The sequence below is a fragment of the Pseudorca crassidens genome, chromosome 5 (assembly GCF_039906515.1).
Source record: "Pseudorca crassidens isolate mPseCra1 chromosome 5, mPseCra1.hap1, whole genome shotgun sequence".
Taxonomy (NCBI): domain Eukaryota; kingdom Metazoa; phylum Chordata; class Mammalia; order Artiodactyla; family Delphinidae; genus Pseudorca; species Pseudorca crassidens.
The window spans coordinates 21789113-21902264 of record NC_090300.1 but is presented as its reverse complement, the minus strand read 5'-3'; the positions used below and the strand labels follow the sequence as shown (position 1 = coordinate 21902264).

General features: G+C 40.0%; 2 protein-coding genes across 3 annotated transcripts; one reads left to right on the top strand and one right to left on the bottom strand.

Annotated features, from left to right (window-relative positions):
- The first annotated feature begins 13059 nt into the window (after positions 1–13059).
- On the top strand, positions 13060–60794 carry SELENOT (selenoprotein T). Of its 2 annotated transcripts, none has more exons than XM_067737506.1 (6): positions 13060–13309; positions 32659–32769; positions 33571–33697; positions 35490–35577; positions 37644–37797; positions 43393–60794. In XM_067737506.1, the coding sequence occupies exons 1-5, from the start codon at positions 13173–13175 to the stop codon at positions 37766–37768; spliced, it is 588 nt and encodes a 195-aa protein (XP_067593607.1). In that variant the 5' UTR covers positions 13060–13172; the 3' UTR covers positions 37769–37797; positions 43393–60794. The 2 variants fall into 2 exon arrangements, with proteins under 2 accessions (XP_067593607.1, XP_067593606.1); XM_067737505.1 differs by lacking the exon at positions 43393–60794 and adding an exon at positions 38351–40940 and having other exon boundaries at positions 13061–13309.
- A 4403-nt stretch (positions 60795–65197) lies between these two features.
- ERICH6 (glutamate rich 6) lies at positions 65198–98398 on the bottom strand. The gene is made up of 14 exons (XM_067739788.1): positions 98104–98398; positions 97253–97310; positions 92725–92816; positions 89337–89399; positions 88976–89031; positions 88759–88875; positions 85685–85798; positions 84355–84512; positions 83849–83919; positions 82846–82991; positions 75613–75698; positions 73470–73625; positions 70803–71031; positions 65198–65547 (listed from the first exon to the last, which is right to left on the bottom strand). Exons 1-14 carry the CDS (start codon positions 98396–98398, stop codon positions 65284–65286), a joined length of 1905 nt encoding a protein of 634 aa, XP_067595889.1. The 3' UTR covers positions 65198–65283.
- Positions 98399–113152: the final 14754 nt, after the last annotated feature.

Genomic DNA, 113152 nt, shown 5'->3' with positions numbered 1-113152 from the left:
TGATCCCTGGTCCAGAAGATACCACATGCTGTGGAGCAACTAAGCCCGTGTACCACAACTACTGAGCCTGCACTCTAGAGCCCGAGCGCCACAACTCCAGAAGCCCACGCGCCTGGAGCCCGTGTTGCTCATCAAGAGAAGCACACCGCAACAAAGAGTAGCCCCTGTTCGCTGCAACTAGAGAAAGCCCACGCATAGCAATGAAGGCCCAATGCAGCCAAAAATAAATAAATAAATAAATTTTTAAAAAATAATAAGATAAATATATTAAATTGTTTATATTATTTGTAGTATTTGAAGTAAAGTTTTTCTGACTAGTTCTAAAAAGTAAGTATAGAATAAAAATAGAAAATAGCAAAACATTTTATTTTGATATTTCAAATAATAAATCTGATCATTTAATGATGAGGTAAATATTTTCTAAACATGAACTGTGATCATTTTGCTATAGTCATCTTGATTGTTTTGATTGTTCACTCATATGAAGAATAAAAGATGTACTGATAATCCAAGATAGCTATCAAAACTAATTTCTATTTGGTTTTAGAATCTATTACTGTTAATTTTTTTCATCTGATTTACATTTGAAGTTATTTTTATTTCATTTGCATTGATACAGGTTTTCATTATCTAGAGCCAGTATTTAAGTAAAAGAAAAGAATCTAGGAATACTTTGAGAGATATACACAAACAGATAACTGAGTTCTCTGATGCCCCAAAGCTGCAAATAAGATTTGGTAAAGACCTAATGCATTAAAATTTGAGTGCTATTTTAAATGTTTTGTGTGTGAAGTGAGTGTGAACATACACACACTCATGTACATATAATTACTTTCAACATTAATTTATTTCTGTTAATAGAAACTTAAGCTTTTTTAAAGTAATATATTGCTTTTATAATATATTTAAAAATTGTTTTTCTAATAAAATGTTAAATAATTCATCCTGAGACAGTATAATGTTTTTTGGCCTGGCAGCCTAATAATTTTTTTTAATTTTAAATTTTTAAAATGAATTACCAGTTTACACAGTTTACAGCAAATATATTCATCATTTTTAAAATGTTAAGCGAATTCCCTGGCGGCCTAGTGGTTAGGACTCCACACTTCCACTGCAGGGGCATGGATTGGATCCCTGGTCTGGGAACTAAGATCCCATATGCCACGTGGCCAAAAAAAATTAAGAAAAATAAAATAAAATGTTTATTTTAGAGGTAGTATCATTGAACGTTTTGTTTTAGTCAGATGCTTTTTAATTGCTCCAAGGTGACTGTTCTGACCAAAATTAGATTGCTTGGACTCATTCTTTAGAATTGTCTTTATTTGTGTAATTTAATCCATTTAATTTTTTCCAAAGAAATGTTTTATTTCTGAGCACATATCAATATAAAAATCACTGACGTGTTCTTTGACTACATATTTTGTTTGATTTTTATTTTAAATACATTGTCCTCAGGGAGTAAGAGTAAGGTGATAGAAGAGTGTAAGGTGATAAACGTGTGCTTGAAAATGAAATTTTAAATACACTGCTGTGTATTCATTATAAAGGAAAATCTATAAATCCTGTATTCTCATAAAAATCTCCTTTCCTTAATCATCTCTGAAATGTATTTGGCATTTACCATAAGCATCTGTGAATACCATTGTAAGCTTGAGGGGAGATAACTGCAGTAGACACAAAGGCTCGTGCATGCGTTACACAAGCTTCCCAGTGAGAGAAGAGAAAAAGGGGCAAAACCCAACTTTTGTAGCTGGAAAAAAGGAATTCTCTTAGAAAAGGAATAGAGATACAATTTACGTCAAAACATATATGTTGCCAAATAATACAGAATATTTTTGAAACAATACTATGTTTTTTATGGCTACATTTAAGTATGTAAACTTACAGACAAAACTTTGGACAGGGTATACACTGGACTGATAACATTGACTACTAGGATGGGCGGTAGTCAAAAGGAACTTTAACCTTATTTGTAATGTTTAACTTTTTTCTATCTATTTATTTATTTTGGCTGCGTTGGGTCTTCATCGCTGCGCATGGGCTGTCTGTAGTTGTGGCGAGCAGGAGCTACTCTTCATTGCCGCGCGCAGGCTTCCTCTAGTTGGGGTGCTCGGGCTCCAGCACGTGGGCTCTGTAGTTGCAGCATGCGGGCTCTCTAGTTGTGGCATGCGGGTTTAATTGCCTCACAGCGTGTGGGATCTTAGTTCCCTGACCAGGGATCGAACCCGAGTCCCCTGCGTTGGAAGGCGGATTCTTAACCACTGGACCACCAGGGAAGTCCTTCCTTCTTTAAGGATTTATACTTCTACCAGTGAAATTTTCCCATATTCTTTTCAAATCTATAAGGCTTTTGAATTTTTACCAAATCGAGGGAAGGGAAATAATACTTTTTGGTTTTGTTATTTCTTTTTATTAGTAATGGGTTATGTACTTTTCCACATTTGATGGTTGTTTATATTTTTTTAGTGAATTGTTTTTTTCTTTTCCTTGGCCCATTTCTCTGTTTGGCTTTCATCTTACTGATCTGTAAGAATATTGTATATAGTAACACATAAAATCCTCTTTTTTTAAATTTTAAATAGGAAATATGTGAACAGGATTTTTTTTTTTAATTCAAGCAGTACAAAAGGCACACAGTGAAAAGTACCTCTGTTCTAGATAAAGCAATTTCCACTTCCTTATGTATCTTTCTAAAGATACATTGCATATTTATATTCAAGTATACATACACTTCCGTTAAAAAAAAAAGCATATACACTGTTCTTTATTCCTTTTTTCCCTTAACATATTTTGGAAATCATTCCATATCAGTACATAGCTCTTTTAAAATTTATACATGTATCTTTATAATGACCACATTGTGTGGAGGTAAGATAATTTAACCAGCTCATACTGATGTACATTTAGGTTATAAAATGTCAGTTAAACACACATATACACATGCTTTAAAATAACAAGTATCGATGTTTATCTGTATTCTGGGATTAAGCTGGATGTTTTGAGAAATTAAATTTGTTCTGTGGATGCTCAGTTTAACTGGTGGTCATTTTTGCAGTATATTTCTTTGAGTTAGTGAGATATTAGAACGGACAGCTAGGACTATTAAAAATCTTTATTCAAGTGAGGTTTCAAAGCAGTTCTTGGATTCATCCACCTATGTAAATATATTAATGTCCAGAGCAAGGCAAAGTGATATGAATTTATAAGTAGTAAAATGACAGAAATTACAGTGACAGCGTTGCTGTTCCAATCTTGCCAAAGTTAAGTGTTTTCTTTATTCCTGGAAGGAAGGAGGAATAGTGGAATAAGCCACACCAGGTGCCTACTTCTCTGGGTCATCTTTGCCCCCAAGACCATAAAATCAAACCAGATTGAGGAGGAATAAACTTCGTGCTTTTTAGAGAGGTGCATAGGTCAATTCATCAAGTGTTTACTGTGTAAAGTGCAGGTTACAAAGGAAATACAATGTATTTAGAAATGTTAAGATTGACATTGAAATGAAGTGAAAGACACTTGAAGATTCAAGACCTGGTACCAAAAGATGTAGCCAGGTGTCTTAATCCGTCAGGACTGCTGTAACAAAATACCATAGACTGGGTTGCTTATAAATAAGAGACATTTATTTCTGACAAATCTGCTTCCCGGTTCTGTCTTCTTACCATCTCCTCACGTGGTGGCAGGTGTGAGGGAGCTCTTGGGGCCACTTTTATAAAGGCACTAGTCCCATTTATGAGGGCCCTGCCCTCATGACCTAACCACTTCCCAGAGGCCTCACCTCCAAACACCATCATGCTGGGGACTAGGTTCAACGTAGGAATTTTGAAGGGATACACGCATTCAGTCTATATAGCACCTAGGCAAAAAATACATAAAACAAGCATACATTGTATATCGATATAAAGAGATGGGAGATACTACTGTGGTTTACCGGTATTTCTTGTTCTCATCTTCTGGTCGTGTGGGAGAATTACACTTCCCTGTCTAGAGTTTTTACAGTTTCTAGACCACTGCCTTCTTTCCAGCGTTGCCATGGATTTATTGCTGTACCTCTTTACTGTCATTTCTCTAAGATCCTGAGAAAGGAGAGAGGCAAATGCATGTGCTTATTTCGCTATCTTAAAGCGGAAGTCAGAAAAGCATACTTCTAAAGGTTTTTTAAAAAATATTTTATAATAACTTTATATTTTAAGTGAATTTGAAAATCAAAAGCATTTTTTTCATTTCACCCAAAACACAATTCCTGTTATGTTCACTAGAGGGTTTCAAAGATCAGAGAATTGGGGAATTAAGGAATTAGAATTTATGGAAATATGTTCCGTACTAGAAATATGCAAATGAAAACGTAATAGCATGGGGTGCTGCTCCTTTTTTTTTTTTTTGGCTGCGCAGCATGTGGTATCTTAGTTCCCCGACCACCAGGGATTGAATCCATGCCTCCTGCATTAGAGGCATGGAGTCTTAACCACTGGGCCACCAGGGAAGTCCCTGCTCTTTTTATATTAACAAACTCCTTGAATTAACCCTCTTTAGCCCCTTGCCGTCAGACTTAACTCCTACCTTCCCCTGAGTTCTGTCAGTAATCTCCTATTGGCTGCAAATGAATCGTGTCTCAAGAGTTTGTTTGTAGGTCAAATGTTTGCAAATGGAATTTGCATATGTTTTCCCATAGAGGATAATAATATAAGTGGTTATTGGTGCTGAGGTGAGTTCATGAAAACTTTACATGGAAGAACTGAGTATAGATTCATTAAAACAAAAAAGCTGTTTACAAATTAATTTTTAAAATGTAAGGCCAATAATAGAAAATAGAATGAGAATTCTTTTTTTTTTTTTAAGAAGATGTTGGGGGTAGGAGTTTATTAATTAATTTATTTTTGCTGCGTTGGGTCTTAGTTTCTGTGCGAGGGCTTCCTCCAGTTGCGGCAAGCGGGGACCACCCTTCATCGTGGTGCGCGGGCCTCTCACTGTTGTGGCCTCTCTCGTTGCGGAGCACAGGCTCCAGACGCGCAGGCTCAGTAGTTGTGGCTCACGGGCCCAGTTGCTCCGCGGCATGTGGGATCCTCCCAGACCAGGGCTCGAATCCGTGTCCCCTGCACTAGCAGGCAGACTCTCAACCACCGCGCCACCAGGGAAGCCCACTGAGAATTCTTTTTGAAAGTTTGAATGCTAACTTTATTTTTAAGCAGATTTAACTGGAAAAAGTAGAAGAAAATAATTTTTAGGAGATTCCTATAGATGCTTTTGGTCATTTTTGTGTGCTTTAGATACTGGTTCTTTGCTACATACATATAAATTTATGTTCTCTTTTCCTTCATTTAAATTTTCACTATTTCCAAATTCAACCACAATTGAGATTTTTCCTAAGATCACTAAGCAAAAAATGGAAGCAGGAGGGAAAGTGAAAAAGACATTACAGAGAAAAAGATATACATGAGATGGACAGAGAAAGACAGAAAGCAAGGGAGAAGTGAAGCGAAGAGACCCTGGAATTGGGTCAGAGCCATCACACCCAGGACACCATCTCTGGTTCTTTTCTGAGCTGGGAGTGATGGTGAGCACCCTTGGAAGAGGAAATAGGTGCTGTGTAACCCAGGTATAGCTGCGAATCAGGAACTGTGTGACTTGGGAATACCTCCACAAATCTCTTAGGAATTAAGCTCCTTTCAAAAGAAAAGTCAAAAAACAAACAAAAGTCAGCTGTGTTTTTTTGTTGTTGTTGTTTTTGTTTTTGTTTTCCGGTGGCGGGCCTCTCTGTTGTGGCCTCTCCCGTTGCAGAGCACAGGGTCCAGACGCGCAGGTTCCGGACGCGCAGGCTCAACGGCCATGGCTCACGGGCCCAGCCGCTCCGCGGCATGTGGGATCCTCCCAGACCAGGGCTCGAACCCGTGTCCCCTGCACTAGCAGGCAGACTCTCAACCACTGTGCCACCAGGGAAGCCCCCAGCTGTGTTTTTAAAGTCTTAAAAGACATGGCAAAGCAGAGCTGCTTGCATTCACATCCTTGGGCAAAATTACTTCTGCGCACAGTTTTGTTTATTTGTCTATGTTCAGTTGAAGCTAAACAGAGAGAACCTTTTATTGCGCCCAGCCTGCTTTGCTTTTGTGTTCTCTCCCCCTCTTCTTCCCAGCAAGTGCCCATGGTACCCTCTTGAGGAGTCTAAAGTCCTTGGCTTGTGCTTCCTCTCCCAGGCCCCCAGTCATATAATGGAGACAATTCATGCATACTTACTGATTGAAATAATACATCTGGACCACAAAACTCAAGCAGGCATTTGCATTTAAACACTGGCAATGAAAGACTTGGGAATTTAGTTAGAGAGTTTGGTAATATTGACCGGAACAGAGAAGTGATCAGCCTTGGGCACAGAAGTAGCAGGGGCCCAGTGCAAAATGAAAATGTGGAGTTCCTGTTCAAAAACTAAGAATTTCATGGCAGTGACAGCAAAGCATTAAACCAAGTGCAGGGCGTTTTTAAGTCCTGGGCCCTGTGTAACCACACAGGTCACACAGCCATGAAGCCAACCCCGCACAGAAGCTGTGAGAATCTGAACTCCCTCCAATCTAAATGAAGAGACTTGACTGTTTCTGAACATCCCCCTGTTCCCTGGAGGAGAAAGAGGTAGTGGCTGACCCTAGCAAGACTGCTGCAGAGGAAGGGAAGGTGGTGGGGTTTTTTTTCAGATTTTTTTTTTTTAGATGAGTTTTTAGGTTCTCAGCAAAATTGAGGTGAAGGTACAGAGATTACCTGTATACCCCCTTCTTCCACTTATGCACAGCCTCCCGCATTGGTTACAACTGGTGAGCCTATCTTGATGCATCATAATCATCCAAAGTCCATAGTTTACATTAAGTTTCACTCTTGGTGTTGCACATTCTATGGGTTTGGTCTCAGGTGCAATGACGTGTATCCACCATTATAGTAGCGTCCAGAGTCATTTCACTGATGGGAAAATCCTCTGTTCTCCACCTATTCATCTCCCTACTCTCTCCCTGGCAACCACTCATCTTACTGTCTCTGTAGTTTTGCCTTTTCCAGAATGTCACGTAGTTGGAATCATACAATATGCAGCCTTTTCAGATTGGCTTCTTACACTTAATAATAATGCATTTAATGTTTCGCCATGTATTTTCGTGACTTGATAGCTCATTTCTTTTTAGCGCTGAATAGTGTTCCATTGTCTGGATGGACCATAGTTTATTTAACCATTCAACCATTCACCTACTGAAGGACATCTTTGTTGCTTCCAGGTTTTGACAATGTGAATACAACTGCTATAAACATCCACGTGCAGGTTTTTGTGTGAACATGGTTTTTATTGTACGCCTTTAATCTTAGGCCTCTTGCTCCAGCCCCTTCCGGGTACTGAGGTCTGGCCTTGATTCTGAGCTTGCTGGCCTGAACAGCTTGCTGGGCCCAGGTTATCCCATCTGTGTAATGGCCTCCTAGACACTGATAGTCTACTGTCTGAACTTCTAAGTATTGTCTGCCAACAATTCTATGTTTAAGAGTTGGAGATGGGAGTGGCAAGAGTTTAAAACCCGAAACCAGGCTTAAGGAAAGAAAGAGCTTAACATGGCTCTAGGCTAGGGTTCTTAGTTTGCAAGCAACAGAAATGGTCTCTCTCTAACTTAAGAGGAAAAGAGTAGTAACAGAATATGTTACAGCTCACAGATTCAAGTGAAAAGAAAAACAATGAGGCCCAGGAGATGACAGGAACCAGAGTAGTTTGGGGTCTAGAATGCTCCTCAGGGTTCTCCTACCAGAATTAACTGGCTTCAATAGTTTTTGGCTTGGGACATGGTCACAGCTCTGGCTGGGAAAGCTGCGAATCTTTTTTTTTTTTTTTTTTTTTTGGCGGTACGCGGGCCTCTCACTGTTGCGGTCTCTCCCGTTGCGGAGCACAGGCTCCGGACGCGCAGGCTCAGCGGCCATGGCTCACGGGCCCAGCTGCTCCGCGGCATGTGGGATCTTCCCGGACCGGGGCACGAACCCGTGTCCCCTGCATCGGCAGGCGGACTCTCAACCACTGCGCCACCAGGGAAGCCCTGGGCATCTTAATTGACAGTCCCAACAAGATTGTGTGCAATGGGTTCCGGCCAGTCCTCTAAAGAGAAACTGAAGTGCCATTACCAGAAGAGGGGGAGTCAATGCTGGGGAGCCTTCCTACAATATGCACCTTATTAATATTATGAAGAATCCCCCACAAGGTAACTTGCTGCTCAAATTTTGTACAGCGTTCTTTATTTCTTTCTTACTTTCGATCTTGAAATGGATACATTCGGTTCAAATAATATTTTCCCATACAGCCTGTGTTCTCTAGATACTGTTTTTAAGTTCAATTCTAGATGATTATATTAATTTACTTTGTATCAAATGCTTTTAATTGAGGCCTCAAAACTAATATGTGTTTACTACATATGGATGTTCTTTCATAATTTTAGCTACCACGTGCACTTAAATTATCCCCAAATACATATGTGTACATTCTGTCTCTTTCTAGTACCATATTACTAGTTATCTCCATCATAAGTTTACTTGACTATCTAGTCAAAAGTTGAAATTTAACACGTTGACAAATTATCTTCTTTTACCACTTGCCAAATTTTCCATTACCATTCACTGCAATCAAAGTTCAAGTAACTTCCACGTTCATAGTAATTTGCTGGGTTCTCTGGAGATTTGAAGACAAATAAGACCTGAGTCTATACCCTAAGAGACCTCGAGTCTAGTACACTAAACTTGGCTTCATAGTCCGGGGAAACTTAAATACATCGGTGCCCAGGCCTCATCCTAGACCAATTAAATCAGAAGAACACCTGAGCTAGAGACATGATTATTGCTTCTTCACTGTCTTAACTCAGGCTGTTATAATAAAATACCATAGACTGTGTGGCTTGAACAAGAGACATTTATTTTGCACAGGTCTGGGGGCTGGGCAGTGCAATATCAAGGTGCTGGCCAGCTTGGTTCTTGGTGAGGGCCCTCTTCCTGGCTGGAAGACGACTGCCAGTGCAGGGGACACAGGTTTGAGCCCTGGTCAGGGAAGATCCCACATGTTGCGGAGCAACTAAGCCCGTGAGCCACAACTACTGAGCCTGCGCTCTAGAGTCTGTGAGCCACAACTACTGAGCCCGCGTGCTACAACTACTGAAGCCCACGCACCTAGAGCCCGTGCTCTGCAACAAGAGAAGCCACTGCAGTGAGAAGCCTGCGCACTGCAACGAAGAGCAGCCTCCGCTGGCCCCAAGTAGAGAAAGCCTGCACGCAGCAACGAAGACCCAACACAGTCAAAAATAAATTAAATAAATTTATTTTAAAAAATAATAATAATACCAGCTCACATGTCACAGACTCATTGGTCCTACATGCAAATCCATTTAATGCCTGTCACCCCTGCCCCACTTCCAAGTATGTCTGGGAGGCTCCAGGGGATGTCTGATTTATAGTCAGTAAATGAATTCACTCTTATCAGGTGTTGCCACTGCCCCTAATTGCACCATACTTCTTTCTGATAACTGCTACATCTGCACTGCTGCATACCCCACCCTCTGCTGGCACCTGAGGTTGCTCCACTGGGCCCTGGGGTCTCTTTCAACATCTGGGCATATTTAGCATATCATAAGCCTGATATGCTAGAGCTTCATCATGCCATAGCTTGTGTCCCTAGATAAGATGGAGAATGTCTCTCTTCCCTTTACATTATATTCTTTTGGGGGAGAGTTGTTAAAAGTTGTGCTTCTGGGGTTCCAATGTTGTGCTGCATTTTTAGGCTTTTAGACTTGTCACTTTTTTTTGAATTGAGTTGGGCTGGGATGGGGATACAATCTGAGCAACAGTCCTTATGCTGGATTTGGAATCATCTTTCCCCCAAAGACCTGTGCTCTGTCGCTGCCTGGGCTCTTGTTGTTTGGTTCCTTCTCATAAAATGCATTGTTTCCCAGAAGGATTCATTCCATGTCCCCCCACCCTAACCCACATACACATGTGTCTACCTGCCAGCCACACCACACATGTCTGGGCCCCAGCAGTGGAAACCTTATAGGCTTAATGAGATTTTTCCACTTGTCTACTTTTGCACATCTTATTGTTCCCAGTTGAAATATTTTCTTACCCTATAGTGATCTTCTTTAAGAAGTCGTTCCTCAAGAACCCAGCAAGTCTAGTTATTCCTTGTGCCCTGGTTTTGTGCTATGTCAAAGTGGTTTATAATGATTGTTCTGCATTAACTACTCCCTGTTGTATCTGAGTTCCTACCTTGAGACACTTCTTACTTCAATCACTATGCACACAGTTACTACATCAGTCTTCCTAAGACAGTGCTTTGATAATGCTGCCAATCTTCAATAGCTCCCATTTTCTATAGGAAAAAAATTTAAACTGCTTACCCTGGCATTCAAGGACTTCCACAATCTGCCCCACCTACATTCCCCATCTGGTTTCCCATTCATCCCCTAGTGGAACCCCCCTCTAGCACAGCAGTCCTGCAACGACCCCTCTCCTGGCTTTTGCTTACGTTCTCTTTTCTTCTTCACTGTTTAAAATCTTAACCATCCATGACATGCACACATTCAAACATTATTTGCTCTGTGTCAGTAATTAATAAATAAAAATAATATAGGTAAAGCCCTTAATAGCACCTTGTATATAGTAGGCACTCGATAGATAGTAGCTGATAATTATTTGTTCTCATTCTCATTGTTATTTCAAGAAGTCCATGGTCACCTGGACTACAAGGAAGAATGACAGTCCTTAACCTTGCCAGTCTCAGCTAAAAGCAGAAGAGTCTGACATAGTAATAACCGATTACAGTGTTATATAATGACTAGGTAGGAGGTCAGTGCTGAGTGCCTCAGGGGCATAGTGCACGAAGGGCTGAAGATAGACTTCACTGAACAAACAGTGAATTGGCCTTGAAGAGTAAGTAGAAAGGTTTATATTTTTCTTTATAAAAGTTTTGCACATTTCATTTTAGATTTATTCTAGGAAGTATTGGTAAAGGATACATTTTTTTTTAAAATACATTTTTAAATTGTTGGTGAAAGATAATTATTGATTTTTGTAAAATGAGCTTATATCCAGCAACCTTGCTGTACTCAGAGTTTGTCAGTAGATGGGCATATACTGAGGCTCAAGGTCTAGTGGAAGTCTACTCGTCCACGATCTTGGACCTAGTTGGTTCTAACCAGTTTATGTCATGTCCTCAACAGCTATGTCATTCTTTTAAAGGTTGTGCCCTGCCCCCTTCCTATCTCACTAAGATATATAAGACTTGTTTTAGTCACTTTGAGTTGAAATCAAATATTGTGAAATGTTTTCAGACTTTCACTGCATCCTTAAATTAGGAAACAATTTTTGATCATGTGCTTCATTCAAACTATTGGATATGAGAAACTATGGGCAGACACATTTATTGAGAACTTCCTATTCAACTATTTCTTGAATTCATACCTGATGTATTTCATAACTGCAATACCGGGGCTAAATAATCCAAAATGATTGATGTTTATTCATTCTGAGGCTTTATTTAAAAAATATGACCAAATTTTCCATTGGCACTCCCAATACTCTTCCCAAATCATCCAAAGCCCAGATGCTATAATAATCTTCCTAACACCCTCTTACTGAGACTCCCCTTGATTCCCTGTGGTGTGTGTTCCCTTTGCTGTAATGAATAATACATGAAACTTTTTCAATTCCTGGTGTAATCTTGACCTTAAAGGCTTTGTTTGGTGGGATCTAAAAGACGTATCAACCAATGGCAAAGGATTACTTTTTATTTTGGTCCTGATTTTGAAATGGAACTGTGGGGCCCCTGTGGGGCTCTCCTGGGTACAAATCCTTTCTGTGTCTCTGGTTTCTTGTTTGTAGCAAATAGGCTTCATTCAGACTCCTTGACCTTCCCTGAATTCCAAAGGGCAGATTCAAACAGTTGCTAATCAGGGAAGGGACAGAAACAAGGGAGGAGCAGTCAGGAAACAATAGTGCAGCCCTGGGAATATACATAACAATATCTTTGAGTTCTTCTGCAGGAACTAAGGCCCCTACCCTGGTGGAGGATGGTAACTTCAAGCTGAGCACCTCACCACCAACCAACCAGAAGAAAGCTGCACACCCTGCATCCCTCACGCCAAATTTTGCCTATAAAGACTTTTATAGGCAAAACCACCAGGGGTTTCAGGGTTTTAGAGCACAAGCCACCCATCCTCCTTGTATTGGCGCCTTTACAGTAAATGCTGCATTTTCCTTCACTACAGTCCAGTGTCAGTAAATTGGTTTACTGCCCACAGGTGAGCAGACCCGAGTTTGGTTCCGTAACAATTTGAACAAATTAACAATAAAAATAAATAAATATTCTTTAAGATAGGAGAAATTTGAACACTGGATATTTTGGTATTAAGCAATAATTTATTTTTCAAGGTGGGATAATGGTATTGTGGTCAGTTTTCTTCTCCCCAAAGAAAAGTTATGTTTTAGAGATACATGCTTAAAAATCCATAGATGAAGTGATATGTCTGGTATTTGCTTCCTTGGGGGAGAAGTGGTTAGAGCTGTACTATAGACAATTAAGATTGCCAAAATACCAGTAATTGTTAAAGGTCGTTAATGAGTTAGGTAATTATTCTGTTCTTGTATATGTCGAAGTTTTCCAAAGGTCTTTTTAAAAAAGACTCCTTTAGGAGAGCGCAATATTCCAAGTTCAAAGAAAGGCCATAGCATGCACCCAGAAAGAGTGAAGCATTCCGGTTTGGAAGGCGGGGGCTTTCTCTTTTATCTCCCACACCTGCATCAAGGCTGTTAAACAGGTGTTCCTAAGTGTCTCGGGGAGATAAAAGTCCGAACTACATGAAATTGTATGTAGAACCCAGGTGTGCCAGAAGCTTTAATTAGCAGGCTCCTCTACTATCCCATCAGCTGCTGTTTGTTCTCTACCTATCTCATTCCATCCCAAGAGTCTCCGCGCACATCCAAGATGGTGGGTCAGGACCGTGAAACAGGTCAGCTCTCCCTCCCAGAGCGCGCGCAGGGACCGGGATACGCAGGCGCATTCCAGCTTCCCTCACGACCTTGGCGGATCGCGCCTGCGCGGTGGGGAGCAGCTCGCGGCTCCGGCTCTACCTTGGGCCGGCTGCAGTCTGAGTCTGAGGGCGGCCGAAGTGGTTTGCTCGTTTAAGATGAGGCTTCTGCTACTTCTCCTGGTGGCGGCGTCAGCGGTGGTCCGGAGCGATGCCTCGGCCAACCTGGGTGGCGTGCCTGGCAAGAGGTTAAAGATGCAGTACGCCACGGGGCCGCTGCTCAAGTTCCAGATTTGGTGAGTATGTGCGCCGGCGCCCCGCCGCCCCGCCGCGCCTTCGCTCGGCGCCTCTCACTACGCGAGGCCGCGGCTTCGCGGCCTAGAGAGCTGAACCTTCCCTGTCCCGGAAGAACGGTGCCAGCAGCCTTCCGCTGCCTACCTTCTCCGGGGCTCTTCCCTGGGATGGCCAGGCCGCCTTCTTTGCCTCCAAACACAACCGCTCACTTCTTTTTTGGTTCCTATAATGTAGGGAATGGGGAAGGAGGGCACGAGAAGGTTAAATACTGAAAGGCGAAGACGCGGGGACACTTGTCAGTACGGAGGACGGGTCGGCGGCGTCACGCCATGGCCACCCGGCTGCCTGCGGAGGTGGGCATGAGTCGGCGCAGGGTCGGCGGAGGAGCTCCAGCGTTTGTTTTCCGGTTAACTTCCTCTCGGCTTTCGCGGGGTACGCCAGGCGGCCTCGCTGCCCCGCTAGGCGAAGGTCACCTCGGGTCGTTGAAGGAGACCCGCGAGGGACAGACGCCTTTTTCTCCAGGATCCGCCGGGCTGACTGTTGGGTGAGAGCGTAGGGATTCTGACAGCTGATAAGCTTGGACGGGGAGGCTGATTCTCCGTTTGCAATTTCTTAAGTGTTTTTGTAAAGGAGCACGTTGCTCTTCTGACAACCTTTCGCTCCCAGACAACTGCATCTTCTCCCCCACTCCCCTTACTCCCGTGAGTTCTGCCTTTTAAATCTCTTGGGCATTCAGAGAAATAGAAAAAAACAACCCTTTTCCCCCCACACCCGGCATTTTTCGACAATGTTCTGTAAGTGATTTTGTTGTTACCTAGTTAAGTATTAGAAGCAGAGCAGTAATGCATGTGATAAGGTAAGTGGTGTCGGGGAAGGTTTGAAAGGCTCAGATTAAAAACAAACAAAATTGTAAAGTTGTGGAAATTAGAATCCCATATCTCAAAAGGTGACGTTTTTTCAGAATAGGATGGTTGGATTAGTAAGTCTTCAGAGTCCTGATACTTTGGAACATTGGTGTTGCCCATAATGCATTTAAAATCAGCTTTTTCAAACTTCATGTATTAATATAAGTGTACTAAAGTTTAGATTTTCTACTTATCCAACTAGTTTTTTTGCTTTATCTTTAAAGACTAAGCAAATCTTTAATATTAAATCAATTTAAGTGCTGTTTAAAGAGAGTCAGAAAATAAGATGGTAAGTCTTTATTTTTGGAGTGAAAACTAAAAACCTTGCAACTTCCTTCTGATTAAAAAAAGCTCTCTGTAGTGTTTACTGTGTGCTTGGCATATATCATCATATCATCTTTCACATAATGATACTGTAAGAGGGAGTTATGGCTTGATTATTCTGACTTTTTTCTCCATATTTATTTTTTTCCATTAGAAAGTGGCAGTCGTACTAACTTATAAATATTGTTAAGGATTAAGTGTGATACTTTGGATTTAAGTAGCTAAAAAAAAGACTGCACTTTCCAAGTTATGTAATTTTTCTATTTTGTATGTCTTGGTTTCACTTGGGCTTTTCCAAAATACTCTTCTTTTACAGTTGCTTGTATTGGAATACTTGTCACAATAATTTAACAAATGTACCTTATAAAGTTTTGAAAATGTGTAAACAAATGTAGGGGGAAGGGCATTTAGTCCTTCAAATTAAACTTTTAAAAAAGTCTAAGTACTTCAGTTAAACTTTTGATACTTAATTTTTGTTTCCTTTCCTTTTTTTTCTTTAAGTAGAGAATTACAAAAGTCTGTTAAGTATTTTCTTTTGCAGTCATCCTGAGCATGTTACATACAAAAATCCTTCCCTTTTGTTTTTTAATCTGTATATGGGAAATAACTATTAATATGCCCTATGCCATACCCATTACAGGTAAATTTAGCTTGTTTGTTACTTTTTCCCCCAGAGATTAATGTGTATATAGGAAAGTGAATATTTGGTTTCTGATTTTGGTAGAGTTTCTTGGGCATTTATTTGCAAGTTTGTTTGGGAAAGGAGAGGAAGCGAAGACAATTGAGGGTAAATATGTGAAAATTCTTTTAATTCCATTTGAAATCGGAGTGCTATAAAATGCAACTTTTCATTAATTACCAGTGTTAACAAAGGAGAAAACAGTTTTTACCTTCCTTTCCATTGCTTTTGTCCCTTATTATTTTATATTTATTATGAGTACTCTTTCTTTAACTTTAGCTCAATATATCATCTGTTAATTGTGGCACTTTTGTAATTGCTAATAGAAAAAAATAACCCAACACATAAATGGAGTTGAAGGGAGAGAGATCAAGCATGCAAAATAGCTTAAAACAAACTTTCCTATTTTGTGTTGATGTATTTTCTCAGTAAATCCTCATTCAGTACCTGCTTGTGCCAAGGGCTAAAGATACCTTGGTGAACAAGACAAATGTGGCTCCTCTGGAAGCCTACAGAGAAGCACAGACTTACTTTATGTACCTGAGTGTTTGATTTATTACATCCGTTGATTGAGCAATTGAATTAGATAAGTTTGATGACATTCATTGCATATTTGGGGAAAAAATTTGTACTGCTTATTTGGACGTTTAAGTATTAAACATAAAAAAGGAAGTTCTCTAATCCGAGCTTAAAATAAAGTTCCCTCGTCACATTTTCCTTTCTTGTGATTTTTTTTTTTGTGTAAATGTATTCTGACAGGTACTGTTTGGCATGTTTGTATGCATGCTTTTTTCCTCCCATACATGTGAATTAACATGTCATCAGATTTACAGCATTTTATCAGTTGTTGGAGTTTAAAGAGATTACTGTCTACAGCTCTTTATGGTTAACGCTTATTTGAACATTTGACAGTTGATTTACTAAGAATAGTGGGTTAAAGTTAATATATCAAAACATAAGCAGAATACAGCAGAATTTTCCAGTTCTTGTTAATTTAAGAATCCACTGCTATAATTTTAGGACAACCAACTTCTAAATGGAGTTTTAAGAGGTAAATGAAGCAACTACTAGAAGAACAGATTTTAATTGAAATTTATACCAACTTAGCCTTTGCTTTCATGGTATGGAGGCAAGAAAATAAAGACCTAAGTCTGATTTGGGTGTTGATACTGATCAAGATTAGTAAAATGCTGAATTGAAGCAATCTGAGAAATTGGGAGTTATAGAGATCATGTTAGTTACTTAGACAACATTTGTATATTTAACAAATATTTGTGCACCGACTCTGTGAAGGTGCTTTGCTTGGTGCTGGGAATTCCGTTCAGTGCTCTCATAGATGTTAAAGGCAAGAGTAGAAGGCAGTCGTTAATCCATGGACAACACATAAAATTACAGTTGTGTTAATTGCTGTAGGAAAGTAATGATATGAAAGAGACCTAGTCACAGGGTCAGGGAAGGTTTCCATGAGAAAATGAACTTTGAACTGAGGCTTGAAGGATAAAATGTATTTAGAGAGCACTGTTGGGCAATGGAAATAGCACGTTCAGTGACCTTACAGTAGGAGGGAACATAATTTTTTTTTTGCTATTATATCAATTGTACTTTTTTTTCTGAATTTTATTTTTTTATACAGCAGGTTCTTATTAGTTATCCATTTTATACATATTAGTGTATACATGTCAATCCCAATCTCCCAATTCATCACACCACCACCCCCAGCCCCCGGCCACTTTCCCTCGTTGGTGTTCATACGTTTGTTCTCTACATCTGTGTTTCTATTTCTGCCCTGCACACTGGTTCATCTGTACTATTTTTCTGGGTTCCACATATATGCATTAATATACGATATTTGTTTTTCTCTTTCTGACTGAGTTCACTCTGTATGACAGTCTCTAGATCCATCCATGTCTCTACAAGTGACCCAATTTTGTTCCCTTTTATGGCTGAGTAATATTCCATTGTATATATGTACCACATCTTCTTTATTCATTCATCTGTCAATGGGCATTTAGGTTGCTTCCATGACCTGGCTATTGTAAATAGTGCTGCAGTGAACATTGGGGTGCATGTGTCTTTTTGAATTATGGTTTTCTCTGGGTATATGCCCAGCACTGGGATTGCTGGGTCATATGGTAATTCTATTTTTAGTTTTTAAGGAACCTCCATACTGTTCTCCATAGTGGCTGTATCAATTTACATTCCCACCAACAGTGCAAGAGGGTTCCCTTTTCTCCACACCCTCTCCAGCATTTGTTGTTTGTAAATTTTCTGATGATGCCCATTCTAACTGGTGTGAGGTGATACCTCACTGTAGTTTTGATTTTCATTTCTTTAATAATTAGTGATGTTGAGCAGCTTTTCATGTGCTTCTTGGCCATCTGTATGTCTTCTTTGGAGACATGTCTATTTAGGTCTTCTGCCCATTTTTGGATTGGGTTGTTTGTTTTTTTAATATTGAACTGCATCAGCTGTTCATGTATTTTGGAGATTAATTCTTTGTCCGTTGCTTTGTTTGCAAATATTTTCTCCCATTCTGAGGGTTGTCTTTTCGTCTTGTTTGTAGTTTCTTTTGCTTGGCAAAAGCTTTTGTTTCATTAGGTCCCATTTGTTTATTTTTGTTTTTATTTCCATTACTCTAGGAGGTGGATCAAAAAAGATCTTGCTGTGATTTATGTTGAAGGGTGTTCTTCCTATGTTTTCCTCTAAGAGGTTTATAGTGTCCAGTCTTACATTTAGGTCTCTAATCCATTTTGAGTTTATTTTTGTGTGTGGTGTTAGGGAGTGTTCTAACTTTATTCTTTCACATGTAGCTGTCCAGTTTTCCCAGCACCAAGAGACTGTCTTTTCTCCACTGTATATCCTTGCCTCCTTTGTCATAGATTAGTTGACCATGTGGGTTTATCTCTGGGCTTTCTATCCTGTTCCATTGATCTATATTTCTGTTTTTGTGCCAGTACCATATTGTCTTGATTACTGTACCTTTGTAGTATACTCTGAAGTCAGGGAGCCCGATTCCTACAGCTCCGTATTTTTCCCTCATGACTGCTTTGGCTATTTGGGGTCTTTTGTGTCTCCGTACAAATTTTAAGACTTTTTGTTCTAGTTCTGTAAAAAATTCCGTTGGTAATTTGATAAGGGATTGCATTGAATCTGTAGGTTGCTTTGGGTAGTATAGTCATTTTCACAATATTGATTCTTCCAATCCAAGGAGGGAACATAATTTCTTGAGGCCAAGGCTGCTGACCTTAAAGACCAAAGAGAAGGTAGCACAGACCCTGGAAGGTCTGGATGGCTATGTTAAGGAAAAACCAGTAAGTATTGTGGAAAAGACATTGCAAGGAACACAAAAATAGATGTGGGGAGACCATTTTAGGGGACTCTTGGAGTTGCCCAGGCAAGAGACAATGGAGCTTGAAATAGAAGGGTGGTGGTAGGAGTAAAGGGACAGGTTTAAGAGATTTTTTTGCAGATAAATTTAGCAGTTCTTGGTGATTACATTATTTGAGGGGCCGGAGAGGTGGCATGCATTGAGAGGTGTCACAGGTGACTCCTGAGTTCTGGAGCGATGCTGTGCCATTCACTGTAGTGATAAACAAAGAAGACAATTTTTATGGGTTTTTTTGCAGGGCAGAGGGTGGGGGGGACTGAAGGGGATGGATCCTGAATTTAAAAAAAATTTGCATAGGTTACAATGTTGTGTTAATTTCAAGTGTACAGCAAAGCGATTGTTATAGATATACTATATATATAGTATATATTTTTACTTATAGATATATGTAAGTATATATAGTATATATATATTTTTTCAGATTCGTTTCCATTATAGGTTATTACAAGATGTTAAGTGTAGTTTCCTGTGCTATATAGTAGGTCCCTGTTGTTTACCTGTTTTATGTATAGTAGTGTGTATATGTTAATCCTAAACTCTTAATTTATTCCCCCCACCCCTATCCTGTTTGGTAACCATAAGTTTGTTTTGCTTTGTTGCTGAGTTTTTAAAACTAAAAACACAGTAGCCAGGGGAAAATCCTACAAAGAAATTTTCATCTCCCCAAAATAGTCACAGTAACTGAAACTAAAAATTTAAATAACAGTTATTATATATCTCCAAACCTACAATATGATAGGTTGTAAGATACACCATTATTCTGTATACCACTCAGAAGGAAAAAACTGTGGCCATCTAAACTGTGACACACTAATGGTTATAAGATAAATCTTGGTTTTTAAAAAGATGCTAAATAGGAAGAATGTACTACTTGGAAACAGTGAAGTAAAGGAGTAGTAAGATAAGAAGTTGATTCAGATTGTAGAGTAGTACAGAGTGCTCTAGAGAACAAATAAAATGGTAGCCGCTGCACCTGCCACTATGTTAGATTTTTAAAGTTACATAGAATTTAGTCACCAATTTTGTTTTGTTTGTTTTTTGCGGTACGCGGCCTCTCACTGTTGTGGCCTCTCCCGCTGCGGAGCACAGGCTCCGGACGCGCAGGCTCAGCGGCCATGGCTCACGGGCCCAGCCGCTCCATGGCATGGCATGTGGGATCTTCCCGGACCGGGACATGAACCCGTGTCCCCTGCATCGGCAGGCAGACTCTCAACCACTGCGCCACCAGGGAAGCCCTGTTTTGTTTTGTTTTGTTTTGTTTTTTACCATTTTAAGCAATAAATAGCTCAGGAGTTAACTGAATACCGTGCACAAAATAGTTGTTTCTTCTTAATAATGAATGAAGTACCTTAGTTCAAAGCTTTTAGATGTAAGTAAAATATGAATGGTTTAAGGTTTTATCTTCTCTTACAGAAAATGGGAACATTGTTTCCTTACAGTTTGCCATTAACGTAAGTGGTAGAGATCAAATTTAATATATTATTTGGAAATCTCATAAATAACCTCGTAGATTTTGAATGGTATAGGTACTGGGAAGGTGAGCATTTACTGGACTAGCAGTTTGGAGGCCTAGTTCTTAACTCCATCTGCCTTTTATCTTCTGAATGACTTTGGGGAAATATTTAATCTCTAGCTCTCAACTTGTTCATCTGTAAAATAAGGGTGTTGGTTGCATTCCAGTTACCTCTAATATTCTATTATTAGGTACTGTAAAGAAGCTTGAAGGGAAAAAGTAAAAGCATGCATGTATATTTCATTTCCATCTTTGTCACTTAAGAGTGTAGTTGGAGTCCTCTGGTTCATTTGATTTTTGTCACCGTCCCTGCTTTTCAAAAAGGAAAATCATGTTTTCACATACTTTATCTTGATTGGGGTGTAGCTTGGGAGTGATAAGGAAGAAATCTTGGTCACAGATTTTAGCACGAAGTGCTCATAATCAAGCCCTTGTTTTGTTTTGTTTGTTTTAATTTTTATTGGAATATAGTTGATTTACAGTGTTGTGTTATCAGGCCCTTGTTTTTTTGTTTTATTTTTGTGGTACGCGGGCCTCTCCTGTTGCGGCTGCGGACGCGCAGGCTCAGCGGCCATGGGTCCCCAGCCGCTCCGCGGCATGTGGGATCTTCCCGGACCGGGCACGGACGCAGGCGGAGTCTCAACTACTGCACCACCAGGGAAGCCGAGGCCCTTGTTTTTAATGTCCCCTTTTTCATGCCACTTGTTTTCCTGTTTTGTCCAATTTTTAGGAAGATACGAATTTGTTTTTCACAGTAACATTTGAAGACCAGTTGTCTGGTGGGAGAGACAGACATGTAAACAATATAACAGTAAACCACTCTGTTCTGAGTGTTCTAAAGAAGTCTTAAAAACCCAGAGAGAAGAAGTATTACTTATTCAGGGAGAGTTGGAAGGCTTTGCAGAGGAGGAAATGAAATTTTGCAAGGGTATGGGGAACTCCACCAGGAGATACAGAGAATGAGCTTTACTAGCTAAAAGAAGAACACATGCAAATGAAGCCTGATTCAGCATAGAGGGGGAGGAGGAGACAGGAAATGAGGAGAGCTGGAGTAAGCTAATCAGTTAAAAACACCTAGCACAGTGTACCTGCTACTACCATTTATCAAGTGCTCATTATCGTAACTTATTATTTGTATTGTCTTTAATGTTGTAATAAGACCTGCAGTAAATAAACCTTTGAAAGCTTTACTTATTGACTTTCAGCTTAAAAAAGTGAAAATAAGCTCTCTGGCTGTTGATGCCGAAAGCTCAGCTTCTGTGTACACTGGTGCGGAATTGAATCTCAGAGACAAAGTTTTGGGTGAAGTAGAAAAGGATAGCTTTATTGCTTTGCCAGGCAAAGGGGAACACAGCCGGCTCCTGCCTTGAAAAGCTATGTGTCCCAACCCAGGAGGATTTGAGGAGGAGTCTTACAGCAATAATTCAGGGGTGGGGTCCGGACAAGGTTGGGTGTGTGCAGGGTCTCTTAATCTTGATGAGCTTCTCTGGTCCCTTTAATCTTCCCTCAGGTGGTTTCTTGGCTGCTCCTCCCTTGATTAGCAACTGTTCATGGAGGCTGGAGTCTTGCCTATAAGAAATGGGGGACAAAAAGTCTTCCATGGCCTGGAGCCCCACAGGATCCTTCTCGGTTTCACTGTGAAAATAACATGTTAACTGTAAAAATAATTTTTAAAAAAGTATATGGAAGAAAGTGAAATATCCTTGTAACTCTTTAATAACATTTTGAAGAACCTCCTTCAAGCCGACTCTTCGCGCAGAAACATAATGCTATATAATTTTATATTAGTGAGTTTATAGTTGTATGCTTTTTTTGAAATTTGCCTTCCCCTCATCACTTATCTTTTCATATCGGCAGCTACTGTTCTGTATCAACAGGCACAGTACTCCATAAGATGGGTATTCTTTAATTTATTTAAGCCACTGAATCTGTTTGTTTAATATTTATGTTTATAAGGCCAACTGGCCCGAGGCAGGGGAACACAATCAGTTTCACAGGTTGCATCAGACTGAAATTCTCCGGACCACCCAGTTCCAGAAACTGCCCTGGAGACATTCCGGACCACCCAGTTCCAGGAACTGACCTGGGGACTTTGCATCCGGCCCAGCCTTCCCGCCTTTCGAGGGGCGGGACTAACGGCCCCCCAGGATACCCGAAAAGACCACCAAATAAGGAATACCCTGCGCCCTCCCAGATTCACCACACCCCTTTCCCTTCTTCCCCTATAAAATCTTGCCCAACCCTCGCCCGGGCGCGACTTCTCTGGCCCCTTTCTCTCGGACCAGTGAACCTCGCCCGGGAGCGCTCCCTAATAAGGCTCACTTGAAGCTTTCCTCTGTTTCGCGGTGCCGTTTGTTAAGATCCGACCTTACAATGTTGGTCCTAATTTTTCATAAAATTACTTTGTTAAGATGACTGTCCTCAGACATCATGTGTGCTTGTCCAATTATTTCCATAAACTAAATCCATAGAAGTAAAATATTATGATTACGTTAATGGGTATCACATTTAAAATTTTGACATAATTAAACTAGTTAATATTCCTACCAGAAGATCTTAAAGTGGGTTGGGTTTTTAAAGTTCTCTAGTTTATTGCACTGTAATTAGAGAATGTGACATTTGCTGTTATGTTTTATTCTGCGGACATACTGAGGCCTTAGGCCCAGGAGACAGCCTCTCAACTCTGAGGAACTATTCTGAAGAAGGGAGGAGCCAGAATGTATAGAAGTTTAAAAAAAAAAAACCTCCAGGTTATCGGAACATCAAAAGATTACTGTTCATTAAAGAAAACCAGACATCTCAAGTTAATGAATTTAGTGCTTTTCTGTGTATGGGAAGATGCAAGAGTCTTTTTCCATCCTGAATCTCTCAGGGTGCACAGCTGGGGGTGTCTGCAGTGGCTTGATGGTTGCAGCATCCTTTGTTTGCTGATAGTTGGTGACATTCTTCATCCACCTACTTATTAGGCTTTCTTTGTGACCTAACATAGATGGTCAATTGTTGTAAATATTCTGTGGTCTCTCAGGGTGTTTTCCATAGGAAAAAACTGATGTATCTGGATTCCATTTATTGATGATACTATTCAGATCTTCTGTACTTTTTATTATTCATCTTCTAACACTGATTCAGTTTTCCACCGATCAATTTTCTTCTTCAGGGCCTTAAAATATTTTTTTAAATTCTGCTTTTGATTTTGAGGTTTCTTACAGTCCTTCCTTACCTCTTTTATCATCCTTTTCTTCCGCTTCTTGCAGAATATTTTTGGGTGTCGGTTCTTGTTTTGAATCTTTTGTTTGATGTTTTTGCTCTTTCAATTTGTGACACTTTTTCCATAGTCCCTCAGGTGTTTTGTTTTGTTTTGTTTTTTCGTTCCTGTTTCTCAAGCAAGACAAGGGAAACAACTTCGGATATTATCAATTGGTGAACTGTATCTTCTCCATTAGACTGTTACAGCTTACTCTCTCTTCATTAGAATGTTGCCAGCATCAGAAAGGCATAGATTTTTGTCTGTTTTGCTTGCTGCCATATACCTTTAGAGCCTAAAACAGTACCTGTCATCAGGCAATATTTATTGAAAAAGTGAGTACAGTCTCGTGGTAGTCCACTGTGTTTGGTTCTGACATAACCTATCTTCTTCCTCCTCACTTCCCTTTAAAAATTCTTAACTGGAGTATAGATCAATGTTTTCTGATACTGTTCCTTTCAGGTGGATTTCTACTTGGTTGACCTCTGCTTCAGTTTGATAGCTTTTAGGCGTAGAATGTGATACATGTAAAACTTCAGTTTTGAACATACTCTTCACTCAGTAACCTTCTCGACCTGGCCTCCATCTCTGCTGATGCGGCTAAACTTCCAGAATTCATTGTGTTATTGTCAGTCATCTTCCTGCTGCTCTTATTGGCCAACACACCCTTACTGCTTATCCTGTTGGTGGTTTTCTTTCTTAGATCCCTGGGTTTTTTAATCGAGTTTATTCTAATGTCTGAAGTCAGTATACAACCAACAGGTAAAAGTATAAGACAAACAGGAAAGCAGTAAAGCAGACAAGAGACATATCCAGTTTTGCCATTGAATTAGCATAGAACACAATATATTTTTTTTATCAGTCTCTCTAACAAATGATAAAAATGCACCGAGCATGAATTTTATGGTGTGTGAATTATATCTCAATTTTTAAAAATGTATTGTAAAGAATAAAAGTGTTGTAGGAAGGGGGACCCCTTCCTGAGAGTGGGCTCTTGTCTAACACTTGGAAATGAATTGTCTGAGGAGACACACATGCTGACAAAGCAAGAGACTTTATTTGGAAGGGGCGCCTGGGCGTAGAGCAGGAGGGTAAGGGAATCCAGGAGGACTGCTCTGCCACGTGACTCGCAGTCTCGGGTTTTATGGTGATGGGTTAGTTTCTGGGTTGTCTCTCGCCAGTCATTTTGACTCAGGGTCCTTCCTGGTGGCGCGTGCAACTGCTCAGCCAAGATGGATTCCAGTGAGGAGGATTCTGGGAGGTGGACATGTGGCATCTGCTCTCTCTTTTTTTTTTTTTTTTGCGGTACGTGGGCCTCTCACTGTTGTGGCCTCTCCCGTTGCGGAGCACAGGCTCCGGACGCGCAGGCCCAGCGGTGTCCCCTGCATCGGCAGGCGGACTCTCCACCACTGAGCCACCAAGGAAGCCCCTCCTCTCTCTTTTTGACCTTTCTCGAATTCTTCCCTTTGGTGGTGGCTTGTTAGTTCGTGTTCCTTACCAGGATCTCCTGTCATAAAATAACTCACGCACATTGTTACTGTCTTTGCCTGGCCAGGGCGGGCGGTTTCAGTCAGTGTTTCCTCTAACAGAAGCATCAAGTTATGTATGAAATAATTTAAGATGAGACAAAAATTCCTGCAAAATGCGGGTAAGTCACCATTTATTGAATGCTTTTATCAAGTCACTTTTACTAAGTGGCTGCCATACCTTATAAATCTGTTGATGAGAAATGCTTTCCAGAGTAAAGAGATAAAATTCCTTCCCCACAAAGAGTTGAAGAACTTACACAATTTATAAATGCTTTTTTTTTTTTTTTTTTGCGGTACGTGGCCCTCTCACCGTTGTGGCCTCTCCCGTTGCGGAGCGCAGGCTCAGCGGCCATGGCTCACGGGCGCAGCCGCTCCGCGGCATGTGGGATCTTCCCGGACCGGGGCACGAACCCGTGTCCCCTGCATCGGCAGGCGGACTCTCAACCACTGCGCCACCAGGGAAGCCCAAAATTTAAAAATTCTTTGTGGAATAGTCTGCAGCAAAATATTTCCTGAAATGTTAAGCCAAAGGTATAGGACAACTAGAAACTAGTGATCTCAAGAATAAGACACAAAGAAGGAAGAGAATAAAAACAGATCATTAATTGAATTTTAGGTTTATCAAATCTTTGGGAAAAACTCTAAGGAAGCCTGAAATTTTTTTTTTTTTTTTAAATTTTGGCTGTACCACATAGTATGTGGAATCTTAGTTCCCTGACCAGGGATCGAACCTGCAGTGGTAATGCAGAGTCTTAACCACTGAAGCAGCAGGGAAGTCCCAGGAAGCCTGGAATCTTAGAAGCCATGTTAGGCATATTTTGTATTCGTATGCGTTTTTACTGTGGTGGCCACTGCGGTGCTCCTAGAGTGAGGCAGCTGGAAGGGAAATCACTTGATTTCATATAATACAGTTCTTAAACCTGATAAGCTCCATACCTGTTTAGTGCTGTTTTTCAACTTTTAAAAACGCTAGGGTCTGTGATACAGAGTGAAGTAAGTTAGAAAGAGAAAAACAAATATCGTATGCTAATGCATTTATATGAAACTTTAAAAAGCAGTACAGATGAACCTATTTGCAGGGCAGGAATAGAGACAGATGTAGAGAACAAACGTGTGGACAAGGGGGAGGGGGAGAATGAAGTGGGAGATTGGGATTGACATATATACACTACCATGTGTAAAACATAGCTAGTGCCAACCTGCTGTATAAGCGCAGGGAGCTCAGCTTGGTGCTCTGTGATGACCTAGAGGGGTAGAGTGGCAGGTCGGGTGGGGCGGGAGGGAGGTCCAAGAGGGAGGGGACATATGTATACATATAGGTGATTCACTTCCTTGTACAGCAGAAACTAATACAACATTGTAAAACAACTACACTGCAATTAAAACAAAACAAAAGGCTGAGCAAGTTCTGATGTACATTTTGATCTTCATTCAAAGGACTTCATTCAAAGTCCTTTTTTTTTTAATTGAAGTGTAGTATAGTTGATTTAGTATTTCAGGTGTACAGCAAGGTGATTCAGTTAGTTTTTCAGATTCTTTTCCATTATAGGTTATTACAAGATATTGAATATAGTTCCCTGTGCTATACAGTAGATCCTTGTCTTTTATCTGTTTTATATATAGTAGTGGGTATTTGTGAATCCCAAGTTCCTAATTTATCCCTCCCCCCACCCCTGCGGTAACCATAAGTTTGTTTTCTATGTCTGTGGGTCTATTTCTGTTTTGTACATAAGTTCATTTGTATCTTTTTTAGATTCCACATATAAGTGATATATGCTATTTGTCTTTGTCTGGCTTATTCACTTAGTATGATAATCTCTAGGTCCATCCATGTTGCTGCAAATGGAATTATTTCATTCCTTTTTATGGCTGAGTAATATTCCACCGTATATATGTACCACATCTTCTTTATCCATTCATCTGTTGATGAACGTTTACGTTGCTTCCATGCCTTGGCTGTTGTGAATAGTGCTGCTGTGAACATTGTGTGAGCACTCTTGTTTATAATTTTTAAAAAAAGCATTTATAAGGTTAGTTTGTTCACTCCTGAATATCTTGTTTCTTGTATGGTTTATAGAGCCCCTTGTTCAGATTTCATTGCTTAAAACACTTAGAGCAGGTAACGTACCAGACAAATGTCTATTAGTGCTTCTACTAAACAGAGCAAAGAGAAGTAAAGATTACCTCTAAAAACCCAGTGTTCATTGCATTGGTCAATGCTGTTGACAATTAGAAAGCATGGTAAAAATACCTTCCTGATTTTCTGCATACACCATGGGAGAAATATTAGTTGACATTCTTAGAATGCAAGTAGAGAAACCAGTTTTGAACTGCTTTAAACAACACATTTGGAAATCTGTTTAAAACTACTAAAAGAATAGTATAGAATCCAAAGGCAGGAATGCATCAGTGCCTGAAGATGGCCTGAAATAGAAAACTGAAAGGTCTGAGAGGACTTCATACACTCTTGCTCTGGCTCACATCTGTATTCTTCTCAGTAAAATATATTTCGTTTTTCTTTTTCTCTTTGAAGATTGATTTATCTCCTCAGTCTTTTTTTTTTTTTTTTTTACTATTTAAAATATTTATTTATGTATTTATTTATGACTGTGCTGGGTCTTCATTGCGGCACATGGGCTCTCTCTAGTTGCGGCACGTGGAGGGCTATTCTTCATTGAGGTTTGTGGGCTTCTCATTGCAGTGGCTTCTCTTGTGGCACACAGGCTGTAGAGCACGTGGGCTCAGTAGTTGTACATGAGCTTAGTTGCTCTGCGGTATGTAGGATCTTCCCGGGCCAGGGATAGAACCTGTGTCCCCTGCATTGGCAGGCGGGTTCTCCACCACTGTGCCACCAGGGAAGTCCTCCTCAGTAGTTTTGAAAGATTACCACTCTCCTCTACCTACAACAGCTCTGATTAAATGTTTACCTGTCTGGAGATAGTTACTTTTTAAAATTCCAGTTCTTCATTTTTAGGGAGGAAACTCAAGCCTTCATGACAGGTTTGCATTTCTGGAACATTAGATATTGGCAAGGGGTTGGGTGTTATTGTATAAACAGGGTCCAATCCTGTGTGTGGGTGGGAGGATAATTGGAGGGGAGGTTATCGTAAATAAAAGGGGAAGGTGAGTTCAAGAGATGCGAAAAATAGAAATCACAAGTATTTACTTCATAACAGTAAATATCTGAGATTTTGCCCCCATTTTCCTTTAATAAGGAGATAGGAGAGGTTGGGGTTTGTGACAGACTCAAGTTGATATAAGTAGGCATTTGACTACAATTAGGGGCAGATGTTAGTATAGAAAAGGAAAAGTGGGATGGTTGGCACCATGGATTAGGAGACTGAAACTTGATGGACTTAAAAAAGCACAGAATCTATTTGAAACAGCATGGACAAATTGCCTAAATTTCCTTTCTGTTCATTACAGAAAGACAATCTAATTTGTATGCAAGTTCTTTCTTTTAGAAAATTAATCTTAGCAAAGTATTGTGTAGAATACTTTAAATTAAACAACTGCAGAAGTTGACTCCATATAGTAAGATATTTTTGTATTGCAAGAAGGAGATTTGCAAGGTGATTAGGACTTAAATTAAGATTTCTTTTCACAGTTTAATTTACTTAAGGGCCTTTGGTCCAGGGGCAGAAGAAATAGGCAGCAGCTACAACATATTTTTAGCGTGTTTACATATTTATTCGTTGAAGGTATACTATGAGTTATATAGTTTCACTCACTGCCCCAGAAAGAGTGAAAAGTTGAAAGAACTGGGTGTGGTGGTAGAGGTGGAATGATTACTGGCTCCTTACCATGTGTGCCTTTAACTTAACATTTTGCCCACCTTGATAAACAGTAGGTATGTTTTATTTTGGAAAACATCTGTCAGCAGTAGAGATGGCTATTTCAAAACAATTTGAACATTTGGGGAAAATTATTACATAGGGAAAAAGTTACTTGTTTTTTCTTCACAAGTCTCAAAGCAAATATAGGGAGGAAAGTTTACTAATGCATAAGTAAACTTGCCTAAAAATAGGTTGTGTCAGTCTTGTAAACTACTTCATTTTTCAGAAATAAGAAATGTACAGTTTGTTTTGAGGTATAACACATTAGTTTCAGGTGTACAATGTAGTGACTTGATATTTGTATATATTGCAAAACGATCACCACGATAAGTCCAGTTAATGTCCATCACCATACAGTTACATTAATTTTTTTCTTGTGATGAGAACTTTCAAGATCTGCTCTCCTAGCTACTTTCAAGTGTGAAATACAGTATTATTAATTACAGTCACCATGCTGTACATTATATATCCCCACGACTTTATCATTTTATAACTGGAAATTTGAAGAAACTTACAAGGTTTAAAGTCCTTTTTATATTTCAAGATTATGGATTGATTCTGTTTGAAATTTGATAAAAAGATTTGTGACTTAACTGAGGAGTTGAGACCTGAAGAACCAAGGATAGAGTTAGGCTTCTGAGCATAATAGCCAGAAAACTAGGAGGACTCTGACCTAAAGTGTGGCCTGTATATAGACATACTTTCCTTTACGAAGGGTTGGAAGTCCCAGAGCAAATATGACGACTGTTGGGGTCCACAGGCTTAGTTCACCCAGAGGGAGAATCTATATCTTCATCATGGAAGAACCTCAAGAGATATCTGCTATTTTATGGGTACTTGATTGTGGCTTTGGGGACACAGGGAAGGTTAGCTCTTACATCATCTAACTTTTATTGAGGTTTAATGGAAAGGGCCTAGGATCTCAAATCACAAAGTCTGTGTTCTGGTCTCAGCCCTGACTAAGGGCAGGGACCATATCTGAAGTCACTTGATCTCTCTGGGTTTCAATTTTTTCCCCTTCATCTATAAAAAAGGAAATTTCAACTCAAGGAAATTTCAACTCAAGTAAGTCTCCAGCTCTCAATTAATGCATTAAAAGTTATCTACTATCATTTTAGATCATCAACTCCATTGTAAACACCGATGCAAACTTAGGCATTGAAATCAGGTGGCATTTCTTGGTTTCAAGGTAGTTAGGCATATAAGTGCTTTACATTTTTTTTGGTAGTATCTTCAAAACAAAAGCAACATTAAAATTTTTTTATATAGAAAGCAGTTGTGAATCTGACAACAGTAATAATAAAATATTGGATAAGGTGAATGTTTAGGAAAGATAAGGTGTCTGGAGATTAAGTTCTTTTAAGTATTTAGGTAATAGAGACTTGTCTCCCTTTGCAAAAATTTCATACTTTTTAGGGACTTAATTTTGTGTGAAATTTTCATTCTAAATGTAAAAGAAGTATTACTTGCAAAGAAAGAGTGGTGAATTTCTCTTTTTTTTTTTTTTTGAAAAGTGAGTTTTCTTACATTGAGATCTACTAATATTTGGACTGGTTCTCCCTATCAGATATAAACTTGTTGCTGATCCCTTGAGTTGGTCCTGGTGGTGGTCGATATTTTTTTCCTTGATGATTGTGGTATTTTTTTCCTTGATGATTGTGGTATTTTTTTCTTTGATGATTGTATGATTGACAAAGTTGGCATCTCGGGTTTCACCCTACTATCTCTTACTGATTCTGCTCCCTCCTACCAAGTGGTACCTTCATTGCTTTATATTGTGTTTTTAACGATAGACGTCGTAACAGGTATGAGATGATAATTCATTGTGGTTTTGATTCGCATTTCACTGTTGATTAGGGATGTTGAGCACCTTTTCATCTACCTGTTGGCCATTTGTATGTCATCTTTGTGAAAATGTCTATATTCAGCTTTCCTTGCCTTTTTTTTTTTTTTGGATGCACCCAGCTTGCAGGACCTTAGTTCCCCAACCGGGGATTAAACCCAGGCCCCTGCAGTTGAAAGCACTGAGTCCTAACCATTGCACTGCCAGGGAATTCCCCCCTTTTCCCTTTTTTTTTTTTTTTTTTTTTTTTTGCGGTACGCGGGCCTCTCACTGTTGTGGCCTCTCCCGTTGCAGAGCACAGGCTCTGGATGCGCAGGCTCAACAGCCATGGCTCACGGGCCCAGCCGCTCCGCGGCATGTGGGATCTTCCTGGACCGGGGCACAAACCCGTGTCCCCTGCATCGGCAGGCGGACTCTCAACCACTGCGCCACCAGGGAAGCCCCGCTTTTCCCCATCTTTTAATTAGGTTATTAATTTTTTGGCTATTGAGTTGTATGAGTTTCTTATATGTTTTAGATAGTAACCCCTTATCAGAGGTTATATTTGCAAGTATTTTCTCCCATTGTGTAGGTTGCCCTTCATTTCATTTTGTTGATGGTTTCCTTTGATGTGCAGAAGCTTTTTAGTTTGTCACAGTCCCACTTGTTTATTTTTTGCTTTTGATGCCTTTGCTTTTGGTGTCAAGGCCAAAAAAAAATCATTGTCAGGACCAGTGTCAAGGAGCTTACTCCCTATGTTTTCTTCTAGGAGTTTTATGGTTTCAGGTCTTCTGTTCAACTGTTTAAACTGTTTTGGGTTGATTTTTGTGTGTGGTGTAAGATAGTGGTCCAGTTTCATTCTTTGCATGTCCACTTTTCCCAACACCATTTATTAAAGAGACTATCCTTTTCCCATTGTATATTCTTGGCTTCTTTGTTAAAAATTAATTGACCATGTATGTGTGGGTTTATTTCTGGTTTCTGTCTAATTGATCTGTGTTTCTGTCTTTATGCAACTACCATACATACTGTTTTGATTACTGTAACTTTGTAATATAGTTTGAAATAAGGAAGCATGGTGCCTCCAGCTTTGTTCTTCTTTCTCAAGATTGCTTTGGCTGTTTGGGGTCTTTTCTGGTTTTATACACATTTTAGGTTGTTTGTTCTATTTCTGTGAATAATGTCATTGCAATTTTGATATGGATTGCATTGAATCTGTAAATTGCTTTGGGTAGTATAGACATTTTAAAAATATAAATTCTTCTGATTCACGAACATGAGATATGTTTTCATTTATTTGTGTCTTCAGTTTCTTTCATCAATGTCTTACTAAAGTTTTCAGTGTACTTTTTTCCCCCTGTATATTCATTCTGGTGGCATATCTCCCTTTTCTTGCTGGGGCAACAAATATCATATATCCATAGCCTAGTTTTTCAGAGAGTTTAATGAAGGTGATGGGATGCTGTTGACTTAATTTCTGGAGTAATGACATACATTACTGTCATATTGCTGAAAAGTATCTTCCCAATCTTTGCAAAATAGAATCAAATCTTAGAGTCAGAAAGGATCTAAGAATTTTTTTTTTCTAAGAATTTTTCAAGTTTCTTTTATTGTGATTGAGCAGGCATGTTTGCCTAGTTAAGGGTAGAGTGGGAATAAGAAACAGGGTGTCATGTCTCGTGCCTTGGTATTTTTTTAAGCTTCCTGTGCCCAAATGTTGAAAGTCCCTATTTCAGATAAATAAGAGTTGTTTTCATTTCAGTGTTTATACAGTTGTTGATACCAACAACAACAACAGAAAAAAAGGCAAAATGATTTGAGAGCTCAGAATATGGCGGATTCTCTGAATGGGTATTTGTTCCTCTCCAACAGTAACCCAGATCTATAAAGTTTAATGTTCTAATAGAAGGATTTACTTGAAGGGAAGATAACTTAAATATGTGAAATCTATGAAAAAAGTTCATGTATCCAGCATCAATCATTATTAGTTTGTGACTGTTCTTGAGAAACATTTTTAATCTTGGTAATAATTTTTAGGCTTTGTATAACTACAAAATAAATCTAGTCATATTCTAAACGACTTAATTGGAAGCACTTTCATTTTTCTGCAGTGTTTCCTGAGGTTATAGGCGGGTGTTTGAGGAGTACATGCGGGTTATTAGCCAGCGGTACCCGGACATCCGCATTGAAGGAGAGAATTACCTCCCTCAACCAATATATAGGTAAGTAAATTTCTGTAGTTTATAAACGAGTTTTTTAAGTGAATTCTTTCACATTTGTAAATAAACTTTTGTGAATTGGTTCAATTAACTTTCCTTGGTTATTATAATTTCTTAGTTGGTTATAATTTACAGAGAACAGTTTTATAAATGGCAAGTTTATTTGATCCAAATATGGAAGAATTTTTCTGTAACAAGGAATTGAGGAAGATCATTTCAGAGATGGCAACCCTTCTAAAGATGTGTTTTCTTATGTAATTTTTATTGTGGGCGTAGATCAAGAACTCCTACAATTTTTTTTTTTTTTTTTGCGGTACGTGGCCCTCTCACCGTTGTGGCCTCTCCCGTTGCGGAGCACAGGCTCCGGACGCGCAGGCTCAGCGGCCATGGCTCACGGGCGCAGCCGCTCCGCGGCATGTGGGATCTTCCCGGACCGGGGTACGAACCCGTGTCCCCTGCATCGGCAGGCAGACTCTCAACCACTGCGCCACCAGGGAAGCCCAAGAACTCCTACATTTTTATAGAAAGCCAGTGGTACAAAATTCTGTACTGTTAAAATAGTATTTTTAAAGACCAGTGCTCTATAGTTTTATAAATTAATTTTTGATTGATTCAAAAGATGTTAAACATTTTTGTTTTAAAACTGCACAATAAAATTTAGTTACTAGTTTTTTCCTAGTATAATTGGCAATTTTTAGATTTGGTGTTTAGAAAATGTGTATACACATAGACTTGAGTTAAAGAAATTTTGAAGTAGATGAGAAATTGCAGCTTCTGATGAATTTCCTTCTTTTCTTTTAATAGACACATAGCATCTTTCCTGTCAGTCTTCAAACTAGTGTTAATAGGCTTAATAATTGTTGGCAAGGATCCTTTTGCTTTCTTTGGCATGCAAGCGCCTAGCATCTGGCAGTGGGGCCAAGAAAACAAGGTATGTAATGTAATAGCTTTGGTAGCTGTAGGTTCTTAGTTGTCAGTGAGATATTTTAATGGATTCTTCTTTTTCTTTCTTTCTTTTTTTTTTTTTAAGTACTTTTTGCTATTTCAACTTAAACCACTTTTTATTTCTGGGCAAAGCACTTAACCTCCTTTAGCCTTAGTCTCCATATTTATACATTAAGAATGATTAGGTCTTACCTTTTTATTATTTGAAGGACAGAGAGGTGTTACTTTAGTAGAACCTGGGCACAAAATAATTTAATACCTGATTTTGATTTTGATTATACAAGTTGGGCCAAATCATACAGCAAAACATAATATATACAAAATGTAGGCCTTTTATACCAACTAATATGGGTATTAATAGGTTTATTCATGTTAAAAATGGGATTTCCACCAATTTATTCTTATCAAAATTCTCTGTTTTTATTATTTGTTCTTTGACTTTTCTGTTCATGGGTAACCTAAAGCAGATTACCTGAAACAATCAATATAAATATACATAAGAATCTTGTGCTGTTTATTTTGTTCTTTGGTAGGGTCTTGCTGCATCATATACTCTTTCCAGATCTCTCATCTGTTTTACTTAAAACCATCTTTTCTGGAGGGTGTACCTTTCTGCTGTGAGAAATGGGAATAATTTCTCCCTTGAATGAGATTACTTAGGTTTCCTTCTAATAAGTATTCTCTTTTGGAGTCCTCTGGTCTTATCCTTTAGTTCTAGGCTGAGACTACCTTTAGCCAACTCCTAACATAGCTGTACTTCTTAGGGAATCACTTATTTCTAGTCACAGGCAAGGCTTCTTAACATAAACATCCTCAGGTGCTACCTCTAATTCAGATGTGTCTCTACTCTGTTATTAACAAAATATTGATTTACATAGGATTAAGAATTAGAAATTAAGTACTTACTGATAATGTTTTGTGCTATATTTGTTCATTCTGTTGGTTCTAAATTGATTTAGTGCATTTTACTTCTTTAGGCTTATAACATTGTCAGTCTACTGTGGAAGAGGATACTTGAAGGCTGTAGCTTTCGTGACACTTAACTTGTGTATTGTTCTCATGAAAGTAGACTTTGTGCCCAAATGCTAGGATAACTTCTGTGAAATCAAAGCCCACCTAGCTCAAGTGGGGTTAGGGGAAATCTCCTTCTCATCTGCTATAGGCATTTTGATTTATTTTTCTGAAACAGCTGGCTGTGAATTGACATCCTCACTACATCCTGCTTTTAGGTGATTTTGTTAAATTGAAACTTCTGTTCAACAGGAGCCTCTGATCTTTTGGGACAGTATAGATTTGCCTTCAAGAGGTGAATGAATGTAACTTAATATGCTAGTGCTTTCTAACCAACTTTTTTTTAGTTTGACTTAAAATGATTTGTTTGGAACACGGAATACAGGGAGTTGCTGACTAGTTGCATCACTAGTCTCTTGTGAGTTCATACATTATATTATAAAAATTCTAAAATGAACCCTTCTTATGCTGGTATTCTTTTGTTTAACTTATTAAGACTATTATGAGATTTCTAGAAATTTTATCTTTACATTAGGAATACTGTAATTTCTTCAGAATGTATAGAGCTGTGAATTAATGTTGCAATTTTCTGTGTACACTATCTGAATATATGGAGTAGCAGTAATAATTTGTATAGAAACTTAAAGTAGATTTAAAAAGAGCAATTTCCAAATAAAAATGAGACTATTTAAAGCTTACTTAATTTGTGATGTTGTTTTGATTTGAAAATAAGTTTACCTATTTTACTTAATTGTATTTTCTTTTAGGTCTATGCATGTATGATGGTCTTTTTCTTGAGCAACATGATTGAGAACCAGTGTATGTCAACAGGTGCATTTGAGATAACTTTGAATGGTAGGTTCTGAATAGTTTGCATTCTGTGATAAATGATTTATAATAAGCATCAGGCTTTTCCATTTTTCATAATATGCTAAATTATCTCTTTACATGGTCCTCACCTACTCCCATGGCTTTAGAATAACATCTATATGATGACCCTTAAATGTATAGCTCTGGAGAGCTCTAGACCTCTCTTCTAGGTGTTATAGCCAGGAATCCTGAACATTACCTACTCCCAAACTGTTGATTACCTCAGCTTCCTGCAATTGTTTTATACTCCAGTTTGCTCCTTCCCTGACATTTCTCGCTTATTTAAGGGAACCATTATCATTCTCCCCAGTTGCCCATGTCAGAAACCTAGGATAACATCCTAGATTTCTCCCTTACTCTCCATATCTAATGGATTACCAATTTTTCTCAATTCTACTTTTTACAGTTTTCAAAAATCTTCTATTTATCTTCATTGCTAACCACCCTAATCCAAGCCACAATTATCTTGCTATCCTCTAACATATTCTCTAAACCAGAGGTTGGCAAATATGGCCTATGAGCTAACAGTGGCTTTACAATTTTAAAATTTCTTTATATTAAAATTTTTTTTATTCAGGTATAGTTTATTTATAATGTCATGTAGGTTTCAGGTATACAGCACAGTGATTCAGATTCTTTTCAGGTTCTTTTCCCTTATAGGTTATTACATAATATTGAGTATAGTTCCCTGTGCTGTATATAGTAGGTCCTTGTTGATTATTTATTTTATAGAAAGCAGTATGTATATGTTAATCCCAGCCTCCTAATTTATTCTTCTTCCCACCCCCCTTTCCCCTTTGGTAACCATAAGTTTGTTTTCGGTGTCTGTGAGTCTCTTTCTGTTTTGGAAATAAGTTCATTTGTGTCTTTATTTTTTAAGATTCCACATATAAGCGATATCATATGATATTTGTCTTTCTCTGTCTGGCTTACTTCACTTAGTACGATAATCTCTAGGTACATCCATCTTGCTTGGTGGCTCTTACTTTTTTTTTTGGCCAAGCCACGCAGCTTTCTTGATTTTAGTTCCCCGACCAGGGATTGAACCTGGGCTCCAGCAGTGAAAGCACCAAGTCCTAACCACTGGACTGCCAGGGAATTCCCTCTTATATTTTTTAATGGCTAAAAAAATTAAAAATACTTTGTGATGTGGAAATTATATGACATTCAGACTTCAGTATTCATACCTAGAGTTTTGAGTTTCATCATTGAAAAATTTGTGGAAATATGTCTCCCTGGTTTTATAAGTACCTATATGATATCCTTGATTTTGCCTCGTGGTATGTAAAGTCTGAAATATATACTATCTGGCTTCTTACAGAAAAATTTGCTGACATCTGCTCCAGCACTTGAGTCATTTAAAAGAAAATTTTTTTAATGCACATTTCATCTTGTTGCTTCACTCCCTCAAGTTTATTAAATGGCTTTATTTTGTTCTCAAGATAAAGACCAGAACATTTAACATGGACAAAAGGCCCTGAATGATGTAGCCTGGGCATGGACAAACCATAGCCCTGTGGACCATGTCCTCTGCTACCTGCTTGGTAAATAAAGTTTTATTGGAACACAGCCATGCCCATTCATTTATCTGCTTTCAGGCTACAATGAATGTTAAGTAGCTGGGACAGACTATACATCTTCTTGAGCTGAAAATGCTTACTTTATAGTTTCTTGATCCCTGATCTAATCCCTGCCAACCTTTCCAGCTTCCCTTGTACCACTCTTCTATATTTCAGCTTTCACGTTTAACAATATCTCCCAATTTTAATAATCTCTCTCTTTTAATGATAGTAAGTACAAAGGCTCCTTCCCAGCCTCTCATATGTCCCTCTCATAGCATCTTCTAGTTTTGATTTTTAGTATACAAATGTGATTTTGTAGCTATTTATATAGTTCTTTTTATATTTCCTCTACTAGAATGTAAACTCCATGAAAGCAAGAAGCTGAATTCTATCTCCAGCTGTGTGCATAGACAATACATGTTTATAGAATGAATGTCTATTATAGAATCATCTTTAATGTGGAAGGGGTGGTACCATTTATTTTTATAGATGTACCTGTGTGGTCTAAGCTGGAATCTGGTCACCTTCCATCCATGCAACAGCTTGTTCAAATTCTTGACAATGAAATGAAGCTCAATGTGCATATGGATTCAATCCCACACCATCGATCATAGCCCCACCTATCAGCACTGAAAACTCTTCTGTAAGTAGTTTAAAAATACAGTAACTGTGTATAGGTATCAGTTAATTGTAATGAATCAGCAAGATATTTCATATATTAGCATAATAGATATAGATATATATAATAATAGATATTGCATATATTGTCAATTGAGTTTCCAACTTAAGGTTTAACAGATGGTTGTTTTCTTCATTAAAATTTATAAATGACCAAGAGAGTTTGGATCTGCTAAAATAAAGTAAGGTTGTACTATTAATTTTATGTTTAAGGCTTAATAATTGGGCCTGTAACATCATTTTTTTGACTTGTGAACTTCTAATGGCCAGAATTCATATACTGTACATATATTGTACATATATACCCTCCCCTTACCTTCAAATAACTAGTTCCTAAAACTATGCAAATTCTTTTCACATGCTCAAGATAGAAAATTTATAAGCAAATGTGGGTGAACATAGAGGTGAAAGTTAGTTAATTTTGTTTAACAGAGATGTTATCAGTTCTTTTCTGATCAATGAGTGGATTTTACAAGAGTGAATTTTGAAACAAAATATTTTTTCTGTGTGTCTTTCAGACATTAAGGGATTTTTGCAAGAGCAGCGTGACTGACATTATGAAGGCCTGTACTGAAGACAGCAAGCTGTTAGTACAGACCAGATGCTTTCTTGGCAGGCTCGTTGTACCTCTTGGAAAACCTCAATGCAAGGCAGTTTTTCAGTGCTGGCACATTTTGGAATTCTGCACATTCGTGGAGTGCAATAATACTGTATAGTTTTTTTTTTCTTCCCCAAGTCCACTCGGTTAATAGTTTTTTAAAAAAATGCAGACATTACTACTTGCACTTCTTTTTTCTCGGTCATATTTGAAAAAGTAGAAAATTGAGTTGCAATTTGATTTTTTTTTCAAAGATGTCTGTTAAGTCTGTTGTGATTTTATATGAATTTTCCTTTTTTATAGTTTAAAATTGATCCTTTTGGGACTAGAGCTGTAGTTCCCAAATACTTTATAAGAGTTTATCAGACATCTGTAATTTGGTCATGTCCAATTTATATAGTTTTCAAAATACTGCGGATTGTGAACAGCACATTATATAAGATTAAGGGGGGAAATCCTATATCCAGAGTACTCTACCAATTTGTGTATGTGTGTGTGTGCGTGTGTGATTACCAGAGAACTACTAAAAGACCAACCACTTTTTAAATCCTGTTAATGTAGTTCAAGTGTCCTGCCTTGACCAATTTAATGAGTTGATTAACTGGGCCTTTATACTTAACTCAATAAAAAACTAAGCAGATGTAAGTTAAATAAAAAGCTTGAGTTTATTGCCCAGCGTACCTATTAACATTATATTTAACAGTTGTCTGCAAAGTTTTGTTTTTGACTCACTGAGAATTTCCTATGGGACACACTTTAGATTCACACACAAATAATAGGTCATTTACCATTTTTAGGATAGTTGAAACTTGCCTCACTAAAGAAAGGTTAGTTGAACCTCTTTACAACATTAATATTAGGTAAATGGAGATCACTTGTCTAATAATTTAACTTGTCTAACATCATATCAGAATTTTATTATATTTGAGGGACAAAATTGAAAGATTTTTTATTCAGTGAATTTAATATCTTTCCAGAGTTCTAAAAGGTAGTTTTTTTTTTAAAGCTTAAATTGATAAAGACTATAAGAGTAATTTAGCAGAAATAGGACCATAATGTAGAAAAATAGTCATATAGCAACAGTCGTAACATACTTCATCTTCCCTGTAGGAATAAAAGTGGTAGGTCTAGATTTGTTAGTGGAAGTAAAGGGATTTATGGAAAAATAATGAGATAATTCAATATTGAGTCCACCAAACACTTAGCACAATCTTATACTTCATTTGTCAGTGAATATTTGTTGAAATGCATGTCTGGTAATTATCATGATTGTGACAGCCTCAAGGTGGAACATACTGTAGTCTCTAGCTGAAAAGAAGTTAGCCTAATAATTCACTGCAGAAAATTGATTAAATGCCTTATCCTTTTAATTAAGGCTGCAGAACTGTTCACCTAAGATCATACAGTAGCAAGAGTCTATACAATTTAAGCTAGAGGTTACTTAGAGATTGTTATTCAGGTGTAATAACATTTTGTTATCTTTGATTAGGGCTTAAAACTTTGTTAACTTGATTTGTACCAGCCCAAACTTCCTTCTGCAAGTTGAACACACTGCTGAGTGTGTGTAGGGTCTTTCTTCAGTGACAGACATTCCACCAGTGACAGTTAACCTTTTGACATTTAGACCTTCCAGACTTGTCTTGGATATTCCCATGTATTTGACAGGCCAACCATGAAGAATTGAAGATTTAATTCTAATTTTTTCCATGTTTGCCTTGGGTGAATAACTTATCCTTTGGAGAATAGCTTTAAGTGGCTAGGTCATTGATAAAACTCAACTACTTTGTTCACACCCATTTCAATATTATTTTATGTTTGGCCATATTTAAATCTAAGATTTAATGTAGTCTAGTGAAAAAATTAGTGGGAAGTGTGAATGTAAAAAAAAACATGAAAAAAAGGAAAGTTAGAAAGCTATTTAGAATGTGGCTTTATTATATTCCTAACATTTCAAAATTTATTACATAGTTGCTTACAAATTGGTGTGGTTGTGTAGTTTATAAATGTTTATGTACTCTGTTAATTGCAAGACTGTAGAACATGACAGCAGGTTGGCTACTGTTATTGGGGTTTTTACCATAGTTGCTATTGTGGAAGAGATTACATGTTAGATTAATTTAAAAATGTTGGCAAAACATGGCTTTATACCTCAGCATCAAAATGTGCAAGACACATATGCTTTCAGAATATAAATGCGTTATTAACTTAACGGCACTAAGCTCAATGGCAGCAGTTGATCACCCTTTACCACTATCAAAACATAACAGGATCCTAATGATGATTCTTATTTTGAATGTTATTAGCTGGGGACCTTGATTGGTTGGCATTTTATTGTCATGATTTTAACTAATTTAGATGAAAAAGAAATAGCCTACAGAATTTTAAAGCATGATTTAATATTTCATACTAAGACTTTAAAAAATCTTTTTTGAGAGAAACAGGAATTGTAGAGTCTGGGGGGCTTTAAAGCATTGTGAAAATAAACTTTTATTAAGCTGATATGAAAGGAACCCCTCCTTTCTGGAACTGAATCTGTGCTAGAGCACTTTATATGATAACTGTATTTAGGAAATTTTATGTTGTAAAAATTGTTGTCATCAAGTAATGTTTTCTGATGGTTTCTTAACCCAACCAGTGCTACACCCCCCCTCTGCCCCTCCCAGTCTGGCACTCCCAGTATTACCACTCTGGGACCTTAAACTACTTCTTGAGCCTTATGGTCCAGTTTCGTGTGCTTCATTGTTACCTGAAATTTCAACAGTTCTGTGGTGTGTTCTGTGCTGGGGTGGAGCAAAGACGAGCAGTTTACATTATTGATCTTCTTTACCACCAACCTCCAGAATCCCTGAGAAAAGTCATACTAGCATCCCAAAATCTGGATAGAAATAAGATGAGGACTTCTCTTGACTGATATAGACAGTTTAACAATCTCAGAAGAGAAGGCAAAAGTTCAGATACTTTTCTTAAATCCAGCTGAGCCTTTTCCCTCACAGTCCCAGGCTCCTTTTCCCTAGGCTTAAAAAAGCAAATAGAAGCAGACCCAGATCTGAACTGTATCTTGAAGAAAAATTAAAATTGGTCTCATGTACAGTGGGAAGAGTGTTAAGTCACCCATTCTTTGTCAAGGCTTGTAGAATGTCTTCTGTTGCCTTTGTTAAGCATGAGCAAAATAAAAAGAAACAACATGATATCTAGGCAAACGTGTAACAGTAGTGGTTTTAAAAGTTTAGTGTGCCTAAGAATCATTAGGATAAATTACTGGATCCCATCCCTAGAGATTCTGATTCATTTGGTCTGAGAGGGGTCCATATAATTTGCACTTTAGCCCAGCTTCCAGATAATGCTGGTGCTGTCAGTTTGAGGTCCACACTGAGGAGCACTGCACCATCACAGGTCAGAGTGCAAAAGACCCAGGACACTCTGGAAGGAAATACAGGTCGTGGAACAGAAGAAAATTTTGCATATTTGCTTCACATTTATGGAATGACTTAACAACAAGAAATTCAGTAAAATGAGAACCCAAAAGAAGAAACAGAATGAGATGAGAGGGAGATTGTTTCCAGGAAAACAAATTGAGGACTTAATTGTCCCAATTAATCTGTTGTATCAGTGCAACATATTTGTTATCCTTTGTTGGGTTAGTATGTTAAAACTTTTGGAGTGGGTATTTTAAAAGGAAATGTTAAATCTTTGAGTATAAAATAACTGATTTGAATTGCCAGGTTTTCTCAAAGTGGGCAACATGCCTGCATTAATCTTTATAATGACAACTGATCTTGATTTTCACGTCAAACAAATTATTTAAATTTTTACTGTTCTCAGTAGGGAAAATGCATACTTTTAGTTTTATTTTAGCAACCATAATAGAATTCTTTATATCACTGGGGAAATCCAATCTGAACTTAATTAAGCCCCCCAAAAGTAAAGGATTTACTTTCACTTAACTGAAAAATCCAAGGTAAAGTTGGCCTCATTTCTCCATGAGCCTCCACCATAATTGGGGAGAGGATTGTGGGGGGGGGCTGGGGAGGATGGGAGAGGAATGAAAACATTGATAAAGTCCTAGAGAGGACTTTGGTGTAACTTGGGGTTACATTCATATCTTTGGATTCTGTTTCTCACTTGATATCCACGAATAATTTTGTCATGTTAGTTCTTCCTTTTCTCTAATTATTGACTTTACTCCCTCCACCCAACCTCCTTCCTATTTCAGGATCATAACTGTTTAAGACAAGTTTATGGCTTTGTGGTTATAAGCTGCTGAGACCAAGTGCTTAGCTATCTGGGAATTATCAGGAGCCAGCACTGGGTCGCTTGGCTTGGTTAGTAAAGTGTTAGAACCTGGCAGGCAGGTTGCTACCAGTACTCCCTGGGGCCACTGGCTATACTCATGACTTTGTGTACTAGCAACTCTTACTAGAGGAAAAGACAATTACTGTTCTTGTTTATTCTTGAGTTGCTAAGAGCAGGTCTGTTTGCAGGGAAGTGTACTGATGACATTTCCTTCTAAATATATATTTTTTAATGTATTAGAAAATGCGGTTGCATTTCATCTTTTAATAGTCCATAGGCTTTCATGATGAGACTATTTTAAAGGTATTAAAATATATAATGTATTTAAACAATAGGTAATTTAATCAGTGTGATTCTGCTAGTAAAATTCTATATTATTCAGAGCCATGGAAATTTGGTGTTACAAAAGATTTTGAGATGTACTTCAGAATTCTAAAGAAAAGACTAGGAGTTAAGTATCTTGCCCTGATTTCTATAGCTTGTGGCAATGCTAAAATGAAAGGAAAACAAAACCCTATACTGTTGGTGGGGCTTGGGGAAGGAGTAGAAAAGCAAAGAGAGCTTCGTCAGAAATTACTCCTGGTGGGAAGAGAAGAGACCAGTAACAAAGCAAACTTAAAAATTTAATCTCAGTTTCACTTCACAACTGTTTATTTACTTTTACTTTAGCTATGGTGTGGAATTTTTCACTTCAACTAAACTGAAAATAAAAGGCGACACAGTGCAGGGTACCCCAGAAGAAGAGAAGGCAAGTTCCACTAAAGTAGGGCTTCTCAACGTTTTTGCTGAAGCACAGGTCTGCCTGGGACTACGGCTTGATGTGATCCTTTGCAAAATACAATTTTGCCAAATACTTATTTTAAAATTCATGCAAGAAATTCGCTCCAAATTGTTCATGTTGCTTTTAACATAAAAATTTTGTTTTAATAACTCCCTAAATCTTCAAGCAAAATTCGTGTTCCAGGAAACCGTTTCTCCTGAGACTGTGTAATCCCTGCTCCATTGCTTATTTTTCTTGGTGTTGGTGTGTGAGTGTGCTTGTTTGTACACACCATCTTAGGAAACATGGAGTGATCTACATTATAGCCATTTTCTTTCAATGTACATAAAGTTTATATATAATCTGCACTTAAGCTTTGCACTTAGGACTTATTACAATAACTGAAGAGGATGTGTTCCAGGAAATTTGTATCCAGAAGATACATGTGGGAAGATAATGTGAGAAGCATAACTGTGAGTTTTAAAGTGTTAAATAGAGTTACAATACCAAAAAACTAAATACTGTCTAGAGTAAAGTAATGACAGACATGCTGATAACATAAGCCTCTGGAAGTCTTGAGGAAGGCTAAAATGGTGGTTTTATAAATGTTGCCTATGAATGAGTGGATGGATGGATGAATGAATGGATTGGTTAAGGCAGTGGTTCGCAGCTGGGGGTTTTACCCTCTAGACACTGGTGATGAGACTTTTTTTTTTAAGCCTCTGTTTTATTTGCTTTATTATTATTTTTTAAACATCTTTATTGGAGTATAATTGCTTTACAATGGTGGGTTAGTTTCTGCTGTATAACAAAGTGATTCAGCTATACGTATACATATATCCCCATATCCCCTCCCTCTTGTGTCTCCCCTCCCACCCTCCCTATCCCACCCTTCTAGGTGGTCGCAAAGCACCGAGCTGATCGCCCTGTGCTATGCAGCTGCTTCCCACTAGCTAGCTATTTTACATTCGGTAGTGTATATATGTCAGTGTTACTCTCTCACTTCGTCCCGGTTTACCCTTCTTACTCCCCGTGTCCTCAAGTCCATTCTCTACGTGGTGATGAGACATTTTTGACTGTTACTCCTGGGAGCGTAGGGTGTGTTGCTCCTGGCATGTAGCTGGTAGAGCCAGAGATGTTGTGAAACATCCCACAGTGTCCAAGACAGCTTGCTACAACAAAGGATAATCTGGTCCAAAATGTTAGCAGGGCAGCTGTTGAGAACTCTGGGTTAGGAGAGTTGGAGGAGGGTGGTGGGAAAGGAGAAGAAAAAGACTGAGAGACAGAGACCAGTGGACCAACACATCATGCAGGGAGGGTCCTGGAATGGAGCCTGGGAACCATACATAGCCTTTAGCTGGGACCTGGAGGGGAAGGAGGGTGGAAAAACTGATCAACCTCCGGGGGTGGGAGAGGGCGGCTCTTTTCTAGGCAGGCTTGAAAGGATTTGCTATTAAGGAGGCCTGATGTGGTTTCAAAGGGTCTCCTTTGCCCCCCTGCGTAGTTTTTCCATATTTAAATTTCAAATTACTTCAACAGAGGAAGCCTTTCATTCCAGTAATGAAATAAAAAGCTAAGTTGAAGGTGACATATTTTTGTGGGAAAGAACCGTCAAATGTAACAGGCCAACAAAGAGAAATGGCTCTTATTAAATCCTGTTTTTGATTAGGGAAAGGAGAGAAGAACTTTGAGGGCTTGAGGTTGGTAGTGGGTCAGAGCAGAGCACAGAAGGGTACATAAAGAAGAGACTTCACAGTGTTTCCTAGGGAAGTTCCTATTTTCTTGGAACTTGTGTGGGAAAGTGAAGCTACATGATCAGAAGCAACTTTGAAATAACTTAAAAAAAGTGGCATTGGTGTAGGAATATTTTTTCCCCTTGAGACATTTGTATTAATGAGTTGGATGGTAAAAGATGATTAACATTCCAGACTGGTAGAGTCCAGCAGTGGCTTCCAGCGATTAAAATAACCTATGTTTAAATTCTCCAGGCTTCCACCTATCCTTAGGCTGACTGAGGGGGGAAAAATAGCTCTGGAGTCTGTACCGAGGGACAAGCAGATCCACAACTTGAAAGTCAGTCGTGTTCTTGGAATAGTCCAACTTCAGAATAATGTTTCCATTTAGCTTCTTACAAGCATGTTTTTATATATATATATAAATTTATTTATTTATGGCTGTGTTGGGTCTTCGTTGCTGTGTGTGGGCTTTCTCCAGTTGTGGTGAGTGGGGGCTACTCTTCCTTGCAGTGCGTGGGCTTCTCATTGCAGTGGCTTCTCGTGGCAGAGCACAGGCTCGGGGTGCGGGCTTCAGTAGTTGTGGCACATGGGCTCCAGCAGTTGTGTCTCGCAGGCTCTAGAGTGCAGGCTTAGTTGTTGTGGTGCATGGGCTTAGTTGCTCTGCGGCATGTGGGATCTTCCCGGACCAGGGCTTGAACCCGTGTGCCCTGCATTGGCAGGTGATTCTTAACCACTGCGCCACAAGGGAAGCCCTGCATGTTTTGAGGGGTTTCTTTGTGCCAGGTAATGTGGAGGATAACAGTTGTGAAGACGTCTAATACAATTGCTGCATTCAAGCTTATAGTTTAGTTAAACACAGCACAACATAATAAGACCTCGTAAAAGAAGCCTAACAAAGCGGGCTACAGAAGCAGAGGGTGGGGCAGTGGCTCTAAGCCCTTAAATATAGAATTTTTGATAGATGGGGGAGGGGGGTTGGGAAGGCACAGAGGAACAAAGAGCATTTTAGAGATGGAAAAGAGCACAGAGGCACAGGGTCTTTGTGATAATTCCTGTAAGGGAAGGACCATAGAGGAGAAGTGTCTGGGAGGGGTTGGGTGAAAGAGGGGTGGGTGATGTGGTGGGAAATAGGCTGGAAAGGTAGGTTGGGGAAAGATGATTGAGGGCACTGAGAGCTGAGGAATTGGGCTGCATTCTGGGATGATAGCCAAGGAAGGTTTTTGTGCAGATGAGCAGTAGGATCAGATCTGGGTTTTGAGGTGATTTGGCTGTAGAGAGGATATGGAGGGCTGGAGTGGAGGGGAGGCAGAGGCTGTAACAAAAATATTATTCTGGCATCCTCTCGCGCGCGCGCACACACACACACACACACACACACTGATTTATTCAATTAAAAATCAGTGTCAGCTTCTGTGGTCATAGTCCCTTTATATTCGGGAGTTTTCTTTTACTTTAAGGTTTGGGTTCATGATAAAATTTACATTTCCTTAGAATTACCCTCCTTAAATCTAAAGTCTCATGTTTACAATTTAACTTTTAACCCTTGGGTATCATTTAAATATCTCTTTGTATCTATTTTCTGCTTATTGACTAAGGAACCTCCCTTTTTGTCCTGAGAGCATGAAATTCACTGTAATTAAAGTGTCTAGTGGATTAGTGTGATTATTGTGGGTTTTTTTTAAACATCTTTATTGGAGTATAATTGCTTTACAATGGTGTGTTTCTTTTTTCTTTTATTTTTTTAACATCTTTATTGGGGTATAATTGCTTTACAATGGTGTGTTAGTTTCTGCTTTATAACAAAGTGAATCAGTTATACCTATACATATGTTCCCATATCACTTCCCTCTTGCGTCTCCCTCCCTCCCACCCTCCCTATCCCACCCCTCTAGATGGTAACAAACCACCTAGCTGATCTCCCTGTGCTATGTGGCTGCTTCCCACTAGCTATCTGTTTTACGTTTGGTAGTGTATATATGTCCATGCCACTCTCTCACTTTGTCACAGCTTACCCTGCCCCCTCCCCATATCCTCAAGTCCATGCTCTAGTAGGTCTGTCTTTATTCCCGTATTACCCCTAGGTTCTTCATGACCTTTTTTTTCTTAGATTCCATATATATGAGTTAGCATACGGTATTTGTTTTTCTCCTTCTGACTTACTTCACTTTGTATGACAGACTCTAGGTCTATCTACCTCACTACAAATAAATCAATTTTGTTTCTTTTTATGGCTGAGTAATATTCCATTGTATATATGTGCCACATCTTCTTTATCCATTCATCTGTTGATGGACACTTAGGCTGCTTCCATGTCCTGGCTATTGTAAATAGAGCTGCAATGAACATTTTGGTATATGACTCTTTTTTTTTTTTTTTTGCAGTAAGCGGGCCTCTCACTGTTGTGGCCTCTCCCGTTGCGGAGCACAGGCTCCGGACGCGCAGGCTCAGCGGCCATGGCTCACGGGCCCAGCCGCTCCGCGGCATGTGGGATCTTCCCAGACGGGGGCACGAACCCGTGTCCCCTGCATTGGCAGGCGGACTCTCAACCACTGCACCACCAGGGAAGCCCAACATGACTCTTTTTGAATTATGGTTTTCTCTGGGTATATGCCCAGTAGTGGGATTGCTGGGTCCTATGGTAGTTCTATTTGTAGTTTTTTAAGGAACCTCCATACTGTTCTCCATAGTGGCTGTATCAATTTATATTCCCACCAACAGTGCAAGAGTGTTCCCTTTTCCCCACACCCTGTCCAGCATTTATTGTTTGTCAATTTTTTGATGATGGCCATTCTGACTGGTGTGAGATGATATCTCATTGTACTTTTGATTTGCATTTTTCTAATGATTAATGATGTTGAGCATTCATTCATGTGTTTCTTGGCAATCTGTATATCTTCTTTGGAAAAACGTCTCTTTAGGTCTTCTGTCCATTTTTGGATTGGGTTGTTTGTTTTTTTTGTTATTGAGCTACATGAGCTGCTTGTAAAATTTGGAGATTAATCCTTTGTCAGTTGCTTCATTTGCAAATATTTTCTCCCATTCTGAGGGTTGTCTTTTGGTCTTGTTTATGGTTTCCTTTGCTGTGCAAAAGCTTTGAAGTTTCGTTAGGTCCCATTTCTTTATTTTTGACTTTATTTCCATTTCCCTAGGAGAAGGGTCAAAAAGGATCTTGCTGTGATTTATGTCATAGAGTGTTCTGCCTATGTTTTCCTCTAAGAGTTTGATAGTGTCTGGCCTTACATTTAGGTCTTTAATCCATTTTGAGTTTCTTTTTCTGTATGGTGTTAGGGGGTGTTCTAATTTCATACTTTTACATGTACCTGTCCAGTTTTCCCAGCACCACTTATTGAAGAGGCTGTCTTTCCTCCACTGTATATTCTTGCCTCCTTTATGAAAGATAAGGTGACCATATGTGTGTGGGTTTATCTCTGGGCTTTCTATCCTGTTCCATTGATCTGTATTTCTGTTTTTGTGCCAGTACCATACTGTCTTGATTACTGTAGCTTTGTAGTATAGTCTGAAGTCAGGGAGCCTGATTCCTCCAGCTCCATTTTTTTGTTCTCAAGATGGCTTTGGCTGTTCGGGGTCTTTTGTGTTTCCATACAAATTGTGAAATTTTTTGTTCTAGTTCTGTGAAAAATGCCAGTGGTAGTTTGGTAGGGATTGCATTGAATCTGTAGATTGCTTTGGGTAGTAGAGTCATTTTCACAATGTTGATTCTTCCAATCCAAGAACATGGTATATCTCTCAATCTATTTGTATCATCTTTAATTTCTTTCATCAGTGTCTTATAATTTTCTACATACAGGTTTTTTGTCTCCTTAGGTAGGTTTATTCCTAGATATTTTATTCTTTTTGTTGCAGTGGTAAATGGGAGTGTTTTCTTAATTTCACTTTAAGATTTTTCATGATTAGTGTATAAGAATGCCAGAGATTTCTGTGCATTAATTTTGTATCCTTTACCAAATTCATTGATTAGCTCTAGTAGTTTTCTGGTAGCATTTTTAGGATTCTCTTATGTGTAGTATCATGTCATCTGCAAACAGTGACAGCTTTACTTGTTCTTTTCTGATTTGGATTCCTTTTATTTCTTTTTCTTCTCTGATTGCTGTGGCTAGAACTTCCAAAGCTATGTTGAATAAGAGTGGTGAGGGTGGGCAACCTTGTCTTGTTCCTGATCTTAGTAGAAATGGTTTCAGTTTTTCACCATTGAGGACGATGTTGGCTGTGGGTTTGTCATATATGGCCTTTATTATGTTGAGGAAAGTTCCCTCTATGCCTACTTTGTGCAGGGTTTTTATCATAAATGGGTGGTGAATTTTGTCAAGCTTTCTCTGCATCTGTTGAGATGATCATATGGTTTTTCTCCTTCAGTTTGTTAATATGCTGTATCACGTTGATTGATTTGCGTATATTGAAGAATCCTTGCATTCCTGGAATAAACCCCACTTGATCATGGTGTATGATCCATTTAATGTGCTGTTGGATTCTGTTTGCTAGTATTTTGTGGAGGAGTTTTGCATCTGCGTTCATCATGGATGGCCTGTAGTTTTCTTTCTTTGTGACATCTTTGTCTGGTTTTGGTATCAGGGTGATGGTGGCCTTGTAGAATGAGTTTGGGAGTGTTCCTCCCTCTGCTGTATTTTGGAAGAGTTTGAGAAGGATAGGTGTTAGCTCTTCTCTAAATGTTTGATAGAATTCGCCTGTGAAGCCATCTGGTCCTGGGCTTTTGTTTGTTGGAAGATTTTTAATCACAGTTTCAATTTCAGTGCTTATGATTGGTCTGTTTATATTTTCTATTTTTTCCTGGTTCAGTCTCAGCAGGTTGTGCATTTCTAAGAATTTGTCCATTTCTTCCACATTGTCCATTTTATTGGCATAGAGTTGCTTGTAGTAATCTCTCATGATCTTTTGTATTTCTGCAGTGTCAGTTGTTACTTCTCCTTTTTCATTTCTAATTCTATTGATTTGAGTCTTCCTTTTTTTCTTGATGACTCTGGCTAATGGTTTATCAATTTTGTTTATCTTCTCAAAGAACCAGCTTTTAGTTTTATTGATCTTTGCTATCGTTTCCTTTTCATTTATTTCTGATCTGATCTTTATGATTTCTTTCCTTCTGCTAAATTTGGGTTTTTTTTGTTCTTTCTCTAATTGCTTTAGGTGCAAGGTTAAGTTGTTTATTTGAGATGTTTCCTGTTTCTTAAGGTAGGATTGTATTGCTATAAACTTCCATCTTAGAACTGCTTTTGCTGCATCCCATAGGTTTCGGGACGTCGTGTCTCCATTGTCATTTGTTTCTAGGTGTTTTTTGATTTCTTCTTTGATTCTTCAGTGATCACTTCGTTACTAAGTAGTGTATTGTTTAGCCTCCATGTGTTTGTATTTCTTACAGATCTTTTCCTGTAATTGATATCTAGTCTCATAGCGTTGTGGTTGGAAAAGATACTTGATATGATTTCAATTTTCTTAAATTTACCAAGTCTAGATGTGTGACCCAAGATAAGATCTATCCTGGAGAGTGTTCCATGAGCACTAGAGAAAAATGTGTATTCTCTTGTTTTTGGATGGAATGTCCTATAAATATCAATTAAGTCCCTCTTGTTTAATGTATCATTTAAAGCTTGTGTTTCCTTATTGATTTTCATTTTGGATGGTATGTCCATTGGTGAAAGTGGGGTGTTAAAGTCCCCTACTATGATTGTGTTACTGTCGATTTCCCCTTTTATGGCTGTTAGTATTTGCCTTATGTATTGAGGTCCTCTTATGTTGGGTGCGTAAATATTTACAATTGTTATATCTTCTTCTTGGATCAGTCCCTTGATCATTATGTAGTGTCCTTCTTTGTCTCTTGTAATAGTCTTTGTTTTAAAGTCTATTTTGTCTGATATGAGAATTGCTACTCCAGCTTTCTTTTGATGTCCATTTGCACGGAATATCTTTTTCCGTCCCCTCACTTTCAGTCTGTATGTGTCCCTAGGTCTGACGTGGGTCTCTTGTAGACAGCATATATACGGGTCTTTTTTTTTTTTTTTTTGCGGTATGTGGGCCTCTCACTGTTGTGGCCTCTCCCGTTGCAGAGCACAGGCTCCGGAGGCGCCGGCTCACTGGCCATGGCTCACGGGCCCAGCCGCTCCGCGGCATGTTGGGATCTTCCCGGACTGGAGCACAAACCCGTGTCCCCTGCATCGGCAGGCGGACTCTCAACCACTGGGTCACCAGGGAAGCCCCAGGTCTTGTTTTTGTATCCATTCAGCCAGTCTGTGTCTTTTGGTGGGAGCATTTAATCCGTTTACATTTAAGGTAATTTTCGATATGTATGTTCCTATTCCCATTTTCTTAATTGTTTTGGGTTTGTTATTGTAGGTCTTTTCCTTCTCTTGTGTTTCTTGCCTAGTGAAGTTCTTCTAGCATTTGTTGTAAAGCTGGTTTGGTGGTGCTGAACTCTCTCAGCTTTTGCTTGTCTGTAAAGGTTTAAATTTCTCCATCAAATCTGAATGAGATCCTTGCTGGGTAGAGTAATCTTGGTGGTAGATTTTTCTCCTTCATCACTTTAAATATGTCCTGCCACTCCCTTCTGGCTTGCAGAGTTTCTGCTGAAAGATCAGCTGTTAACCTTATGGGGATTCCCTTTTGTGTTATTGGTTGTTTTTCCCTTGCTGCTTTTAATATGTTTTCTTTGTATTTAATTTTTGACAGTTTGATTAATATGTGTCTTGGCGTGTTTCTCCTTGGATTTATCCTGTATGGGACTCTCTGTGCTTCCTGGACTTGATTAACTATTTCCTTTCCCATATTAGGGAAGTTTTCAACTATAATCTCTTCAAATATTTTCTCAGTCCCTTTCTTTTTCTCTTCTTCTTCTGGAACCCCTATAATTCGAATGTTGGTGCATTTAATGTTGTCCCAGAGGTCTCTGAGACTGTCCTCAGTTCTTTTCATTCTTTTTTCTTTATTCTGCTCTGCAGTAGTTATTTCTACTATTTTATCTTCCAGGTCACTTATCCGTTCTTCTGCCTCAGTTATTCTGCTATTGATCCCATCTAGAGTATTTTTCATTTCATTTATTGTGTTGTTCATCATTGTTTGTTTCATCTTTAGTTCTTCTAGGTCCTTGTTAAATGTTTCTTGCATTTTGTCTATTCTATTTCCAAGATTTTGGATCATCTTTACTATCATTCTGAATTCTTTTTCAGGTAGACTGCCTATTTCCTCTTCATTTGTTAGGTCTTGTGGGTTTTTACCTTGCTCTTTCATCTGCTGTGTGTTTTTCTGTCTTTTCATTTTGCTTATCTTAGTGTGTTTGGTGTCTCCTTTTTGCAGGCTGCAGGTTCGTAGTTTCCGTTGTTTTTGGTGTCTGTCCCCAGTGGCTAAGGTTGGTTCGGTGGGTTGTGTAGGTTTCCTGGTGGAGGGGACTAGTGCCTGTGTTCTGGTGGATGAGGCTGGATCTTGTCTTTCTGGTGGGCAGGTCCACGACTGGTGGTGTGTTTTGGGGTGTCTGTAGCCTTGTTATGATTTTAGGCAGCCTCTCTGCTAATGGGTGGGGTTGTGTTCCTGTCTTGCTAGTTGTTTGGCATAGGATGTCCAGCACTGTAGCTTGCTGGTCGTTGAGTGAAGCTGGGTCTTGGCGTTGAGATGGAGATCTCTGGGAGGTTTTTGCTGTTTGATATTATGTGGAGCTCGGAGGTCTCTTGTGGACCAATGTCCTGAAATTGGCTCTCCCACCTCAGAGGCACAGCAGTGACTCCTGGCTGGAGCACCAAGAGCCTGTCCTCCACATGGCTCAGAATAAAAGGGAGATAAAATAGAAAGAAAGAAAGAGGATAAAATAAAATTAAGTAAGATAAAATAAAGTTATTACAATAAAAAGTAAGAAATAATTATTAGGAAAAAAAATTTTTTTAAGTAAAAGAAAAAAAACCCGGAGGGTTAGAACCCTAGGACAAATGGTGGAAGCAAAGCTATACAGACAAAATCTCACGGAGAAGCATACACATATACACTCACAAAAAGAGGAAAAGGGGAAAAAATCATAAATCTTGCTCTCAAAGTCCACCTCCTCAATTTGGGATGATTAGTTGTCTATTCATGTATTCCACAGATGCAGGTACATCAAGTTGATTGTGGAGCTTTAATCCACTGCTTCTGAGGCTGCTGGGAGAGATTTCCCTTTCCCTTCTTTGTTCTCACAGCTCCCAGGGTTCAGCTTTGGATTTGGCCCCGCCTCTGCGTGTAGGTAGCCTGAGGGCGTCTGTTCTTCGCTCAGACAGTAGGGAGTTAAAGGAGCAGCTGACTCGGGGGCTCTGGCTCACTCAGGCTGGCGCGGGGGGTGGGGGCACGGAGTGCGGGGCGAGCCTGCGGCGGCAGAGGCCAGCGTAACGTCGCACCAGCCTGAGGCGCGCCGTGTGTTCTCCCGGGGAAGTTGTCTCTGGATCCTGGGATCCTGGCTGTGGCAGGCTGCACGAGCTCCCGGGAGGGGAGGTGTGGATAGTGATCTGTGCTCGTCCACAGGCTTCTTGGTGGTGGCAACAGCAGCCTTAGCGTCTCATGCCCGTCTCTGGGGGAAGAGGATTTTTACATGGTCTCAAACTCTCTTTTGAATCAGGAACTCTGGGGCTGGAACCCAGTCATCTGTGTTTTCACATGTCCTCCTGGGGTTTCTGATACACGCTAGACAAAGTTGGAGAACCAGTGATCTGCTAGTGTTGCAGGGCCTCCTGAAGAGGCGGGGGTTGGCTGTGCCTCACGGTGAGGACAAGGACACTGGTAGCAGTTCTGGGAAGTACTCCTTGGCATGAGCCCTCCCGGAGTCAGCCATTAGCCGCACCAAGGAGCCTGTAGCCTCCAGTGCTGGGTCGCCTCAGGCCAAACAACCCTGTTGTGTGTTTTTGAGAATCCATCTTTGCCCTTTGTGATCCAGTCCAGGACATAATCTTGGCTTCAGTCTCCAGGGGAAGTACTCTGTATGTCCTGTGAGTATTGATTTCAGGAAGGACACAGCTAGATATTTCTGTAGGGGATTAATTTTTCTTACTGTAAGGAGAGTTGTATGATGGATATTAAACTGATTATTTTCTTGGACTGAATGAGAACTCCATGTTACTACAAATATGAGTAGGACCTAAAAGTCTTGTCTTGCTGAAATCTGAAATCTTGATTAGCCTGTACTGAGCTGCCAGATATATATAGGATCCTCACTCCCTCAGCAGTCAAGATGGCATAATACACTTGTTTTTCTCTGGAGAATAGTGGGCAGTGACTGAAGATTTCTCAAGGGTCACTCATGATGGGGTTGTACCTTTCCATCTTGAAATTTCTGAAAATAATTGAGTTAAAAGATAAACATGTTGCAAGGGCATTCGTGCTTCTGGCCATGATGGAGTAACTGAGACCTAACTAACCTTCCTGAATAGATAACTAGAAGTAGATGAAATTTGTGAAACAACTACTTTCAGAAATTGGACAGCAGGCAGTGCAGGACTCTGATCCTCAAGAGAAAGGAAAATAGCAATGAACCACATACAACCACCACTTTCAGGCTTTCGCTTGGGAGGCTATCTTAGCTCGGGCTGCCATAACCAAATCCCACAGACTGGGTGGCTTGAGCAACAGGAATTTATGTTCTCAGTTCTGGAGACGAGAAAGAAAGAAAGAAGGTGCTATCAGCGTTGGTTTCTGGTGAGGCTTGTAGGTAACTGTCTTCTCACTATGTCCTCAAGACATAGTAGAGAGACAGATCTGTTGTCTATTATAAGGACACCAAGCCTATAGGATTGGGGCTCTACATTTATGAATTTGTTTAACTTTACCTCCCTGAAAGCCCTATCTCTGATGTATAGTCACAGTGAGGGTTAGGGCTTCAACATATGAATTGCGGGGGAAGACAATTCAGTTCATAACAAAGGCACTTTCCAGGCTAAGATGCAGAGAAGGGGGATCCCCATCAAAGCATAGTCATGTTACTAAGTTGAGGCAGATTGGAATTCATGGAGGGGGCTAGAATTTGTAGGGCAGACAGCCATAGAAGAAGGAGCTATGCAAAGAAACGGCCACAAGGGCTTTCCTGGTGGCGCAGTGGTTGAGAGTCCGCCTGCCGATGCAGGGGACACGGGTTGGTGACCCGGTCCGGGAAGATCCCACATGCTGCGGAGCGGCTGGGCCTGTGAGCCATGGCTGCTGAGCCTGTGCGTCTGGAGCCTGTGGTCCGCAACGGGGGAGGCCACAGCAGTGAGAGGCCTGTGTACCACAAAAAAAAAAAAAAAAAAGGAAACGGCCACAAAAGTCTCCATAGGAGTTTCATTGAGTGTATTGCTGAAACTTCATAAGGCTGGGCAAAGAATGGGTAGTTGGCAAGCTGAACAAATTACCTGAGCTCAAAAAGGCTGGGAAACATTCATGTTCTGAGCTGCTAGAATGGAGAGTTATACATTTAGGCCATTCAGTAGAGACCTCAGAAGGGTCACATCTTGGCAGTAGGGCTAAACTGCCCAGAGTAAAGATTATCTTAAACTCACACTCATGAATTTAATAACAAGCCTTGAAAGGTTCAGCATGATCCAAAAGTAACCAAGCTGCCTCACTGAACAGTCTTACACCTTTTGAAGGAATTCACAAAATTCAACACTCCCCAATGCAGAATTTGCAGTGTTAATCCATTAAAAATTTACTGTACATAGAAAGAAGCTGGAAAATGTGAACTATAGTCAGCAGAAAAACCAATAAATAGAAAGCACCCAGAAATGACTAACGATAGGATTAGCAGACAAAGATTTTAAAATAGTTTTTATACATATGCTCAGATATTTAAAGAGAAACATGAATACAATGGTAAGAGGAATTGGAGATACAGAAATGGAACCAAATGGAACTTCTAGCAATGAAACCGTACAATATCTTATATGAATAATTCCCTGGAGGGGCTTAAAAGAAGATTAGACACTGATGAAAAAGATCAATGAACTTGAAGACATAGCAAAAGAAAGTAAACTGAAGAAAGAGAAAAATCCAAAGTGGCTACACCAGTTTACATTCTCACCAGCAGTGTTCCAATTTATCTACATCTTCACCAACACTTGTTATTTTATCTGACTTTTTGATTATAGCCATCCTAGTGTCTGAAGTGGTATTTCATTGTGGTTTTATCTGAAATTTTGATAACTAATGATGTTGAGCATATTTTCATGTGCTTATTGGCCATTGTATATCTTACTTGAAGAAATGTCTATTCATATCTTTTGCCCATTTTTAATTGGGTTGTTACTCATTAAGTTATGAGAGTTGTTTATATATTCTGCATGCTAGACTTCTATCAGATATGTGATTTGCAGGTTTTCTTTTTTTCGTGGGTTGTCTTTTTTACTTAACGGTGGTGTCCTTCGAAGCAGAAAAATTTTTAATATTGGTGAAGTTCAATTTATCTTTTTTTGTTGTTATTTTTGCTTTTGGCATCATATCTGAAAAACCATTGCCTACTTCAAGGACATCAAGATTTATGCCTATGTTTTTTTGTAAGAGTTTTATAGTTTTAGTTCTTACAGTTGGGTCTTTGATCCATTTTGCATTATTTTTGTATAGGGTTTAAGGAGGGTTCCAAGTACAGTTTTTGCATGTGGAATACATTTGCTGAAAAGACTATTGTTTCCTCATTGAATTGTGTTGTCACCTTGTCAAAATCCATTGACCATTCTCAATTCTATTCCACTGTCTAGCCTTATACCATTAGGGCACTATCTTGATTACTGTAGCTTTATAGTATGTTTTGAAATAGGGTTTGATGAGTCTTCCAACTTTGTTCTTCCTTTTCAAGATCGTTTGGGCTATTCTGGGTCCCTTGGCATTTCCATATGAGCTTTAGGATCAACTTGTCAGTTTCTGCAAAGAAACTAGCAAGGATTCTGATAGAGATTGTTAATCTGTAGATTATGTTAAATCAGTTTGAAGAGTATTGTCATCTTAACAATATCAAGTCTTCTGATCTGAGAACATAGGTGTCATTCCATTTATTTAGGTCTTTAATTTTTTTCAACAATGTTTTTGTAGTTTTCAGTGTACAGGTCTTGAATTCTTTTGTTAAAATTGTACCCGGATATTTTATTGATGGTATCATAAATGGAATTGTTTTCTTAATTTCATTCTTAGAATGTTCATGGCTAGTGTGTAGAAATACAATTTATTTTTGTACATTAATCCTGTATTCTGTAACTTTGCTGAACTCGTTTATTGGTTCTAATATTTGCGTGTGTGTGTGGATTACTTAGGGTTTTCTATGTATAAAATCATTCCATCTGCAAATAGAGATAGTGTTACTTCTTTTCTTTCAGATCTGGATGCCTTTTATTTCTTTCTCTTGTCCTGACGAGAACCTCTCGTACAGTGCTAAGCAGGAGTGGCCAGAGCAGACATCTTGCATGTTCTTGATTTTGGTGGAAAGCATCCAGTCTTTTACCATTAAGTATGATGTTACTTAAAGCTGTGAAGTTTTCATAGATGTCCTTTATCAGGGTGAGGAAGTTCCCTGCTTTTTCTGCATTTATTTAATCATGTCTCTCCCTCCCCCCTTATTCTACACTATTGTCTATTATATTAATTGATTTCCAGATGTTAAACCAACCTCATATTCCTGGGATGAATTTCATGTGGCCATGGTGTGGTGTATAATCTTATTTATATGTTACTAGATTTGGTTTGCTAGTATTTATTGAGAGTTTTTGCATCAATATTCATAAGCAATATAGATCTTTAGTTTCTTTTCTTGTGCTATCTTTGATTTGGTATCAGGGTAATACTGGCCTCATAGAATGTGTTGGGATGTGTCTGCTCCTCTTCTGTTTTTCAGAACAATTTGTGAAGAATTTATATCATTTCTTTTCTGGACGTTTGGTAAAATTCACTAGTGAAGCCATCTGGGCCTCAGCTTTTCTTTGTGGAAATTTAAAAATTACTAATTTTATATCTTATAGGCCAAGTCATATTTTCCATTTCTTCCTATATCAGTTTCAGTATTTTGTGTATTCCTGGGAATTTGTGCATTTCATTTATCTATTTTGTTAGTATAGTCCATAGTATTCGCTTATAATCCTTTTCATATCTGTAAGTTTCGTGTCTCCTCTTTTGTTCCTGTTTTAGGTAATTTGAGTCTTTTCTCTTTTTTCCCTTGGCCGGTCTAAAGGCTTGTCAATTTTGTTGATATTTTCAAGGAAACAACTTTTGGTTTATTGATTTTTTTTTTCTGTTGTTTTTCTATCTGCTGAAAACCAATAATAAAGAGAAAAACCTTATAAAGCAGCCGGAGGAAAACAAGACACATTGCTTATAGAGGAAGAGGAAGCCTTCCAATACAGAAGATAAGGACACTACACTTAAAATGGATGCATTGAATTTCTTGTAAAAATTTGGTTTAAAAAAAAAAAGCACGTTTCCTTTGAGTCTGAATACTGTCAGTTTGATCTCTGCATGAGACAGTATGCTTTGCAGGGAAGAACCCTTTCCCTGTCCCCGAATTCCCAGAGAATACCATGTCCCAGAGTTCTTCATGGTGGAGGTGATGGTTTTTCCTTCCAGTACAAAAGGAAAAAACAACAACAAAAAAGCAGGCCCTGCTGAGTGTAGGCAGGAGTCTGTGCTGATTATGATGCTTTTAGGGAATTTTTTTTCTCCCTTCTTTTAGCCCTAATCCAGTCATTATCAGCCTCAGCTGCACTTTAGAATCAGCTGGGGAGCTTTAAAAAACTACTGAAGCCCATCTCCATCCTAGACCAACTTAAATTTAGAATCAGCTGGTGGAGCCAGCCATCTGAGGTGTGTGTGTGTCTGTGTGTGTCTAAATATAAAATATATGTATGTGTGTATATAAATATAAAATATGTATATTTTGTGTATATATAAATATAAAATATATATGTATATCTTATATGTATGTATATATATGTATGTTGTGGTTTTTTCACTTAACGTGAAAATTTTTAAATATATACTGAAATGGTGAGAATAGTGATCTTTAAACTGGGGATATGAGGACACCCAGGGGTGAAGGATTCTCCAGGGGATCAGCTTTAGCTGAATATCCAGGGTAAAATTGACACCCCAAATATGCTTTGTCCAGTTTCCCCATCATATGGGGTGCAAAATGGAGATGGTTCTTGGTCATGCAACAGATACTATTACACATAAACGCACAAACACTGTTGGGAGGAAAAATTTTCTTTTGTCACCTTAGGTCCTAGTGCTTGGGGCCTGTGTATTAATTGACAGCCGCCAGTTTGAAGATCACTGTCAAGGGGTTTGCAATTCTTTGCTTTAAATCAAATTTTAAAAGGGTGAGTATAAATTTCCACTAAAATTTTACTTTCAATTAAAATTTGTCATGTTGTTTTGATCAATTATGTGTTACTAGTAATGGTAACTCAATCAAAATAATTTTTTGAACACTTACAGCTTTAAGATCATAAGAAGTGAAGTTTAAAACTTTTTAAAATAAAATACTTTTGTAGTCAAATACTTTTGTAGTCAAGAAGTATGAGCAGATGATCAGTAGTAGATCTTCAAGCATAAAAATATATCACAGTCCAATAAACTTCTTTGAAGGAAGTAGGGTGAAAGTGTAAGTTCAAAAAGAAAAAAAAAAGAATGATGTTAGGAAGAGTTAGTCAGGGACTTCCCTGGTGGCGCAGTGGTTAAGAATCCGCCTGCCAATGCAGGGGACATGGGTTTGAGCCCTGGTCCAGGAAGATTCCACATGCTGCGGAGCAGCAGCCCGAGCGCCACAACTACTGAGCCAGTGCTCTAGAGCCCCCCGAGCCACAACTACCGAGCCCACGTGCCACAACTACTGAAGCCCGCGCGCCTAGAGCCTGTGCTGTGCAACAAGAGAGGCCACCTCAATGAGAAGCCGTGCGTCGCAACGAAGACTAGCCTCTGCTTGCCGCAACTAGAGAAAGCCTGCACGCAGCAACGAAGACCCAATGCAGCCAAAAATAAATAAAATTTTAAAAAAATCATATATTTTTAATGGATAATGACGGGTATCATATTGCTATGGTATTTAGATTCCACTGGATTCATTTCAGAAAGTAACGTTTTATTTCAAAATGTTAAGATTTATAATACATTGGAAATTAGATTCTTTGCAATTGCTTAAACTTGTGATGAATCATTATAGATGTCAACTGAAAAATGTACAAGGGAGAACATGCATTAAAAAAATTTTTTTAAGGGCTTGAGAAGGGAAAAGTGAAGATCACTGCTCTAGATGGATTGCTTCGTTTCCTTCTGGAGGGCCAAGGACCATTCACTAGAAGGTAATTTATTTTAAACCTTTTCTTCATAGTTTAATGAAGCAGAAGTTGATTCATACTTCACAACTTCATCTGTATTAGGACTGATAACTAATAAACTCTGCAAAATAAGTGTGCTTATGGAAATTACGTGGATGTGTTTTGTATGTGCACGGCATTTTCTATCCATTCTCTGTCTGTGAAAGACAAATATGTCTGTATAGTACAAAGTTACTTTTGCTGTTGTCAGTACTTATCAATATAGCTTATGTCACAGCAATAATTAAATCATTCACTCTGATACCAGCCTCCAGTTCCTGTTAATTTTTAGTCTATGTGACCTATGTCTATAATCTGTTTTTTTTAATTAATTTTATTTATTATCAGACCTCTCGGCAGTGAAAGCGTGGAGTTGCAACCACTGGACCTCCAGGGAATTCCCTGGTATGACTTTTATTAGCAGGAATAGCTACCAATGAAACTCACTTTGGTGTATGTTGCTCACACACTATTAGAACTGCGCAGAGGCCCATACACTGGATGTGCTCTTACGTTTCAGTTCTCCAAGGCTTTGCTGACATGCTTTGCTGCCAGCTTTACCTGAAGCAGAAAGTTTTCATTTCTTATCAGTTACTTTGAAGTGCATATATGTATCTTCTCAAAGATGATCATTTTATCTGTTCAAAATGGTACACATAAAATGTAAAATATGCATGAACAAAATAAAAAAGTGAAAATCCTGAGATCAGGAATAAATGGAGACAAGGATTTGTAGTCCTGCTTTAAGCTTTAAGTACATCAATAATTCTTCTGAAATTTACATCTGGAAAAACCTACATATTTAGAGTGTTTTCTTCTCCCTCAATTTATGCAATATTACTATATGACAACTTTATGGCTAGAAGAGTTTAATTTTTTTTCTTTTATTGAAATATAGTTGATTTACAATATTGTGTTAATTGCAGGTGTATTGTGTTAGTTTTCAGGTGTATGGCTAGAAGAGTTTAATTTTTCTTTTACTGAAGTATAGTTGATTTACAATATTGTGTTAAGTTTCAGGTACAAAGTGATTCGGTTATACATATCTATATATTTAAGTGTATACTTTTTAAAAATTCTTTTCCATTATAGGTTATTACAAGATATTGAATATAGTTCCTTGTGCTATACAGTAAATCCTTGTTTATTTTATATATGGTAGTGTGTTTCTGTTAATCCCTCCATCCCCTTTCCCTTTGGTAATCATAAGTTTATTTTCTATGTCTGTGAGTTTGTTTCTGTTTTGTAAATAAGTTCATTCCACATATAAGTGATACCATATGATATTTGTCTTTCTCTGTCTGACTTACTTTACTTAATATGATAATCTCTAGGTCCATACACATTGCTGCAAATGGCATTATTTCATTCTTTTTTATGGATGAGTAATATTCTATTGTATATATGTACCACATTCTCTTTATCCATTCACCTGTTGATGGACATTTAGGTTGCTTCCATGTCTTGGGCTATTGTAAATAGTGCTGCTGTGAACACTGAGGTGCATTTATCTTTTCAAGTTAGAGTTTTCGTCTTTTGCAGATATATGCCCAGGAGTGGGATTGTTAGATCATATGGTAACTCTATTTTTAGTTTTTTAAAGAACCTCCATACTGTCCTCCATAGTGGCTGCACCAATTTGCATTCCCACCAACAGTGTAAGAGGGTTCCCTTTTCGCCCCACCCTCTTCAGCAGCATTTATTATTTGTGGACTTACTATTAGTGACCGTGTGAGGTGACACCTCGTTGTAGTTTTGATTTGCATTTCTCTAATGATGAATGATGTTGAGCATTCTTTCATGTGTTTGTTGGCAATGTATATCTTCTTTGGAGAAATGTCTCTTTAGATCTTCTGCCCATTTTTTGATTAGGTTGTTTGTTTTTTTGATATTGAACTGCATGAGCTGTTTGTATATTTTGGAAATTAAGCACTTGTTTGGCACATCATTTGCAAATATTTTCTCCCAGTCAGTAGGTTGTCTTTTTGTTTTGTTTATGGTTTCCTAGACGAGATTAATTTTTTTGAAGAGGTTTTTATTGTGAAAAATGAGAAAAAAAAACACACCCCATGAATTAACAGAATAGATTCAAAACCAAGATTACCTGAAACAGAGAAGTGGAAAAATGGACAATGATAAATAAAATCTGTGGCATATCCCAATGCACTTTTGGTATACATAGATACTCAAAATAAAATTTATCATTATTGTTATTTTTAACAACTCAGTCCCTTCAGTAAATACAGTTGCCTTGAAATATGACCGTAAAAGATAGCTAGAAGTAGATATAAACATGTTCATTTTTAATACATTTTAAAGAAGCAGCATAAATTGCTTTATTACACATAAATTATTTTAAATAAATAACATTTTATTATTAAACATGAAGCAAAATTGTTGAAAGATGTTGTCTCATTATCCTGCCAATCTCCAGTTAATCAAGGCCTTATTCAGTATCCACTAGGGCTCAGCACACCCAAAAATAGTGTTTAATGATGTACAAAAACAGATCCAGTTAAGGCTTTGTTGTGATTGTTACACGTTATACTGTTATATGCTATTTTTCAGAGCTATATTGAAACATATTAGCTCAATTAATATTTCTGTCTCACTTTATAGAAAATAAAATTTCACTTATCAGTGAAAAGGAAGAGGCAAAAGGCAAAAATAAGAAAGAGAAAGAGACATTTAGCATTGATCAAGACGTAAGCCTCAGAACCTCTTTTTCAGAAAGCAGTGGAGATTAGCAAGAATGGAAATGAAAAAATAAGAAAATTGAATTCTCAGTGTTGACACAGTTCCTAAAAAGTAAGATAATTAAAAGCAGCTTTTTTAAAAAAATTATTTTATTTTTGGCTGCACTGGGTCTTCATTGCTGTGCATGGGATTTCTCTGGTTGGGGTGAGCGTGGGCCACTCTTCACCGTGGCGCATGGGCCTCTCATTGCGGTGACCTCTCCTGTTGCGGAGCACGGGCTCCAGGCGCACAGGCTTCAATAGTTGTGGCACGCAGGCTTAGTTGCTCCGCGGCATGTGGGATCCTCCTGGACCAGGGCTCCAACCCGTGTCCCCTGCGTTGGCAGGTGGACTCCCAACCACTGCACCACCAGGGAAGCCCAAAGGCAGCTTTAAAAAATTTTTTTTTCTATTTTAATTTTTAAATTTTGGTTGCGCCTGGTCTTAGTTGCAGCAGGTGGGCTCCTTAGTTGTGGCTCTCTGGCTCCTTTAGTTGGTGGCACGTGCTCCTTAGTTGTGGCCTGTGGGCCCCTTAGTTGTGGCATGAGAACTGTTAGTTGTAGCATGCATGTGGAATCTAGTTCCTGACCAGGGATCGAACCCGTGTCCCCTGCATTGGAAGGCAGATTCTTAACCCTGTGACACCAGACAAGTCCCCTAAAGGCAGCTTTAAAAAAAATTTTTTTTTAATTGAAGTATAGTTGATTCACAATGTTGTGTTAGTTTCTGGTGTATAGCAAAGTGATTCGGTTATACATATTTTCTTTTTCATATTTTCCATTATGGTTTATTACAGGATATTGAATATAGTTCCCTGTGCTATACAGTGGGGCCCTGTTGTTTATCTGTTTTGTACATAGTAGTTTGTATCTACTAATTCCAAACTCCTAATTCATCCCTCCCCCACCCACTTCCCCCTTTGGTAACCGTAAATTTGTTAAAGGCAGCTTTAAACAAAAAGGTGGTGAATGGATTAATACCAAGACCAGCCCCTAGTCTCCCAGTAGCTCACCTGCTTCGTGCTGCCCAGCACTCGGCCCTCCCTGGGACACAGCATCTTTCCACTCTTCCTGTCCCTTCCTTCTCCTCCCCATGCTTCCTCAGCGGGCTCTTAGTAGGAAAACAGTATGATTTAGTACCTCACGCTAACTGATCAATCACCGGTGGATAGGCTTAATCTCTCTTGCTACACCTTAGCACCAAATGCGTTATTCACTAGAAGGAATGGCCCCTCCAACTACATTCCTCCCTCTCCCAAAGAACAGGGAACTGAGAAGTCAGAGAAGTTCAGGAGAGGGCAGGGTTGGGCGGTCCAGTCTTTAGGGTTCTCCACATCCGACTCTCAACTCTGCTTTCTGCTCTGAAGCATCTTCATCACTGAGCAGAGGATGCTGTGCTGGGCCATCATTGCAGATCCAGCAACATCCCTCCTCCCTCCCCTCAGAAGGGGAGATACATATTGTTCCATAACCCTTTGCCGGCGGGAACCATTATGTTTCCCCAGGGGGAGGCAGCTGCCTGAGGTGTGGGAGGCGGGAGAGGAGCAGCAGCCATCCTTCACCTCTGGCAGGAGGGTGGACTTGGGGAGGGGGTAGCTGTTTGTCTTGCACCGGCCGGGATGTGAGGCTGCAGCTCTTCCTCGGTGCTGTTGGCTTCTTGGCTTCCTGAGATTCCCTCATTTCCCCAGCGACCTCAGGGCAGTTCCTTGACCTTCACTTTCCCAGCCTTTAGGAAGGGGAAGGTTGTGGAAGCACCTGCTCCCTCCCTGCTTTCGGTTTTCCTGATGGAACTCTGGCTGATAGGGGCACTTTGGCTGACTTGCTTGTTCTCTGCTGTCCTCAGAGTGAGTTGTTAGTTTTCCCACCAAGAATGCAAACCAGTGATGACTGTGGATGTGCTCTAAATTTGTAATAAAGCACATTCCTTGGTATTTCCTAGTCGTTTTATACACTTTTCTTGAAATCTCCGACACCCCCTCCCGGAAAGACTCAAGAAAACAAAGGAAAGCACCATCACTGTCGTTAAATCTTTTCATTTATCAAAGCTGTTATTGTTGTTATTGTATCTTGCTTCATACCAGAATTGTGACAAAGGGCAATTAGTTTTAGAGAAAGTGAAGAAAGGTAGGAAGGTTGCTTTAATTTTTCCCGGACCTGGCTGGAGGGGAAATTCACACATCCTTCCAGTTTATGAAACAGGCGTCGGATCTTTATTAAACTGGCTAGCAGAAGAAGGTCGTCCCCGTTCAGGTGTCGGAGTGCTGGAATCTCTTCAGGGTTTGGTAGCTTTTCAGGAAAGAGAGAAGGGAAGTTCAGGGTCCAGGGTGGAAATGGTGACTGCAGAAGCAGGGGGTGGGAGGAGGCGAGAGGCGACACTAATCTGGGGCTGGATTCCCTCTTGAGTCTAATTATCTATAAATAGGGGCAGTGGTGTTAATTCTAGTCTGAACAGGAATGAGTTGAGATGCTCTGGAGATTTGAGAGACTACAGCAGGCCAGACCACATAGAAATCGGATACTTTCTTTCAAATGCTTACAATGTATTTAAGTCATTTACCGGCATCTGCTGGGGGAAGCACAGAGATGCTGCAGGCACCCCGTCCCTGGGACACGCCCAGTGCGGAGAGCGTGGTGGGTGCGGGCCTAGAGGCTGGGAAGGCCCTGAGCTGGGCTTTCCAGAAGGAGCCGGGATGACTAAGGCACCTTTCCTTCTAAAGCGCGCCCCAATCTCCAGGAGGCCCTTCCACACGACCCTCCTTGCCCTCCACCCTCCCCACTTCCTTACGGCCTTGAGTGATTCAGGCTGATGCTGTCTCCTCGCAGCTGCGGGAAGGTCAAGGGTCTGTTAGGGCAGCCTCGCCTGAGGTGTTTCCCAGCTGCGGCTTCTGAGGCAGCGCAGGAGGGCTGTATAGCCTCGGCGGGGCGGGGCGGGGCTAAATGCAAGCCCACCTACTACCTCCTGCAAAGCTGAGTGACCTCTTACCTGCCAGAGATGTGAGAACTCGCAGCATCTTCCTGCATTTTTATCCCTCCCCTCTTTGGAAGGGAGGAGGGAGGGAGGGAGGGGGGAAGGAGGATGAGATGCCTGAGTAATGAGGATCGATCTCCATTTTTAGTTTTCCTTCGATCCCAAATCCCATAAAATGGCAGAAAACATTTTCAGAGAGTAAATCAATAGGAAATAGGAAAGATTTTTTTTATCTGCAGGAATAATCTTAAGGAATTCCTGAAAATCAAGAAGCAGCTGGGACCACATCCGTACAGAGATAAATGACCAGATGGAACCACTAATCCCAAACACACACATTCTGAGATCAAAGTCAACAGCAATGGGAGGAGGAGAGGCCTTGAGGTAAATATTGCCATGGTCCCCTGGCCTCCCCTTTGTGTTGAGCCACGGTGCCCCCAGGCTGAGGCTGGAAGCCTGGCGCTGGAGCTCGCCTTCCACCCCTCAGCAGCACATGCCACTCCTCCACAGTTAGCAGAAGGACACTTCGGTAAGGAGAACATGCAGGAAAACAGGGCTTCTCAATGAGAGGCACCAGATTTACCTGTCAGAGATGCTAATATTCAGGGAAACAGACCTTAGAATATATATATACATACATATATATGTGTGTGTGTGTGTGTGTGTGTGTGTGTGTATAGTTAATATTTTCTGAGGGATTTGGGAGAATTATTGTTGTCAAGGAAAATAGAGGATTTGGAACTTAGTTCTATGCACATAGAAAAAAAGATACGTTACTTTTAGAATAACCATTAAAATATAACGTATTAAAAGATCAAGTCTGTTAAGTTGAGGAAAGCAACAAAAGTTAGATGTGTTTGCAGGGACACATCTAACTCAAAACTACATAAAAAGGTTGCAAATCAAAGGATGAAAAAAAGATGTATGAAGCCAGTGCAAACTAAAAGAAAGCAGGTGTAGCAATTTAACATTATATGAAGTAGCATTTAAGGCAAAGACCATTAAGAGGGAAACTGGGAATAATACATATTGATGACATTAAATTTTTTTGTCAAAATAGAAACAAAAACCCTCAGTGATATGCTGAGTCATGTAATGGGCACAGCTGAAAGGCAAATAAATGAGGTGGCCCAGGGGTGAAAAGTATAACTCACCATGAAGACAGTCGACACCTTTAATTTCCTAACCATAGAGCTTTAGGACAGATAAAGCAAAACCTGATAGAAATTGTAGGAAAAATGTACTAATTCAGTCATATTGGGAGACATTCATACATCTCTCAGAAATAAACCAACCATAATAAAAAGAAAAGGATATAGAGAGAAGTGTAAATAGAACATTTAGACATATACAGTTTTGTGCTAGTAAACCTTTTGGGGGGGTCAAATATACATGGAACAGTCATAAGTTATGTCATCAACCACCAAGAAAATATCAGTACATTTTGAACAGCAGGGAAAAAATACAAGCCATATTCCTTGACCATTTAGAAGTTAACAAGAAAAAGAGAAAATTTAAGAACTCTGTTTGAAAATTCAATAACTACTGAGTTGAAGAAATCAGAATACAAATCATAAACCCTTTATAGGTGAAAGAAAATGGGAGCCCTACATATTAGAACCTGTGGCATATATATGTGGCCAAAGGGGCACTCAGAGTGCCAGCGTAGGGGTGGGGGTCGTGCGAGTTTACACGGGGTGGTCAGGAAAGGACTCCGAGAACAGAAACCTGAGGGAAGTGCAGCAGCTATGTGCTAAATGGGGGAGGAATATTTTAAGTTGAGTGAATAGCGAGTGCAAAAGCCCTGTGGCAGCGACATGCCTGGTATTGTCTAGCAACAGCAAAAAGGCCAGGGTGGCTGAAACAGAGTGGGTAGGAAAAGAGGACTACAGAGGGAATGTTAATAGAAGGAAGTCCAGATCACATACAATATTGCAGTTACAGGATCTTGGCTTTTACTGTGAGTAAGGTTAGAAGTCTCCAGTTTTGACCAGACTTTTGTTTTCAAAATATCACCTCCACTATCATGGCAGAATTGACTTTGGGAAGACCGGAAGCAGGGAGACTTAGGAGGAGGCTACTGTAATAATTTAAACAAGAGATGGATTAGGTACATGAGGCAGATAAGGGTGGTAGTCTTGAAGGATGCCAGGAGTGATGGAGTCTGGAGATATGTTGGCGGTAGAGTTTATAGGACTTGCAGATGAAAGATGTGGGGTTGTGAAACAGAGAGGAGGGTAGCAACCCCCAAGTTTTGGGTCTGAGCAACTGAAAGAAAGCAGTTGCCATTTCCTAAGATGGAGAAGACCCAAGGTAGAGCACGCTTTCAAATGTCATTTTGCTCTGTGAAGTTTCTAATGCCCTTTAGACACCAGATGGAGATGGAGGGTTGGAATCAGATATGCAAGTTTAGAGTTCCTGGGAGATCCACGTGGAGATAAATGGAGGGGTCATCAGCAAGCAGATGGTATTTCAGGACAGAAAACTAATGAGATCACCTAGGGAGTGAGTATAGCTAGAGAAAAGATGAGCCCAATGACAAGCCCTGGAGCCCCTCAATATTTAGAAAAAGGCAGGGGTGAAGAAGATAGGCAAAGAAAAATGAGAAGGAGTAACCCTTGAGGTAGAAGTAAAATCAAGGGAGAGTAGGTCCTGGAAGCAAGGGAGGAAATTCTTCTAGGAGGAGGAAGTGAGCAACTGTGCCCAATGCCACTGAGAAGGCATTAGATTCAACATAAATTAACTATAGAACATATGAAATATTAGGTAGCAACAGAATAGACAAATATGCTTGGATATGTAGACATGAAAGGATCTTTAACACATGTTAAATGGAAAACAAAAACAAGTAGAACAAGCCTAATAATACAATCAGTGTAGTCTGATCCAATTTTTATTTTAAAAAGATGTATGTGAATAATTTATAAGTACATAGAAAAGAGAAGTACACACCAAATTTTCAGTGGTGATTACCTTTGGGAAGAGAATTAGAATAGAAGAAAGGATGAAGGAGGTATCTCATTTTGTTACTCTCTATATTTCTATATTATTTGAATCTTCAAATATGAGAATGTATCCACATATCACTTGGAATTTTAAAAAAATGAAAGGGTGTTCATGAGGATGATGAGAAAAGCAATCACTTTTAACATCAAATTCTTTCTTTTGCACCAACTCTCTTTTCTGATTAAAATTCATTTCGAAGGAGGGAGGTGAGGAGAAAGAGCATTTTAGACATTTTTGGTAAAAATGTATATTTACCATGAATGTAATGAACCAAAAAAAGGCTATCTTGTAAATTTCTAACCAAGGAAGAAGTTTGTTTGGAGCATGACAGCTGACTGCAGTAGCTAGACTGACTGGAAGTAGCTCAAATAGTGCTTAGCACATTGTAGACCCTTGCTCTGTGTTGGCTGAATCTGGAGTCTCCTTTTTGTTTGGTGTTTATGAAATATCCCTGCCTGTGTGGAATCCTGAAGTCGTATTTCCACTCGATTAAACGTATAGACTTTTTAGAAGCTGAAGATGTCTTTGAAGTTTGGAACAATCTCTTCCTTGAATAATTGATGAAACAAGGTCCTCAGAGTTTAGAGGACTTATTCAAAGTCACATACTATATATGCTCTATATGTGACATAGATCTCTATCTATATCTTTCTCTACATGCCTATATATATTTCAGCTTTACTGAGGTATAACTGACAAACTCTATATCTCTACTGAGCTATCATTTGCTAAGTACTTAGTCAGTTCCAAGCACCATGCTAAGTACTTTGCATTCTCATTGTATCTTCACAGCAATCTGTAAGAGAGGAATCATTATCCCCATTTTGTAGAGGAGGGAACTGAAGTTCAAGTTCAGCTACTTAGCTAAGTGGCAGAGCTGAGGTTTGAAACTACGTCTCTGTAACCCGAAGTCTGTGTTCTTAACCGTTGTGCAGCATTTCTGGTCACTGAGAGTGTACTCTGGGCCATGCCCCGGGCAGGATAAAGGAATCAGTAAGACAGATTCTGTCCTGCAGGAGCTCACCTTCCAGTAGGAAAGACAGCCATGAAGGCGAGTAAGGCACATGGTTCAGCAAGTGCATGGACAGAGGTGAGTACACGGACAACCCAGAGAAGGACATTTTCGACCCTGATTGGACAAAGGGCTAGGAGCTCTGGGAAGTGTTTCCAAGGAGATGGGGCTTGTGCTGGGTCTTGAACGTGGTCAGAACCCAGGTCTCCTGACTCAGCCAGGCGCTTTCTGCTAGAGCACAGAGAAAAGCAAACCCAATACAAAATCCCAAAACCAAACCCCCAAAGCTGCACTACCTCAGTCAGAGAGTAAACACTCAGTAAATGTTATTTGGAATCAAGTCTGAACTAAAAGGAATTTCTGAGGAAGAAAAAACAGTAAGGTTGCCTCAATCCATATGAAACTTTCACTATATGTTTTTTCATTGAACTCCAAAATTCACAGTAGTGCACAGTGGATTACACACAAGTATAATCTATCAGTAATAACACTAACAAACATTGCTTTACTCTTATTATTCTAAATGCTTTCAACTGTTTATAAAAATGTACCTACCTTCACTTTGGTTCCGACACTGATTCTTGCCTGTTGGCCCATTGCTAAAAAAGTGATTGAAATCTTGTCTTGTTCTAAAATGCGGATTCCAACATAACGGTTCAAAGCCAGAAAGACAGGTTTAAATGAAACGAAGGGTGAGGAAGTGACGGAACTTGACCAATTCCAAGCCCTTACTCTGTTGCCAGCTTGATCTGAACATTGACCGCCCAAGATATTGATGTATACCCTGGGCAGAAAGGAAATTAAAAATCATAAACAGTTACATTATAATTCAACCTTGAATTAGCCTGCTCACTTGCTAACCAAAGGGAATAGCAGTTTATACTAGCCAATAGCATATGAATAGTGGAAAACCTCAGGTAATCTTAGGAGCAATAATACTGTGACCGACTTCTATACTAATTTGAAGTACTGGGTATGGTTTAAGATGTAGTAATAAACCAAAATGGGTCCAAAGGCTGGAACCGGGATGGTAAAGGGATCTGGAAAATGATGTGCTGGGGAGGATGAAGAGGGAGCACAGAAGGTTTAGTTTGGATAAGAAGAAATACAGGAGAGCAGGCTCTACATGGAAGAGGGGAGAAGACTCGTACTTAGATTTTCCCTGTGTCAAAATGAAGATCAGTGAGTGTAAGTTCTGGGAAAGGCCAAATTGGCCTCAGTACAGAGACCTGTTTCCTAACAGTGCCCAGCAACTGGGGGCCAGGAGTCCTTCTAGGAGACCTCTCATCAGGGCCAGTGTGGGCAGGAGAGGCTCAGGGATCATCTCTGAGATCACTGTGGTTTAGAAGAGTTTGGTAATGGAGCAGAAGGGGGAACTGAGGCCAGCAGGGCCTCCCCAATCTCTTAGAGTTGTTAATGCCACATTTTACCACATTACCTACAGATGTAGCCCTGCACAATCTGAGATCTAGTGGCACTAGTGACTGCCATCCTACTCTATGAGCTCCTTTGCATACCCTCTCACTTTCTTCCATCTGGGGTCACCATCTCTTTCTCGAGGAGAGAGGATAGGTAGAGTTCTGGGTACTTAGCTGGCTTAATTTGATAATAAATTATTTTTTTTTAAACCAGATGAATTGGCCAGGAGGGCTCCCTAGAGTAAAATAACTCACATAGTATTTTCCCAGCTTTGATGAGTGGCAGTAATCTGATAACAAAAGTACAACTGAGAAATTGAGGTGATTATCTTTGTATCTGGGAGGAGGGAGATTTAGTTTTATCTTGGTACGTGGGTGAAAATAACATTTGGCTAAAATTATCTAGATAAATTGTTTATTTAATAAACTTTCTTTGAGTCTATGCCATGTACAGATAAATGTTATGTAGTGGCAAAGGTGCAGGGTGTGCCTTCAAGGGACTTCAGTCCCACAGGGGAGGTGGGCTTGCTACACAAGAAGCAGCGAGAGGGGCTATGAGAGTGTCAAGGAGTCATGTCAGTGGGCCCAGGAGTTCAGTCGGTGGCTGGGAGGTCTTTACTGGTAAAGGGAGAAGTCCTAGAAGCCAGTGAATATCTGGTGACAGTTGACATAGTGCCCCACCAGATGTGATGCAGAGCTGCTACTGAACCCTGAAGGATAAGGAGAAAGTCTCCAATAGACTTGGAGGTAATGGATTGACTACTGCTTTGAACTAAAAGTACAAATACCTCCCTGTGTCCTAACTTTCTCAAGTACTGGCAGAGTGTTCAAATTTCTGTCAATTATTGGCAGAGTGTCTCAAGATAAGATTGTTATACCTGTAAATAAGTTAAAGGGAGAGAATATCTCTTTCTGAAAAGCTTCAAAAGATTAAATTGTATTTGAAGTTAGAACCCAAATTTCACTTTCTCAGACTAAATGAAATAATATGAAATCACAGAGTGTGTAAGTTAGTAGATCGAAGGCATTAGGACCTTCATTTCTCTAGAGATTTTGTTTGTATATTATTGTTGGTTGTGGCTATGGGAAGCCTACTTGTTAGGGATATATCTCAAACAGTAACAACACAGTATGGCAGCTGTCCATTGCGAATTATTTCCATAGATGAAGCCAGGATAACATTATCAGGGCATAGCATCTAGAGAGACTGCCTGGGTTCATATCTCAGATCCCTAGGATGGCCATACAATTTATTTAGAGATGTTTTTCTAATATTAAAATTGTATAGTTTATATTTTCTTTCTGTTTATAGAAAAAATATGATGAGCTTTGTTTTATGTAGTTGCCTGGGATTTTTCCACTAAGCAGCATATGGAATGACATAAATCAAAAATTTATCTGAGTTGAACATTACTATCTAAAGACCACTAATATAAATAAATCTTCTTAAAGCTATTTTTGTCCTTCTAGTTATAAGATGAATAAGATCTGGGGATCTAATGTATAGCATAGTGATTATAGTTAACACTGTATTATAAACTTGAAAGTTGCTAAGAGAGTATATCTTAAATGTTCTCAACACAAAAAAGAAATGGTAATTATGTGACATGTTGCCTGTGTTAGCTAATGCTATAGAGGTAATCATTTTGCTCCATATAAGTGTATCAAATCGACACGCTGTACACTTTTAACTTACACAGTATATGTCAATTATATCTCAATAAAGTCGAAAAAATAAAAGGAAAAATAAAATTTCACAAAACCTGAGAAACAAAATGACAGCAGGAGGAACCTAGAAGCCTACCAGACATTTCCGTTGGGATGATAGCAGGAACTTCGACCCGAAGAATCTAGCACTGCCAGGATTGCAGGGTTAGTGGGCATGTCTTCTTGGACTATGCAAGTGAAGCCATTTATCTCATTGGGCACTCGGATGATGGCTAGGTTTCCAGATGGGTAGCTGAGATCAGATAAGGTCATTTGAGTTATGCTAATGGTCTTTATACTGGGAATAAATTCAATTTATAAGAGAGCCCTTTGAAACTATAAAGCATTCTGAAAATGGGAGGGTTATTACAAAATAATTTCATGCTTTTTATGTGGATCAAAATATATTTATGAGACACAAAAATCCTCAACAAAAATACCAGCAAATGGAATCTAGCAACATATTAAAAGGATTGTGTACCACAACAAAGTGGAGTTTATCCCGGGATGCAAGGTTGGTTTACCATCTAAAAATAAATTAATGAAACATACTATATTGATAGAATAAAGAGCAAAAAAAAGATGATCATCTCAATAGATGCAGAAAAAGCATCTGACAAAATCCAGTACCTTTCATGATAAATGATTCAATGAACTAGGAATAGAAGGGAGCCTCCTCAACCTGATAAAGAATGTCTAACAAAACCCCAGAGCTAACATCATACTTAATGATGAAAGACTAGGTGTTTTCCCCCTAAGATCAGGAACTAAACAAAAATGTTCACTCTTTCCACTGCTGTTCAACCTCACGCTGGAGGTTCCAGTCAGGAAAATTTTGTGAAAGAAAAAGAAATGAAGACATTCAGACTGGAAATGGAAGAAGTAAAACTATCTCTATTTGCAGATAACATGCTCTTGTATATAGAAAATCCTAAGGAATCCACAAAATAATGTTAGAACTAACAAAAGAGTTCAGTAGGGTTGTAGGCTAAAAGATCAATGTATAAAAATAAGTTGTATTTCTATACACTAGCAGTGAACATTTTGAAAATGAAATTAAAATAATTCCACTTAACAATAGCATCAAAAAGTATAAAATATACTGAGGATAATTCACTAACTGTTAATATTCAGTCCTATCTCAGCTGATCGGAAGTCCAGAGATGAAGTAAACACAAAATTGATTCTGAATCATTTTGAAAATCAGCCATAGCCTTCAAAGGAGTGAAAACGAATTAAAGCCAGGGCAGGAAATGATAACTAATGATACAAGCTGGGGAAGTTATTTAAAATTTTTTGATATAATTAAAACAAAAAACCTACACTCTTTCTCAAAGGGCCTAGGGAACTAAAACTTCATTGCACTTCTATGGCATGAAAGCCATTTTTATGGTTTCTTACTGGGGTTTGACTAAACATTTAGGCAACTGTGACTAAAAATGACTTTCTCCTACAAAATGAGGCCCTTAGTTCGCCAAAAAGTCCTTCTCGTTTCATAGTTTTGTTTTACTTTCCTTGAGATATTAAATGGCCTTTGCGTCAAAATAGCAAATGGTCTGATCATCAGGCAGAAGTTCAAGTGATCAATAACTTGAACACTCAATAACTGAGTGTTGCATAAAATGGATACTGAATTTTTGTATTAAAAAATAACATGCTGCTCATGGATGTGTAAACTGGTACACATTTTCTGGGGGGCAAAATCTATTAAACCTTTAAAATGTCCATAATTTCTTACCCAGAATTTCTATCCCTAGGTATTTAATTCAAGGAAGTAAGTGATAAGTGTGCAGCGAAGGATGCACAAAGCTGTTCATGTAGCTGTTGTATAAAACAGCCCAAAATTGTGAAACCACCTTTGATTAGTGATAGGGGATAGATGAAAGGAATTACAGTACATCACTGTGATGGAATGCCATGTGCTTATAAAGATGGTGTTGTTATCTCTATATTTATTGCATATTATATACTCATAACATTTATGAGTATTGTATATTATGTAAAGGGCGCAAGTTACAAAATATGAATAACTAGTTGAATTAATTTTTAAAGAATCATATAATTACTCATAGGAAAAAAGTAAGGCAAGATGTATAAAAAGATGTTAACAGCTTTGCTCTGGGTGGTAGGATTTGGTAATAACTATTTTTTTCTTCATATTTTTCAATCTATTTTTTCTTTATCTTTCTTTTTGTGAAGAAATAAAGCTAACGAAAATAAGTTGTTGAAAGAAAGGATACAATATTTGTGTTGTCCCGTCTGGAAATGAAGTCAGAAATTTGCTCCCATGTTTGTAGTGCTTTTCAAAGAGCTCATTTGTCATGATCTATACACCGTAGAAAACAAAAGCACAGTTACATGATGACAACAGACATCCTTTGCTTGCTAGACACTCACACAAACCATTTCTTAACTTAAATTTTTGATCCTAAATCAGCAACAGGGAACAATCCTTAGGAATCATTAAAGATTGTCCCTAACCCCTGCAGATAACCTGATTAAACCTTTCTGGCAGGAATCTGACATTACTTATCTGTTTGAAGAGTGTTTTTTGTTTTTTGTCTTTTTTAAAAAATTAAAAACAATTTTTATTCAATAGAACAAGATAGAAGAGAGTGCTCAGGCTTCAGTCAGAATTATATTTTAAGTAATCGTCATCATCGTAACAGCAAACACTTAAAAAGAACTTATATGGTAGGTATTTTTTTAATTGAAGTATAGTTGATGTGCAATGTTATAAAGTTTCAGGCGAACAACATAGTGATTCACAATTTTTAAAGGTTATACTTCATTTATAGTTATTATAAAATATTGGCTATATTCTCTGTGCTGTACAATATATACTTGTAGCTTATCTATTTTATACATAGCAGTCTGTACCTCTTAAACCCCTACCCCTATCTTGCCCCTCCCCACTTCCCTCTCCCCACTAGAAAATACTAGTTTGTTCTCCATGTCTGTGGGTCTGTTTTCTTTTTTGTTATATTCATTAGTTTGTTTTCTTTTAGATTCTACATATAAATGATATAATGCAGTATTTGTCTTTCTCTGACTTACTTCAGTTAGCCAAATACCCTCCATCCATGTTGTTGCAAATGGCAAAATTTCATTCTTTTTTATGGCTGAGTAGTATTCCAATATATATATGTGTGTATGTGTGTTTTATATATATATATATAAAACACACACACACACCCCACATCTTCTTTATCTATCTGTTGATGGACACTTAGGTTGCTTCCATATCTTGGCTACTGTAAAAAATGCTGCTCTGAACATTGGAGTGTGTGTATCTTTTCGAATTAGTGTTTTCATTTTTTTTCAGTTATACACCCAAGAGTGGAATTGCTGGGTCATACAGTAGTTCTATTTTTAGTTTTTTAGGAACCTCCATACTGTTTTCTACAGTGGCTAAACCAATGTACATTCCCACTAACGGTGCACAAGGGTTCCCTTTTCTCCACATCCTTGTCAACATTTGTTATTTGTGTTCTTTTGGATGACAGCCATTCTGACAGGTGTGAGGTGATATCTCATTGTGGTTTTAATTTGCATTTCCCTGATGATTAATGATGTTGGCCATCTGTATGTCTTCTTTAAAAGAATGCCTATTCAGGTCTTATGCCAATTTTTCAATCAGGTTTATTTTTTATTTATTTACTTTTACTTTATATGCATATTGTTATAAAAACAAAAGAAGATTAAAAAAAAAAACCCAGCCCTAGCACAGTGGAGATATTCTGTGTCCTGGTTGTAGTGGTGATTACATAACTGTCAAAATTAATGGAGCTGTACATATAAGGAGGTGAGTTTTACAATAAATTATACTTCAATAAACTGACTTTACACTCCAGTGTAAGCTGCAGCATCTGGTGTCTTTTCAAAGTTGCTCTTGAAGTTCATTTGAGAAAAACACTAGTGGAATATGGGAAGATGAAGAAAGAAATACAAAAGATATTCCTTGTTGTACCTGTAAGCTTAACTATTTTACTTTCTATGTAATACTCAATAGGGGAATGAATTTGTAGCCAACAATATTTTATTTTTTATAGACATGTCTTTTTTAAAAAATTAACTTATTTTGGCTGCATTGGGTCTTCATTGCTGCGGGCGGGCTTTCTCTAGTTGCGGCGAGCGGGGGTTACTCTTTGTTGCAGTGCGCGGGCTTCTCATTGCAGTGGCTTCTCTTGTTGCGGAGCACGGGCTCTAGGCACGTGGGCTTCAGTAGTTGTGGCTCGCGGACTCTAGAGCGCAGGTTTAGTAGTTGTGGCACACAGGCTTAGTTGCTCCGTGGCATGTGGGATCTTCCCGGACCAGGGCTTGAACCCGTGTCCCCAGCATTGGCAGGCGGATTCTTAACCAGTGTGCCACCAGGGAAGCCCCCAACAATGTTTTAAAATGAACTAAAGCTTCAGTTGAATTCTGTTTCTTCCTAATCTTGAATTGTAATAAAATGCATACAAGAATTCCTAGGGCTAAACAATGAAACAATCTAAATTTTCATGTAAATGTTGCCATTTATTTTGAAAGATAATACACTTTTCACTTTTATGAAATATAAAATAGATTCAGATAAGCACTAAAATATGCTATTTTGTTAATGAGCAATTATAATGTGAACACCCATGTTATCACCATCTGGGTCAAGATATAGAACAATGCTGATACTCTGGAAGTTCCCTCTGTGCTACCCCAAAGTCAGTGTTCTGTAATCTCTAAACAATATAGTTTAACTTTTCCCATTTTGAATTTTACATAAATGGAATCGAACATTATGAATTTTTAATACTTTGTTTCTTTTAGTCAACATTATGTTTGTAAGATTCATACACGTCCCAGTGTGTAGTTGTAGTCCAATTACTTCCATTTGTGTGTAGGATTGTATTGTATGACTTCATCATTATTTACTTATCCATTCTATTGTTAATGGATATCTCAGTTATTCCCAGTTTTTGGCTTATAAACAATGATACTCTGAACCGTCTTTTGCATGTATGCTGGTACCCAGTTACTCTCAGATCTTATACCCAGAGGTAGAATTGCTGAACCCCAAGATATGCCTGTCTCCCACTTCACAAGGTACTGCCAAAATGATTTTCAAGTTGTACCAATTTGCATTCACACTAGAGGCAAATAATAGGGACTGTTACTCTATATCCTTTCCAACACTCAGTAGTATCAGACTTCACAATTTTTTTTTTTGCCAATATTATACGTATGTACTGATCTCTAATTGTGGTTTCAATTTTCCTCTCCCAGGTTACTAATGAGGTTGAACACCTTTTCATATGTTTATTGATTATTTGAATTTTCTCCTTGGAGAAGTGGTCAAGTTTTTTAAGTTCATTTTTCTATTAGGTAGACTTTTTTTTTATGTGGATTTATAGAAGTTCTTTATACATTTAGGATAAAAGCCCTTTGTATATCCTATGTGCTGCAAAATATCTCCCTTGGCTTGTCTTCCAAATTTTAATTTTTTAAAATATTTTATTTATTTATTTGGTTGCACCAGGTCTTAGTTGCAGCAGGTGGGCTCCTTAGTTCTGGCTCACCTGCTCCTTAGTTGCAGCTCACTGGCTCCTTAGTTGTGGCATGCAAACTCTTAGTTGTGGTGTGCATGTGGGATCTAGTTCCCTGACCTGGGATCGAATCCAGGCCCCGTGCATTGGGAGCGCAGAGTCTTAACCACTGCGCCACCAGGGAAGTCCCCCAAATTTTAAGTTTAATTTATCAACTACTTTATGGATACTGCTTTTTTTAAATTGGTTAGTAAATCTTTCCCTAACCTTAAGTAATAAAGCTAGTCTCCTATTAAAAAAAAAATCATTGTAGTTTTGCATTTCACATTTAGGTCTTTAATCCACTGGAACTGATTTTTATATGATGTGAGGTATGATTCCAATTTCATTAAAAAATATGGATATCCAATTGTCCCAACAGTATGTATTGGAAAGATTTTCCTTTCTCCATTACTGTGCAGTGCCACTGCTGGCATAGATCAGAAGTCTGTGTGTGCATAAATCCGATTCTGAACTATTCTGTATCATAGATTTATTTGTTTATCCTGCCCCAACACTACACTGTCTTAATTACTATATTTTGTAATAGATCTCAGTATCTGATAGAGCGTGTTCCCCTCCCTCCCAGGCTTCTTCTTCAAGAAAGTCTTGGCTCTTCTAGGTTCTTTATATTTCCATGTAAATCTTAGCATCAACTTGTCAAGACCTTCCTTCCCCCTGCACACGCAAATATACAACCTTGTTAGAATTTGAATTACAGTTGCATTGGATCTATAGATCAATTTGGGAAGAATGTCATATTAAAATACTCTTCCAATCCATGAATATTAGGTCAAATTTGTTAAATGGGTTGTTCAAATATTCTATCGTACTACTGCTTTTTTTTTTTTTTTTTTGGTCTAATAGTCCTCTCAATTATTGAGAGAAGCAGGCTAAAGTATCCCATTATGATTATGGATTAAATTTTTTCCCGTTTTACTTCCGTGAAATTTTGCTTTATATTTTTTGAGGCTATGTTAATAGGGGAAACATATTTTGTAACATTATACCTTCCTGGTGGATTAAAACTTCTGTCACTGTGAAGTGGTCCTCTATCTCACTGATGTTCTTTAATATTTTCATGATACGTCATTTTTGTTTATTTATATTTAATCTTTTTGTATCCTTTTATTTTATTTTTTATTTATTTTATTTCACTTTTGGCTGTGTTGGGTCTTTGTTGCTGCTCACAGGCTTTCTCTAGTTGCAGCGAGCGGGGGCTACTCTTCGTTGCGGTGTGTGGGCTTCTCATTGCAGCGGCTTCTCTTGTGGAGCACGGGCTTTAGGCGCACAGGCTTCAGTAGTTGCAGCACACGGGTTCAGTAGTTGTGCCTCGTGGGCTCTAGAGTGCAGGCTCAGTAATTGTGGTGCATGGGCTTAGTTGCTCCACGGCATGTGGGATCTTCCCAGACCAGGGATCAAACCTGTGTTCCCTGTGCTGGCAGGTGGATTCTCAACCACTGCGCCACCAGGGAAGCCCCTATCCTTATATTTTAGATATAGTCTCTTGTAATCAGTATATGGTTGGAATTTTTCCTTAAAAAAGTTGTCAGGCAGTCTTTGTTTATTAACTGAAGCATTTACTCTATTTACATATAACTACTGACATTCCTTGACGTGTTCTATTTGTCCTCTGTTATGTGTTTTTCTTTTCCCTTATCCTTTCTTATCTTTTGGGGGGCATTTAAAGTGAATTATTCTAATTTTTTGCTCTGCCTCTGATAGCTTGGAAGTTATACTCTCTACTTGTTATTTTTCTGGCTACCCCAGAAATTTCAGCAAGCAAAGTTAATTTATCAAAGTCTGAGTTTAAACTATGTTTGCCCTTCTCCCAAACCAAGGACTTTTATAACACTATAATTGCATTTAGCTTTCTTGCCAAATCATGTACTATTTTTTCAAGTATTTTTACTCTATACCGTTTCTTGAAAGTCCTTGAGCCATTATTATTATTATTGTTTTATCAGTCAACTTTTAGTTTTATACATATATCCCATGAACAGTTTTCTTTGCTCTTCATCTTTCTTGAATCTCATACTATCCAACTACACAAAGTACATTCTTTAGAATTCCTTTTAGTCAGAGGCTACTAGTGACAAACTGTTTTGCCAGACCATGTCTTTTGGGGGCATATTTTAATGAAAGATATTTTAACTGGGTATAGGCTTCTAGACTGACTGACATTTTCTTTCAGCACACAGAAGACATTATACTGGCTTCCATTGTTGCTGTTGGGAGGTTATCTGATTTCTAACTATTCTCTTTTAAATGTAAACAGACTTCTTTTTCTCTGCTAATCTTTAGATTTTCTTTTTGTCTTTGTGCAGTTTCACTGTACTGTGTCTAGGATTTATTTTTATTTTACTTTATTTTATTTTTTTAATTCATCCTGCTTGGGATTCTTAAATCTGTGAATAGGTCTCTTTTATCAGTTTTGGAAAATTATCATCCATTCTCTCTTCAAATACTGCCTCTGCCTGATTATCTTTTTCCTCTCCTTCTGGGATTCTGAACAAATACATTTTAGACCCTTCATTCTATTTTCATATTATACACACTTTTCTGTATTCCTTACCTTTTTTTGCCCCCATGTAAATTTTGATAGTTTTCTTTTAACCTTTCTTTCAGGTCATTAGTTCTTTCTTTAGTTGGGTCTAACCTGCATTTAACTCTCATCTTTTAAGTTTTTAATTTCAGTTTTTGTATTTTTCATTTCTAAAGTTCATTTTTTTCTTTTCAATTGTATGTCCCTTTATAGTTTTCTGTTCCCTCCATATATCTTCAAGCTGATCTTTTGTTTTCATAAACATAGTTAGATTACTTCAGTTTTCGAAGTCTTTGTAGATCTTCTCTTATTGATACTAATCCTCTGAGTTTTCATTTGTGGTGTTGAGTTTCCTTGTGTTCTTAATTATTTTTCACTGTGTGCTGGTAATTGAACTTGAAAGATAATTTGTAGGAGTGATTTCAGGGCTAGATAAGCGACCTTCCTTCAGACAGGATTTGGATTTGATTCTGTCAGAACCTCAGTTCACTGCCATGCCTTAAATTCTATATCACCCAGGAGAAACAAAACTGGTCTCAGGAGTTTAATTTCTAGGGCTCTATTCTGGGGAACTATATTTAGTATAGTGTAAATTTATACACAAAGATATTGAAAGCAATGGTTAAACTATATGAAAAGGCACATAGATATTAAAATGATGTTAATGTAAGCTATGTAATATCATGGAAAAATTGTTGATAATTAAGTTAAAAGGATAAAAATTACATGTGTAATATAATTACAAGTGTTTTAACAGAAACCTATGCTTAAAAACTGTAGAACAGTGCTGTCTAATAGAACTTGTAGTGACCATAAAAATTTTCTATATCTGCCCTGCAATATGGTTGCCTTTAGTCACACACAGCTATTTAACACTTGAAATGTGGCTAGCATGACTGAAGAATTACATTTTATTTACTTATTTAATTTAAATTATTTTAAATGAGTTATTTAATTTTAATTATTTTAAATTTGGATAGCCATGTGGAGTATTTGTTACCATATTGGGCAGTGCAGATCTAGATAATATTGAAATATTAATAATGATTTGGGGGATGTGGGTGAGACTTCTGATGATTTTCTCCCATTCTTTTTAGTTTTCTAAAGGGTTCCAAATGCTCCTTACTATACACTGATCACATTTTAAAGTAAAAAAGCTTTACCCAAAATACCCCCTCATAAAACATATGTAAAGCATTGTTATAAAGTCTAGTATAAGTTAAAAGGCCAAGTCCGTACCAATTCTTTTTGACAAATAGTTAAATGTGTCATGTAGCCACGCTGCCATATTCATCATGACAGCTTTTATAATTTTAGGTAAAACTGATTTTTAAAGAGTAGCAAATAAAAAAAAATTACAAGCTAATTACCTTTCCACATGCTATCCTAGAATCACAACAAACAATGGATATATTTCTTTCGTCTAGTTGATAATCAGTTAGTTCTTCCTTAGCTGACTCTACTTCTGGAATATCCATGGAAAGTTGATAAGAAATTGTTTTAAACTGCTTTGCATCTAATGGGAAAAGAATCACATGAAATACATATACGATGTTTAAAACTTTCCAAAACCTCTCTTCTAAAATGAAATTGCAAACTCTGTTACGGATGCATTGATTCATTGGACATTTTTTTAATGGAAGAAAAATGAGGACCTCCTTCTTTTGTTTAAAAAAATGAGAAATTCTCATTTGGTTGAAAGAAAAATAATGATGATTTTCATTACGTGGAATTTTCTGGCCTTAGGTTTAGTAGAAAACAGTTGAATACCAAGGAATTTTATACTAGGGGTTTCGTTGAAAAAAAAAAATCTTCTCTAAGTATCTTTTCAATGGCTCTGAGTCACAGAGGAGGAGCCTGATGCTCAGAAATATTAAATAATTTATCCCCAATTGGGCAGCCTATGAGGAGAAAAGCAAGGACATAAATCCAGAACTTCTGATTCTAAAATCGGTGCCCCTTCAGTCGTACCAGTACTACAGCTATACTGGCCAGCTGACCGATGGGGCCTGCCTATAAGAAAGGAATCTGATTTGTTTTTGACAGATTTTCCATATCCTAGCTTGAAACAAAATGGAATGTATGTTTGATAAAATGAGAGACAATGAACTCAAAAGCTCTTTCTAGCTATCTGTAAAGTGCTCTATAGATGTTGCTAATTTATTTCAATCAATAACAACAGTGAGCTGAAGACTAAAAGCTTCAAAAGCCAGATGACGGAAAAGCGGGATTTTCTGAGCCGTTTTGACTGATGTATTGACCAAGATGAAAAATTTAAATGTTATTAAATGTTATTTTTAGAATATGTCAATTTTTGCTCTTGGTCAAACATGTGAGCTTTCTGATCTATAACATCAGTGTTAAGGAACTTACCTTCTTCAGAGAAAGGAGTCTGTTCTTTTGTAAACATTGCATAGTGTTGGGCCATTCGTCGCTCCAGTTTTCTACAAAATCAAAAGATGATGCATAAGTCTGAAATATGTTGGAAGTTTAAAACAGTATACTATAAATTTTTACTGTTTAAACGCTATTCCTTGTTATTTTTATGTTACTACTTGTGAATCAAGTCATTTAATCAGTGTGCGTGTGTTTCTACTATATTTAGTGGACAGATTTCTCCAATATAGGAATTCCGAATTGCCCTGAGAATTTGGGATTGGCAAATTTCTACTCTAAGTCAGTGAGTTCACTGAGTTTCTGAAATCTTCTGACTCTTACAGTGTCCACCAGGAATTGCAATAGGTTTGCTTTGGCCAATTTTTGTTTCTTCACTGGGAATGCATCTTCAAAATTATCTATTTTGAGAAAATGAGGTTCATTTTACAAAAAACTAACTAAGTGGGCCTATCTGAGTTTCAATATCAAAGGCTCACTGTTACCTCCGCAAAGCTTTTTCCTTTGCTTTGAGTCTGTCGACTTCACTGCCGTGGGCGGCATGAGGGTCAATACAGATTAATTCAGCTTTAGAGCTTTGGATTTTTTGTTTTCCCTCATAGATGTAGTCAATCAGGTTTTGGAAATAACTACAACAGGAGGTCTGAAAAACAGAGTTCATTTTCATCTCATCAGTCCTAGATGATAATTACAGGAGGGAAAAAAACCCCAAAAATGTTAATGGGGTTTTGGATAACAATCTATCATAACATTTTTTTGGTAACAGTTTTATTGAGATATAATTCACATATCATACAGTTCACCCATTTAAAGTGTACAAGTCAATGGTTTTTAGTGTTGGGTTGGCCAAAACATTCGCTCAGGTTTTTCCATAACATTGTAGGAAAAACCTGAACGAACTTTTTGGCCAATCCAATATAGTCACAGAATTTTGCAGCCATCACAACAATCAATTTTAGAAACTGAAACCTGTACCCATTAACAGTTACTCCTTATTCTCCTCTCGTCTCAGCCCCTGGCAGCCACTAATCTATTTGCTGTCTTTATAGATTTGCACACAACATGTGGTACTTTGTGACTTGCTTCTTTCACATAGCAAGTAGTTTCATTTATGTCATGGCATGTATAAGTACTTCATTCCTTTTTATGGCTGCATAACATTTCATTGTATGGATACCCCACATTTATTTACCCTTTCATCTGTTGCTAAATGTCTGGGTTATTGTCACTTTTTGGCTGTTATGAATCATGCTGCTGTGAACATTTGTGTACACGTTTCTGGGTGGACATATGGTGTTAATTTTCTTGGGTATATACTTAGGAATGGAATTGTTTGTTGGGTTATATGGCATCTGTATGTTTAACTTTTTGAGGGATTGCCCGACTGTTTTCCAAAGCGGCTGCATCGTTTTATATTCCCCTTCAGCAGTGTATGAGGGTTCCAGTGTCTCTACATCCTTGTTATTATCTGTCTTTTGGGTTATAGCCATCCTAGTGGGTGTGAAATTGTATCCCATTGTGGTTATGATTTGCGTTGCCCTGACGGCTAACATGTAACTCTCTTAAGAATGGCAATGCAGGGAATCCTCTGGCAGTGCAGTGGTTAGGATTCTGGGCTTTCACTGCCAGGGTCCCAGGTTCGATCCCTGGTGAGGGAACTACGATCCCACAAGCCACGCAGTGCAGCCAAAAAAAAAAAAAGAAAAGAAAAAGAAAGGCAATGCATTGGAAAGATGCAGAAGAAAATACTAATTATGCTTAAATTAGTGTCTAAAAGTAACACTATTTCCTCCGTGAACCTGCTTTAGAACTTACCTGTTCTACTAGTTCAGAGCTATTGTAGTCACAGGAAAGATCCACATTGGAGAGAAATGGTCTTAGATCGCTCCCACAGAACTCACACGTGGGCGATACCTCCTCCTCTTCTCTCTTCAGAGAGGAGAAAAAAAAAAAATGAAGACATGCCCACGAGGAGGCCCAGAGCCTCTCAGAGCAGGCGGAGCCAGAGCCCTGGACAGGACCAGCGAATGTCCAGTCAGACACCAGGTTGATGAGGGATGTACAAACCTGCTTGAGAACTCCTGTCAGACAACATGAGGGCTCCCAGTGGTGGTTCGTAGGGAACTTTCAGGGGTCTGAGATCCTATATCAGAAGGCACGAAGCTAGCAGGATCTGTGTATTCCAGAAATGAGACATCATTTCTATTCAAGGGCTCTTAAGGGCTGGGGAGGCTGAAGTGGTGTTTTGGAGGCCTCTGTCTGGTGCAGTTCGTTGGGGTGCAGCTGAGCCCATCGGGAGCTCTGTGGGTCCTTGGGATGCCTCCTCAGTGTAAGAAGAAAGTTGTGAAATGATGTTACTGTTGACATCAGTGTCCCTTGTCGAGCAGGGGGAGGTACAGTGTGTGACTAGATGCGGGACACAAAGGATAACACATATTTGATTTTGTGTAAATGGTCTAAGGTGTTTAAATACCATAAACTCTTTCAAGACGTGTCGGCTAAGGGCTTCCCTGGTGGCGCAGTGGTTGAGAGTCCGCCTGCCGATGCAGGAGACACGGGTTCGTGCCCCGGTCCGGGAAGATCCCACATGCCGCGGAGAGGCTGGGCCCGTGAGCCATGGCCGCTGGGCCTGCGCGTCCGGAGCCTGTGCTCCGCAACGGGAGAGGCCACAGCAGTGAGAGGCCCGCGTACCGCAAAGATAAATAAATAAATAAAAATTAAAAAAGAAGTGTCAGCTAAGAAAAAGTCTTGACATTACTATGTAGGCCACTGTTTACAATGCTCAACTTTCTAAAATAAATTAGAGTCCTTTCTCAAGGGAAGCCCCAGTTGGGGCACCACATTCTCCTGTCTGTGCTGTGAAGGTAATCCAGGAGGGGAGGGGAGGCTAGGGAACGCAAGAGGAGGCTGGGAGTTACGGGCGCAGGTGACTCAGTGAGGGGTGGATGCACTATGGCCCTCTTAGTGATCTGAGGTCATGGCTGTGACTACAGAGCCTCCTGGCAGGTGAGCAGCCAAGCCTCGGCACAGGCCTCCAGGAAAAGACCCAGATCATGACTTGCATGTCATGAAACCACCAGGGCACCTGTAGTTGCCATGGAAACCATTCTCCGAGCCTGGCAAAATGACCGCCATGGGGCCAAAGGGTGACTGAGATGGCCGGTGCAGCCAGGGACCGTAGAGTACAGTCCAGTATAATTAGGACATGGAAAGTACCCGATAATAAGCACTGCACATCGCTGAAAGCAGAACACTCAGGGAGGAAAGCCTTGTAAGAGAGAGATGGTGGTGACGAATCCAGGACAGCTACCAAATGATGGAATGGGCAGGAAGAGCTTGGCAACGCCAGGCCAGCTACAGACTGTGCTGTCAGCATCTCGGTAGTGAACTCCTCTGCCCATGGCCCCTTCACCCCTTCACTCCTTCACCTGGGGGCAAAGTAAGTAAAGATGCTTCCAAAGACATGAGTGGGGTTGGAATTTCCACCTCAAGAGGGTGTGGCTGAAGAGGAGAGCTGGCCAACCAGCTGCTGCTGCCCCTGAACTAGACCAGTGTCCAGGCCCATCTCAGAAGACCTGAAAGGTTGGCCCAGGGATGCAGGGGGAGCCAGCCCTGTCCAGGGGCCAGTGTAGGGACAGCTCTGTGGAAGGAAGTCCCCAAGGCCTTCCTCATGTTCAGGCGCATCTCTGGGTGTCAGGGGAAGAGAGCTCGAGAAACTTCCTGGATACAAGCCTTTGTGCTTCAGAAAAAGGAAGGTGCTATGTTTGAAGAAAGAATTTCAGCCTGAAGAGTCTATAAGGTGACCATAAAATTTAGAAACCTGGGCAAATATAAACAGTAAATGTTGACTCATATTACGTTACGTGATGTATTTAATGTATTACCACGCATTAGAATCGCATAGTTCAACGTGCTGCACAGAATGACAGTGAACACCAACCACATTGGTGCATCCACACGGCATTCCCGTCAACGCCTGCACACGCATCTGTGCCGTCCTGCCTCACATGATTGGTATCTCTGATTTCAGTGAATAAGCCTGTACCTTTAGTGTACCCCAAAAGAAGTAATGAAGGAGGTTCCAGTCTGGGGAGTGTGCAGCTCTCTCCACATGGCCATGCCCTGCAAGTTTGGAAATAATCATACCACCGGTCAGTCCCTTACCTCTGTGACAAGGCAGGGTGATTTGTGTCCTGTTGGAATTACTAAGGTGACCTCTCCCTTGCCCATTGAATGCAGACATTAATTGGTCATTTAATGTGATCAAATACAGCTAACGTTCACCTGTGCTGCCTGGCTTTATGACCACTGTTACAGGCTGAGTTGTGCTCCCCCAAAGGCTCTGTTGAATTTCTAACCCCTGGTACCTGTGAATGTGGCCTGACTTAGAAACGGGGTCTCTGCAGATATAATCAAGTTAAGATGAGGTCATTAGCGTGGGCGCTAATCCAATATGACTGGTGCCCTTGGAGAAGAGGAACATTTGGACAGACACACACAGAGTGTGCTGGGACAACCAAGGCAGAGATTGGAGTGATGCAGCCGAAAGCCAAGGAATGCCAAGGATTGACGGCCACCACCAGAAGCTCAGAAGAGGCAAGGAGGGACTCTCCCCTCCAGGTTAGACTTGCTGACACCTTGATTTTGGACTTCCAGCCTTCAGAACTGTGAAACAATACTTTTCTGTCGCTGTAAGCCACCTAGTTTCTGGTATTTTGTTCCAGCAGCCCTAGGAAACGAATAGAGCCACCCTAAGTGCTATTCCAAGTAAATGAGCTCCTTGCCTTTTTTTTGTAAAAGTATGTTCACTGTCTTTTGTGCAGATCATCATGGGGCTTTTTATACCATTTATTACAGTAAAAGCAAAAAGAAATATAAATGAAAATTACCTTGAACTTAATGCCTAAATTGGAACTCTCTTGTTTGAATGTGAGAATAGATGGTGGTCCGATGCTGGGTAGTGTTCTCAGAGAGGGCTCAAAAAGTGTTATGAAGTCTTCCTTAAACTAAATTTTAGAAAGAGGGAGAAAGAAAAAAATTGAAGATTGAGTAAGTGATTTTTACCATGAGTTCAGTGTACTAGTTGGACTGATAAACATTTCTTACCTCCAGCTCACATAAAATATTTAGTTTTGGCTCTTCTGGGTTAATTACCCATTTTGCTGAAGACAAAAAGACAGATTTAGAAGGAATGTTTGAAAACTTTGTGCAGTGTATTCCATTTTCTCTAGTTTGAAGATCCTAGCCCATGACACACACTGACTCACACACACACACACACACACACACACACACACACACACACGTGCTGTCTAAATGCCCTGAAACCCTACCTTCACCACCTTCTTGCATATACTCCTAGGGGAGCTCTTTTCTAAAGGGGTTGGACACCGTCCAAGTTAAGGCTGGTTTCCTAAGGGCAGTTTGCCTTTGCCAGCAGAGGGGATGACGCCAAACATCCAGTTACCTCTTAATTTAGAAGCTAGATTTTCAGATTCATCTTCCTTCTCTACAGAGGGCACTTCCTTCTCTGTAAAAAGAGTGTACATTTGTCATCAATCCTGACAGAGGATGAAAGAAGTCTAATAGAAAAGAAAATATGCCTCTTGGAAAAATAAGTGCCCTTTTTGTGTTTTATTTTTAATTTTTTTTTGCCTTTTCCCAAATAACATTTTGTCAACAGTAAGTAAAAAACAGAGAAGACTCACCACTAATGAATCACATTAAAAAATGCTTCCTTGCTTCTTTTTAGTCGTAGAATGTTACACGAATGCATATTTTATTTGATTATAATCATGGTTTGCAGACACTTTTGTGTTCTGCCTTTTAAAATTACTGTTCTGTCTAATTTATGACTGTTATTCTGCAAAAGATTTTTCAGGGAGAAGAGTGCTGGCGTGGGGTGAGAGGGCGGTTCCCAGTTCAAGACAGTGAACTAAACCACCAGAATAATTCCCTCTGCAGATTCCAGGGCAATACTGGAAATGGGGAAGACAGCCATCTATCAACACACGAGCCGCTTGGAGTAAATATCTGGAAAGGTAAGCAGATAGGACTGGGATGATGAAAAACCAATCAGAACAACCTACAATGAAGCAGAGGTAAAGGGAGAGGGCAGACCCATTTTCCCTGTATAGCCAGGGCTGGTGCTGGAGAAAGAGGTGGGCTTCAGAAAATGACATACTTCATATGTTGAGTACCTGAACAATTTAAAAATATGTTTTGGGCATTTTGCCCAACAGGAATACCAGCACAGGTATTAAAAAACAAACAAACGAATGAACAAGACTTTCATTAAGGCATTATTTGTCATAGGGAAGAGGTCAAAACACAAAACCAAACCAAACCAAACAACCCTGCAACATCTAACAATCAGATGTATTCATAAGTCACAGTAACTGTAGGTATATAAGGCAATACTACATAGTCATTTCAAGGAATTAGATCAATATTTCCTGACATGGAAAGATGTCCCTGATATACTGCTAAGTAAAAAAAATTAAAGACGAGATAAAACTGCTGTTATTCACAGGAAATGTAATTGTCTAGTGGACTTTTAACTGATAAAATATTAGAATAAGAAAGTTCAGCAAGGGAATCAGATACAAAATTAATGCATTGAAATCAATAGTTTTCCTATACATTGACAATAACCAATTAGAAAATATAATAGGAAAAAAAGATTCCAATTATTACATCAATAAAAGACAACTGTAAAACACCTAGGAATAAACTAATAAGAGGTGCATATCAGTTCTCTATTAAAAAAACCTACAAAAAAAGATACGAAAAAATTGAAAAGGTACATTAGGTTCCTGCTGTTAAACTAATCAAACAAGGAAGCCACTAGATGAGGGGGCTCTACCGCCTCCCACCTCATCTCCCTTCTCCAATCAGTAACTCTTCTTGCCTGCTCACTTGATGCCAGCCCCTGGATGCCAGCTGTTGTACTGTACTACTGTACTTTTCAAGGTACTGTACTGTAAGATTAAAAATGTTTTCTTAATTTTTTTGTTTTTCATGTATTATTTGTGTGAAAAGTATTATAAACCTATTACAGTAAAGTACTATATAGCTGATTGTGTTAGTTGGGTACCTAGGCTAACTTCGTTGGACTTCGAACAAATTGGACTTACAAACACACTGTCGGAATGGAACTCGTTCGTATGTAGGTGACCTACTGTAATGCAACCTTGAGCAACAGCCAAATGATTTCCTTGCTTTGCTCCCACGACTTCTCTATAAAAACCTCTCCTTAGCTCTTGTCTGTGGACATAACCACTTCTGGTTTGGCGCTACCTGTTTCCAATCCACATCTGCTCAAATAAACTCTTAAAAATTTGAAAATGCCTCAACTTATCTTTGAACGCTGCAGAGCAGGACCAAAGAATCAACTTGTCACACTCCATTGAAAAACTTCATCACAATTACATTGAATATATAGATTAATTTGGGAATAATTAACATGTTTTAATATTAGGTTTAATATATTAATATTAATTATACGTCTAATTTTTAATTTTTTAAAAAAATTATTTATTTATTTTTGGCTGTGTTGGGTCTTCATTTCTGTGTGAGGGCTTACTCTAGTTGCGGCGAGCGGGGGCCACTGTTCATCGCGGTGCACAGGCCTTTCACTGTCGCTGCCTCTCTTGTTGCAGAGCACAGGCTCCAGATGCGCAGGCTCAGTAGTTGTGGCTCACGGGCCTAGTTGCTGCGCGGCATGTGGGATCTTCCCTGACCAGGGCTCGAACCCGTGTCCCCTGCGTTGGCAGGCAGATTCTCAACCACTGTGCCACCAGGGAAGCCCAAATTTTTAATTTTTATGTTAGATTGTGTCACTCCTCTGTGCAGACCCTCCAGTGACTTCCCACTTCATTCTCATTGAGTAAGATTTGGTCCTCATTGTCTCTCATTTTATCCCGTAGGGCTCACCTCCTTACTTACCCCACTGCAGCCAAGCTGGCTGCCTCCTTGTTCTAGAAGGAAGCACTTGTTCTTCCCTGTGCCTGGAACACTCTTCCCCCAGAGATCATTATCACTCTCTCTCCTCCTTGAGGTCTTTACTCAAATATTTCAGCTTCTCAGTGAAGATTTCTCTCAGCATCCTGGGTAAGCTTGTACCCATCTACCCAACATTTCCCATCCCTCTCCCTGCTTTATTTTCCTCCTTAGCACTTACATTATATAAGATATTGTGTATTTCCTTACTTTGTGTATCATTTATCTCACTATTACTTCCACCTCCCACACTTTAATAGAAGACCATTGAGACAGAGGGTTTGTCTGCTCTATTCATTGCTGTTACCTTAGAACAGGAAACTGACCTATGACAGGTGCTTGGTGTGTGCTCAGTAAACATCTCATGAATAAGTGATATAACATAAAACAATAAAATTGAAAGGAAAGGCTATTCATAACGATCACTTCTGAGGAATATACTGGGATAAGTTAAAAACTTAATGTTTACATTATATTTTTCTTAATGGTTTGATGTTTTAAAAACGGCACGCATGTTACTTCTGTAATAAAAAATAAAGATGTGTTTCAAAATATGATGACAGATTATTTCTTGATGTGAACACAGGTGCTACCATTTATTAAAGGCTCAGTGCCAAGGAGTTTAAATGTTGAGTTTCATTTTGATCTCCATAACAGTCCTGTTGCAGAAGGATTATTAAGGCCAACAGAGAAAGAAACAGAGTCAATGAGGTTAAGTGACTTGCCCAGTTGTCATGGTGTTAGTTTGTTTTGGGGCTGGGATTCAATTCTAGCTCTCCTGGCCATTTACCCCAGTGCCCTTTCCAGTGTACAATCCCATCTCCCAGCAAAAGCTAAAAAACCGAACTACTCACTCAGCTGCTGCATGCCTGACAATTCTTGAAGCCAACTTTCTTCTGTTTGTACTGATGTTGAAATTCTTGGATACAGATTGTGATAGACAGCCCTGAAATTTAGACAAAATGTTAGTTTTCAGTATACCTATAGAGTTGTTAGCAGTTCTTCTAAATCTAGTACATTTAACAATCAAATAACAGATGTTCTTAGAAGATCCTGATTTCTTTTTCCTTTGAAATATTTTCTTCCGTTCTGTGTCTTCAGTAAAGTCAGGCACAGTGTGTTTGCATCATATCTGTTCTTTGCAAAGCACTCCTCTCTCAATCCTGGAGGCTCCCAATACCGTATTATTTCTCTCACGGAGTAAATTACTACCCCTCTATCTGTGCTGTGTGTTGCTGGTGGTGGTGGCGATGATGGTATGTGTGTTTAAACATTTACTTGAATTTAAATTAGAACGTGTTGTTCATTTTAAAATAGCTTTAAAATAATCCAAGCTCTTTTTAAAGGGCTGAAGTTAAATGCGTTGTAATTAAGCAATCTGTATTCTTTCCACAAGCAGTTTAATCAGTTAGTTACCATCTGCATGATAGGAAGCAGGAATTTATTGACTTTTACTAGCTAAAATGACTGTTACTGGTAACAAGTAAACAATACCTATTGCTTTTCAAGTTCCTTTGCCTCTTTGAATTTCAATTTTTTTTGCCATAATTTGCTGGCTCTTCTAAAATTATCAAACAAAATTTCCCAAATAATTTAGTCAACTTTAGGATTGTCACTTTTTCACCTTTCTCAGTTCTCTTATGTCTCCACCTTCCTTTTTTGGTGCTTTGTTCCGTGAAACATTGTGTGTTGAGAACTCCTCTGCAGAAGCCACCTGAACAAGTGTCTGGGGGAGTCCTGATTGTCTAAGTTCCCATGGAAAAAAGTTATGGGACCAAGAGTAAAGGAACATTGACGAGCAATCCCTAGACAACATTTTACATTTCAGTGTTTTCCCAATACAGTAGTTAACAAAATCAATACATAACTCATCTAGGTCTCTGCCTCCCTTGAACCAACATGAAAGATTGTTTCTGAAATTCTGTGTAAAGATGGCAGACATTGGAGGATAAGAACAAAATTAACATTTCCTGAGAACTTACTGTGTTGTAGTAGATACATAGTAGTTGCTTTACTTACATTACTTCATTTATCTTTACAAAAACCAATCAAGGTAGGAATTAGTATACCCTTTCCTTTTTTTTTTTTAATTTTTATTGGAGTATAGTTGATCTACAATGTTGTGTTAGTTTCAGGTGTACAACAAAGTCAATCAGTTATATATATACATATTTCCCCCCCCCTTTTTTTTTTTTTTAGATTCTTTCCCCATATAGGCCATTACAGAGTATTGAGTAGTCCTTTGTGCTATACAGCAGGTAGTATTCCTTTTCTATAGGCAAGGAAATCGAGGCTCTGGGGGGCCTTCTCAAAATCAAACATGGAAGAGGCAGATGGGGCCCAGACCTATTTGGTTCCAAAACCTGTGTTTCTCCAGATTCATCTGCCTCCTAAAGTTTGCCCCAGAATAGTAATAGGGCAATTAAAAGTACAAATTGAGCCAATATTGGTTGCATTTCTGTTTAAGGACAGATTTCCTTAAAAACACAATCTCACCAAATTCACCAGAGAATGCTTTGAAGTACAGAAGAAGCATCTTCTTAGGAAGATTTATGAGGAGAAATTAAGAATTTGATTTAGGAAAGAGAAGTTCCCATATGATAGAAAGACCAGGTCAAGATGGCACCTGAACACACAATTCTCCCCTTCCTTCCAAGATCTTATTGAACTAACACTTCAAACCCACAAACAAGCAATAGCCCTGGAAAACAAGAGCGGTGTCGTCAGTAGCCAAGTAATATTGAAGAAGTCCTTGAAAGAAAGAAAATAAATGGCCTCAGGTTGATGGAAAACTAGAGCAGAGACCGCCACAGCTCAAGATAAGAGACATAAGTAAAGTTCTTCCAAAGGGAACTCCTGAGAAGCTCCTAGCCCAGACTCGACCAAATGCACAGGGGAGGGGGCTGGAGATGGTCATCAGGGTAGTTCAAGGAGTGAACATGGGACAGCTGGCCAGTCAGACCCCTTCCTCTCCTCTTACACGGGGCAGTTGGCAGCAGTTGTGTTTATTTCCGGATGAAGCCCAAAGAACTGGTTTCTAAAAAGCCTGCCTGGGGAAGTTTAGGTCTGAAAGAGAAGCAGAGTGCAGGATGAGTTACTCAGGACCTACCCAATAGGCTTGGGTGAAAGAGGAGGAAGGGAGAGTCCCATGAAAGAAATGCATGAGGAACTCCAGCCACACAGTGAAGTGTCCTTATCATAACTAGTAATAGTGGGCTTACCCACCTTGCCTGCTCCCTGCTGACACCCCACAGGAAGCTGGCTGTGACTGCCCTACCCACCCACGCAGGACTCACAGTCAACCTTCCCCTGCCAGCCCAGTCAAGAAACAGAACTACTTGGCTGCAGGACTCCTATCCTAGTTTCAGCTACCTGTCAGTCATTCATTGATAAATACAATTGGATAACCAAGGATTACCAGTCACTGAAGGACAATCCATAGCATGTAATAGAAGGACCAAGAAAAACAAACAGAACAAGTGATCTTGAAAGAAAAAAGAAGAAATACAAAGAACAAATGAGAACTTTAGTATTTTATAACAGTACCCTCAAAGAGATTTAAACACACACACACACACCTCTTCAGAGAGTAAGAATCGGTTCTTGGAAATTATATGAATCCCCCAATAAAAAATTCTGTACAAAGGCTACATCATAGTATGTAAACACCAAGAATCTTGAAGATATCCAAGAAGTCCAACAGCCAGCTAGTAGCAGTTCCAAAGGAAAGACTAGAGAAAATGAAGGGGAGGAAATAAATATTAGAAGGGTTTGAAAATCAGACTGATCAGCAATACTGGATACTAGGAGGCAATGAAGCAATGTCTTCGGAGCTCTGAGGGGAAATGGTTTTAAACCTATTCTTTTATTCCAGGTTATATTATTAATAAAGTATGAGAGCAAAAGGAAGAAATTTCAAGACAGGCGAGAACTCAGAAATTTGACTATGCATGAGATCAATATGAAATAATTACCTGGGGAGTTTCTCCAGCAAAAAGAAAAGGAATAAAAGAAAGAAAACAATATGGAAAACAAGAAAGTATGGCCGTTGAGCCCAACTCAGAAAAATTGAAGACAACTAAAAACAACTGAGACTTGAGAAGTTCTTCTTTTAGGAGCCAAGTTTTACAGACATAGGATTTCATTTTCTTATGCATGAATGCAGTCACATCATTGGGTTCGTAGCAGGAAATTGTGAGTATTGGTTATTGGTCTTCAACGTTTAGAATCAACTTGTACCCAAAGCACTAAGAGCTAGCTAATTATAATTACAAAATATGCAAACACTATAAAACTTGGTAAAGTAGTATGACTTTATAGGACTATATATTATATATTTTAATAAAGTCTGTTACATAATTTGTTGTTAATTGGGAGAGGAAAGGGTGAGAGAGAAGGAGGTAGAAGTGCATTAAGGTGTTAATTTTTCAAAATAGAGTTAATAGTTACTAAAATTGATAAATCAAGAAGTAGAGGTTTAAATACTTTAAAGTCCTAAAGGTTAGAAAGTATAAAAATAATCTAACTACTGAAAATGGAGAGGAGGGAAGTAGTGTGTTACGTTCCTCAGCTTTCATGGTGGGAAGTCAGTAGCTATGTCAAAGATTAATAAATCAAGGAATGAAAATATGCTATTTAAATTATACTGGAAACAAAACAAACTGTTAACAATATGTTAACTCGGGTGAGTGGAAGTGGGAGCAGAGAAGGGTACAGAAATTTTAAATTTTATAGCTTTGTCTACTTTAATGTTTTAACCATGTACATATATTATATTATTAAAATGTTGACTTGGATAAATAAAAACATATTAGTGGGGCAGAACAATTCTCTTTCTGCTTAAAAATGGAAATTTGCTTATAAAAGCAAAACTTAGGTGAACAATAATGTGAGATTGTGGACCCATGTTTGGTGTGAGGTTTCAGGGAAGACTGATAAAGATGTTGCAAATGTGTTTCTCTGGTGTCTTCCTATTATAGTTAGAAGTGCTTGGAGGCTAATAGCAATAACAACAAGAAAAAGAAACCGTACGGTCCACTCTCCACCACAGGTGTCCCTGATCACGCCTAAATTTAGCCAATAGAGACTTATGTCCTACAGCCTCATAGCACTTACTGTTGTGCACATGACATTTATGATTTCATGCTATATTAGTAAGTAGACATGCCATCTCTACAGGTAGATAATAAGCCGGTGATGGGCAGGGACCCTATCTATCTCCTCCAAAGTGTCTAACAGTGTAGATTAAAAAACACCTTTTTAAATAAATTGGTTGTAAATGCCCTGGATGATTTTACTCTACTTCCTGACATGTTTATTCCAAAAGTAAACATCATCAGCTTCAAAAAATAATAATATAGAACACTGAAAACAATTTCTTACCTATCTAAATCCATTTCAGACATGTCTTTTTTAAATGTCTGAAGTATTTTAGGAAAACCTGTTGAATGAAACATTAAACAATTTAGCCATTCCCTTTAAATCAGTGGCTCTCAAAAGGACAATTTTGCCCCCCAGGAAACATTTAGCAACGTCTAAAGACATTTTTGATTGTCACAGAGCCCGGTGGGGCTAACTGGCATGGTCAGAAGTGGAGGTCAGGGATGCTGCTAAACATCCTGTAATGTGTAGTCCATCCAACTGCCCTCAACCCACGCGGCCCCAGCAAAGGATGATCCTGACCAAACTGTCAATGCTGGGAGATGGACAAATCTACTGTAAGTAGCTGCTGTGCCTCTCTTTTTAAGGAAGTGGCTGGAGTGGTTTCAGTCCAGGAAGTTAAGCACAAAAGTGAATTATTTTTGGCTGGGCTGTTTCAGTAGCAGAGCGCCCTTAAAGCACTACTTCTTCTTCAGGAGTGGGGCGCGCGCGCATGTGTGTGTGTGTGTGTGTGTGTGTGTGTGTGCGCGCGCGCACTCGTGTTTGAGGGGCGCGGCGGGGGGAGAGAATGAATGTAGGAGGACGCGGTCACTGAAGGCACGAAGTGTTATAAAATGAGCACTCCGTACAGCACTGCCTGTTTCCAGTTTGACGAGGCTCAACTGTGGACCATCACAACCGCTCAGCCAAGATTTCAGCGTCTTGAGGGACTGAGATAAGGGTGTGTGTGAAGTCTTGTGTGTATTTGGAAACAGACTGCCGGGTAGACGGAGGCTCTAGAGGAGTTGGACCTGCTCTCCCCTAGGGACAGGGAAGCCTTCGAGGAACGGGTTGGGCGGGCCGGGGAGCGGTACTTTTTGGGGAGGAGGTGCTGGAGGGTGCACTCTCGCTGGCCACCGGCGTCTGGCTCCACTTCAGGCTCGGCGTTCGGCTGAGCGTCGGCGTCGGGCTCAGGCTGGGGCTGACTACGCTGGCTGAGCGGGGACGAAAGGCTTTCCATTCTTCCTCATTGCCATCTCCGAAGGCCAAAAGCTTCCATAAGTACTCCTCGCTGAACCCCCCATCCTTGTCCGCCGCCGCCGCCGCCGCGTCCTCCTCGTCCTCCTCGTCCTCCTCCTCGGGCTTTCTGAAGCTGTGATTAGAGTGCATTTTGGCCGCGGCGGGAGGGAAGCGGGATCGCGGCCAGCGCAGGGGACACCGGCGGGTCTAGGCCTGGGGCGCGCAAGGCCTCCTGTGCGTCCGTCTGCCTGGGCAACGGCCGGCCGCGCGGCCCCCGAGTCTGGAGATTAAAGTCGCAGGACCCTTCAGCCCGGAGGACTGGCGCTGCGGGGAGAGGGGCGGAGAGGCACGGAGCGACCATGGGGGGAACTAGGACCACTGAAAGCTCCTTTCGCACCTGCTCTCCGGAGTCTCAGAGAACCCTAGCGGCCTGCCGTGAACTGATCTTCCTTTCCAATCTCTCTCAGCTCCTTTGGAGACAGTCTTTCGAAAATTTTTTTTTTTTTTTTTTGCGGTACGCGGGTCTCTCACCGCTGTGGCCTCTCCCGTTGCGGAGCACAGGCTCCGGACGCGCAGGCTCAGCGGCCATGGCTCACGGGCCCAGCCGCTCCGCGGCATGTGGGATCTTCCCGGACCGGGGCACGAACCCGTGTCCCCTGCATCGGCAGGCGGACTCCCAACCACTGCGCCACCAGGGAAGCCCTTTCAAAATTTTTTAAAATTTAAAAAATGGAGGTATGGTCGACTTACAATATTGTATTAGTTTCTAGTGTACAACATAATGATTTCAATATTTTTGTAGACCATACTCCATTTAATTTTATTATAAAATATTGGGGAGCCAGTCTTTTTCTTTTTGGACTGGGGAGGGGGCGTGGCTACTTGCTATGGGCACCCGTAAGGCCTCTTGGTAGTGCTGATGCCGGCGTTTGGGTGCTTGCTGGAGCTTACAATAAAACTTTATTTACAAAAGCTGGCACTGGTCCTTGGTCGTAGTTTGCTGGCTTGGTTTTTTAAAACACTGCCTTAAATATTGTTTATCTTGATTAGTGAGATTTTTGATGCCACTTACCTTTTGCGACCGAGGTGAGTGCCTTGCTCTAGTCCAGGGTCTGATTGATGCTTGTTTCATCCATCCATCCAGGAGGTGGAAAAAGCTTGAGGCATCTGGCCACCAAGGCATCTCCTGCGTCTTTCTGGGGCTTTGTTTTCAGCTCATTGTACTTGCTACCCCCGGAGCCAGAAACCAGCTCGGGTTTGGCTGCTCATTGCTCAAAAGTCGATGGTCAAGAAGCAAGGGTAGGTGGAAAAAGAAAGGGGCTTTGTTCAGGAAGCTGGCAACCTGGGGAGGTGGCGAACTAGTGTCCCCCAAACCATCCCCCAATGGCCAGATCAGAGTGCAAGAGCCTTTAAAGGAAAGCTCCAAGGATGTGCAGGCCGGGGCTATGTGCAGAGCAGCACAGTCAGCTCTGACCATCATCTTGAAACTGGTCATGCGGTGGTCTGGTCAGCGTCATCTTGATTGTTTTAAGCACAGTAAGTCTTCAGCTCCAGGATCGGTGTGTTGCCATTTTCTTGAGGCCAGTCCCTGGAATGGTGCTAGCCATAGGTTCAGTACTGCTCAGAACGGAGCAGCTTATATTATGACTACAGTCTGGTCATCATGCAGTTAGCTTTTTCCCTCTTTTGGTGGTTATAGTATCTGCAAAACAACTCAGGAATGTGTCTCAGGTATTGTTATCTATGTCCTTCAGGGAGAACTAAAGATTCTGTGACTGCTCTTTGGCTGATTTCCTGTTTATTTATTTATTTATTTTTGGCTGCGTTGGGTCTTCGTTGCTGCGCGCGGGCTTTCTCTAGTTGTGGCGAGCGGGGGCTACTCTTCGTTGCGGTGCACGGGCTTCTCATTGTGGTGGCTTCTCTTGTTGAGGAGCACAGGCTCTAGGCATGCGGGCTTCAGTAGTTGCAGCATGCGGGCTCAGTAGCTGTGGCACTCAGGCCCTAGAGCACCGGCTCAGTAGTTGTGGCGCACGGGCTTAGTTGCTCCATGGCTTGTGGGATCTTCCCAGACCAGGGATCGAATCTGTGTCCCCTGCATTGGCAGGCAGATTCTTAAGCACTGCACCACCAGGGAAGTCCCGATTTCCTGTTTAAATTGTTACCAGTTCTCTAGGTCTAATTGCTATTTTTGTCACTACATGTCTACATCCTTTCAATCATTAATTCTTGAACCAGGCTTTTGTGACTCAGGGGAGGCTCCTAGGAGACTAAAGCCTTCTTCTACAAACAAGAAACAGGGGACACAGAAGAACTTTTGTACCTGGGAGGGTCCCGCAGGATCCTGCTTGGTTTCATACTTGCTAAAATTTGTGTAAGATATTTGTATACACACAAAAAAGTATGCAGAATAATACAATGGACATCTGTTTACCTACTACTCAGACTGGAAGCTATGACTTCACCGACCAGTTCAGCTTCTTTTGAAAAGCCTGTTAAGACTGAGAAGGGTTCCTGGTGGGAGGGATTCTGTTCCTGCTGTTTGACTTCAGCTCTGAGTAAAGGATGCCAACTGAGATTCTATGTGGCTGAGGACATCTGGATGTTGTGAAAAGGGTCTGGATTGATCCTTATATTAAGTGACCAGGGTTAGGCCTAGAAGTCCCCTTGTATAATCTCTGTTAAATAACCCTACGTTGTCCAGCCTCAGTTTCCCTGGGAGTATATTGGGAATAATAATACTTACCCCTAAGATGTATGTGAAGACGAATACAGGGCTTTCAAGGAAGCAGAAAGTGAAAAGTTAAGAGTCGAGAATCACTAAGCAATATTTTATGATTATCAGATCAAACTAATATTTATTGAGTACTATGAGCCAGCTCTCTGCTGGGTGCTGGGCCATGAGTGAGTAGAAGTGTGTCCTGCCCTCACTACCTGCCAGCAGTACCTGAGCATGGGGCAAGGGTCCGGCAAGCTCTCAGGCACTGGGACAGGACACGGCAGGTGAGAGGCACAAAATTGCCGTGCACTTCAGGGAGTCAGAGAGAAAACACACAGAATATTGTTGGAAGAAGAGCTCTTGCAGGCTATTGGAGCAGTCAACACAGATGAGAGGACATTTGAGCTGCTTTGGAAGGAAGGGGAAAATGTGGGTGTTTGGAGAGGCGAGTGAAACCCATTCAAAAGCATTCCAGCTCTCCCAGGGTAGGAAAGGGGGCCAGTGCAGGGAAGTATGGGTGGAGATGTCAAGATACAATTAAGATAAATGGATTGAAAAATTACCCAACCCTTTTCTGGGCAATAAAAACATTTTGATGCTGGAAGGGATCCTAAAAGTCATGAAACTCAGCTGGCCACTTCTACTTAAAGGAAGTGGCTTGTTTGAGGAGAGGCAAGTTTGTTTGTTTCCAGAGTCCTCAGCAGAATGGGAATCAGGATGTGGGCTGGGAGAAAGCAAAGGTACAAGTGTTTATTTTCATGGCGGCCACAACCTGCTCAAAGCCACCTTCCTCCTTGCAGTCTCTGGTTCCTCTCCTGGAACTTAACTGTGGTCTTCCCAGAGGACTCTTTATCACTCCATCCAAGCACCTAGCAGGTGGTGTTATTGAGAAGGACAACAGTGACATGATTAAGGACATGGATTGGAGGAGCAAGACGACATGGGTTTAAATCCTGGCCTCCAAACTGACCAGCTGCACTACCTGGCTAAGATACCTGACTTCTCAAGGCCTCAGTCTCCACATCTGCAAAATGAAAATAATATTTTAATCTTCCTGACAAGCGCATGAAGTGGGCACTAATATTCTTTGAAACTGGTTTATCGGCTGCTCACGAGGGTTCGATGAGTTGATATACATAATAAGTTAGAACAGCTCCTGGCACACTGTACATATTGCATTATCTATTCACATTTTAGGGTGTTCATTGTCTGACGAGAATGAAATTAAAGTTTGTGGCCAGAGGCAGCCATGTGGAGGCCCCTTTCAAAGCTTGTCATGGATCCAAAAAATAAGTGAGAAGGTTAAGAAGAGAGAGATTTAAATAGGCATAGATGATAAATACCCAAGTGTATTTATAGGCTGAGAAGGAAGCGGCAGATTGATTGGAAATTCCTTGCCAAGTCGGATTCTCCTCCACTCGTTAGCTCCCTACTGTCTGGAATTTTTTAGCAAATGAGTAACTGAATAAATGATGGCTGACCCTATAGGAATGTTACATGGGGGAAGAGCATAGAGGCGCAACATCTGTGAGCAGGGAGATATGCACAGGTTTGCTCTTTACTCTGTTTTCTGGATTATAGTTTTTATTTTCATCCTTACGTTCCAGTAAGTGCTGACAACCCACTAGGCCTTGGACATCCGAGAGCAGCTGGCCACGGAGTTAAAAGTCTTGCTTTATTTCCTAGTGCAGCTTTAATGAGGAGGATAAGGTGTACAGTCTGTTGGTTCAGGAGAGGCCCTCTGAGGGTGTCTCAGGAGTCTGGGTCGTGTTTCTATGTTCACCTTGTCCCATCAATGATGGTATCAGTGAACAGGGCAGCCAGGGTTTGGTTGGGGGCTGATTTAATAAGCTGTGGCCCTATTTCTCCAGTGATGTCTCATTAAACTCTCACCCACTCCTGTGTTCAGGTCCTACTGATGTCTTTGCAGTCCTTGAATCCACCGTGTGCCTCTCCCCTCAGGGCTTGCAGCATGTGTTCCTACTCCTGTGTGCTCTTCCCCTTGCCTCACCTGGCTAACACCTACTCGTCTTCCAGGGTTTCCAGGAGGTGCCCCCTCCCCCATCGCCCCTGATGCTACTCCCTTCAGAGATTGCACAGATCACAGGCGTTTCTGCTGGTGTATTTGTCTATTTGCACTTACTAGTTTCTAAGTCCCACCAGGGCAGGAAATGTATCTATTTTGTCCTCCACTGTGTTCAGAGGGCCTAGTAGATACTTAATAAAAGTGGATAGATCACATAAAACTAAATGGGTTTTAGGTATAATTTAAAATAACCCCTAACCTCACAGGTGAACAACTCTGACTCAAAGATACTTGATGGTTTTTATCTTAGCCCAAAACTAGTTAGTGGCTGCGTGGGAACTAAAACTCAAGTCACCTGGTTCCCAGGGCAATGCTATTTTCACAAAACCAGAAAAACTTCATGTCCTTGGCACTTTTATGATCAACCTGGGGCAATTTTTAAAAATGCAAACTTTTAGTTAAAATACACATGCAGTCTACAGTCGTAGAGAGCAAACGTATGGATACCAAGGGGGAAAGGGGGGAGGTGGGACGAATTGGGATATTGGGATTGACATATAAACACTATTGATACTATGTATAAAATAGATAACTAATGAGAACCTACTGTATAGCACAGGGATCTCTACGCAATGTTCTGGTTGACCTAAATGGGAAGGAAATCCAAAAAAGAGGGGATATATGTATACGTATAGCTGTTTCACTTTGCTGTACTGTAGAAACTAACACAACCTTGTAAAGCAACTATACTCCAATAAAAATGTAAAAAAAATAAAACTATTGAAAGAAAAAATAAAATAAAATACACATGCAGAAAAGTGTGTAAATTATAAGTGTACAGCTTGATAAATTTCATGAAGTAAACACATTAGGACAAGTTTTAGTGACTAAACATTAACTAAAATATGTATAATTAATATAAGCCTCTCCATGAACTTCGTGTGAAAGTGGTCACGCTCACTGTCTTTTCCAAGTTAATCACTTAAGCCCTTACCTGCCTGGCTGGCACTATCTCAACCGCGCAGGCTGATGCCCTGAGTTTTCCAGAGAGGATAAGCCACATCCTGGTTGCTGAGTGCCCCTTGCTTGGGTTCACAAACTTACAGCTCTTATCCCATTCGGTTCCCATCATAGCTGCCCCAGACCAGGCCGCAGTACCCACCCCTCTCAGACCCAGAACCACTGTCTGCCTTCTCTCCCAGGCTCTGCCCTTGAGGGAGGAGTTTTCCCTTAAACACTCAGAGCACGAAGAATCTGAAAAGGAGGTGTGCCTTTCCCCTAGACACTGAACTTCTTGCCCTTCTGACCAGGTGAAATAGCGTCTCAGAGAGACATCCCTAGGAATTCCCAGCTGCCCTCCATATGCCCTTAGGGAGTGTGGTCTTGAATAGGTGGCTACAAATTCCTTCCCTCCCCTCCTCTGTAATGTAGCTGTAACTTTGCGGCTTCTCCCCTCAACAGGTGGAGTCCATTGCTCCACTCTTTGAAGTTGGTTCTGGTCACGTGATTTGCTGTGGCCAATGGAGCATTAGCACACGTGACGTAAGCGGAAGTACAAAAGCACTCCTGCCTTGGGAGGCTTGCCTGTTTCTGTTGCTGGGAACCCCGAAGTCTCCATGTGCTGAAGCCTGGGCTAGGCTGCTGGGGCCCGGCCCAGCTATTGCAGCTGTGGGCCCTGCCTCCACCAGTCAGCCGGCCAGCCAGCTGCCTGTGAATGGGCATTCCAGCCTACCCACCAGCTGACCCCAGGGAAGAACCAGCTGGCCTAGGTCAGGACCGCACAGCTGAACTCCAGAACTGTAAACGAGGTAAAATGGTGAGTGTCCTGGTTTGTTTTTAAAGTCATTACGTTTGGGGATGGTTTGTTATATGGCGATAGATGACGGAGTTAAAAGTGATTTTCTCTTCTGGCCTAGAGTTCAGTAGCTGAAACTTCTCTAAAGAAAGGAACAAACACACGTGTGATGCCCCTCAGGTACGGCAGGCAGCACCCTAGATACAGATGGAGATAAACACACACGCATACACATTCAAGCAGGAGAGGGCTGGCTTTTTGTTTTAAATGTTAAAAACAAATTCCTCTAGGAAGCAGGAATGAATGGGGGTGGGGTGGGAGAGTGAAGAAGTCCTTTAACTTCAGCTCTATGTATACCTGTATATAGATATTTTGCAACACATGTGTATTTACAATATTACCCGAGTTATTTTGAAAAGTAAGTACACACCCATAATCACGCTGAGGAGCTTTCATGATGTCCCCAACTTGTGGCCTGGAGGACTAAAGTCCCCTTCCCTCTCAGCTGTAGCCCTGTGGGGTTGCCTTTCCCTCAGGAGGTGAGAGGAACCATGCCCAAACCTGGCTCAGTATGGGAGGCCTCGCAGCAGCTGGGAAGCCCTCTGCTCCCCTTTCACCTGCTGTGGGCACTGGTGGAAGCCGGGGTGAGCGGTGGGTTGGGGAGAAGGGGATGGAGGAGGAAGTAGAAATGTGTTCTGCTGTTTCCAGATGCAAAGAAATAACCTCAGGTCTTTGAGGGTAGTGCCTAGGGCCTTGTTCTGGTCTGTCCCGTCATCGCATTTGCTGACCCAGAAGCTCCTTCCAAATCTCACTGGATGGTGCAGTAGAAAAGCTGTGGGAGCTTAGGTTTCGAATGCAGAACAGAAAAGTTGCAAACAGTGTCTGGGCTTCCGGAGACAAAAGAAAAAGCAGGGGTTTGTGTAGGAAAAGAACATGGCTTGAGCAGAGAGGAAAATCTGAGAGCTGAAGTTTTATACTAGGGGTGAGTTTGATATGGAAACATTATGAAAGGTCACGTTTCCCTTGGTTTAATTTCACGATCTGTCTGCTCTCCATCTGGTACTCGTGGTTATAAAGCCTTCTGGTGGACAGTGATTGCTGAGATTTCTTCTCTCTACTCCTTCCTTGTGGAGACCCCATTTCATGGGATTTCCATGAGGAGGATCTCTCGAAACCTCTCGCCATAATCAGGGGTTGGCACATGGTTTCCTAATTCTAAAAATGAATTTCCTAATTCATTTTTAATGTATATTTTTAAATATACATTAAAAAATCTTCTCTGTCCTTCATATTTTAATATTTTTGAATTGAAATTTTCAGACTTGTCTTTTGTCTCCTTTTTTTTTTTTTTTTTTTGGTGGTACACAGGCCTCTCACTGTTGTGGCCTCTCCCGTTGTGGAGCACAGGCTCTGGACGCACAGGCTCAGCGACCATGGCTTATGGGCCCAGCCGCTCTGCGGCATGTGGGATCTTCCCGGACCGGGGCACGAACCCTGTATCGGCAGGCGGACTCTCAACACTGCGCCACCAGGGAAGCCCGTTTTTTGTCTCCTTTAACATTGTAGGCATAGTTATGTTTAAGCCTATGTCTGAGAGCTCCCATATCCAGAATCCTCTAGGTCTGTTTCTATTGTTTCTTTTTCTGCTCACTTGTTGTTGTTATTGTTCATGTAATCTTGTCACTTGGTTATTTTTTATTGCATGCCAGACATTGTTATTTGAAAAAATTGTAGAAGTAATTTGAGGTTTAGGATTATGTGATCTGTCTCTGGAGAGGAATTACATTTGCTGTAGGAAGGAACCTAGAAGAGCTCGTAATGCAGGATCACCTTAATCCAATTTCAGTGATTGCCATGATTTAATGCTAGATTGCATCCCTACAAGGGTTAATCTATTTCCACTTCAACCTGTGCTTAGAATGCAGCCTTCAGTGTCCCAGTCTCAAGTGTGGGGTTACCGGCACCTCTCTCCCAGACTTGGTGGGCTTAGACTCCTATTTTTTTTTTTTTTTATTCCCTTAGCCCATTTAAGGCTGTCAGAAATCTTGCTTGGCCTCTCAGTTGCCTCTTCTAGAATTGGCAAGTACCCAGGAAAGTAGCAAGTCCAAATGCATCTCTGGATTTCCCCCTTCTCCATTTTCTTAGTTTATTTTACCTGCCTTGCTAGCTCTTCAATGCCTGTAAGTAGATTTTTAAAATTAAGTGCACCTGGCTTTCGGAGAGGTCCTCAGTGGGCAAGTTGGTCCAAATTACCTAGCCCATCAGTAGTGGAAGTAGAAGTCCTTTATGTAAAGTGGCAACTTGTTTTGGATGGGAACATATATAAAAGGTGGATTTATGGGGACAAATGCATGAAATCTCAGCCTTAGGAAAGGAAATATGATTATAACTCTAGGAAGGAAGCTCTGCCCCCTAAAGAAGGTACAGGCTAGGTTACGACAAAGAGAAATACAGTAGTTCAAACAACGTCACAGTGCGTTTATTTCTCTCTCACATAATACTTCAGAAGAAGGTAGGTTAGGTTCTTGAGGCAGCTCTGATCGAGGAGTATCTAAGGACCCAGGTTACGTCTGTCCTGTTGCTGCCCCAAAGCAATGTCGTCCTCATCATCGTAGCCAAATATCATATTAGCATTCCAGTTGGGGAGGAGGGGAAAAAGAAGAGGAAGGCAACCAGGTTTGCTTGTTTTTTAAAGATATAATCTGGAGGTCGCATGCATCACTTTCATTCATATACTCTTGGTCCAAACTAATTATTTGCAGAGCCGTATCTAGAGGCAAGAGAGGATTAGATATGTAGTTTCCTGCTTGTATTAGTAGGAGAGAGAAGAGTGGAATGGATCCTGAACAATTCATAGTCTCTGTCGTGGGTCCTGGATAAGAGAGGAAGAATGACATCTCATACCCAGGATGGGCTAATGGGACAAGGAGGAGAGACACCAGTATGACTTCACACAAAAATAAGGGCACCTGGGCTTCCCTGGTGGTGCAGTGGTTGAGGGTCCGCCTACCGATGCAGGGGACACAGGTTCGTGCCCCGGTCCGGGAAGATCCCACATGCCGCGGAGCGGCTGGGCCCGTGAGCCATGGCCGCTGAGCCTGCGCGTCCGGAGCCTGTGGTCCGCAACGGGAGAGACCATGACAGTGAGAGGCCCGCGTACTGCAAAAAATTAAAAAAAGTAAAAAAAATTAAGGGCACTTGATGTCTCTGTGTGTTAGGGAGGACGAATTCGAGTGGCAGTTGTCAGATTTGAGCATGTGTCAGAACTGTCTAAAAAGCTTGTTAAAATATAGGTTGCTTGGTAGTGCCTCCCCAGAGTTTTGATTCTGTGAGTCTGGGGTAGATCTGCGAATTTTCATTTCTAACAATTATCTGATGTTGATGGTACTGGTCCAGGGATCAAACTTTGAGAACACCGCATCTTGGGCAGGACTAGCTTAGACCGGCTTTGTTTCTGAGAGTTGACAAAAAGGGGTGTGTATAACAGTAATAATATAATTGAGCACCAAATTTTCAGTTGTAAAGTTCTGGAATCCTTCACCATGGTATTATGGACGGGATTATTCAGTCTAGACTAGGTAAACTCCTTAACATAGACGAGCATGACCATTTTACTTTTGACTTCCTAATCCCCAGTTTCTCTCTCCCTGCTAATTCCAATAGAATATCCTGGAAAGCCACTTAGAGCTCTTCACTTGAAGCATCTCTGATAAGCTGAAACAAAATGAAATGAAACATGACAAAATGAAACATGATATATTTATTTTTTATTGGAATAAAGTTGCTTTACAATGTTGTGTTAGCTTCTGCTGTATAATGAAGTGAATCAGCTATATGTATACCTGTATCCCCTCCCTCTTGGACCTCCCTCCCATCCCCCCTTCCATCCCACCCACCTAGGTCGTCACAGAGTGGTTTATTTAGTTGCTTCCTCCTCTTTAAAAAAAATTAGGAAAGATTGTATTTACTAAGTGAGGGACCTGAGTTTCTGTATACTCTTTATAGAATGGAATTGAGGGAATGCCCTGGCAGTCCAGTGGTTAGGACTCAGCACTTTCACTGCCGGGGCCCGGGTCCAATCCCTGGCAGTGTGGCCAAAAAAAAAAAAAAAATGGAATTGAAAACAAGGACAGATCAATTTGAAAATGATTGTTTCCTGAGGAAATTACCAAAGACTGGATGGAATGGATGGAATCTATTTCCCGGCTTCATTTTTTATTATTGATTTCCACCAATTGGCTGAGCTTTGGGTGGTTTTATTTCAAATTCCAAATGGCATTTAGCAGGCAGGTGGGGAAAAGAGAGAAGGGTGATCTTTAACCCCGCAGTATGGCCGTTGACCCTGAGCGGGACATTAGGGGACACAACTGGGAAAATGGGAAGGATCCCAAGTATGAAGAGAATAAGAAGTGTGGGAAGCAAGGCCAGGGAGGAGACCACCATTCAGGTCAACTCCCAAGCAGCACGCGGCTCACCCAGGGCAGTTCTCACTTTCGCAAATCTAATATGGTGGGAACAAGCTGGAGGTAGGGTTTGAAAGAGAATTTGGTAAAGATCCTTATGTTAGTTTCAGAGCTAGATTACTGCAGTCATTCTGTCAGAAATCCAGGCAAAAACCCGGAATGGAGAGAAAACGTCAAGAGACCTATGCAGGAGGTCAGGTAGGACTATGGCCACCACCCAACAGTGTCTCTGAAACATTCAGGCATTTAGATATCATGCGGAGAAGTAACTGTCAATCCACTAGTTTTCTGGGCAAGCACGTTGTAGAGAAGATCGGAACAGTTTCTTGGCCGTTAGATGCTGTTTCACACACTGCCTGGGCTGACCAAGTGACTCTCCCTGGGGCTGAGGTTTTTTGGATACCCAGGCTGAATCAGGAAGGCGCTTTCTTTAAAGCTACCTATTCAAATGTCTTAACTAAACGGAAGACCTCAAATCCTGAGAAGACTCAAGAGTCTTTTCCTCTGAAAAGCGGTGCCTCTTAAACGCCTTTCTTAGAGTCTGGGGTTATTGCCTTTGTAGGAACAATGCAAAAACCTGTAGCTGCTTTGCATCTCAGAATGTATGTACTTACTTCACTAACCTGATAAAGGAACTTGAACTTGAAAGATGGCTGTGGGAAGTATTAAGAAGTATTTTTTCCAAATATATATGTCCTTTATAGAATGTTCTTTTAAAAATTATTATTAAAGCACATATTCATGACCTCCCCAGGAAACGCCCCTTTTGTCCAGCCCTCCCCTACTTCCAGTCACTACTCACCCCCAAGGGGAATCCCTGTCTTGATATCTAACAGTATTGATTAGTTTTGTCCTTTATATAAGTAGAATCACATAACATATACTCTTTTGTATCTGGCTTCTTTCATTTTTATCACTGTGTGTAGTTGTGGATTGTATATTCTCATTGCTGTAAGTATTCATTGTCTGCATATACCAGTTTGTTTACTGATTATTCTGTGGATGGATTTTGAGGTAGCTTCCAATTTGAGGCTATTATGAGTCACGCTGCTGTGAACTTTCTAGTTTATGACTTTTGGTAAGCACATGTTCACATTCTGTTGGTACTTTTTTTAAAATTAACTTTTATTGGAGTATAGTTGATTTACAATGTTGTGTCAGTTTCTGCTGTACAGCAAAGTGAATCAGTTATACATATGCATATATCCACTCTTATTTATTTTTTAAATTTTAAAACATATTTATTATTTATTTATTTATTTATTTTGGCTGCACTGGTTCTTAGTTGTGGCGGACTTCTTAGTTGTGGCATGTGGACTCTTAGTTGCGGCATGCATGTGGGATCTAGTTCCTCGGCCAGGGGTCGAACCTGGGCCCCCTGCATTGGCAATGTGGAGTATTATCCACTGGACCACCAGGGAAGTCCACCACTCTTTTTATGATTCTATTCACCTATAGGTCATTACAGAGTATTGAGTAGAGTTCCCTGTGCTATACAGCAGGTTTCTTATTAGTTATCTATTTTATATATAGTAATGTGTATATGTCAATCCCAATCTCCCAATTTATCCTTCCCCCTTCCCTTGGCATTTTATTTATTTTTAAAATTATTTATTTATTTATTTATTTATTTGGCTGCACCGGGTCTTAGTTGCAGCACGCAGGATCTTCATTTCCACGTGTGGGATCTTCGTTGCGGCAGGTGGGATCTAGTTCCCTGAGCAGGGATCGAACCCGGGCCCACTGCATTGGGAGAGCAGAGTCTTAGCCATTGGACCACCAGGGACGTCCCAGGCACTTTATTTTAATTGTAGAAATAGTTTACCATCGCCAACATCCTCTTTGAGTCAGGAATTATATGGTAGGTGCTGTGAAGAATTAAAAGGCAGCAAATGGGTGTCTCTAATGGCAAAGCTCAGGTGAGGGGTGAAAATAGTCAATGTGGCTTTGGAATCCTGCATTGGCAAAGTAACTCAATCCAAACCTCAGCTCCTCTTTTATTTAACACTCCCAATGGAAGTTCCATTTTCTCTCCATTTTACAGATGAGAAAACTGAGGCATAAAGAGGCCAAATACCCTGATCCAAGCCACACAGGCAGCAAATGGAGAAGCCAGAATTGAACCCAAGTGGTCTAGCTCTAGAAGCCAGACCACTTGGGTTGTCACTCAGCTTTGTTGCCTTTCTGTATCTTCATCTTCCCATCTCTACCAGTAGGATAGATTCTTCTCATTCACATTTAAATATGCCTCATCTTACCATCTTAAATTCAACTCTCCCTTGACCTCACATCTCCTTCCAGCTACTCCCCCTCTTCTGCTCTTTACCTCCATAGTTCTTGAAGGAGTTGCCTACTTGCATCATCTCTGTTTCCTCACCTCCCACACACCCCTCACCTCACTCCAGCCTGGCTTCAGCCCCTACTGCCCAGCCATGTTAGATCTTGCTGAGGTCAGCAATGACCTCTGTAGCTAAATTCAATGCATGTCATGTTATACATCTCGGTAGTTTCCAATATTGTTGATCACTAGCTCCTTGAAACTGTCTTATCTCTTGACTTGAATAACTTTCCCATTTCTCATCCTACCGGTTTACTCTCTCCACAGCCTCCCTCTTCTGCTGGCAAATCCTCTTCCTGTATGACCTTTAAATATTGCAGTAATACATGGGCTCCCTCATCCCTGCGCTCCCTTCTCTTCTAATTCTATACCTTTACCCTTAAAAAGCTCATCTTGGGCTTACCTGGTGGCATAGTGGTTAAGAATCTGCCTGCCAATGCAGGGGACATGGGTTCGAGCCCTGGTCCGGGAAGATCCCACAGGCCGCGGAGCACCTAAGCCTGCAAGCCGCAACTACTGAACCCACATATCACAACTACTGAAGCCCGCACGCCTAGAGCCCGTGCTCCGCAACAAGAGAAGCCACCGCAATGAGAAGCCCGCGCACCGCAATGAAGAGTAGCCCCACTCGTCGCAACTAGAGAAAGCCCGAGCGCAGCAACGAAGACCCAGTGCAGCCAATAAATAAATAAGTAAATAAATTTATATATATAAAAAAAAGCTCATCTCCACCCAAGGCCGCATTTACCATCAACACCCTGAGTATCCCACATGGGTACCTCTAGCTTGGCTCTTTCCTCTGAGTTCCTCTGGTGTTTCCTGGGCACCTAACTTTAGCTTCTCAGCGATGAACTCATGATCTCTCTCATCCCCACCCTGCTCCCTCCCTGGGGTTTCCATGATCAAGTCTATGGCTCCATCTTCTATCCAACTGCAGAGTCATCCTTGACTGTGCCACTTCCTAGCCCCCTGATCTAATTATTCACCAAGTTTCTTTAACATTTCTCCTAATTATCTCTCACGTCTCTCTACTGCTTCCAGCCCTAGACTTAAGTTACCTTTCTCTCTGGCCTGGAATAGTCAAAATCGCTTCCTGAAAGGTCTGCCGATGCAGGGGACACGGGTTCGTGCCCCGATCCGGGAGGATCCCACATGCCACGGAGCGACTGGGCCCGTGAGCCATGGCCGCTGAGCCTGCGTGTCCGGAGCCTGTGCTCCGCAACAGGAGAGGCCACGGCAGTGAGAGGCCCGCGTACCACAAAAGAAACAAACAAAAAATGACTTCTTGTTGTTCTTGGGGAAAAGGTTGAAACCCTGAACACTAGTCGTAGTGCTTTGCGTGACCTGGCTTGCTTTGCCAGCCTCTCCTCATTCAGTGTCTGCACCCAGTCTTCACACCGAGACACACAGTAATCAAATTGGCAAAAATTAAAGACAAAGAAAAATTATTGAAAGCAGCGAGGGAAAAACGGCAAATAACATGCAAGGGAACTCCTGTAAGGTTAACAGCTGATTTCTCGGAGGAAACTACAAGCCAGAAGGGAGTGGCATGACATATTTAAAGTG

Bases quoted from the DNA above. Each gene is read 5' to 3' on its own strand.
- ERICH6 (XM_067739788.1), bottom strand. From the start codon at position 98,398: ATGCACTCTAATCACAGCTTCAGAAAGCCCGAGGAGGAGGACGAGGAG. The intron at 97,311-98,103 runs GTACCGCTCCCC...TTCATTCAACAG, and splicing joins CAGCACCTCCTCCCCAAAAA to GTTTTCCTAAAATACTTCAG. The intron at 65,548-70,802 runs GTAGGTACATTT...TTTCCTGAAAAG, and splicing joins GTGTCGGAACCAAAGTGAAG to CTACCAAACCCTGAAGAGAT.